Genomic DNA, 144,179 nt, shown 5'->3' on the forward strand with positions numbered 1-144,179 from the left:
ACCTGAAAAAGGAAAGATGTTTTATTCAGGTGCTCACAACCAAGAGGATGGGGGACTCTTGTCTTAAAGCCCATCTCCCCATCTCAGTGCAGGCAGGGGTTTTTATAGGGAAGGAGAGGGGCGAGGAGAAAGCGATTAGGGGAGAGGCTGTGGACATGCCGGCAGGGTGCTTGCTGGTCCTGACATGGATCTTTAATGTCATCATCCTGGAGCTGATCAGTGCCAGCCAAATTCCTGCAGCTGGGTGATCTGCGTCACCTGAAATCATGGTCAAGGCCATTTTTTTGTACAAGCAGGAACTGGAACTGCTGGTGCTTGTGATATGCTTACAAAAAATCTGTCAGTATGTGAGTACTTTTTATCAGTTTGCTAGTACATTTTACTCTAATTCTTTCATGGTAAGTCAAAGTAATATAAAGTTTTTATTCCCTGTCACAGATGTTATTTTTGTGAATTTGATGGCCAAGTAACAATATCTTATTATGCTTTAATTTGCATTTCACTAATTAGATTAAGTATCTTTTCATAGATTTGTTGGCCATTTGAATTTCCTTTCTTACAAAGAGTCTCTTCAGGTCTGAATTCTTTTTCTACCTGCAAGGTGATGAAGATATTCTTCTATATTACCTTCTGAGTCCTAAGAGTTTTGCCCTTCATATATAGTTTTTGACTCTGTCTGAATGGATTTATGTGTGAAGAGAGGTTCTAACTGCATTTTATCCCCAAGGACAGCCCCTTATCCCATCACTGCCGATTGAAAAGTTTCAAAAGTTTTTCCCTGCCGAGCTGAGATATCGCCTCTGTTGTCTATCAAGTGTTCATAAAGGTGCGAGTCTCTTTGTGGGCTCTACTCTGTTCCATTCATCTATTTGTCAATCCTTGGACCAATACCACACAGTCTTAATTACTTTAGCTTTATAATAAGTATTATTCCTGGTAGAGCAAGTCCTCCTACCTTATTTTTCTTTTTCAGGAGTAGCTACTCTTGGTCCTTAGCACTGTCATATGAATTTGAGAGCTGGATTGCCAAGTTCAAAAAACCTATTGGTATTTTAATTGGGATTTTACTGAGTCTATAAATCAATTTGAAGAGATAGGACATCTTTACAATGTTGAATCCTCTAATCTATGAAGTGGTATATTTCTCCATTCATTTAGGTCTTCTTTAATGTCTTTCAGTAAAATTTTGTGATTTTCTCCATTGACATCTCATACATATTTTGTTGGGTTTATTCCTATGTACTTCACATTTTCTGGTGCTATTCTGAGCGAAGTCTGTTTTAAATTTCACTTTATAACTGTTTCCTGTTAGGCCCTGGCTGGCGTGGCTCCATTGGCTGGAGTGTCGTCACATAGACCACAAGTTGCAGGTCGATTCCTGGTCAGGACACACACATCCAGGTTGCAGGTTCAATCCCCTGTTGGGGCACATATGAGAGAAGGCAACTAGTCGATGTTTCTCTCTCACATAATGTTTTCCTCTCTCTTGTCCCCTCTCCCTCTCTTTCTAAAAGCAATGAAAAGGAAAAAATGTCCTTGGGCAAGGATTAAAAACAAAAAACCTGTTACCTGTTAGAAATGAATTTAAATTTTTATCCTGATTTTATATTCACAAACTTTGCTAAACTCATATTAGTTCTAGTAGTTTATTTATAGATTTTTAATTTTTATATATACCATCATTATCTTATCTGCTAATTATAATAGTTTTATCTTTTTTCTTTCTAGTCCTTATAACTTTTATTTATTTTCCTTATCTACTGTGCTGTCCAAGATCTATAGTATTGTAAAATGTTGAATAAAATTGGTGGTTGTCAGCATTCTTGTCTCTGTCCTCAAGTTTAAGGGAAAGCTTTAAAATGAATCATTATAAAGTGTAATGTTTGTTGAAGTTTTTATAGATAATCCTTATCACAGTAAGGAAGTTCCATTCTACTCTCAGTTTGCCAGAATTGTTTTTATTATGAATAGATGTTGAGTTTGAGCTTTCTTCTCTATATATCTGTTGAATGGATCAGAATGTATTTCTCCTTTAAGATGTAAATGGGAGTATTTACATTAATTGATTATTAAATGTTAAATCTTCTTGTATTCCTGGGATAAACCCACCTTGGTCAAAATGTAATTACTAAAAGAATAGGCTCTTGAGTTGGATGGCTTGAGCTAGACCTGTGGAACCTGGTTATGGCGCTATCCGATAGGGTGACCTGGGCAAGTTCCTCACCTCTCTGTGCTTTAGTCTCCTCATAGGTTTGAATAGGGATAATAATAGGGCCTAACTCACAGAACTACTGTAAGGTTTAGTAATATGTTCAAAATTCTTAAACCAGGGCCTAGAGCATAGTAGGCATCATATAAGTGTTTGCTAAGTTTAACTTATTAATTTTATACTTCTGTTCATGAGTGACTTTAGCTTGCAATTTTTCTTTCTCCTAAATAACCTCAGTAGTAGGCTTTTGCTAAACTTACAAAATTAATTGAGGGGTGTTTCCTCTTTTTCTATTTTCTGAACAAGTTTGTGTAAGATTAGAATTACTGATTCATTAAATATATGGTAGAACTGATTTGTGAAGCTATTGTTACTGGACTGAACTGGGTCCAGTTGCTCAGTAGTTGCCAGACAGGGAACTCAGGCATGAACATGAAGGTGAGCTTCATCGTCACATGTATCGGTGGGGACATATAGGAGTTTTCTCACTGGCACATGCACAGTGAGAAAACATGCCTATGCATACATGGCATGTTCAAAAATAGTGGGAATCTCCACTCCAGGGAGGAGATTTTAGTAATATAATGAGGGTACAATGAGAATAATTCGTGAAGCGATCAGTCTACACTGATCTACACTGATCTACACTCCTCCAGGCTGCTCTGATCAGCCACAGTGGTTTGAGCCAGGTTAGCTTCCTGGTTCCGCAAATCATCCTCAGCTTCTCTCTGAAAAGACAGGTCTGGCAATTATCAATGTTAGGGAGGTCATAGGCATGGAATAAAGTGTAATTAAGTCTCAGCCTGTCTGTTAAGCTCTCAGCAAATTGCAGGATGTGGTTATACAAATTTTATAGTAGATAAGGTGACCTAAAGCAGTTTACAGGTTAATCTAAACAAAGTTATGAATTCTAGAATTCTAAATAAAATGCCAGGCTACTTCAAGTGTGTGTGTATATATACATATATACATATATATATATATATATATATAAAATCTGCCCTAAAGGTTTTATGTGGGAGCAATTTTCAATTTACATTAGTCTCTTCAGGTTTTGTAAGTGCTGTATATTTAGGACCTTGTAAGTCTAAAATTTCAGTATATTGGCATAAAGTTGTTCATAATATTTTTTTATCTTTTAAATGTTTGCAGAATCTGACATGAAGTTCCCTTTTTCATTCCTGACTTTGGGTATATGTTCTTATCTCTGTTTTTCCTTGATCATTCTAAACAAAAAAAATTGTGCGTTTTATTAGTGTTTTCAGGGAGCCAACTTTTGGGCCTTGCTGATTCTCCCTATTGTATCTTAGTTATTTATTTCATTAGATTCTTCTCTCTTTTATTATTTTTATTTCTACTTATGTTTATTTGCTGTTCTTTTCCTAAGTTCATAAGCTCATTAATTTTACTTTTCCTCTTTACTAGTATACACATTTGGGAAATAAAGTTCCCTTTAAATAATGTTTTAGCATCAATCCACAAATTTTGATATGTACTATTTTTGATATGTAGTATTTTTTATCCCTCAGTTCAAAAAGTTTTGTAATTTCCGATATGATTTCTTCTTTGACCTATGGGTTATTTATTGGTACATTCCTTAATTCCCAAACAAATATGGGTGTTATCGTTATTTTTTAATTTTTATTTTTAACTTAAATACACTGGTCAAAGAATATACTCTATAATTTCATTCATTTGAAATACGTTGAAGCCTGCTCTATGGGCTAGTATGGTAATTTTTAATGGCCTCTGTATTCTTGAAATGAGCATGTAGGTGATATCTTATGTATGTCCATTAAGCCAAGTTGATTGCACCATTTGTTCAGAGCATAGGGAAAATAGTCAATGTTACAAATAACCTTTTATGGTGACAGATGGTTACTATATTTATTGAGGTGATCACATCATAAAAATATAAATATTGTATCACTATGTTATATACCTGAAACTAATATAATCTTGTGTATAAACTATTCCTTAATTGAAAAAATTCTGCTGCTACATATTATTACTGATATTTTTCTCTGTTTTCTACTGTTCATTTATGACCCTCTTATTTTGTGCTTTGTATTTTCTCTGACTGGTCTGTGTTTCTTTTCCCTCAGCCCTTTCCTTCTTCTGAATTGACCTTTTTTGGGTCACTCCATTTTCCCTTCTCCACTAACTGGGAAGTTAATGCAGTTTGATTATATTGTTTCTCTGGTGTCTAAAATTGGAGTGTAGGCATTTTACTTTGGATCTCATGAAGCACTAAATGAGTGAATGAGAAAGTGAGCTGGAGAAAAAGCCAGTGTAGGCTACATGAATAACCTGTTACTACTGTGGGTACTGGGGCCCACTCCTGCTGGGGACCTCCAGGAGAGTATGGAGAACATGTTTCAGCATTCCTATCCCAGGAGCAAGGAAGCTTACTTTAGAGACTATGATTCATCACTGGGTGAGGGCCTGAGGACCTGGCTTTATTGGCCTGCCTTACATGGAGGCTGCATATACTCCCACAACCAGAAAAATCCCTCAGGTAGAGTCTGAGGTGGTTGCTATAGAAAAACACTGGCACCCTGGAGGGTGTGGCTTAGTGGATTGAGCATCAGCCTGAGAGTATGATTCTCAGTCAGAGCACGTGCCTGGGGTGCAAGCCTGGTCCCCAGTTGGAGGCGAGAAGCAACATGAGAAGCAACCATATGTTGATGTTTCTCTCTCTCTCTTTCTCCCTCCTTTTCTACAAAAATAAATAAATAAAATCTTAAAAAGAAAAACACTGACATGTGTAGTCATGGTAAGTATCAGGAAATATGTGCAGGGCACCACCATCTGCTTAGAATTACATTAAAATCTAAAGATGATCAGTATTTCACCCTTTCTGGACACGACAGAGATTTAGAACACTTCAGCTCCAAGCAGTCACCCTCCCCTGAAATTTATACATGATTGTTGTTGGGTATTTTCATTCTATCTTGCTTATTTTAACCACATATGGTATTATTTTAAATGTCTATTATAATTACCCACATATCAACCTGCTTACTTGTTCTTCACTCTTTCTTGCATCTCAGACCTTCTATTTGAGTCGTATTCCTTCTGCATGAAATATTTTATACTAAAGAGTTGCAAACATTCATTTTTTGGTCTGAAAATGTTTTTATTTTGCCTCAATTCTTGAAAGACTTTTTCTGTTTACATAATTCTAAATTGACAGGTATTTTGTTTTAGCATCAATAATATTGTCCTTTGGCCTTCTCCCTGAAAAATAAGCTCTCAGTGTAATTTTCACTCTATAAGGTAAACAGTATTTTTTCTGGATATTTTCAACATCTTCTCATCGTCTTTGATGTTTTCTGGATGTTTTTTAAACCCTCTCATAGTCTTTGGTGTCGTGCAGTTTTATCACTAAAACGTCCAGGAGCAGGCTGCATTTTACCCATGTTGCTTGGGAGTCACTGGACTTCTAAATGTAATCTTTCATAGAACTGTCATAAGTACTAAATGAGTTAAAGTTTGTAAAGCGTGTACACTAGTACCTGCACAAAATAAGGGCTCAACAAATATTACTTATTGTTGACTCTGTGTAATATGTGTGGCAGTTGTTAATTCATTGCTTCACAGCTCCAGCCCACCTGTCTGTGTTTTGTAATATGAGAGCTGGACTCTCCAAACACTATTCTCCTTTCCAGGCAGCCTGTATGGTTGGTTCTGCCAGTACAGGATACTGAAGGGACACAAAAGGCTTAAGGTGGAGGACGAGACTTGTAACTTCCTGTTTTTTCCGAGGTCTGATTGTAGTCTTGTGATAGTGTAAGCAGTCTCTAGAAATGATTGCCTTCACCAGGCTAGTGACTTAGTGCATGGCTTGACCCTGCAGTGGCATTTCCTGGGATCCTGAGGCAGCCAACATTTCTGTAGCAGCTGTCCTTTCTCATCAGAGCTATGACACTCAGTTTTATGAGCCTGTGACCTAAGTTTCTAAGTTTTCCTTGGTTCCCTTGTTCTATCAGCTCTAGCAGTTTTCTGCATTTGCCACCTCTTTTACACCTTTGACTCTGTTATACCTTTGACTCTGTAACTGATACAGTATCATTCGTTAGTGTTGGAATCTCTTCAAATATTACTCTGATTCATTCCATCCCTCTTCTCCATAAGGTACTCTAATTTGATATATGTTAGATCTCTTCACTCCATACTCTATGACTCTTAACTTTCTCTTTAATAGTTATAATTTCTCTTTCTCTGCTAGGCAATTTCTTTTGACTTATTTTTAATTGAAAAATTCTGTCTTCAATTATGTCTAATACTTTGTTAAATTCCTCAATTTTATACATATAAAATATGACATATCTGTCTCTATATGTTAGCATTTTTAGTGGTTCTCAGGAAGAGGGTTATGTGTTGAGAGCTAGTCAGACCTATACTACAAACTGATAGGTTAGATGTGGTATTTTTTTTCTAAAAAATGTCAGTGATGTTTATATTTTGGGTTTGCATAGTATAATTTAGCAACTGAGTTGATCAAGTAGCCTCTGGAGTGGTGAGAGAGTGATCTACTACCTTGGTCTTTTGTGCACTAAGTATTGTAGAACTGTTTTCTCAAGAGGTCATAGCCTGAGATAGTGGACCAAATGCTTTACAGCAGACCACATGGGAAGAGCATCCGCCAGTGAGCCATGTGCCTAGGATATGGAAATAGCATGCTTTCTTTCCATTTTTCATTTCTCTTTCCTTCCTTCCCCCTCTCTTTCCTTCTTGCTCTTTGTTCCTTCCTAGATATAGCATTCATACATTCAAAATCGTAATGAACATTTATGTAAGAGTGGATGGCCATTATGAGGGAGCAGATTTCTCTCCATAGTGAAATCTGATTCTGACTATAAATCTTGACAGCTTCTGATAAAGATAGGAAAAAAATTAACACTGAATGAGGGGGCAAGGATTATGATAATATTAAGGTCACATATAAGCTATATAACTACTATTTGTAAAGTTCCCTGTTAAATTGACCAATGAGTGGGAACAGGGTACATTTCCCAAATAAAGATTCAATGTAAATGAAGCTGTAATTTGAGTTTCTCAATCTATGGAAGAGAGAACACTGAACAAGAACAGATACTATTAAAAGAAGCCAAAATATGTGACTCCAAAATATGTCACTTTGGCATCTGATTAATTTGAATTAAAGGCGCTTAATAAGCAGGACATGTTCTGATGGCCCCCTTCTTTTCTTCCTTAAAGCAGGAGATAAAACTCCCATATAAAATGTACCCACACTATACTAGGAAGAAGGTCACCAGAGAGGAAGAAACCTGTATAAACAAATGATGTTAGACTAACTCTTATATTCCTAGTTATTTCGCCACCATTTATTATCCCTAGTCCAAACCTCATTGCCTTGTTAATTCTTCAGAAATGCACAATTTCTTTGTTTAAAAGGTGTAAAAGCTTCCTGCTCTAGTCACATCCTTGGGTTTACACTCTCTGGTAAAGAATCCCATGAATATTTTTAAAAATCAATAAAATTTGTATGCCTTTCTCCAGTCAATAGGTGTTATGTCAGTTTAATTCTTAGGCATAGCCAGAGATCCTAACAGGGTAGAGGAGAATTTCCCCCCTTATACTATTATCCCCATTATACACACAAAACTGAGGCTTAAGACTCTTTAAAGTTAGTTTTCCTGCCAGCCATTTTCATACAAATTGTTGGTAGCAAGCCAGGATGGCAGTTTGTGTCCTCTCACTAGAGTTCTGGCACTTCCTGCTGCACAGGCAAGTCAGGAGAAGCAGGAGAGTCAGCACTGTGGCAGTGGGGCCTTAGGGCCACTCACGAAGACACCTTGTTTTGATTCCACATCCTTCAAGTCTGTGATTTGACTTTGGAAGGTCCAACAGTTGCAGTAACTGGAGATAATTTCCTGTCCCATGTATGTTCCTGCAATGAGTGCTCTTAATACTGCAGAGGTATTCCTTTATTCCCCCTACCACCACTTAATGGGAAGGGTAAATGTCTGACCCAGCCTGGATCAGGCAGATTACCTCTCTAAGGAATCTGGACTTGGACTATGCAGTCCTAGTCAGCCAGCTGTGAGGAGATGAGTTAGAAGGTTCTGCAACTTTAGGTGCAGAGGGCATCATTTGGAATGGCCAGAATGGAGCCATATATACTAGATGAGCAAGAGAAAAAGCCAATTTGCAGAGAATGTAGACCTCTAGCCTACCAAAGAGAGGCAAGAAGAGAGAGAGAGAGAGAGAGAAAGAAAAAGAGAGAGAGAGAGAGAGAGAGACAAAGAGACATTAGTTGTCTAATGATGTTATGACTCATGAGACCCTATTAGACAACCTGCAATTTGTTTTCATTATATACTCCTATTAATAATTCCTTTTTTACTCGAGATTCTTTGAGTGAGTTTCTGTGCCTTGTGACCAAATGATCCCTAAATCATCACCCATGGAATACCAGGCACTCAGTGCAATTGCATTTGGTGCAGTATGTTGGCAGTCAGCTATTCAACCAGTGTTTCGAACATCTACTAGGTAGGCCAACATGTGATGTTCAATAGGGAATAAAAATAAAACAAAACCATGGTATTTGGTCTAAAAGAGCTGGTGGTTTAGTCTATCATACTTGTAAAATTTTGTTTGGGAAATCACCTTAATACCGGCAAGACAGAGAACAAATATATGATACCACAAAATAAAGTGCTAGGCTGGGTGGAACTAATTCTAAGGGCAATGAGTTCAGAAAATGGAATTTAAGGAGCTCTTACAGGAAGTAGAGGGCTTAAGGTTCACTTTGAGAGAACTGTCAGGATTCAGGTTGACTGAAAGGAGTGGGGAGGCTTAGGAAGGAGTGCTTGTCAGATCTGAGAGATGGAGTGGTGGATGAAGCTGCATATCGATAGGGAGAGGATGGACAGATGTAGCATGAAGAGAGGGTTACAGATTGTGGCTGGCCTACACATGAGGGAGAGCCTCATTCAGGATTTTTAGCTTGTTTCTTCACCTTTCCAGACTTTGTCTGAGATTCCTTTTTTTAGCCAGCATTCCTCAGCCCTGAACACATTTCCTATCCTTATCCTTGTCCTCTCCTTTCTTCTTTCTTTAACATGTTTAAATTTAAGCCAAATTTGTGACTCTCTTTCCTAGGAGAATCACTCTAAGAAGAGAAGAACAAATGCTGTGAGAAGACCTCTCTGAAATTAGTGGTTCTTCCATGAGTTCAATCATCTTCCTGATGAGTCCAGTTGATCTCTCCTGTCTATAATCCCTTACACGCTGAACTTCGATTCCTGGCCAACATTGCATGCAGCTCATGTTCTTTCTCCTGCCACTCCCCCCTTATCCTAGAATGCCTTCTCCAGGAATTTCATCACTTTCTAAAACGGCCAAACACTTTCGGTATATTTCTCTCAGTTAGTGTTTAACCAAAGCCCTAAGGGGTGGCCTGAACTGACAGAAGAAATGTTGAAAGCCTGAGACTCAGGAGGATAGTTTCTGCAAGGTGGCTCCCTGGCTTCTGGAGGAGAGAGAGGTAGGGCAGTGGACAGGTGGCCTAGTGGTGAGACACAATGGAATCTGACTTCACCTCCAAGGACACCTACCTGAGCCATTTTAACCCTCGAGATTATCTAGAAAAATATTACAGCTTTGGGTCCAGACACTCTGCAGAAAACCAGATTCTTAGGCTTCTTCTGAAAAATCTTTTCGATATATTCTGTGTGGGTAAGTTTGTCTGTTGTCTGTGTCTCCTGTCTGTCCCCTTCCCAAACGTGAGTCAAGTAGACAGGCTCTCAGGGCAGGACTGGGTTTTCTGTCTAGTCATTGCTACTTGACAGCCATTTTGGTATCACCTACTTATGTAGCTAAGATAAAAACTAATGTTGGTATGGATATTTTACTGTTTTCAAAGTGCTTCTATGTCCATTACCTTGTATGGTTATATAAAAGGAAAACCAGAGGGTGGGAGTTCTGCCTTTGTTACTGCATGGCTTTGCTATGTGACAGAGTCAGCCATTTAACCCTTGTGATAGGCCACTTAAGAAACAGAGATTCTAATACTGTGTTCCTCACTCAAAGGAATGTTGTAAACATGCATGAGATGAAGACCTCCCAACAAATGAATTACTGGATGCTTTTTGGATAAAGACATTATGTAAAGTCAATTTTTTTTTAAAAATTCACTTTCCCCCAAAGTATTCCTTAATAGTTTTAACATTTTCTGTGTAGCAGTTTTCCTGGATCACGGGCCTGTACACCAGATGCAGATCAGTTTTTCCTTCTCCTAGACCTAAAAATATCCTAGCAGCATGCCTCCACCCTGAAGTGGGAAATATAAAATAAAAAGCCGTTTTAAAAAAAGACTTTGATGTAAGAGTAGTGAGTTGTGATAGCCTACCAGTGAGAGGGATGGTCTGTCTTTGGGGCTCTCAGTGGGTCTGTCTTTGGGGCTCTCCATTGGAATGCCATTAAGTGCAGTGCAAAGCAGCTCTATTTACTGCCATGTAAAATCTGACTCCCCATCCCGGTCCCTCTTCTACACCAGGTGGCATAAAGGGAGACCTCCTGATTGACATTGGCTCTGGTCCCACCATCTATCAGCTCCTCTCTGCTTGTGAATCCTTCGAGAAGATTATTGCTACTGACTACACTGACCAGAACCTGCAGGAGCTGGAGAAGTGGCTGAGGAAGGAGCCAGGGGCCTTTGACTGGTCCCCAGTAGTGAACTACGTGTGTGAGCTCGAAGGTAACAGGTAGAGAAACTGGGCTCTATTTCTGGGCTTTCTAAGGGGACTTGAGTTTGTTTTTCAGAAACAATGATTATCCTTAGAGTCCAAATAGAAAAGCAAAGAAGACAGAGAGAAACAAAAGGAAAATCCAAATGGAGAATGAAAGGATGAGAACAAGGCAGACTTGTGTGTGTGTGTGTGTGTGTGTGTGTGCGCACACACCTGAATACAGGGGGAGAGCTGAAGAGATGGATGCTGAACCTTTGCAGGCCTGTGTGTGGGCTCTGTGTGCTGGCCAAGTATGCTAGGACTTTGTTTTAGGACAAATTCCAGAGATGAAACCAGCTCCTCATTGGAAGCTTTTGGTTGGCAGAGTTGGTCCCCCTAGTGCCATTCTGCTGCTAGCCATCCAAGAACATAGGACTGTGCTATGAGGGTGGCTAATGCTACCACCATGAGACACAACAGAACACTGCCTGTTTTTAAACTGAGATCATCATCATAAAGGGGTTATTTGAAAGGAACTTGTTACTTCACCATCCATAAAATTACAGCTTTACATAACTCAATTAATGGCCAAAATCTGACACTACCCCATCTACAAATAAACTTATGCAGACAAGTCTAGTTTAAATTTCTATTTCTCTCCACATGAGAAACTGACAATGGTCTACTAGGCATAGGTGACCAGTTCTGCATTTCACTGACTTCTTCCCTCGTCCTGATGTGCCCCCAACTCCAGCTGACCATCAGCTCTCGGATCATCTTGTCTTTGTCAGTAGGTATACAGCTGAGAGCCCAGCAACTCCTTTGTAAACTTCATAAAAAGACTAATGTTTTGTCTAGGATCTTGCTGGAAAGCCCTGTCTGCTACGTCTTATATGTTCAGTTATATTTACTCTTTTTTCTGCTCTTGTGGAGATATTTTTGTACATTTTTTTTCTTTTTTTACCACTTCCCTTACCCAGGATTTAACTTTTACATGAAATCTCTCTCTTCCTTTCCCAATTTACTTCTTCCTATATTCCCTCATTTGCTCATGTCATGTACACTTTGTGTGTTCACACAACATCCTCTGTCTTTTCTTTTCTTTCACAGTGGAAATGCATGTATATTTTTAATGAACATATCTCATGACTTGGTCAGACTCTAGTTTCCTGGTAAGATAATCCTCCTCAAGAAACAAGTGCTCACATTTTTTGCACATGGTTAAAGGAACTAGCATTCATTCATTTATTCATTCTTTCAGCAAACCTATATTGATCACCTATGATGTGCTGTGGTTCTAATGACTGGGATAGAATGGTAAACAAGACAGAGGAGCTTTCTGTCTCCTAGAATTTACATCAGGGAAGGCAGACTGGTGTGAGATCATTTGGATCCTCAAGATCAAGTTAAAGATTGTGAACTTCAACTGTAACAGGACCACATTAGAGGTATAACCAAGAGAATGCTGTGACCCAATTTGCATTTACAAAGATTTCTCCGGAAGTTGTTTGGACAATGGATTAGAGGGGGTTAGCAGAGAATGAGAGATGCATAAAGGATAAAACTTAAATCCAGATGAGACACGATGGTGGTTTGGACTATGTGATAGAGAGAGGTAGATGATTTTAAGATGTATTATTGAAATAGAATGGATAAAAGTTGGTATTACATAGCAAGAGTGGCTTCCATATTTCTGAACTTGAACAACAGGAGGGTTGAGGTAATATTCCTGAATCTCAGGGAAAGTACAAGATCATGTGGTCTTAACATGGCCAAAAGGAACATGCTGCCCTCATACTCTTCTTCTGGATTGACAGTCATTTTCCTATACTTGTACTTACATTTGGTTCCTATCTGGTCACCAACTGGGTTTAATCCTGAGTCAGTTTCCCTTCTGAAACTAACTCTCAAGTCTGCTTCCATTTCATTAACCCTCCCATAGTCTTTGAATAGTCTGCTAACTCTGAGCTTATTCTAGCCCTGACTGGTGAAGCTCAGTGGTTGGGTGTCACTCTGCAAGCTGAAAGGTTACTGGTTTGATTTCCAGTCAAGGTACATGTCTGGGTTGTAGGCCAGGTCCATGGTTTGGTGCTTGGGGGCTTTTTGCACATCCATTCCTCTTTCTCCCTCCTTTCCCCTCTCTCTAAAAGTAAATAAATAAACTCTTTTTTCTTTTAAACAGCATTTGAGCCATGGCCAGTGTGGCTCAGTTGGTTGGAGTGTTGTCCCACAGACCAAAAAGGTGTTTTTGTCTCACATTGATGTCTGTCTGTCTGTCTCTCCCTGTCTCTCTCTCCCTGTCCTTCTTCCTCTCTCCCCACCTCCTCTCTCTCTAAAACAAATGAAAAAAACTCCTGGATAAAGATTAAGAAAAAGTATTATAAACTTTATCTTCATTTCTTTGCATATTGTTACACTGGCTTATTGTTACTAAACACGTACTGCCAAATGGAAGTAATCAAGGTGACTTGGTGGTGGTATACTTTTTTATTAATATGGCAGTATGACTTCACTGGGAGTTTTATACCTTGCTCCCAATTAACCTTTTTTGCTATTATGCAGTCACTAAATTTCTGCTGGCTTACACTAACTAGTATTTTATCCCTTTTACCAGATAATGTAAGACCTCCAACTTTGTTCTTTTTCAAAATTATTTTGGCAAATTTGGTGCCATTAATTTTAGAAGAAATGTGTCAATTTTTTCAAAAAAACATGCTAAGGCTTTGGTTGTATTTTCTTTGTGTTCACGGATCATTTTACAAGAGTGGATATAGTGACTTTCTGGTCCATAAGTGTGGTTTATGTCTCCATTTAAGACTTTAGTTTCTCTCTACAGTGTTTTGTACTTGTCATATTTTGCATACATTTTGTTAAAATTCTCACGTGTGTCACATTTTAATGATATTGTTAAATGTATTTTTAATTTTATTTTAATTTCATTTTTATTTTATTTGCTACTATAAAGAAATACAATTGATTTTTGTATATTGGCCTGTGTCCTGTGATCTTGCTGACATTGTTCATTAATTTTATGAGTGTTTTTGTGGATTCTACAGGGTTTTCTCTCTTTATTTTTACGTTATAATATATATTAGACATTTATGTAAAAGGTGTTCCATTTTTCAAAGAAATTTCCTCTATTTTTTTCTTTGCTATCTTCTTTACAGCAATAAACAGTAATAACTACTTCCTGGACAAGCCACTCCATTGTGTTGGGCAGTAATTATAACTTGATATCTCCAGTCATTATCATCTCTAAAAACTCCCTTTCATTTCACTGCACAGTCTCACTCCACTGACTCACAGTAAAAACACACTCTGCTCAAATTCCAAGAGCCTGGGTGAAGGCTAGCGGCCCAGGTATGTATAGGTGCTGGTTTAGTCCCAGTGTCTACTGGCACAAATCTTCTGTTTATTCATATTATTAAAGCTGCAATAATAGACATGAAAGCTACTATAATGAAGAAAGGAACTCAGGAATGAGATCACTAAATATAACTAAGTACATTTTAAAATACAAATAGCATGTATTTCCTGATTAGTATCAGATAAATATCTAAACTGTCTATTCCAATATCTGCTCTAGAAGGAAAAGAGGCAATTATGAAGAAGACGCTTCAGATTATCAGGTCCATTTTGAAAACAATGAGGTCCTCTGGCACAACCACTTTCTTTTTATCAGAGATTTCTGCTGGTAATCCATTTATGTCTTCAACCTTGCAGTCTATTTTGCCTTTGTTTTTACCAATAGCCCCTGTCCCCACCACCTCCACCATCCACCCCCACTCCACCAGGATCTAGCCAGAGCCCACCCAGGATCTATAGGGTTTTCTATGTATACCCATACCATCTGCAAATAAAAAAGTTTTACTTCTTCTATTCCAACTTGATACCTTTATTCATTTTTCTAGCCTTAGTACACTGTCTAGGACTTCCAAAACAATTTTGAGTAAGAGCAATTTGTTTTGTTTCCAAAACAAAATTGTAAGAGCAAACATTTGTGTCTTTTTTTCATATAGTAGGAAATTCTGTTCAATGATTCATCATTAAGAATGATGTTAGCTATGGGGTTTTCATTTGATATTATTTTTCAGACTAAGTTCCCTTACAATTCCTAGTTTCTTGTGATTTTTTAATCAAATGTTGAATTTTGTCAAATGTTTGTATTTGTTGAGAGATAGTCAAATAATTTTTCTCCTTTTTTTCTGAAGGTGTGAATTACATTGGATGATTTTGAATGTTTCTTTTTTTTTTTTTATTTTGAATGTTTAAACCAGATTGACCTAAACCCCTTGGCCATGAAGTATTATCCTTGTTTGTATGCATATTTATGAGGGAGATTGAGCTTGATTTTAAATATGCTTGGCAGATTTTGGTATCAGCATGATGCTAGATTCATATAGCAAGTTCAGAGTGCTTCTTCCCCCTCTGTTTTTTAAACAAATTTCTATTATTAGTATTATTTCTTCCTTAAATGATATAGAGAATTCGCCAGTGAAGATATTTGTACCTGGAGGTTTTTTCATGAATGTGAGGATTTTTCACTAAGAATACTACTCCTTTAATGGCTATTTGGAGTTTCTATCTCTTCTTTTGTATGTTTTATTAAGTACTATTTTTCAAGAAATTTGTTCTTTTCATCCTGGTTGTCAACTTTATTGGCACAAGGTGTTTTTTTCTGTTTGTTTATTTGTTTGTTTTAACTGGATTCCTTTATTACCCTTTTAATGTCTGCAGAATCTGTGGTAATCTTCCCTTTTTCACTCTTGAAATTAGTAATTTGTTTTTTTTTAATCTTGGTAAACCTTACTGTAGATTGATAAATTTTATAAATCTTTTCAAAGCAACAACATTTGGCTTTGTTGATTTTCTTGATTGTTCATTTTATATGATATTGATTCCTGTTCTTATTTTCTTTCTTTCACTTACTTTAGTTTTAATGTGCTGCTTTTCCCTAGCTTCTTAAATGGAAGCCTAAATAATTGATTTCATACTTTTTTCTTATAATGTAGGCATTTAAAGCTATAAATTTTTCTTCAATATAAAGCATATCATCTACCTTGGTGAACAAGCTATATGCTTTCTAATTGAAAAACACATATATTGTCCAGTTGTGAGTTTAGTTTTTATAAATATCTTTTAAGTCAGGTAGAATGATAGTATTGTTCAAATTTTCTGCATTATTTTTTAATCAATTACTGACAAGTATTAAAATTTCAGACTATAATTGTGGATTTATCTCTTGCTCCCCATCGAGTCAACATTTGCTCTTGTATTTTAAAACTCTGTAATAACTGCATACATTTTTAGGATTGCTATATCTTCTAGTCAGAATTCACCATTTTATTATTATGAAATATCTCCCTTTCCTCCAGTAAGGCACTTTGTCTTGAAGTCTACTTAGATATTAATATGTCCACACCAGCCATCTTATGCTTGGTGTTGGGCTAGCAGTAGCTTCCGAGATGGCCCCCAATAATCCTCACTTCAAGTATTCCAACTCTTGTTTAATTCCCTCCACCTGAGTGTTTGTTGGATTTAGAGATCGATTCTAACAAAGACGATGCAGCACAATGATGGGACACCAATTCCGATATTAGGTTACAAAAAGACCACAGCTTCCCTATTGGGTGCTCTCTCTTACTCTAACTCACATGTCCTGAGGAGTGAGTTTGGAAGCAAATGTCCTCCCAGCTGGGCATTCAGATGAGACATTGCACTAGAGGCCCTCTGCTAAGCTGTGCCCAGATATCTAATGCACAGACACTGTTAGATAAACATTTGTCATTTTAAATTGCTATGTTCGGTGATAATTTATGGTCCAGCAACAGATAACTAATATACATGGTTTACCTTTTCCCACCCTTTTGTTTTCAGTATGTCTTTTGTTTTCATATGCCATTTTATCTTGTAAACCCCTTACTTAGAGTCTTGTGCTGGCTATAGCCTTTGAACTAAAGATATATTCTTCAAAATATAAGAAATGTAAAACTTTTCTATTAACTATGTGATTCCACAGAATAAAATTAGTATTAACTAGAAAAATAACTGTAGCTATGAAAATTTGTGTAATATATAAAATTACTTAATAAATAAAATATTTCCCTAGACTTACAGAATTTCAGAGAAAGTTTGTAAAAAAGTTCTCAGTTGCTGTCAGACAACACACCCTTCTGAAGTCCACCTCATGTATCAAGAAAGCTTTTATAACTTTCTTAATTTCCCTAGCCACCACAAACCTTTCCATCTCATTCAGAAATACTTATCCCATGCCAGAATCATCAGCATGTAACAATTGCCTCTAAGACACTATCCCTCCCCAATTGCTCTGGTAGACAAAAGAACTGTATTTTTGGTAGGAAAATTCTGCATTCTCACCCTTAGCCTCGTGCTAGATCGCATGGCTTCAACTATTTTGAGAATGATAAGGATCCTATTCAACTTATTTCTTTCTTGGATCTTCAGGTACCTCTATCAACCCACAACCTATTCCCCTGAGATCACTTTCTCTTTATCTGAAGCCACTTCTTGTGCTGACTGCTGTCAGCGAAGACAATCTGAGCTGTCTCTTGTTCCTCTGCCTTTGGAGTATGACTCGTACATCTAAATACCACCCATTTTTACAACTATCCTGAAAGTTGTAAGACTTTGGTACCAAGTTCTTTTATCACAGTATTCATTTATCAAGTCAGAATGTCAGATACTAACACAAACCAAAAAAAAAAAATGAGATTTCACCTTAAGAAATCCTAGAAATAGCATTAATTAACCTCTGGCTCCTGGAGCCTGGAACACAGCCTTGTGGTCCCCAGCCTATCAGCTTCCACATCACCTGGGAGCTTGTTAGAAATGTAGACTCTTGGTCCCCACTCCCTACATACAAAATCAGAATCTGCATTTTAACAAGCTCTGCAGGAAACTACATGCATTCTACAGTTTAAGGAGCACTGGTGTCTAGAACAGTGCTTCCTGATAGGTATACCAGGGCCCGCTGGTGGGTGGGAAGTAGTTGCAGGTCTGCTCTGCAAGTTCTTCTCAGCCCTCAAGGCAGCCAGAGGGGCCTGGGGAGGCTAGAGCCCTTCCTGATTGCCTCCGCAGAAGGCAGCTCCTCCATCTACTGCAGTGTGCTTGAGAGGAGAAAGCTCAAGCACCTGTTGAGATGGCATTTCTCTGAAGTAAATGTTCTCTATACAAAAATAATTAATCTGTTTAGAAAGATATTTGCTAGTTCCCCAGACAGCCACAGCTGTGCCCAATTTCTTTCATGAACTAGTGAATGACTCAATTCCAAAGTGTCTGTGTTTTCATGTCTTGTAAAAGCTTGATTGATATTCTTTTTCAAAATCAGGATCTTGATGGTCATCGCAATTGCTTCAGGGATATCTAGGAAAATTTTCTGCCTTTTATAAGAATGCCTTTCTCTTAAATAAGTACTCTCATGCATTATCTCTTGGGGAAAATTAACGGCGGGGGGGTGCCTTGAAAAACCTTCAACAGGTCATTTCCTTCAAGCTGTAAACATTCTATTCGTCTGTCTCAAAACATCTCAATCTCAATGTGCTCTGAATAAAGCTATGACCTTCCCCAAACCTGCTCCATTTCTGGTTTTCTTATCTCCTTGAGTGAAACCATCACATAATTGGACAAACCAGAGGTCTGGAAGCCAATCTTGTCCTCTCCCTCTTAGTCATGTTTCATGACTAGCACCAAGTTTTATTTTACTTCCTGAGTTTCTCTCGAACCGGTATCTTTCTTTCAATATTTTCCATTGCCCTGATCTAAGCTATTATCCTCTCCCTTCAAAATGGCTTTCCACCTCCACCCTCAACCCAGCACAATGAACTCAAAATGTACATCTCTTCATATTGGTCCCTTCTTTAGCATCTCTTAATGACTCCCATGGCTTTCAGGATAAAAAGCAAAATTCCTAACATGGTCCACAAAGCGTTGCCTCTTCTGGCACCAGCTGACACTGTTTGACTCACTTTCCCCACGCTCTGCTTTGCCTTCCCAGATCCAGCCTTACTGGCATCGTCCTCTCCAGGTTTTGTCCACCACATGGCCTTTGTGTGTAGGGCCTACATTGTAGGCTTTGCAAGTGAATGCTTGTGCACTTGCTATTTCCTCTTACTGGAATATTCTACTCCCCTCCTATTCTCTTGGCCTAATTAACTCCTACTTATTTATCCTACCTCTGCTTACCTGACCTCTTTGTGGAGAAGCTTTGCCTGATACTCAAGGTCCCAACATTCTTCATTAGTCCATGTCCCTCCCCTTCCTAGCATTTGTCACAGCTTTAATGTTTCATTTTTGCTGAGGATCATTGGATTAATTTGTTCTCTTCCACCAGACTGTAATCTTAATGAAGATAGGACTTGTTTCCCCATTGGTTCCACCTGGGGCCCCATTGCCCAGCACTCTTCCTGGCACATAGCAGGGATTCAAAGATACTTGTAAAATAAATGAGTGCATGTGTTTTGCATTCCAGATGCTCCCTCCTAGACTGGCTTTCACCTGACTAGGCTGAGGCCATACCAAAGGTTTATCAGTCACTATTCCTTGCTCTTACAATCCTTACATTGACATCCAAGTGAAACCAGAAAAGTTGGCGTTTGTACTGCCTGTCACCTACCAGACCCAATAAGCAGAGACAGGGATTGAATATTTGTGGGCATTTTATTCAGATGGCTAGCAATCTGATAGGAAGGAGGGTTTGTACCCTAACAGGCCTTCTTACATTTCCTTTCAAGCCAGCCTTTTTATGACAGAGAATAAAGTGAGGTGAAGGGTTTGAAATTCAGGGAAAAATAGATTTTAAAAAACCCTGAAGCATTCTCACCCTGGTCGGTTAGCTGTGCCCCAGGTGGTCATCTGTCCCTCCCTGGAACACAATGGCTCAGACACCACCTTGATATGCTTGCAGTCCTCCAGAGGCACAAAGTTAGAACTGCTTATGGTCTCCTGGGGTCAGGGTGGGCCTTATCTGCAGTTTCTGAAACAATAGCTTTTCATATGCATTACCTGCTAGGCTTACTAAATTTTTCCAATTCTTGAGTCCCTCATCACAAGTTTATTTAGTTTTATATATTTCCTTTATATATTTTGCTGGCTCTTCCTCAGGAGGCCCAGCTGGAATTCCAGGGTGGGGCTTGGTGGAGGTGAGTGTAAAGCAAAAAAGGCTTGTCCCAGAGATTCTGATCCACCACCTGCCTTGTGGAGACAAGATAGGAGGAACCTCTTCTAAATCTCAGGATAATTTCTGGGGTATGGAAAGCCATTCTTCGAACTATTCTTCCCAGGAGTACTATTTTTTTATCTATTCATTCCTCCCCACCTTCCTCGGCTCCCCTGGGCTTATAGATAGTATATTTATAGTGGAAATAGCTGACTTTTTCACATATTGATTCGTTTGAAAGAGTACATCTTTAGAATAGAGAAATGGCCACACTGCTGTTAGCTTTCTGTAAAACTGCATAACACTTTTCTGGTGTGTGTTTATTACCTACCCCTTGAGCTAAACGTGAGGCTGAGTGGTAATCGCCTGTGTCTCTAGGCGAGTCCATTTCCCTGCGGGGGAGCTTGCAGGCTCTGAGGAGCCCTGAGGTATAATCTTTACACAGCTGCCTTAGCTAAGGAGTTCACCAATGTTTGCTATCCATCCAAGGACAAGCAAACATCCACAACAGTGGGTATTTCTAACAAATTTCCCTCTCAAATTGGCACATTCTCTGTGAGCTTTCTAGACTTCACAGTGCGTCTCACAGTTGGGGAACAATTGTCAGCACCCCCTGACTGGCAAGTACTAGTTCGGTGGCAACTGGTATCTTTCAAACAGCTTGCTACATAATAGGCCACAGAGGTCCGACTTGCTTCTGACTTAATCACTTATATACACATTCCCAAAATGTTCCCAATATAAAAGATCATCTTTAAACACATTAAAAACCACTATGTTGTCACTTCTTTAGCTTTTTGTGTACAGTTGAGTTATCCATATGCAACAATAGGTTATTTGAAGTTTTTCTGTCCTAGATTAATATACTTACTCAAATTTGTGTCTCACATAGACTTCCATAATGCTGAATTATTATATTTTAATTTTTAATATGTTCTGTCAAATACATTATATGTGTTCTATTAGGCTGGGTGGCAGCTTTGTACCTGATTTCCCTAGTTTTAGAGTGACTAACTTTCCCACTTTGCCCAGGACTGAGAGGGGTTCCTAGGATAAGGGTTTTTCAGTGAGAAAACCATAAAGTCCAGACCAGGTTGGTCATCCCACTATCATTCTTATCTTGATAGGAGAGCAAGTAGAGCCAGTCAAAAATGATTATTCCCTGTACACACTAGTTCATTGGTTGGTAGGGAGTCTCTGAAACCAACACCTTGCTAAGCTTTCTCTCTCTCCCTCATATATAATAGCTTTGCTGAGATAAAATTCACACAACATGATATTCTCCCATTTAAAGCATGCAATTCAATAGTTATTAGTATTTTCACAGAGTTGTTCAATTCTCAACATAATCTGAGAACATTGCAAAACTTTGCACACAAACCCTGTGCCCATTAGCAGTCACTGCCATTTTCCCCATCCTCCCAGCACTTGGCCACCACTGGTCTGCTTTCGGTTGCTATAGCTTTGCCTTTTCTGGACATTTCCTGTAAATGAAATCATACAATATGTGACCTTTTGTGTCTGGATTCCTTCACTTAGCACCATGTCTCTAAGGTTCTTCCATACTGTAGCACACATCATTTGTTCATTCTTTTTTTATTACTGAATAATAGTCCATTGTATAGATATACCACATTTTATTTCTCTATTTATAAGTTGATGGACATTTGTTTTTTTCTTATCTTTTGACTATTGTGAATAGTGCTGCTATACATACTTATGTACGAGTTTTTGTGTGACCATATATATCTTCATTTCTCTTGGGTAAAACCTTATGAGTGGAATTCCTGGATCGTGTGCTAACTTGACATTTAACATTTTGAGGAACTTCCAGGCTGTTTTCCAAAGTAGTTGGACCATTTTCCATTCTCACCAGCAGTGTGTATAGGTTCTAGTTTCTCCCCTTCCTTGTTAACACTTGTTATTATTTATCTTTTTTATTGTAGGCATTCCAGTGTGTGTGAAGTGGTATCTCATAGCTTGATTTAAATTTCTCTGATGGCCAAGGATGTTGAGCATCTTTTCATATGTTTATTGATAAGTTTCTTAAGTGGAAAATTACAATAAACATAAAGGATGTTATAGAAACTAATTATATTCTATAGGCTTAATATTTTAACTAAATAGTTAAATAGAATATCCACACTAATTTCTAGTCTCTCAGATCATTCCACCTGGAGATGAGTCTCCGAGTTTCATTTAAACCATTGACTTTTCATCATGACCAGAAATAGTACCAGTTAAGTCTCTCACTTGTTCTGATGTGGGCCATCCTCTGCTCTCTCCATCAGGCCTTGTTGCCCAAGTGACTTTCTTCTCCTGGAGTCAAAGGACTGTGTTCTCTGAATGTAAGCCTTGATTTGTACCCTGGTGCTTTGTTAATTAACTTCCTCAAAAAGCTGGATGCCAAATCATTACCCTACTGTTTGGGCTCAGAGGCTTTGTGGGCACTTTGTACATACATTTCTTCCCTTTCTCTTACCTCTCTGATGTGATGCTGCTTCTTTCTCCTTTGTCTGTTTCTCCAGTTTTTCTTGTGCATTCTATGTGTGTGTTCAATTTGTCAGTCTGTTCCTTCATTCCTCCCCTAACAAATTCCAAAAGGATCCAAGGCACTCTATTCTATCTCCTGCCCTTGCCTTCTCTGCTCCTTTTATTAACTGATTTCCTCTCAAGACATCCCGCTGATTTGGTCAAGAGGACAGGATTCCTTGTAAGGCTACCAAGAAAATGATCTCCTTTAGAACACATTCTCTAATGCAATATGGCTTAGAGCCTGAGAATGGTAACTAGTTTTATCCTTTCTAGAGGGGCCCTGGCCTTAGCTGTGCTACAGTGATCAACAGTTTCTAAAAATGTCCATGATGACCCCACTCCCTTCATTAACCGGCAGCTGAAACACAAATACCATTTCAGCATTTTAAATCCATTATTACCTGATAGGTATGGGTCAAATGGCCACTGCCTTGCAATTTGATAGAGGGGACAAGGGAAATAATGTAACAATAAGTAAAAACAATTAATTAATTAATGATAATTTAATAATAATAATAGTAATAAATAAGTCAGGTACTATTTTAAGCAGTGGAAAAAATAATTTCATGGGATCAGTCCAGTATAAAAAGCAGGCAGCTAGTTATTTTTTATTGTATTTTTTCATTACTATTTATCCCCCTTATACCCTCTTCCAACTCCCCTGACCCCACTTTCCTGCCAGGTATTCTTAATATTAGTTTTTTATTGATTTTAGATAGAGAGGGGGAGAAAGAAAGAATATCTGTTTGTTGTCCCACATATTTGTGCATTCATTGGTTGATTTTTTATTTTATTGATTATGCTATTACACTTGTCCAATTTTCTGCCTTTGCCCCCCTCTGCCTGGTACCCCCTTCCTCCAGCAATCTCCACCCCCCAGCTTAGTTCATGTCCATGGGTTGTATATATAAGTTCTTTGGCTTTTCCACTTCCTATACTGTTCTTAACCCCATCCCCGTCTATTTTGTACCTACCCAATTATGTTTCTAAACCCCTATACCTTTTTTGCCATTCTCCCCCTTCCCCCTTGAAGCTGATATCCTTCCAAATGATCTCCATATCTATGATTTTGTTCCTCTTATAGTTGTTTGCTTAATTTTTTGTTTTTTAAATTTAGTTGTTGATAATTGTGAATTTGTTGTCATTTTAATATTCATAGTTTTGACCTTCTTTTTTTTAAATGAGGCCCTTTAATGTAATAAGGTCTCGGTGATGATGAACTCCTTTAGCTTTACCTTGTCTGGGAAGCACTTTAACCGTCCTTCCATTCTAAATGATAGCTTTGCTGGATAGGGTAACCTTGGTGGTAGGTCCTTGCTTTTCACCCCTTTGAACATTTGTTGGCCGTCCCTTCTTGCCTGCAAAGCTTCCTTTGAGAAATCAGCTGACAGTCTTATGGGAACTCCCCTGTAGGTGACTCTCTTCCTTTCTTTTGCTGCTTTTAAGATTCTTTTTTATCTTAAAAGATATTCTTTATCTTTAACCTTTGGCATCTTAATTATGATGTATCTTCGTGTGGTCCACCTGTTTGGGTTCAACTTGTTTGGGATTCTCTGTGCTTCCTGGACTTACATGTCTATTTCCTTTGCCACATTAGGGAAGTTTTCTTTCATTATTTTTTCAAATAAGTTTTCAGTTTCTTGCTTTTCCTATTTTCCTTCTGGTATCCTTATGATTCAATGTTGGCCGTTTTGAAGATGTCCCAGAGTCTTCTTAAACTTGCCTCATTTTTTTGAATTCTTGTTTCTTTATTTTGTTCAAGTTGAATGTTTATTTCTTTCTTATGTTCCAAATCACTGATTTGAATCCTGGCTTCCTTCCCTTCCCTGTTGGTTTCCTGTGGATTTTTCTTTATTTAACTCTATGTAGCCTTTATTTCTTACCTCATAGTTTTGCCATATTCAGTGAGATCTCTGAATATTCTGATCACCAGTGTTTTGAACTCTGTGTCTGGTAGGTTGGCTGTCTCCACATTGCTTAGTTCTTTTTCTGGGATTCTGTTCTCTTCCTTCATTTGGGCCATATTTCTGTGTCTCCTCAATGTGGCAACCTACCTGTGCCTGTGTACTCAGTAGAGCTACTTTGACTCCCTGCCTTAGCTCACCTGTTAAGTTGTATGGGGTGGAGCCTTGGGTATTTGCCAGAGTAGGCAGCCTGCTTTACCACTTTGTGGCCACATGTGTGGGGAAGGGTAGGAGAGGGGACAATGCCACTGCTGGCTGGCTTCTGGGGACTTGCCTGGCACTTGCCCCATTTCCAGTCACTTCACCTACTTCCCATATGTGACTGGCACCCCTCCAGCTCCTGTCCTGGTTGTGGTTCTGAGTTGGTGAGTTGGCATGCATTCTGGGTTCTCCTGAGAAACTGGCAGTTTATTCTGCTATCCCAACCCCCACTGGTTTTCACAGGAAAAGTTATGAGGCTATATTTCCCCAGAACTGGAACCCTGGTTTGCATGTTCTGGCCTTGGGCTAGGATTGCTTGCTCACAAGGTGTCCCCCTGATTTTTATCCACCACATATGAAGGTGGGACCACCCATTCCACTGGCTGCTACTGCCACCTCACCCCACCACACTGCATCCTGAGGGCTCAGCCACTCCTGCCTGTCTAGATGAATTTAGCTTCTTTAAATCCTTGGTTGTCAGACTTTGGTACAGTTCAATTTTCTGGCAGTTCTGGGTGTTTTTCATTTATTTTTCCCAATTAATTAATTTATTTATCTTTAGAAGGGAAGGAAAGGAGAGAAGGGGAGAAATATCAATGTATGGTTGCTTTTTGGTGCATCTCCTGTTGGGAACTGACCCCTGCTGGGAACTGGCCTGCAACCCAGGCATGTGCCCTGACTGGCAATGGAACCTCAATCTTCTGGTTTGCAGGCCCGCGCTCAACCCACTGAGCTACACCAGCCAGGGCTTTGGGTGTTTTTCATTTTAAAATTAGTTGTGATCCTTCTTATGGTTGTGCAAGGAGGTGAAGCATGTTTACCTATGCCTCCATCTTGACTGGAAGTCCATTGGTTGATTCTTGTACATGCCCTGAAGGAACTAAACATTCAACTTTGGCATGTAGGGATGACACGCTAATCAGATGGGGTGGGTATTTTTATTATCATTTCCATATAAAAGATTTGACCCAGACCAGGATAATGTGATCACATTCAGATACAAAAATGGTTTCTCATTTCTTCTTTCTCTGCTTTTACAACTGGGATGGCCCTAAAAAGGTAATGCTTGAGACAACCCTCTGATTTTCAGCTCTGAGAAGAGATTTTTGGTCCCTGTGAGTCAGGTCACAAAATGTATGTTGGTTTTTGTGTTTCAGAGTGAAAAGGCAAGAGAAAGAGGAGAAGTTGAGGCGGGCAATCAAGCAGGTCCTGAAGTGTGATGTGACCCAGAGCCAGCCTCTCGGTGCCATCTCCCTGCCCCCAGCTGACTGCCTGCTCAGCACTCTGTGCCTAGATGCTGCCTGTCCAGACCTCCCTGCCTACTGCACAGCCCTCAGGAATCTCAGCAGCCTACTGAAGCCGGGGGGCTACCTGGTGATCGTGGATGCCCTGAAGAGCAGCTACTATATGATTGGTGAGCAGAGGTTCTCCAGCCTCTGCCTGGGCAGGGAGGCAGTAGAGGCTTCCGTGAGAGAGGCTGGCTATAGCATCAAGCAGTTTGAGGTGATCTCTCAAAGTTATTCTCCCACCACAGCTGACAACGAAGGAATTTTCTTCCTGGTGGGACAGAAGTTGAACAGCTCTGCATGACACTTTGTGGACACAATTAAGGCAATTCATCTGACTAACCCAGTTGACTTCAGTCCTTGGTTATAACTCTTGCTGAGTAGAGAGTAATGGCTGGGGCCCTGATGGTTTGTCTAGGATGAGGCTGTAGCTGTCAGTCAACCTAGGAGTAATTGGTTGACCACCAGTTGAAGTCTGTGTCCAGTCTTCACTACCTGTGATTATAAAAGAGAATACATTTCCCTTAAGCATTCTGGTTGTGATGACTTAAACCCACAAATCCCTATAGAGAAATTTCTGAAGTTATTTGGTATTTGTGTCCTTGGGGGCCTGTTACCTCCTTTTCCCCCACAAACAGGTTTCTTCTCCTCTTCAACTCTTGCCTTCTCTAGGGATCCGATCCTCTGCTGTGGTCCACTGGAACCACCACTATCTCTGGAGTCAGAGAACAGCTGTCCCCTTTGCTCCTCAGTCCCAAAATAAGTTAGGCCTTTCTCTTACTCCCCTTGACTCACCTAAGTGAAGCAATGACTTCTACCTGAAGAGAAGTCTGGGAGTTATCAAGAGAGATAACAGACACTATATTACAGCAGCTATTAGAAACAGTATCTTCAGAGCCCACATCCTTAGAGGATCTTGGAAGGTATCCTGTTGGCATAGGTCTTGGCCAAGTTATGCAGATGAGAAAGGGCGAGGAGGGAAACATATCCCCTGATGACATGCCTACATTCTCTGGTTTCCAGGCACCATCATCCACATTGCTCTAAAACAGAGCTTGACAAACTATGGCCCATGAGTCAAATCCAGCCTGCTGCTTGCTTTGTAAAATTTTATTGAGGCACAGCCATGAACATGCATTTATGTATTGTCTGTGGCTGTTTTTGTGCTATAATGCCAGAGTTGACTACTTGTGACAGCAACAGTATGCATGGTCTGTGAGGAATAGAGTGAAGAAATAAAATGGAATTACTATAGTCAAGCTGCTAAAATTCTTAACTTCTTCATGTGGACAGAGGCATAGGGAAATAATTACTTTTGTTTTAAGTGACTCTGGGAACTTAAACTTTTAAATTTTCCACTTCTGTGTCAACCTGGGCACACATCACTGTGTTGTGTGTTACTGACTGGATGTACATCAAACTGCCAGGCAACTATGAATGACCTCAAGAAGCAAATGTTCCAATTTTCCACTGGATATCTGATGATTAACACCACACATATGACGACTATCATCTTGAACCAATCTGGGGATTGAGAATGTAAACCGATTTTCCTCAAGAACTGTTAAATTCAGCACTTTTTACTGTAAGAACCCCCAGCTATTCTTTCCCTTTCAGAACACTCTAGCTATTTCCTAGTTGTGTTTCTGGTTTGCAAACCTGAAGACCATTGAATAAATCTTTGTCATTTATTTCTAGCCAAAACTCCTGACTCTTTTGAGCTGAGCTGACATTTAGCAGAGTTTGAACTACCTACTCTCTGGGTCAATGAAGAAAAGTTGGGGGTTCCCCTACAGTAAAGGAGAGAGAGGTTCCCCTCATTCTTCATGCCCCAAGATTTCCCTTTTCCTAGGGTTATTGATGCTGGACCTTTCTGCTTCCCACAGGGGAGAGTCCTTTCTCCCAACTCCCCTCACATTCATGGACAATCACATCAGAGCAGAAGGGTCCAACATTAGTACATTTTTATTTATGTGGTTGTTTAGGATAATAGTATCATAATACATTGTGGTCCATTTTCAGGATATTTTCAGCAGTTCAGGCTCATAGGACATTCGCACGGAAATACAATGTTCTAATCTGATCTCAGTTCCAGAGATTCTATCCTGAAGGACACTAATAAGCTAGTGCTGGATCTAGAAAGTCAAGTCCAGCTCTATGCCTTTAGCATGTGGTGATGATTGGGCCTGCACGCCCTTTCTGGAAGAAACTGCTCCCCAGAAGAGCACACTTAACTCCACAGGAGCCAGCACCCAAGTCACCCAGGCCACCAAGAAGTGACTAAGTCTTTAGAAAAACATTCTCTCAAACATGTGCCATTCACCTCACCAACCAAGAGCAAAATCCATGGCTTCTCCCAAAACATCCATATTTGGTTATTTCCCCAAACAATAGCCCTTGCTTATTTATTTTTGCATAACTGCAAACAAAAACACAAATATTCCTTTAAAACAGGATTTCCTGGTTTAAAGCTCTTTTAAAAACAAGTGATCTCCACCCTTATTTCTATTACTGAAAACAGCTCCTTGGATTAAATATTTCCTTCAAAACATTTTGAATTCAATGTAGTGCCTTGAAAGTTAGGAACAAATAACACATTTGTTGTGATCTGACATAAAGGCTATAGGTAAATTCAAACACAGTCCTGCTCTATGTCTCAGCCCAGAGAACTCAGCAGAATGTCAGTTAAAATTAGCTACACTGAAGACAGATTTTACAAGAGAGGACATAAAATTAAGTGAGTAAAGTAATATAAAAAAGAAAAAAACCCAAGTGGTCTCTTTTTAAAACGAGCTTGACAATGATAGTTGTGGGGTTGAGGGGTGGGTGGGAGTGAGTCAGAAAGTAGGCCTGCTGCAACAGCTTCATGCAACTTCTAAGCAGACCTCATTTTCTGTAGTTTTTACTTCTAGGATGACATTGGTTATGTTGGATAACGTTGTTTCTCCACTGAAGTGTGAGCCTCTGATTTATATTGAGATTCCCCAACACTTTGGCCAGACATATTCTAGGACTGGGGACAGAGCAGCAAATTGTGGAGATAAGAGCCCTGTTCTCAGGAGTTTCCGTTCTAGAAGAGGGAGGGTGGGGATAGGCAGATAAGGAAAGCAATCAATAAATAAGATACTTTCTGATAGTGGTAAGATCTACTAAAAAAATATAACAGGATAATAGAGTGGAGAACATCTGAATGAAAGAAGATCAAACAAAAATGGTTTAAACTGTGGGGGGTTATTAATCTGCCTACTAAGAAATTCAGCAGTGTGCACTTTTGGGAGGAAATGGTACTCAACAGCATCATCAAGCATTGCATCTCAGTAACAGAGTCCTTTTCCTCTGCTTTTGCCCATGAGTGGGATGTTCATGGTTGGAAATCCTTTGCAGTAGGCCCCAGCAGGCTTCTTGCATCCTGTTGACTAGAACTGAGTAACATACCCACCTCTAGACCAGTCACAGACAGAAAAGACAGAAAACAGAAAGAGACAGCATATTCCTTAAGGTTTCTTAAGCAAATGAATACGTTCTTAGATGACATTAAAAAGAAAAAAGAAAGCCCACTGGATCCAATCAATGAGCCAGCATCTCTGTCATCCTAGCAATCTTTTTTTTCCAAATACAAAATTGTCTTATTTTTAAATTCTGGCTCTGCCACTTACTAGCTGTTTTTCCATGGGCAAGTTATATAGCCCCTCTGTGCTTCAGTTTCCTCACCTATAGAATGAAATTAAATTAGAATTTCTTGTAGTGAGAATAAAAATAAATTACTATCTATAAAGGAACTAGAGTAATGCTTAGCACTTCATATGCACATAATATTTATTTATTTGTTAGCTATAGTCACTTTCATAATCTTTATCTTTGGTATTAGTAGTCAAAGCAGCTGAGAAAAGATGCCATGATCTCCAAGTAGGAGAGATGATTTCAGTTCTGGGCTGCAGGCATCTTGGTTCCTGACTGGCATTGCCTTTAGAAGGGCTCTGGGAAATCTCAGTTTCTATAGCATGTACCACCAGTTCCTGTCTCATTTAAGAAACAGTTCGCAAACATTTATTTAGCATCCTTCATATGTGTTTCCTGCACCAGGCACTGAAAAGGCAAATAAAACCCCAGTGTCAGCAGGCTCAAGAGGCCTCATCTTTGTAGTCACAGTCACACCCCAACTATTTCCAGGCTTCCACAGGCAGTGGAAGCTGCAGGCTGCACCTGCAGCCCCCACTCAGAACTGTCCACTTCAGCCTCTCCTGCTCAGGCTGTGCTACTGCTGGTCTGTGTCCCCAGCCTGAAAATGTTGGGGATGGGATGACAAGAGCTACCTTGAGAAAGGTACTGGGCATGCCCAAGGGTCTGCTGTTGCTGCCTTAGAGCTATGTGGGTGTCCTCCCAGGGAGGTAGGAAACACTTTATACCAAGGGTTGGTAAACTTTTTCTGCAAAGGGCCATAGTAAATATTGCAGGTCTTCTGGTCTTGATTGAGAAGACCCCAGTCTTCAGTTATAGTGAATGTGGACCTAGACAATATGCAAATAAATGGGCTAGATTGTTCCAGTAAAACTTTATTTACAAAAAGAGGTCAATGAGTGGATCTGGTATGTGGTACAAGGGTTGTAACCTGAAGCAGCCTTGTTTGCGCCCAAAGTTTTATAAGGTTTCTCTTGGACATTGTGGTTAGTTTCTAACACTCAGTTCTACCTGTAAGAGCTCAAACCCAGTCCAAGGAGCTGCAGGGGAATAGGAGAACACTGATTTCTCAATATCCTATCCATGCTCCATTACTCTTTTCTCTGCTGCATCGCCCAATCACAACTCCTTTCTCCTCCTTTTTGTTAAAGAAAAACAGGCGGAATCCCTTCCCCCTTTCCCCAGCAGCCTCATGAGTGGAGTGCAAGAAAGGGAACACTGTGGCAGGGCTTCTTGTTTTGAAAGGCTTAACTCCTTAAATTCCTTGCTGCATAAATGGGCAAACTCAGGAATGAAGGGCTCCAACAGTAGCCTCGCTCACCCTCTTCTGGTTATGGGAGGGCCAAGGAAAGCTTTTCATTTGGTGCAACACTGCTGCCAGCAAGGCAGAAGAGAGAAGGGTGGACTCATCCTAGCCACCCCTTCCCTTAGAAATGGAACCTAATCAACAAAACAAACAAGCAAGCAAAATGCAACCAGAGAAATTGAAAATTAAGGACAATCTGACAGTAACCAGAGGGGAGGTGAGAGGGGACAATGGGGGGAAAATGGGGAAGAGTTGTCAAGGAACATGTATAAAGGACACATGGACAAAGCCGGAGGGGGGTAGGATGGAGGTTGGGAGATGGGGATGGCTAGGGTGGGGGGAGTAGTGGTCGTGGTGGGGAATGGAGGCAACTGTACTTGAACAACAATAAAAAAAATAAAAAGAATAAAAGGAAATGAGAAGTAGGGAAGAAGGGGCAGATAAATCCAAATACACTGATATTTTTTAAACTGCAATTGGCATTTAATAGCATGTCATAAAATCAATTTAGTGTACCACAATAAACATTTGGAAAAATAATAGAGAATAAACTGGAAGACAAAATCCAGATAATGGTAGTTCATGTGTTATTATTTTGTTAAGTTTTATAAAATTACATTTATGTATATATATATTTGTTAATAAATCATATGTACAATGTATTTGTTACTGTAGGTTGTGCTGAAAAAGTATTTGAAAGTCACTAGACTGTACTCTGGGCTTCTGGGATTCATTTCTGCTAGCCAATATTTTTCTTTCAAACAGAGATGAAAGGGATGGTCCTGTTCTGAAAGGACTCCAAGTCACTGGGGGAAACGGACATGCAAACTGTTAAATTCAGCACAATAAGGGCTCTGAGATGAATAAGCACAGGGTGCTCCGGAATGGGATTGTCAAGAAAGGTGGCATTTGCTCTGGGTCTTTCGAGCTGCACAGGGGTGTGTTTGGCAGGAAGAGAACAGGAGCAATCACACTGCTCACAGGTTTGTTGTCCAACTGAAGCTGGGGCCTAAGCAAATATTTGGCTGCTGGTCTTGTGTTTATTTTCCCTGAAATCAAACAGACCAACCAGGTCACTAGCAAACACTGACTAGGGGTCACTCTGGCACTAACCTATAAATGTTTTTGACCACTGACCCAGCACAGGGGTTTTTTTTGTCCACTTTCTGGGAAAATGTTCAACAGTCTCACCCTGTGCAAATTTTTATGATGCAGGAAGATGCTAGTCTGTGTGTAATGTTCTAAGCTGGGAAGGGAAAGCTATTAAAAAGGCTGTTCACCCATTTGGTTTTGTGCAGCCAGACCAGCTCAGCCTTCCTAATTCCCAACATGTAGCTGTCAAGAGCAATAAGAGGAGATGTCCATGGGATGACTTAGTAAGCTGATCTTTAAAAGTTGTGACTGCCCCCTATGATTTTAGTGTCAGCCAACTCGAGAATGTGAGGTGACCATTACGTCTGTGGACACTAGGAGATGTGAAAGGCTCAAGATGGCAAGACAGAAAACATGTGTGAATCTTAGCCTTATCACTTCAGTGCTATGGAAGCATCATTCCACTTGCCTTTACTAATCATGTCTCAGCACTACTAAAGGCAAATGAGGTACCTGTGAGGCCATTTTGTAATCTGTTGAGTGATATATAACTATTAGATAACTTTGATTATTACTAATCCTTTCTAGAATAGCCAGTATGCCAGATGTTGCTACATTCATTAAGATTCCTCTTGTGACCTAAGTATGGCCTTCAAAAACTCTTGTAAAATTCTTCAAAACCTTAATCATTGCATGGAGAGGCTCTGGCCGTGACCAGTCGGCACCACAAGCACCTCTATAGCTGTTCACTCATTCAGTAAGCATTTGTTGTGACCCCGTTGTGTGCCAAGCATCGGGCTTGGGGGTTCAGAATGCTAGACTGAAAGTGACACAGCCTCATGGGATTCTATCCCTGGGAAGGAGATCAGAAAGTAATGCATTGTTACAGAACTTTAAAATAAGTACCAGATTTTTTTGGTTCACAACTCAGCCAGTTAGGGAACTTTGCCCTTTCTGACAGAGCACATCAAAATGAGATAAACCTTTCTTACAGCTGCACCTTCTCAGTTATAGATCAACTTTGCTCCAAAAATAAATAAATAAAAATGTACATACATACATACATACATACACACATAAGTAAATAAGCAAGCAAGCTATGGATAAGGTGTTTAAGAAAGATTATCACAAAGGCAAACACCACCATGAGTGGAGTCACTAAAGCTTTCTACTTATTTATATGAGAAGTGTTGGTTTCCCTTCTGAGTGGTCCCTTCTCTCTTCTGCCTTGCTGGCAGCAGTGTTGCACTAAATGAAAAGCTTTCCTTGGCCCTCCCATAACCAGAAGAGGGCGAGCGAGGCTACTGTTGGAGCCCTTCATTCCTGAATTTGCCCATTTATGCAGCAAGGAATTTAAGGAGTTAAGCCTTTCAAAACAAGAAGCCCTGCCACAGTGTTCCCTTTCTTGCACTCCACTCATGAGGCTGCTGGGGAAAGGGGGAGGGGATTCTGCCTGCTTTTCTTTAACAAAAAACATCTATAATTAGTTTTATAGATACATACATTTAAAATCTCCCCTTTAGAACTATACCTAAATGCAAATTTTAATAAACCATACAGAGGCTCTCAGCCATATTAGCATAAGAAACGTTAAATATTAAATTATGCAGTTAACTCTTCATTATCTTGTATTTCTTGTTTCTTCAAAGAAGGAAAAAAAGTTTTGTGCTTTTTTTCAAAACCCAGTTTTTTTTATTTAAAAAATAAAGTCCTTCTATGTTTGTTGGCCAAACCAAGATGCTTAAAATGTTCAATTTTACTTAATAGAGAGTGATGAATTCAGGGTAAGGGTTGCGGTTAAATTTCAAACCACCAACAAATGAGTGTGAATTAATATTGTTTTAGTTCTGACTCAGTGTTGAAGACCAGGAAATGATTTCTTCCCTAGTAACTTACTGTCTCTTCATTTCAGAGAAGAGCCTTTGTACATTCAAATAGAAAAGGGGTTTAAAAAAGTGTAAGTAAGTAGTAGGTTGGTCTTCACAAAGGTCAGAAACAGCAGGAACGACAACTCACTTTGAAGCCCACCACCAAATACCAAAGTGACTGGTATTCTCCTTAAGAGCCTGGCCATAAACTCTCTGAGTGCAACAAAAGACAGAAGAGGTTTCTACAAGGAGATGTTTCCTGTTTATTGTCCTCTTTCTTCTCAAGGGTCAATTTCTGTCCCTTCTCATCACTCTCTAATATTTGTTAAATGCTATGGAAATCCCAGTTACTTAATCTGACCCTTTCCTGCATGGGATTTAATAATCTTTCTTGTGGCCCTGACACGTGTAGCTTGGTGGTTGGACATCATCCTGCAAAGTGAAAGGTCACCAGTTTGATTCCTGGTCAGGGCACAGGTCTGGGTTGCAGGATTAGTCCCCAGTCAGAGCACATACTAGAGGCAACTGTTTGGTGTTTCTCTCCTGCTCTTTCTCCTTCCCTTCCCTCTCTAAACATAAATAAATAAATAAATAAATAAATAAATAAATAAATAAATAAAATCTTTTCTAATCTTATAGAATTGCATTTATGTATCTATACGTAAGTTAAGATTCACGAAAGTAAAAGTCAAAATCTCCTGTTTTATAAGTGAAGACTTTGAAATTGATCTGGGGCAAGGAACTTCACCTTTCTATGCCTCAGTCTCTACTCTAAAATAAGACCTTGAATTGCTACCTATAAAGTCCAGCATTTTATGATTTATTAACTAGAGAATAATACTTGTTGAAATAGAATTCTAACACATGCCAGCTAGCTACTTCTATTTTTAAAGATTCAATTGAAATTAGCTCAAAAACCCTATCCTTCATGCAACCCATGATTCCTCTACTGTTTCAGGGAATTTAGGGGGCTGGTGGTGGGAAGTGACTTATATTTCTCCTGGTTACCCCAGGATCTGAGCTGTAGTTTGTGAATCATCTTGCTTGAAGCATGTGCTAATACTATTCTGTATTACATATTACATGGCCTCTAACCAGACACACCCTTCATTCTCTGAAATTCCTCTGGCCCTAACTTACATGAGTATCAGACTCTACTGAAGCTTCAAGACAATGAGTGGAAGGGGTTCTTGCTGTAGGACCACAGCAACTTAAAATACTCAGTATCTTATTCTTAACCTTCTGGGGAATTTCTCAGTGACTCACTTTCTCCAAATGCCCCTCACTATGTTGTTCTGCTGTCTCCACTCTGTTGACTGGTCTCCAGCCCTGTCCTCATTGGCTTCCTGACTCCACTCACAAATACCCATACTCATCTCTCCATTTCACTTGCCTTTTCTGGTCTCAACCATACCCCTGGGGTTTCACTTCCCTCAAGTCTTCAGGGCATTTTCCTTAATAGAAACTTTTGTGTCTGTATTTAATAAGAAAGGCCAGTCCCCTTTGCTTAATCGGGGGTTTGGGCCCTGAGCTTCCTGGCACCCAAAGCAAAAAAAAAAAAAAGAAAGAAAGAAAATGTTAGTTACAAGGTGCACTATACTTATAAATTCAAAACAAAACAGCTGTTGTTCAGTATCAGTTGAACTTTTGCTGGCCCTGTAAACTCTCCCAGAGTTCATGGTAATGGGGGCATAGTGTAGGTGTTACTCCCACCTACCTGCCTGTACTCAGATATGCCTGGTTTAGCTCAATCAGCAATTGTAGCTTTTCAAGTTTGAAACCGGTAGAAGAACATTATTAATTCCTGCACACAAAAACCATTTACTGAGTGTCAGGAATAGTTCTAAGTACAAGACACGGAGGAACATAAGATAAACATGGTCCCTGACCTCCTGGAGCCTACAAGTCAAGGTGGGCACAAACCAGCAGGGTTCAGATGTAATGTATTAATGTGGTACAGATGGGAAAACAGAGGAGCATCGAGACTAGGTTTTGGCAGAGGAAATAAGGGCTGGCAGAGGAAATAAGTTTCAGGCAGAAACTTGCACTACCTGCCCGGAGGTGAGAGGGACAATACACAGGATTGGTATCTGCAGTACATGCTGCAGTGCCCCACGAAGATCCCCTTCTCTGGGTCGCACACCTAGCCCTAACTGCTAGGAGAATTGGCTGCTTAGGGCTCACAGCTGCCCCCTTCTCTTGAGAATTGCTCTTACCTGGTAGGAGCCCCTTCATTTGGAAAGTTACAAGCCATTACCACTCTGCCACCCCCAGGAGTAGCTCACAGCCAATGACTGACTGATATGGGGCTTCAAGAGGCTGGTGTCCCTGCTGCAAGTGGGGTGGGGTGTTGGGGGAGTGCGCACTTGTCTATGAGTTTATGCTCCAAGCTCCCTCCCCCTCCATGGATCAGGCGAAGGCTAAATTTTACCTGAGACCAAATCCTTGCTCAGCTTCCTCCTCCCTTCATAAGCAGTGTTCTCTGAAGAGTGCTCCCTCAGTAAATTGCATGTCCCCAACCCCTGACCTGATTTAAAGAACCTAAGCTATGACAGTGACACAGAGAAAATTGTTGATACTGAATTCTCTTTATGCACTTGGTTCAAATTTGAGCCCCATTCATCAGTAGATTTACTTAAATTACTCCCATTTTCAATAAAAATTCTTACGTGATATCTCTATTTAGACTTCTGATACTAAGGTCACAATTAAAATAGCCCTGACCTAAATGGTAAATAAGGACACCAAGACTCAGCAAAGCATGATATTTGTCAGGATACAGCTGGACTAAAACATACCTGAAAAATATCTAACATCGTTGTCTTTACTGCTGTGGCTCAGTGGGTTGGGCATCGTCCCGCCACAAAGCAAAAGTTTGCCAGTTCGATTTTTGTTCAGTGCACAGGGCTGAGTTGCTGGCTAGGTCTCTGGTTTGAGGCACACCAGAGACAACCTATTGATGTTTCTCTATCACATTGATGTTTTTTTCCCTCTTTTTCTCCCTCCCTTCCCCTCTCTCTAAATAAATAAATAAAATCTTTAAAAAATATGTCTAACATCTTTTTTTAAATATATTTTATTGATTATACCATTACAGTTGTTCTATTCCCCCCTTCATTCCCCTCCACCCGCACACTCCCTCCCCCACCATTCTCCCCCCCCTTAGTTTATAACCACGTGTCTCAAGTTCTTTAGATTCTATATTCCCCCACTATTCTTGCCCTCCCCCCTATCTATTTTCTACCTACTGTCTATGCTATTTTCTGTGCCTTCTCCCCCCTTCTCCTCCTCCCACCCCCCTGTTTCTAACCGTCCATGTGTTCTTCATTTCTATGGTTCCACTGCTGATCTAGCTGTCCTCTTGGCTTGCTTTTGTTTTAGGTGTGGTTGTTAATAACTGTGTGTTTGCTGTCCTTTCACTGTTCCTATTTTTCATCTTCTTTTTCTTAGATAAGTCCCTTTAGCATTTCATATAATAAGGGCTTGGTGATGATGAACTCCTTGAACTTGACCTTATCTGAGAAGCACTTTATCTGTCCTTCCATTCTAAATGAAAGTTTTGCTGGATAAAGCAATCTTGGCTGTAGGTCTTTGGATTTCATGACTTGGAATACTTCTTTCCAGCCCCTTCTTGCCTGGAAGGTCTCTTTTGAGAAATCCGCTGACAGTCTGATGGGTACTCCTTTGTAGGTGACTGTCCCCTTATCCCTTGATGCTTCTAGGATTCTCTCCTTCATTTTGGTCTTGGCTAATGTAATTATGATGTGCCTTGGTGTGTTCCTTCTTGGGTCCAACTTCTTTGGCACTCTCTGAGCTTCCTGGATTTCCTGGAAGTCTATTTCCTTTGCCAGACTGGGGAAGTTCTCCTTTATTATTTGTTCAAATAAGTGTTCGACTCGTGGCTGTTTCTTTCCCCCTTCTGGTACCCCTATAATCCGGATGTTGGAATGTTTAAAGATGTCCTGGAGGTTCCTAAGCCTCTCCTCATTGTTTTGAATTCTCATTTCTTCATTCCTTTCTGGTCGGATGTTTCGTTCTTCCTTCTGGTCCATTCCATTGATTTGAGTCCCAGTTTCCTTTCCATCGCTATTGGTTTCCTGGACATCTCCCTTCATTTCAATTAGTTTAGCCTTCATATGTTCCTCTAATTTGTGACTATAATCAACCAGTTCTGTGAGCATCCTGATAAACAGTGTCTTGAATTGTGCTTCTGAAAGGCTGGCAATTTCTCGGTTGCTGAGAGTTATCGGCTCTGGGACTTTGAGTTCTTCTTGTGCCATCTTTTGGGCTGTTCCTGCCTGTTCTGTAGCAGGACCAGAGCCCTAAAGTGTTCACTAGAGCAGGGCAACTCAGTCACTGGGTTGTGACGTTGTATGTGCGGGCAGGGTCAAAGAGAAACAATTTTGTCCCATCTGCCGCCTGCCGCCGCAGCCCCCACTGGCGCCGCAGCCGCCACTGTCACCAGGCCCACGCGTTTCGTTCCACTGCACGCGAGTGTGCCACCACTGTCAGCCCTCCACCACTGGGTTCGTCCCCTGGGGCCTGTGTGGTCCGTCTCACTGTGCGCGAATGTGCAACCTCGGTCAGTCTGCCCCACACTCCAACTGGTTCCGGGCTGCCTAGGTCGGGGGATCTGTCCTGCCCGACCCTGCTCTGCTGCTGGCTCTGCCCCTCTTACCGTCCCCATTGAACGGTTCGTAGTTGTCGGACTTCCGTATAATTCAATTTTCTGGTCTTTGGGTGTGTCTTTGATCTCCAAACCTTTGTTGTATTCAAACTTGGCTGTGGGAAAAGGCACAGTGTTTCCACCTATGCCTCCATCTTGGTGGAAGTCCTATATCTAACATCTTTGGCCTTCTGGGATATGAGGACGGAAATGCCCTGGATCACACCAACAATATTCTGAGTCCAGGGAATGCACAATCCTCCCACCAGGTGAAAAGACTCTATTCTGGTTATGACTTAGTCTCTTATGAGTCTGATTACTGTTTATCAGTGACGAAATTAATTTTCTGAATCTACGGGACCAGACATACTCTGACATAACCTGACATAGTCTCATGTCTTCCTTCCTGCTTTTATCCCCTAGAGATTGGGTTGAAGTACCTACCATAGTGCATCAGGATGGGAGCTGGACCCTACCAGGTGAGTAGAAAGAATTCCAAGACCCACTGGGAAGCAAAGAAGCAGAATACTTCCCTTGCAATGCAATGTGCTTTTTTGTTTTCTGCTCCCAGTCAGTAAGTATAATCCATGAATTAAGAATAATTGGTGTCCTTTAGAAAATGTAACTGTAATTATAGATACTTGCGTTTACTTAGTGCATTGAAGAAGAATCAATTGTCTCACAGTTCACAGAGGATCCTGCTAGCTGGAGGGCAAACTCAGCACTGCGAGTAATGCATGTGGTTATCCTTAGCAGTGCATGGAGCTTAAGGAAACCTGGATGGCAGGGACCACAAGCAGCCACAGTGGTAAATGGAAAATTTAGTCGTTGGTGTAATGCAAAACCCCTCCAGTTCACAAACTGGGTGAGCTGGATGCAAAATCCCGAGGGGAACCTGTTCTCTCCCCTGCTTTTGGGCTCACAGGCAGCAAGTACTAGGGATATGGACAGGAAATCAGACATACTGGGTTTCTGCCCTCTCAGAAATTATGGTTTATTTAGCAAGGATGAACAATAAATCAAGCGAGACAACTCAGTGTGAAAAGTGTCATGTAGGGAACATGCACAGATACAGTTTCTGGGAGAAAGTGACTTTGACCTTGAAACCTAAAGGATGAATAGAGTAAGCCAAGCATGTGTTGCAGGTAGTAGGCGGGGAGTGGGAGAACAATATTCCAGGGGAAATGCAGCAAAAACCTGAGGCAGAGAGAACATGGTTCACTGAAGAACTCCAAGAAGTTCCATGTGGCTGGTGTGCAGGGTTTAAGTAAGGAAGCAGTGAGCGATGAACTAAAAGGAGAAACCAGCTGAGTCAGAAAGGCTGAAGGCATTTGCACTTAATTCTAAGCACAGCAAGAGACCCTCAAAGGTGTTAAGTAAGGAAATAACAAAACCTGACCTTGAGATATTTAGACCTTCCACTATCCTTCGCTGTTTTCAGGGAAAGAAATGCCATAGCTTCCTTTTTTTCCTGAAATTTAATCTTTGTTGTATTTTTTCTTTACCATTTAGTCCCCTTATATCCTCTCCTTGCAAAAATCACCACACTGTTGCCTATATCCATGAGCCCTTTTTCCTTTTTTCTCAGGTCCTCCATTCCCTAATCCAACCCTCCTCCAGTAACGGTCAACTGCTCTCCATCTATGAATCTGTCTCTGTTTTGCTTGTTAGTTCAGTTTGTTCATTAGATGCCACATATGAGTGAAATCATGTGGTATTTGTCTTTCTCTGACTGGCTTATTTCATGTAGCATAATGTTCTCCAGGTCTATCCATACTGTTGCAAAGGGTAAAATTTTCTTTTTCATGGCCAAGTAGAATTCCATAGTGTAAATGTCCCATAGTTGTTTTATCCACTCACATACTGATGTACACTTGAGCTGCTTCCATATCTTGGCGATTGTAAATAACACTGCAATGAACATAGGGGTGCTTACATTCTTTCAAATTAGTGCTTTGGGTTCCTTCAAATACAGTCCCAGAAGTGGGATCACTGGGTCAAAAGGCAGATCCATTTTTAATTTTTTGAGGTATCTCCATACTGCTTCCCGCAGTGGCTTCACCAAACTGCATTGCCATCAACAATGCAAAAGAGTTCCCCTTTTCTCCACATCCTCACCAGCACTTGTTGTTTGTTGATTTATTGATGATAGCCATTCTGACAGGTGTGAGATGGTATCTCACTGTGCTTTTAATTTGCATTTCTCTGATAATTAGTAACATTGAACATCTTTTCATATGTCAATTGGCCATCTGTATGTCCTCTTTAGAGAAGCATCTATTCAGGTCTTTTGCACATTTTTAAATTGGGTCGTTTAATTTTTTGGTGTTGTAAGTACTTTATAATTTTTTAATATTAATTCCATATCAGATGTATTGGCAAATATGTTCTCCCATTCTGTGGGTTATATTTTATATCGTTGATGATTTCCTTTTCTATGCAAAATCCTTTTAGTTTGATGTAGTCCCATTTATTTTTTCTCTGGGGAGATATATCCGATAAAAAATTTCTATGAGCAATATCTAAGATTTTGCTGCCTATGTTTTCTTCTACGATATTTATGGTTTGGGGTCTAACATTTAAGTCTTTGATCAATTTTGAATTTGTTCTTGTGTGTGGTGTAAGAAGGTGGTCTAGTTTCATCTTTCTGCATGTATCTGGCCAATTTTCCCAACACCTTTTATTGAATACACCATCTTTAGCTGATTGTATGTGCTTGCTTCCTCTGTCAAATATTAATTGACTGTAAAGGTGTGGGTTTATTTCTGAGCTTTCTGTTATGTTACATTGATCTATGTGTCTGTTTTTAGGTCAATACTGGGCTACTTTGATTATTATGGCCTTGTAGTATAGTTTGATATTAGGTGGTTTGTTCTTCTTTCTCAGGATCATTGTTGCCATGTGAGGACTTCTGTGGCTCCATATAAACTTTTGAAATATTTGTTCTAGTTCTGTGAAAATACACCATTGAAATCTTGACAGGAATTGCACTGAATCTATAGATTGCTTTGGGTAGTATGAACATTTTATTTATGTTCATTCTTCTTATCCATGGTAACATTATGTGCTTCCACTTATTTGTATCTTCTTCAAATTCTTTCTTCAGTGTCTTATAATTTTCTGTTTACAGGCCTTTTACATCCTTAATTAAATTTATTCCTAGGTATTTTATTCTTGTTGAAGTAATTGTGAATAGGATTGTTTTCTTAAATTCCCTTTCTGTTAGTTTGTTATTGGCATATAAAAGTGTAACTGATTTCTGGATATTAATTTTGTATCTGGCTACTTTGCTGAATTCATTTATCAGTTGTAGCAGTTTCTTGGTGAAATCTTTGGGGTTCTCTCTGTAAAGTACCATGTCATCAGTAAAGAAAGACAGTTTTACTTCTTCCATTCCAATTTGGATGCTTTTTATTTCTTCTTCTTGTCTGGTCACTATGTCTAGGACTTCTAGTACTATGTTGAATAAGAGAGGTGAAAGCAGACATCCCTGTCTTGTTCCCAATTTTAAGGGGAACACTTTTAGTTTTTACCCATTGAGTATGATGCTGGCAGTGGGTTTTGTCATATATGGCCTTTATTATGTTTAGGTGTCTTCCCTGTATTCCCACTCTACTGAGAGTTTTGATCATAAGTTGGTGCTGGATTTTATCAAAAGCTTTTGTGCATCTATTGGTATGATTATGTGGTTTTTATCCTTCATTTTGTTTATGTGGTGAATCACATTTATTGATTTGCTAATGTTGTACCTACCTTGCATTCTGGAATAAATCCCACTATATTATGGTGAATGACCTTTTTGATTCATTGCTCTGTTCAGTTTGCTAATATTTTGTTGAGGATTTTTGTTCATCAGGGATATTTGCCTATAATTTTCTTTTTTGTAATGTCTTTATCTGGTTTTAAAATTAGGATAATGATAGCTTTGCAAAATGAGTTCGTGAGCCTTCCCTCCTCTTGCATTTTATGAGTTTGAGAAGGAGATGTGTTAGTTCTTTTTGGAATGCTTGGTAAAATTCACCTGCAAAGCCTTCTGGTCCAGAGCATCTGTTGGGACTTTTTTGAATACTGCTTTAATTTCACTAGGGGTAATCTGTCTATTCAAATTCTCTGATTCTTCTTGATTTGTTTTTGGAAAATTGTATGTTTCTAGGAATTTATCCATTTCATTCAGGTTGTCCGGTCTGTTGGCATATAATTGTTCATAATATTTTCTTACAATCCTTTGTATTTCTTTGGTGTCTTTGGATCCTTTCTCTTTTTTTCTTGATGAGTCTCATTAAAGGTTCATCAATCTTGTTTATCTTTTTAAAGAAGCAGCTCTTGAATTCATTGATTTTTGTATCATTTTAAATACTCTATTTCATTTATTTCTGTTCTGGTATTTATTATTTCTTTCCTTCTACTTGCTTTGGGCTTTGTTGTTCCCTTTCAAGTTCCTTTGAGTATAAAGTTAGATTGTTTATTTGAGCTTTATCTTATTTTTTGAGATAGGCCTATAATGCTATGACTTTCCCTTTTAGGATTGCTTTCCCAGTCTCCTACCGATTTTAGATTATTGTCTCTTCATTTTTATTTATTTCAAGGTGCCTTTTGATTTCTTCCTTCATCTTGTTCACCCATTCATTGTTTAATAACATGTTATTTAGCTTCCATGTTTTTGCATGTTTTTCAGCATTCTTCTTGTGCTTGATTTCTAGTTTCTTACCACTGTGGTCAGAGAAAATGCCTGATGGGATTCAGTCTTATTAAATTTATTGAGACTTGTTTTGTGTCCTAGCATGTGGTCTATCCTAGAAAATGTTCCATGTGCACTTGAAAAGTATGTATATTCTGCTGCTTTGGGGTAAAAATTATCAATTAAATCCATTTGCTCTAGTGTGTCATTTAAGGCCACAGTCTCCTTGTTGATTTTCTATCTGGGAGATCTATCTATTGAAGTCAACCGGGTATTAAAATCCCTGACAGTGCCTGTACTTCTATTGATCTCTCCCTTTGTGTCCATTAAAATTTGTTTTACATATTTAGATGCTCTTATGTTGGGTGTGTAAATATTTACTAGGGTTATATCCTCTTGTTGAATTGTTCCCTTCATCATTATGTAGTGCCCTTCTTTGTCTTTTACTAGAGCCTTGGTTTTAAAGTCTAATTTGTCAAATATAAGTACTGCTACCCCAGCTTTGTTTCTTTTCCATTTGCATGAAATGTCTTTTTCCAACCCTTTAGTTTTAGCCTGTGTGTAACTTTTAATCTAAGATGGGTCTTTTGGAGACAGTAGGTATATGGGTCTTGTTTTCTTACCCATTCAGCTACCCTATGTCTTTTGGTCAGAGCACTTAAGCCATTTACACTTAAGGTGATTATTGATAGACACATATGTAGTGCCATTTTCTTTCTTTCTTTCTTTCTTTCTTTCTTTCTTTCTTTCTTTCTCTCTTTCTTTCTCTCTTTCTTTCTTTCTCTCTCTCTCTCTCTCTCTCTCTCTCTCTCTTTCTCTCTCTCTCTTGCTTTCTCTTTTTCTCCCTTTCTCTTTTACTTCTTCTGTGCAATCCCTTTCACATTTATTGCAGTACTAGTTTGGTGTTAATAAATTCCTTTAGCTTTTCCTGTCTGTGGAGCCCCTTATTTCTCCTTTAATTTTAAATGATAGCCTTGCTGGGTAAAGTAGCCCTGGTTGTAGGCCCTTGCTTTTCATCACCTTTATATTTCACACCACTCCTTTCTGGCCTGAAGTGTTTCTGTTGAGAAATCAGATGCCAGTCTAAGTGGGGCTCTCTTGTAGGTAATCACCTGTTTTTCTGTTGGTCTTAGGATTCTCTCCTTGTCTTTAAACCTTGTCATTTTGATTATGATGTGTCTCAATGTAGACCTCTTTGGGTCCAAGTTGTTTGGGACTCTCTGAGCTCCCTGGACATGTGTAACTTTTTTCTTCACCAGATTAGGAAAGTTTTCACTCATTATTTCTTCAAATAGGTTCTCAATCCCTTGCTCATTCTTTTCTCCTTCTGGTATTCTCATGATGCAAATGTTGTTATGTTTCATGTTGACCAAAATGTTTCTTAAGCTTTATTCATTTTTTAAAAATTCTTCTTTCTTTCTGCTGCTCTGCCTGGGAGGTTTTTTGTGTTTTTTTTTTTACCTTGTTTTCCAAAACACTGATTCTGTCCTCTGCTTCGTCTAACCTATTGTTTATTTCCTCCAGTGTATTATTTATCTAAGATATTGCATTCTTTTTTCTGACTGGTCCTTTTTAATGGTTTCTAGGTCTTTTTTTCATGCTGTTGAGTATCCTTATAGTCATTACTCTAAACTATCTGTTAAACTTTTTTCCATTTCATTTAGTTCTTCAGGAGAATTCTCTTGTTTTTTCATTTGGGGTCTGTTTCTTTGTCATCCTATTTTGGCTGCTTTGTATTTTTTGCCTTGGGTGTTAAATTAATCTGCTGCTAAACTGATCAGCTGGTAATCTAATCAAGCTATAATCAGCAGCCCAGCTTAAGTACCATAGGATGGAGCAAAGTAACTCCTTCAGGCAAACGTATTGATTCATCTCAGGCTGATGCCACTTGGAGAGGAGTGCTGTGCTAGAGAAAGATGGCTCCTGCAGTATGGGGAATGACTCAACACAGGGATCCTGGTAGCTGTTCCTGCAGGTCTCTTTCCAGAGCCACTAGCCCCAGACTGTCCTCAAACATCTCTAGTCCATTCTGCTGTGCCTCTGCTGGAACCCAGAATAAGTGGATACAAATGAAATTTTGTGTGTTGTCCCTTTAAGAGGTTCTCTGAATCTCCAGTCATCTCTTCCTGGCAGACAGAATCCTAGTTGTTGCTTCTCACAGCTGGATGTTATCTGGGTTTCCTTTTGGCTCTGGTGCTGTAGCCTGGGGAGCCAGGCTTGTGGTTTAGACCCCACACATCTCAGGGGATACTCCCTGGCTGCCGAAATATCCCACCAGAACTTCAGCTGCCACCCCTGAGGGGCAGGCCAGCCCTCTCATGCCTTTTCTGCACTCCCTACCAGTTGTGCTACGGTGAAGTGGTTCCTTCCATTTGTCCATGGTTATAAGGCTTCTCTGCAGCTAATGTTTAGTTGGTTATTCTGGATGCTTACTCTACGATTTAGTTATAATTCCAGATTGGTCCTGGGAGGAAGGTAGCATAGCTTCCACTTACTCCTTCACCATCTTGGATTCACCACCCATTATAGCTTCTTTGGGTCATTTAGTCTACTGTGTAACTGAAAGAAGGCATTTAGTTTTACCTAAGCCTTTGCTCTCTGGCCATACTGGGTAACTCCATAGTCCTACCTAAAAAGCCTTTGATGATCACACACAAACTCCAGACCCTTTAACACGGCACCCAAAGCAATTCTCAGTGTCCCACCTAATCCTGTCACCCATGCTCAACCCTTACCCATACATCCCTTACACATAGGATGAGTTCACTAAATATTTATTAGACAAATGATAGATTGTCTTTGGACTTCTGTCTCAGTAGTTCACAAACATGCTTCTAGGCCTTCACATTTGCATGTGTTGACTCACATCTCCAGATCACTGTAGCCCTCTCTGATCCACCAGGAAGCTCTCACTTTTTCTTTGCAATGTCAACTCCTCTGAGAGAAGTTGCCTTTATAAAAAAGTGTCTCCTCTGAGAGGCCTCTTCACTTGGCTGAGCTGATAACTCATCCTGTGAGTTCTCTGAGCTCTTTCTACACATAGGTGAGTCTTGTTATTTGCAGCAGTTATGTTCTATAAAGTCACTGCAAATACTGAACCCGTGGCCTGGGGTAAATACAGGGTTAGTTTCCTATGAGCCTCTGGTCACAGCATGTTCATCAAGGCCCACCTAGGGCCAGCTGCAGTGTGTGGCTTCTTGACCTCAGGTAGGAAAGATTTCATAATGTGAGTCCAGCTGACTATGAGGGTATGTTTACTAAAGCTAGGAACAGTGAAACAAGGCAGGGCTTAGCATAGAAGAAGCAATAGTAGAGCCTAGGCTGGGCTGCCTTAGTTTACTGGGAAGTCAGAGAAAAGGAAGCCTTGTGTTGTGGACCACTCTGCCTGATTTCAGGAGTTGTAACTTTCTACCCACTGTGGCTAAGGATGAGTCAGTGACCTTTGGAATGCAAGCCGAAGAAGACAAAGCTTGCCTCTGGTAGCAAATGCTGCCTCAGTTTCCTCCCTGCCCCCAAAGCTTGGTCAGAAGTCAATGACAGGTAAGACCCCTCACAGCAGGGGGCAACCTAAGCCAGACTCAACCACTTGGGAGGTCATCATGGAAGGACTCTGTGGGGGCTGCAACAAAGAGCAATGGACTCTTGCCTCCCCCCCAGCTTTGACAAAGCCCGAGTCCCCATGTACTCTGGGAGAAGAGCTTCCTGGCTCTAATCCCCTTAAGCCTGAATACCTGATGGGGAGGGGTGCAGCTCCTTGCCTTGTTAGAGTGTGTCCTGGGGAAAAATCTGGCATCACAGAGACTTCTTGATAAACCTGTGAAATCTGCTCTGCTAAGAGTGCTTTCATTCATATGTTAAGGGTTGGAGCAAGAAGCCCTAAAACTCTTCCTGACAGACTCTGACTCAAACTAAGCCCTCAGATTTCTTTGAAACGTTATCTACTATTTGATCCTTGCCGCTCTGTATTCCTGTGTATTACAACCCAATAAAAGCCCTTGGAGGAAGGGGTGCAATGCCTTTTTCCCCTGAGAAACTGGCCACTGGTCACGGCCTTTTTCCTCTGGGAAACTGGCTACTCTTCCTCCCCAAGCAGATCACATCATGTCTCAGTTATGTTTACTCTCATCTGTGGCACACAGGGGGACTTGCAAGGAAAGTCACCCCCACAGCCTTGGAGACAGGTTCAGGAGATTAGTTTAGGATGAACTGCTGCTGCCCATTGCTCCTGATTGCAAGTTGCTCAAAGTTTAGGAGATGCATGCCTGTGGGGGAAGAAGAGAGGGAAGAAGAGGAGAAAGGGAAAGGTTCAGGCTGCTCCCCAGAAAGAGAATTCCAGTACTGGGTTCATTGTCTTGAGGTTTTTATCCCTCTCTTGCAGGTGGGAATGTTAGGGGAGGCCTCAGGATGGGGTGTTTCAATAGGATATTCATCAGTTCTCCACCTGTGCCCTATCATGGTCATGGTCTCCTCTGATTGGTCAGTGCCAGGGCAGGGGGTCTTTAGTCATTGCAGTTGGTTCCAGCTCACCCACCTGGTTTTGCTGCTTTCCTGGGCCTGGTGCTATACTACAACTGAGGTCTAGATGTTATTTCCGGGGAGATGGTCTTCTGTGTCTGACTATAAATTGCTTGGCCATTTTGTTCAGCTATCTGTCTCAGTTTCCCTATTCCATTTACCAAGGAATTTTCCTAGCTTTTTACTATCCTGAGTCACACTGAGCAGTATACAATCTTGTGTTGTTTAAAGACCTCTTATTTAGGATATATATTGATTCACTAACACTGAACTCAAACAGCCAACAACACTTATGACTAATAACTGAATGCAGCTTATGCAACATGCATTTTCCCTGTAAGGCACAGCACAGCCTTCTTTTGCTTAGGAATACCAGACAGCACTGGTGTTCAGCACCAGCAGCACCATGCTTGGGGGCCATTTTAAACAGAAAATCACCAACAAAAATTATGAAAATATAAAAAACATGGCACTAAGTAGACCATGAAAAGGACACATATTTACAGTCTGAGAGCTGAAACAAGAAGTCAGAGCATCATCTTGTTCGGCCTCAACTGGGATTGTGCACGAGCATGTCGGGTGACTCAAAGTTTTCACTACCCTCTGCATGTTTGAGAATGAACCCAAAAGCACTGCAAATATTGATTTGGAGGTTAGAAATAAATTTCAGTGAATGCGCAAATCCACAAATACAAAATCCATAAAGGATGAGAATCAACTACACTTTCATTACAGCATTTGTAATTCTGAATTGAAGTTAGTAATTCTTTTTTGAAGATTTTATTTATTTATTTTTAGAGAGGGGGGGAGGGAGGAAGAAAGAGAAGGAGCGAAACATCCATGTGTGGTTGCCTCTTGCACTCCCCCTACTTGGGGACCTGGCCTGCAGACCAGTCATGTGCCCTGACTGGGAATCGAACTGGTGACCCTGTGGTTTGCAGGCCTACACTCAGTCCACTGAGCTGCACCAGCCAGGGCTGAAGTTAGTCATTGTTTTGGGTTCCTGGACCCAAACCCAAAGTGTGTGTGTGTGTTATGGGGGGTTCCCCACACCAATAGCAAGCACTCTGGACACTAGCTGCATATCCTGCAATTCAACTCAGTTCTGACACTACCCAGAGACAGCATCAGATTCCACAGGTTGAGGGCTCAGTGCTACAAAACTGATCCTCCCCATTACACTTCAGATGCCCATCAAAAGACTAGGTGCTGTTACTTGTTTTTCTGAAGGATTGACTATAAATCAGGAGTTTTCATGACCCTTCCTCAGATTTGATTAATTTGCTAGAGCAGCTCATAGAAGTCAGAAATATTTTACTCACCAAATTTCCAATTTATAGGTAAGTTGGTGATGTAACTTAGGAACAGCCAGACAAAAAAGATGTGTAGGGCAAGGCAGGGGAAAGGTTGCAGCTTCTATGCCCTTTCTAAGCACACCACTCTTCCCATCCCATCTCCATGTGTATACCCAACCTGAAAGTCCTTTTGGATTTTTATGAAGGCTTCATTACATAAGCATGCTTGATTAGACCATTGGCCATTGGCAGTTGAATTCAATCTTCAGCCCCTTTCTCCTCCCCAGAGGTGTGGGAAGGAGGACTGAAAGTTCCAACTCTGTAATTACAGGATTGATTCTCCTGGCAACCAGCCCCCCATCCTTAAGTTACCTTAGAGCTTTCTAAAAATCATCATTAACATAACAAAAGATACCTTTATACTCTCATCGTGGGAAATTTCAAGGTTTTTTTTTATTTTTTATCAGTTGAAATATATTTTATTGATTGTGCCATTACAGTTGTCCCATTTCCCCTCTTCATTTCCTTCCCCCCTGCACACCCCCTCCCCCCACCTTCCCCCACTTTAGTTCATATCCATGTGTCATAAATTCTTTAGCTTCTACATTTCCCACAGTACTCTTGCCCTCCCTCTGTCTATTTTATCCCCACTGTCTATGCTACTTATTCTCTATACCTTCTCCCTGCTCCTCCTTCTCCCACACCTCTGTTGCTAACCCTCCATGTGACCTCCATTTCTGTGGCTCTGCTCCTGATCTAGCTGTCCTCTTGGTCTGCTTTTGTTTTAGGTGTGGTTGTTAATAACTGTGAGTTTGCTGTCCTTTCATTGTTCCTATTTTTATCTTCTTTTTCTTAGATAAGTCCCTTTAACATTTCATATAATAAGGGCTTGGTGGTGATGAACTCCTTGAATTTGATCTTATGTGAGAAGCACTTTATCTGTCCTTCCATTCTAAATGAAAGCTTTGCTGGATAGAGCAATCTTGGATGTAGGTCTTTGGATCTCATGACTTGGAATACTTCTTTCCAGCTTCTTCTTGCCTGTAAGGTCTCTTTTGAGAAATCAGTTGACAGTCTGATGGGAAGTCCTTTGTAGGTGACTGTCCCCTTATCTCTTGCTGCTTCTAGGATTCTCTCCTTCATTTTAGTCTTGGCTAATGTAATTATGATGTGCCTTGGTGTGTTCCTTCTTGGGTCCAACTTCCTTGGGACTCTCTGAGCTTCCTGGACTTCTTGGAAGTCTATTTCCTTTGCTAGACTGGGGAGTTTCTCCTTTATTATTTGTTCAAATAAGTTTTCCCCTTGTCATTCTTCCTCTTCTCCTCTTGGTACCCCTATAATTGGGATATTGGAACGTTTAAAGATGTCCTGGAGGTTCCTAAGCCTCTCATTTTTTTGAATTCTTGTTTCTTCATACTTTTCTGTTTGGTCATTTTTTTTCCTTCTGGTCCACTCCCTTGATTTGAGGCCCAGTTTTATCCCATCACTATTGGTTCCCTGTGCATTTTCCTTCATTTTTTCATCTAATTTGTGACCAAAATCAACCAGTTCTGTGAGCATCCTGATCAGTGTTTTGAACTGTGCATCTGATAGGTTGGCTATCTCTTGGTTGCTTAGATGTATTGCCTCTGGGGCTTTGATCTGTTCTTCCATTTGAACCTTTTTTTGTTGTTACATATGAGGGGTGGAGCCTTAGGTGTTCACCAGGGCAGGTCAACCCACCCAGTGGCTAGGTGTTGACGCTGTATGTGGGGCGGGGTCAGAGAGGGAATAATAGTACTTGCTCTGGATTTCAGTCCCTTTTGCTGTTTCTCACAAGCAAATTGGGCCCTTCTGGTGCTGGTTCCCAGGTGGGTGAGCTTGTGTACCTTCTAGGGCCCTGTGGGTTTCTCCAATGAACTCTCCTGTGAGGCTGGGAGTCTTTCCTGGCACCTCAATCCCTGCAAGTTTTTTTGGTGCTTTTAGGCTTTATTTCCCATCACTGGGGCCCTGGTTGCACAGTTTGTCTCACTGCGCATATTTTGCCTGGTTTATCTGCTCATGAATGTGTGTCCATGGTCACCCAATCACCATCTGCGACTTACTGGGTTTGCTGGTTTCCTCCCCATGCCCAGTTTGCCAACCACCGCCTTTTCCTGCCAAGACCCCTCTCCACCAGCCACCGACTCCTCCCCTCTTACTGGTCTGGATGAATGGTTTGTTGTTGTCGGACTTTGGTACAGTTCAATTTTCTGTCTGTTGTGGCTGTGTTTTTATTTCTAAATCTTTGTTGTCCTTAAATTTGGTTGTGCAAGGAGGTACAGTATTTCCACCTACACCTCCATCTTGGCTGGAAGTCCAATTTTTAAGGGTTTTAAGAGCTGTGAGCCAAGAACTATGGACAAAGACCAAATATATGGGAGAAATATGACCAAATATATATTTCTTATAAATCACAATATCACAGTAATTTATGTGTCTATTTTTTACAGAGTCTGATGACTGCAATACTGTGAGCTCTGTGAATAGTTAGCATATGGCAAGAAATAATAGCAACTAATGTGGAGATCTTACTACAAGGTTTTCCATATGTACTTTCTCATTTCTCATAAGAATTCTCTGAATTATGTACTATCATTCCCACTTTACAAATGAGGAAACCAAGGCTTAGTGATGATAGTAATACTTGCCTATGGTGACATAGTAAGCAGTGGAGGCATTGCACACAGGCTGAGTGAGAAGCCCACATGCTCATTGCTGGGCTATCCTGCCTGTGAATGTAAGCACCTGTGGAGAGAAGTCTGGAAGGAAATAGAAGATCTTCAGCATAGTTAGCTGGTTAGCCTTTGAGAGTGTCTCTAGGAGGGAGCAGTTGATGGCAGGAGCTCTTATGGGTAGTTCCCTGGAATGAATTCACTCAGTGGTTTGAGAAGGCAAATGGTTAAGGCTGTTACTGTTTGGGAAGAAAGGTTTTCTTTTTATAGGTGAAACAAGAAAGGTCTCCACTTTGTTGTAGTGAGTGAATTATCCAGAATGGACCTATTTGCTCAAAGGCAGTGGTATGGGTAATACAGCCTACCTGCCAGCTTGACAGTATTGGGTGGTGGGCTAATACTAAGGCAGCAAAGTTTAGGGCCTAGAGGGGATATGACCTTGGGGTATGAAGGTCTTTCAGGTAGCAGCTGGGCACTTGGTTATGTCAGAAGTGGTAAGATCATGCTTCAACCACCCAGGATGTAGAAGGCTGTGTGCAGCATGTAAGAAGCTCCTGTAGTAAAGAAAGCTCCTGTAGGGAAGACACCTACCTCAGCAATCATCCCCACTCACTCTGGGGTCAAAGTGGGTTACTCAGACCAGGCCAGAGCTCTAGCTGTCCAGTTATATGTCATTATCTAGCTGGCTGTGAGCCCAGACTGCTGACCCTTGAGTAAATGGCCCAGGGAATGAAGAAGTATAAAGAGATACGTCACCTCAGGTACAAGAACATCCATAACTCCTCTGACCAGAGAGGAGCTCCTTCCCTCTCTGGGGAAACTGAGACTTGAAGCCCTGTATGTGGCTTAGATATTCTGATTCTGAACATAACTGTACTTTGTTCTCAAAAGACATTGTCACCATTCACATCATGAGTGGCTCACAGTCCTCACCTGAGGTCCTGCAATGTCATAGGAGACCAGGGGAGCCAGCTCAGGATTTCTGTGGCTGGAAGGAGACTCTGAAATGTCTCCAGTGAGAGCAGTTCCCATATTTCAGAGCAAGTTGTCAGACAATTTCAGGAACAGAAATGCTAAGATCTCCAGAGAATGGACGACCACTGTATGTACACAAATTCTTTTTCTGCCAGAGGGAGTGCTTGGCATTTGTCTCAATCTCCCCATGGAACATAAATCAAGAACCTCCTCCACACAGCTTCCCCTGACAGCCTGGCACTGCTTTGAAGAATTCATCTTGGGGAAGGCACTGCTTTGAAGAATTCATCTTGGGGAAAGCCAACATCCTCCCCACACCAGAGTTCCTAAAGTAACTGACCCTCTCCAGGGACCATTGTTTCACTTCCCCCTCACTCTGAGCAGCCATCTGAGGACAGTGACAGTCTTAGCACAGGCCTAGCACTGTGGGTAGCATTTTCACCTTTATGAATTTTCCCTTGACCATAATTTATTTTATTCTGGTCTCATCGAATTTCTCCAAGGCCTTGGCCTATGGACTGGTGATCATTTGTACAACTAGAGTAGATCTGGTCAAAACAATGAAGTGAATGAAATTTGTCTCCATTATCCCCACACCACCCAGATCTCTACCTTTTCAAGCTCCCTTCTGCTCTTGAGCAGCTGCTGACTATGCCTTCACTTTCTCTCACCCAGGTTCCTTCACTGTTCAGGCTATTATTTTACTATTGGAACTTTCACTGTAAGAAACAGTGTATGAATGTGTAACCCAAGTAAAACTTGTGGCCAGTCTCCAACACTACCTTAAAATGAAAATTTAAAAAATCTGACTCCAAAGACATTGAAAAGCAACACAATGCTTCATATATTGTACAACATGGAGAAAGACTTCCTAAAAATTTTTTCTGAATCTCCAGCAGTCCCACCCCTTACAACAGCAGATTTTACTCCTTTCTCTTTGTTTTTCTCCCCTCAAAGTTTTCTGCATCAAGCCCCTGTATGCCGCTTATGCCTTGTGGCACAGCTACCCACATTACCACATCATCTCCTTTTCCTGCCTCCTGGATATTCATTCTTCTGTAGCCCCATTTTCTAGGCTTCTTCAATTTTGCATTTTCACCAGTTTTCCCACTTGTTACAATAAAAGCCTGGTGGTAGCGCAACAGAAGAAAAAGTCCTGAGGTGATAAGGAAGGCAGTATGTCACAGAGAAAGGAATGGATCCCAGCAATGGTTTTTCCTGGCTAGGATGCTTCTCCCGTGGGAGTTGGTGAGACACCTGCAAAATGTTTTGTCCCATTCAAAATCTATGGCTCCTTAGAGCTGTGGTGGTATTTCAAATAGATGAGAAGATCAGAGGTTTCTTTTAAGGAAACTCTTTTACTAGTCTTAAAATCATGCAGTGAGCATGTTGTTTCCAAGGCTTCAAGCTATTTTGCAAATGTTCAGAATCTGGCTCCTGACAGTATTGCTCACATGTTTCCTCCAGTCTAACCTTACTTCACTACTAGCATTGTTTTTATGTATTGTGCCATTTTATGTTGGAATGCCCTCAATCCCTCCCTTCTCTCTACTGTGTTCTCTGTAGTCATTGCCAGGATTTCTGTGATTCCCCACTAAATGGAAACCCCTAGCTCCTAACAAGGAGTGTGACAGATAATGAATTCTTAAAAAGGTTTCCTGTATGGATGAATAAAATAATTAATGAATGGAGAATTATAAAAAGATTACAGTGTATTTCTAAGCTTTGGTCAAAATTTTAAAAAATATGTATTGTGAAAATTATTACTGCAAGTAAATCAGTACACTGAATGACTTTTTATTTTCTAAGGATTTATGTTTTTCTTTAATTCTGGAAAATTCTTAGTTTATCACCTCCTGTAACATTTTTTCTCCCCCTTTTTAACTATCCTCACCACTTGGAACAGCAATTTTGGAGCTTCTCAGTTTAGCTTCTATGAATTTATTTTCATTTTTTATGTATATATATTGTTTTATTGCATTCAGAGTGATTTATTACATTAGGTTGGCCAAAAAGTCTGATTAGTTTTTTCCATAAAAGAAGACACATTTTTCATTTTCAATTTATTGATTTGGATATTTTGAGTATGTCAGCTACCTCCCGTGTAGTATAACATCGATTGTTCTCAATTAATATCTCAATTTGATTGCTATCAACTTCAACTGGTCTACCTGACTGTAGAGCACCATCCAGTGAGAAATCTCCAGCATGAAACTTCATAAGCCACTTTTGACAAGTTTGATCAGTCACTGCACCTTCTTTATACACTGCACAAGTCTTTTCTATTGCATTTTAGTTGTGTTTTTATCCTCCTTGAAATAATAGAGAATAATATGCTGAAAATGTTGCATATTTTATTCCATCTTCTATATTAAAATGGCTACACAAAAATTCACCAATTTTGATTTTTTAAATGCACACTGATATGACAGCTGTCACAAAACAATCTAACAAAATTGTTTCAAGACAACTAAGTGCTACTAGAGCCATCTTGCAAAAAAAACAAACTTTTGGGGCAACCCAATACATTCATTGATAAGCTATACTATGCTGCACAACAAACTCATAAAGCAAAAAGAAAAAGTTTATTTCTTACCTATGTCACAATTTGAGGCAGGTTGGGAGGCCCTTTGAACAGAGCTCTTCAAACAGAGCTCTTCCAAGATGTGACTTTTATCTGGAGATACTGCCATCATCATGTGCTCTTCATGATCTCCAGGGAGGGAAATGATCATCCAGGTGATTGATTTCGTGACCAGGCCTAAAAGAGATACACTCTACTTTCATCTCCATTTCAACCACATGATCCTCACCTCACTGCAGGGGTGTCCAGGAAATATGGGTTTTCTTGTGTGCCTGAGAAGAGGAAATGGAGTTGGTGAATATGTGGCAAATCTCTACCACATTTATTTAGTTCTCTTTTTCTATATGTTGATTCTCTTTTACCTTGTCTAGTATACTATTTATCACATCTGCTAAGATTTTTTACTCAATTTTGTATTTTAAAATTTTTTGTTTCTTTTTTTATAATGGCTTTTCGAATTTAATAACCTGTTGTCATTTTGAGTATGCTATTTCTTCATTTACCTCTGAAGATACTAAATAAACTTATTTTAAACACTTTGGCTAGTTGCATCTACATTATTTCTGTTTCCTTAGGTGTGATTTTTTTCCTATTTCCTGGATCTGCCAACTAGTTTTTATTATTATGGATAGCATTAAGTGCTTTGTAATTTTTGTATGAAAGCTAATCATGCATGGAGTGTTTTTCCCATGCTTGCTCCTCCCTATGGAATGATTTCAGCATTGCATCAATCTGGTCTTCCGAGATGCACAGCTCTAAATTAAATCTTTGTATGAGAATTGGGGCATTTGGTTCAATTATATATACTGTACCTGCTTGATCCAATATTTGATCAATTATATATAGCACCATTTTTGGATGCCATACATAGGCCCAATTTCTGTTTTCATACAAGAATCACTGCTTCCTGTCCACTAAACCAGAAGTCTGTAAAATTTTACTTGGAGCTATCTTAGTCCCAGTTCACTAGTGGATACATTTGGCTTGGCCCCAGGCTTCAGAGAGGAAGCTGAATTCTTATTCCCATATGGTGCACTTAGGTCCATTTCTTACTGAATGATTAAAGACCTGGCCCCCCACCTTCCAGCTGACCATAGCTTTGCTTGTGCATGGCTTTAGTTCCTTTTCTGTAAAGCCTTCCCCTATCTTTTAAACAATTAAATGTGCTCTCTTCTGTGTTACCCAGCACACATTATATCATGGTTATTTGGCTGTAGCTCTGTCTATAAACAGTGTGTATAGACTATAAACACTTTGAGGGTAGAGATTATGCCCTATTTATCTTGCTGCCCAGTGTCTAGCACAATGACTGCAGATTAGAGATACCCAATATTGGTGAAATTGAATTTGAGATGTTTTAGTGACTCTTGAGAAACCCAATTTTTATTGTAACCCAGAAGTGAGTCTCCATTAATATAGCTTGATGTTTGTGGAAGGTAATTTATAGACATAACCAAAAAGCATGTATGTATTTGGACTCTGTAAATGATGTCTGGATCTGCTTGTTTGTGTGCTAACTTGTGCAGGGCCTTTTATTTGCTCTCATTCTCCTCCGTTGAAGATATAATTGCTTCTTGGTTCTTTGTTTCTATTGCTCATTACACTGTTCCATACCATTTCATTTTGAAAATAAAACAAAATAGAATATTTAAAATTAATGATGTGGGGCATGACTTTTTTTGCTTTCCCTCTACCTCCAGGCAGAATTAGCAAATGGCTTGAATACCAGCCATGCCATTCTTTTTATCAGAAGCATCTGGTTTCATTACAGTAAGAAAAATTACTGATTACAAGGTGAGAGGTCAGAGACCTCCTTTACAAAGGACCCCCGGGATGTTTATCTACCCCTTACAATCTCCTTACCAAACCTGGCAGGCCTGTGGTGGATACTTCTGTTTCAAGATAAGCTGAAGAGTCACCCTCATTGATTTTTGGAATTTGGAGATTCCTAGCATAAGGCTTTCCTCATTGGCTTCATTTTCAAAGATTCAGAAAATGAAGTTTCTTGGATGACATGAGTTCCCATGATCTCTGTATCTTTTGCAACTGTCCTTATTCTTGAAGAAATGATAGCATCTTTGGAGTCTACTGATCATGTTTTCTAACTTACAGGAGTAATTGAACCTTTGTCCTATCCAACTACTATAACTGAGTTAAAATGGAATTTTCAAAGACAAACAACATTCATTGAAAGAGATTATAATAGTAATAGTAGTAAAATTACTATTTGCTTTTGGTAGTGACTTTCTATCAGGCCCTTTGCTTATCTTATTTCATTTGGATAGGTGCGTGTTGGAGGAAAGTTATTTTAGATCTTTGTTTTCTAAACTTGGTTTTCTCTTCCCTCCTATCTGACTGACACAGGAAAACCTAACTTCCTATTCTGAGGGTCTTTCTTCCTTTGAAAATTCTAGTAGGATTAAGGGAAACCATGAAATAGGCTTCCCAAACTTACATGCTTATGTGTTACAGCCATGTAAATTATAAATATGCAAATACTGGAAATGCAACTCAAATTGGTTTGAACAGTAAAGGGAATGTATTGGTTCACATGCCTGAAAAGACTAGTAACGTCAGATTCAGTCCAGTCCTAACCTAGCAACACCAGTGGTCGTGAAGAAGCCTTGGCCTTCCATTTCTGCCTTCCACCACGTGCAGTTCCCCCAGTGGCCACAAGGTGGCGGCAAGCAGCCGTGCGGGCCGAGTACTTCTTTGTTCACAGTTAAAAGAATGTCTCTCGAGAATTTCTTTCATTTTAAAAAAAACGACATTACTTACTCAATTTTAGAGATGGGGTAAGAAAGGGAGAGAGGGATACAAATATTGATTGATAGCTTCTTGCGCCCAAATCTGTGCCCTGACCCGCAATACAACCGGAAACCTTTTGATTTGCGGGGCGACGCCCCACCCACGGAGCCACGCCTGTCAGGGCTTGAGTAGTTTCTAAAGAATGAAGTCGTTTTCCCCAGAAACCTCCATAAAATGTGTTTTTGATGGACCGCGGTTAGGTTTTCTGTTCCTCCCCAGAGGTGGGGACGGGAAGGGGCGGGACCTCGGACGGCCTCGAGGGAGTGAAGGCCGGTCCTTGGGCGGAAGGCAGGGTCGCAGGTGCTGGCCGTGCGCAGGGGTGGTGGTCCCCTAAGTGGGGTGGGCCACCGAGTCCGAGCCGAGCAGACAGGCGGAAAGGGCTCCAGAGCGGCTTATTTCCTCAGGAGGAAAGCATCTTTGCTTTCCCTTTCCAGTCCTGCCAGGGAAAGACTCAGGGGCTCAGTCGGTCCCAGCATGAGGCCCCGAGGAAAAGAAACAATCTGCAGCCTAGCCCTGGGGCTGAAGGGACCAAAAGGCTCCCGGGCTAGGAGGCCGGGTCGGAGAGCGAGGCGCGCCCCGGGAGTCACTGGGAGCAGCAGCGGGGGCCCGCGCAGGCGGTGTTGCCGGAGACAGAGACTCGGCGGTCGGGCACTTTCCCGCCCTCAGCACCGCTCACTGCGACGGGAGCATCATCAGAGCCGTATTAATGCTCACCCTCTATATGATGGGTAATAGCCCAATCATTCCACTTTTCTTCTTCTGTGATGTGAAGATAATAGGATCGCACTAACTCCCTTGCCTATTTCGTGTGGAAAAAAGAAGCAGTGTTTCTGCTCTTTGTCCCATGTTTCTGCCTCCGCCATAAAATCGGGAACTGAGGCCCTCATTCCTAGCCCAGGCCTCCCTCTCCTCCCCCTGACAGCGCCTCGCGAGAGGACGGAGGAACTCCGGGTTGGGCTGCTCCGCAAGCTGCCCTTCGCTGGTGCCGCCAGAGGTGGAGGCGTGGGCGGACTGCCCAGCTGACGTCAGCGCTCACGCTCAGCCCCGCCCCTTCCGTCTGTTCTGTCCCGCAGCCCTCCAACCACACCGGCCCGGGCCTGTGTTAGTCTACACACCCTTTCCCATCACTTTTTGTGAAACGTGAACATAGCCGTTTCAGAATTTGGTTAACTCTGTAAAACACAGGTGCCCCCGGGGAGCAGCTTTTCGGTTTGGGTGTGTGTTTGGTGGGAGGAGCCCTCACTTTGACTTGGGCTTGGCGCTCCCAGTTCAGCTCCTACCAGACCTTCGTACTAGAATATCGGATTCTTGTCCTGTCCCCTTTAATAACACTAGTACTCCTTCCCATCTAGCTATTGTGTGTGTGTGTGGCCCCTTTGGCAAGAGCACAGGTGAGGACTTGGGGATGAGTGGGGTGGAAGGCGAAAGGGTAGAAATAGATACAGAGGTCTATCCTATCCCAGAGTTGCAGAGATGGAGTGAAATTATACATATGAAAGTATCTGAGAAGTTACCTTCAAACACAAACATAAGGTGGCACTAGCCTCCAGATCGACAGTGGAAGGAGTGATGCTCTCTCCTAGGAACTGCGTCCTACGGGAAACAGTTCTGTAAATGACCATTCCAACTCCAGAGACCCCTTGACTGTTAGGCTGGGAGATTTTCTCTTCCAAGATGTGGTTAGAATAAAAGTATATAATGGCATAATATACAGGCACGAACTCAGAAGTTGGGACTGATGTTTCCAACTTGGACGGAGAATTAGTAGTAGTGTTACTGGGCCACTTCCACACTGCTGGCTGCCCTGACACAGCATGGTCTGGGACATTTCGTGGGTCAAGTGACCTTCAGGTTCTTGACTTGTGCAGGAAAAATTCCAAGACAAGAGTTCAGGTGAAAGTGGGAGTAAGTTTATTAAAGCTTAGGACAGCGAAGCAAAGGAGGATAGACAGGATCAGGGGGTAAGCTGGGGATGAGCTGCCAGTGTGCCCTGTTCTAGGTTCATGTCTCTTCGGGACACTTAGAGCTTAGGGTAGAAGAAGCAGGTATATGCCTGAGGAAATGGGGGCACAGGCATGCTCAAATAAGAGCACATACTGGCATCCTTTGTCCCAAGGGTTCTATTTTCTTTTTCTTTTTATCCTCACCTAAGGACATTTTTCTCATTCCTTTTTAGAGAGAGGAGGAGGGAGGAGAGAGAAACATCAGTGTAAAAGAGAAACATTGATTGGTTGCCTCCCATATGCTTCCAGACTGGGTATCATATGGGCCCTGATTGGGGATCGAACCCGCAACCCAGGCATGTGTGCCAAACAGGAATTAAACCTGCAACCCTTCATTTACAGGACGATGCCCCAACAGAGTCACCATGGCCCAGGGTTACCTGTTTTCTGTTGGCAGAAATTTTAGGGTGGTCCCAGGAGAGGATCTCAACAGACTACTCTATCAGATTTTCAGGTGTGTCGTTTATTATGCTGGTGTATCAAAATGAACATACAGTGGGGTCAGGGGTGAGTCTCTGGTTGGTTTCACCTCTATTTTAGATTAGTCTGGCTCTAATTGGATTTTTTTAAATCTGTCTCCCTGACTGAGATGATTTAAACACCTGCTCTTAGGTATCTTTGGTTAGAGAGGATAGATTTAGACCACCTGCTTTTAGATAGCTTCGGTGAGGGAGGATAGTCTTGTGATTTATCAGCTGGCTGTTAATTGCTCAGCTGCTACACCTGTTTGTTCAACCATTTGTCTCAGTTTCCTTATTCCACTTGCCAGAGAATTTTCCTAATTTCTTACTAACCCACCTCATTAGATTCTCTCTTCTTTTTCTGTGGGAAAACATATCTTCTTGCTAAGTCAATTTTCTTACAATGTGCCTTCAATTTCAGAGTCTCCTGGGACTTTGGTGTCTCCACAAGGGGCTCTACAATTTTGAAAGATATCTTGTTTTAATCCTGCCTTTCTCTTGAGCTGCTGCTCACTTTTCTTTTCACCCCCTTTCCTCTCCAACCTGTCTCTTCACCACAGAGTGATTGCCATGCCCATGGCTGTACTAAGTTGCTCTCTCCACTGTCACCATGATGTCATAGAGACCACATCCAAATTCAAATGTGTTCTTTGTTCTCACTCTCCTTGATGTCCCTTTACTGTTTGTTGTTCACTATTTCTTTCAAAATTATTTAAGAAGTAGCTATTTTCTAAATCGCATCCACAATTTCACTATATTTTTGCTGGTCTTTAGCCATACTTATAGTTTTTTAGAGTTGGAAAGAACAAACAAAAAATTGTTTGTTCTTTCATTTAATATTATTTACAGACACAGAAGATGGGAAAGGCCAACAGATAGAGTACAGAGTCTATATTTTACAGATAAGAAAACTAAGGTTTGTGGGACATATCTGATGGAAAGCAGTGACCAGGACAACCCAAGTTCCAGCCAGTCTTTTACCTCAGCTACTAGATCCACAGAAGAGTCCTCCAAATATTGATAAAGCACCTGAGTGTGTGTTAAATGTAATTTCCAGGATACTACCACATCACTGAATTGGACTCTCCAGTGCTGGGACACAGACATTTGCAAGTTTAACAAATACTTGGATGATTCTTCAGTACATTAAAATTTGAGAACCACTGTTTTTGAAGAGTTTAAATCAAAGAAGACATTCAGACAAATGTTCAATGCTACCCACTGGGACTTCTGAGTGGGGCTAGACCACCACAGACTTTGCCAAGACCACAGGCTGGATAAGCAGCCAGACCCTCTCTAAGCAGAAAACATGTTCATACCTATCCTACCACAACAAAACCAACAAAAATAGATGTGTTTATTCATGTGGGTTTTTGTGTGAAAAGTCATATGGTTTCTAGGTTTTGAGCTATAGGAGAAAAGAGGGAAGGAAGAAATAGCCCAAGAAAGTTTTGAGATAGAAACACCCTGGGAGAAACATGTTAACTGAGTGCAGTTGTGATAGAAATTATTATTCGTCCTGAGATATAAACCATATTCTTTTTTTTTCTTTTTTTTAAAAAATATTTTATTTATTTATCTTTAGAGGGGAAGGGAAGGAGAGAGGAAGAGAAACATCAATGTATGGTTGCTTCTTGTGCATCCCTGCTGGGAACTGGCCCCTGCCGGGAACTGGCCTGCAACCCAGGCATGTGCCCTGACTGGGAATCGAACCGCGATTGTCTGGTTCGCAGGCCCGCGCTCAATCCACTGAGCTACACCAGCCAGGGCCATATTCTTTGTTGGGTATAAAAATTTCATGGTAATACAGTTACTGCTATTTATGGCTTCATTTTGGCCATGACCTTTATTAGAGCTTTTCCTTGGGTGTATCATGTATGTGTGTGTGATTGGGGGAGGGTGTGGATGCTGGAGAGACAGATGGGAGAAGAAGTGGAAGTACCCCTATTAATTAGACTCGTGTTTTGTGAACTGCTGGTTGTGATAAATTGGCGGGTTGGACATCACTCTAGTGACCAGCATTTTTAATTTAAAAATGGAGTGGAAAGGAATGAAATGTGTAACAGAATAGAATAGACCAGAGCGCCATATAAAAATGTGTGCGTGTGTGGGTGTATTTAACGTGGATGCCAACATAAGAACATCCAAACCTGTAAGAATTTTTATGAATTTATTTGAGTCAAATTGATGGCAATTGCCGGAAAGCAAAATCAGTTGAGACTGGGAAAATGCTCCTGAGAAGGGCAGTTTTGCACCTTCTTTTATACATTACAATTGAAGGAGGAAGATGAAATTCATTGATGATAGCTGAGGGAGGAGGGAGAAAGCAAAGCAGGGAAACCCCTGGAATTAGACAGAAAGTAAAACAGACACATACCAGTACACAAATGCGTATAGGATAGTTAACAGTTAACATGATGGTAATGAGGGGATTTGTGGTCTCTGCTCTGGTTACTGTTGTGCTTTGAGGGGGGTAGAAAAAAGGAAATTACTCTGACAGTCCAAAGTTTCTGTTATGAGTAAGTTATCATAGATGCAAAAAAAAAAAAAGACAACACACAGGCTCAGTTAAGGTAAAGGTCAACCTAACCTTTGTTAGGGAAAAACGCTGGCCTAGGACACAACTACCCACCATGAACAGCTCCTAGTTAGAAAGGTTTAATTTCAGACCATCCTCTATGGTTACTTTAGGTCTCTGAGTTTGTGAGGCCATCACTCAGGTCTCCTCTGAGCCTGTCAGGTTTAGTATGTGGCCCCTTTTCATCTACATGAATCAGAATGTAAAATTTCTTAATTTTGATAGTGGTCAAAACATTTGAAAACTGCTGGGTTGTAAAGACTAAGAGACTAACCAATAAAATTTGAGTCCTTACTCGAAGGTCACTTAAACCTCAGGCCTCTTGGCCCCCTGCCCAGGGCTTACCTGTACACACTTCCTCTTGCATGTGGTCCTCATGTGTTCCCATTCCTAGTAAGTGAGTATTAGATTAATATAACAGCACCGTGTTACTATTTCCCCATTTTTAGCTATTATAAATAACTCTACTATAAGTATTTTTATAATTATAGGTTTGCTCTTTCTTGAAGTACTTACATAGGACGTATTTTCTTCATTTTTATGACTCTTACTCAAAAAAGCAACCAACGTACACTTCCACTAGCAAGCATTTCTTACCAGCCTCACTGAATTTCATCGAATTTCATCATTCATCCTTATATTTGCTCATTGGATATGTGTTAAATGTCCTTTTATAATTGTTTTAATGTGGATTTTTAAAATTACTTTTGGGGTTTAGTGTTTCAAATGTTGGTTTTATGTTAGCTTTTCTAGTGTGTGAGCTGCCTATGTATGTCCTGAACTATGTCTCTACTGGGAACCTAGTTTGAATGATTCATTATATTTTAGCCATTAAACTTTAAATAAAAAGCCATATGTATAACAAACATTTTTCTTATTCTGTTATTGTTTTGGCTTTGTGGAATTTCATTATTTCATAGTTTTACATTTTTATGTAATTCAATCCATCAGTATTTTTTACTTTGAACTTCTTCCATGTTTTAAATAATCTAGTGGTTAGAAAAAGCATTTTATTTCATTTTGTAATGTGATTTTTAATTCTGATATAGATGCATAAAATGAAAAATCCCTCACTTTTGTAGACATGAAGGTGTAAGTGAAGGACGGAGTTGTAAACCGTTTTGCTCTTCCTCTAAATTGGTTGTTCTCAGACCAGCAGCATCACATCACCTGGGAACTTGTTAGAAATGTAAATTCTCAGGCCCCATTCCACACCTGCTGAATCAGACACTCTGGGGCTTGGGGCTCCCCATGAATCTATGTTTTCATAATCCCTCCAGGTGATTCTGCTACATGCTCCAGCTTGAGAACCACTGTTCTAAATCAGTCCTGTAGCTTTTTTATTTGGGTGCAAACTCAGACACAATTATACTTGCTTCTAACTTTTAATTAATGGGGAGTAGAAATCATTTGCCTTCATTAGGCAATTCCCTTGGAGCCTGCAGAACATCGTTTATTCCATTTATCAAAATGTTTAACTACAGTGTCCCCTCCAGCCCAACCCCTTATTAGTGTAGTCAATTATATGCCTGTGCCTACAGTTCTCAGTTTTGCTTGTAACCACCCTCCACTCAACATCCCCATTAGTCCTTTATACTCTTTAAGGTTTGCATGAAACTATTCTTCCAGTTATCCTCCTGGGCTATTAGCTTTGAGATACTGGTTGTATTTTTTTTTTTTTTTTTTTTTTTTGCTTATGGAGAATTTCTCAGCTAAGCTTTCTGATCATTTTCTGCTCTGACGGGTCTATGTCTAGTGGCTTCATTGCTGATATTTTTCCTTCTTCCACAGTCAGTTTTCAAGTATGTTTTGATGATAAATATAAATTGGCCAAAGAAAACATTCTTAAAATATAGTTTTAAAATATCAGAAGAAATTTCAGAATTTTTAGGGAAAAAATAGGAGAAATCAATGTTGCTAACTAGGAATGCCATGAAGTGTACAGAAGGACTTTCCAAGGGCAGGAATGTTGATGGAGTCACAGGAAGTGATCCAGGTTTTAGTACTAGTTCTGGATATCCACTAAGTGCACTTTGTCACCTTACCCAAAGTTGAGCAGGCTCTCAAGAAGCCGATCAGTAAGAGTGAATGTCAAACTGCTAACACTGTTTGGGATACTCCTCTAGAAACCTCCTTTCTTTGATCTATTTCTTCATTAATTATCTCTATTTGTGAAGGCTTGCCTTATTTGGTACCAAGGGTGTCCAACCCGTGGCCCTTGGGATGGCTATGAATGCAGCCCTGCACAACATTATAAATTTACTTAAAAACTTTGTTTTTGCTCATCAGTTTTTGTTAGTGTTTGTGTATTTCATGTATAACCCAAGACAACTAACTCTTCTCCGTCCAGTGTGGCCCAGAGACACCAAAAGTTTGGACACCCCTGTAAGTAAACCATTCCTGCTCTGTCTGGCCTAAGCAGATGCCATAACTCAGTATCCTCTATAGTTTGAGATGGATGCAATGGAATGAGTACTATATGCCTACCAGAGCCAGCATGAGCTCCATCCCCTGATGCAATGGGTAAGGCTCTACTCTAAGAGTGATCCTGGGAACTGCAACTATTTAAGAGTGCCTCACAGTGCATCACAAACATCAGCCGGAAGGGCCCAGGAATGTCTCAAAACTTCCTGGCCAGACAGAAGATGTTTGAGAATGTTTAACCAGACTTAGATCTGTAGGTGGGATGAGCACAGTCACACTGCATGCCTTTAGCAACCAATGAAGTTAAGTTGTAAACATCTCTGCTTCTCATCACCTTTTCCCAACTTGCTGCTATTTTAATTCCCTCAGAGACAACTGCTCAGACTCCACACAAGACTTTCCCACTCTAGACCTCCTCTGGAAGGATCTCCCTCTCATATGGTTCCTTGGATCTAATCCACACAAGGAGCCTCGGGCGTTTTTCCAGCAGAGTTCTAGGAAATTGCAGATATTTACCACATATATCAGTTGTAGAGCCATATCTACATGGAAGCATTAAAAGGTCTGGGTCTTCTGTAGACCCTGCACCAGAAAAACAGGGTGCTGTGGTGAAAGCCAACTCCATGGGCAGGTGGCCATCTTTACTAGATAATTAGCAGAAATGAGAACTGAGCCTCACAGGTTCTTCTCCTCAAATCATTTGTGTAGGCTTCAGGGTAACCTTAGCTCCCTAAGCACATCCAGATAATTTAGAAAAGTTTGCTATCCTCCTCATACAGCTGCAAATCATAAACATCTTTCACCAGCACCTTTGGGGAAGAAGTGAAGAAATGGGTTATTTTATGTTTGAGACATAGCAAGCCCCTGTTTTTTTTGTTTTGTTTTTTTTTTCAAATATTTTATTTATTTATCTTTAGAGGGGAAGGGAAGGAGAGAGGGAGAGAAACATCAATGTATGGTTGCTTCTCATGCATCCCCTGCTGGGAACTGGCCCCTGCTGGGAACTGGCCTGCAACCCAGGCATGTGCCCTGACTGGGAATCGAACTGCGATCGTGTGGTTCGCAGGCCCGCGCTCAATCCACTGAGCTACACCAGCCAGGACCAACCCCCTGTTGAGGGATTATTTAAAACTTCTTGCCTTCCTCTGGTCTGAGGGGTGCACATGGAAGAAATTAGTTAACTTCTCACCCAGCAACTCACCCAGGAATGGGTCCAAGTAACTGGAGCCACTGATTTTGGGCTGCTGACCAAAACTGCAGGGAGCAGTTCTCAGGCAGACACAAGAGGGCTCAGAGTTCTGAGAAATGAGCAAGTTCAGAGCTCTGAGCTTGATAGTTCCCTTCTTTTTACATTTATTGTTTAGAGAGGGGAAGGGAGAAAGAAAGAGAGAGAGAGAAAAACAACAATGTGTGGTTGCCTCTCACACTCCCCCCTTCTAGGGACCTGGCCTGAAACCCAGGCATGTGCCCTAGACTGGGAATCGAACGGGTGACCCTTTGATTCGCAGGCTGGCACTCAACCACTGAGCCTCACCAGCCAGGGCTGATGGTAGCTTCCTTCTTAACTGGTACCCAGGCAAGCTCTCCAAAATTAGAGACTTGGGCATTTACCCGATGCTTCTTATTTACTACAGAATGTCAATTTATTAACTTAAAGTAGTAACTGTACTTTCCTAGTGACTGGAAGTGACTTCTTTCTAAGAAACCCACTTACAGTATTGAGTACCTGGACACTCATATCAATGGTCAAAAGGATGCTTGGTGGGCAAATAATTAGTTTATGGCATCAAAGGTCTTGAGGGATTTCATTCAAGCCAAAATCTAACTGAAGTCATGCCTATTCTGTAGGAAAGGGAATGAGGGGAAAATCTGTGCTCTTTGAAATATAGTGGTTAAACACTAACATGTTATTATTCGGTGACTTTCTTATATGAGATGACTACATTATTTTAATAATGATAGAACAATTCCAATAATGGTGAAGTAGTAATTGACTGGATTAATGATATTTGTATGATGAACAGTTTTGTTCAGTTTATATTCATTTATTTATTCATTTAGCAAGTATTAAGCTGCTTCTATGTATCAGGTACTTTTCTAGGATCTGGGGATATGATTGTGGAAAAGGTAAGAAAGATTCCTGCACTCATGAATCTTACAGTTTTCCCTCCGTGTTTCCCAGGAGATACACTGTTTGCTTTAATTAAATCTGGGTTTTTGCCAGTACATCACAGAATAAGATAGCACTTTTTGAGGGTGGCTATCCCAAGTTAGAGGTCAGCTATACCACATTTGTAGAAAAGAAGTGTATATTTTTTTGATAATGGCCACTAATACCTGCTGTTAATTATGCATTTTCTATTTAAACAAAAATTTTGCTTTGGCAAGAAACAGCAATTAATAAATGAAATTATCAACAACATACTAAAAACAAATGAGGCAGAATTCATGAGTGGCAGGCACAGGCTGGGATTCTGTTATTGTTTTGTTTTGTGTTTTAGTGACAGATAGGAAGCACAGTACTAAACTTCGTGGGAATGTTCTGAATTTTTAAGTGCAATTTGACAATGTTTGGATATTCTTCTCTGAAAATATTTATGCTCAACAAACATCTCACATGGTATATGTATTTTATGAAATGGAAGAAAAGTAAGAGAAAAGAAAATTACAATCCCATAATTTCATGCAAGACTCAATAGTTTCTCTTTAGTACCTCAGCACTGGCCACATTTAACACACACATTCTCTTTCTATAAAACCGTATCAGCATCATGACTGTGATAGCTGCTGTTGATTCCCTTCCAACAGTGTTCCCATTGTTCTTTCTTACTGGCAGACTTGTCATTTCCTTTGAATGGTTCCTACTGAACCCAGAAGATGAATTGTGATGAGTCTATGATCTCATCCTCCTTGCCAGTGATTAGTTTAGGCATGAATACTGGATGCATTTTGACCAATGAAAGATGAGGAGAAATATGCATGGGGGGTTCTGGGAAGGGCTTTCTTATTTATGAAAGGAGACAGATGAAGAGAATCCAATTTTGGACTTGCCTTTGAATACTATGGAATGAGGATGAGATGCTTGATGTTTCCATATTGTAGTCGTGAGGATGGAAACTGAGGACAAAATAATGAGGATGGCAGAGCATAAAAGTGGGAAAAACTTGGCTCTATTGTGATGTCCTTTGCCACTGAACTAACCATTTTAAAATTAGGATGAACTTACTGGAGATAACAAACCTCTTATAATTTAAGCCTGTAGTCTCCAAAATGGAAGGAAGAAAATAATGGAACATCGATTAAATCTGTAGCTTTATTCAGTCCATGATTTGTCAGACAACTGTGTCTCGAAACACACCCTAGAAACAGAAGAGGCAGTTCTACAAAGCAGAGTAATGTCTTAGCATCTTTCTTTCTTTCTCTCCCTCTCTCTCTCTCTTTCTTTCTTTCTTTTGCTTTCAGCATATTGTGACATATTACAATTTAAAAATGACCAGTGACGTGGATTCAAAGATTATATTTCCTAAGTAATAGAATTTTTACAAAACTTTGGGCAATTTTTAAAATACATATTTGAAAGTGTATTTAGTTGCTAAAATTTATGCCAGTGTATGGTCATCCATAATAACATAGAGTCATCCAACATTTTAAAAAATCTTCTCTAACAAAACATTATCAATAGGTTTTGAACTCATTTGTTAAAAATAAAAACTAAAACTTTAATTAGTTTTTCAGAACAACAGTTTTCATTGGGTAAGTTGGTGATACATTATCCAGTTTCACAATCTGTGTGTGGGGTGTCATGCATAGCCAGTAATGAATGTCTATGAACACTGGTGAGGATCTTTTCCTACACTGATAGCAACCAAAATCTAGTATAAAAACAAGCAACTTAAAATTTGGCCTCAAGCTCTGACTGGGTAGCTCTGTTGGTTAGAACATGGTATTGATATGCCAAGGTTGAGGGTTTGATCCCCAGCCCTGGCACATACAGGAATCACCCAATGAATGCATGGAGAAGTGGAACAACAAATAGATGTTTCTCCAAAGTCAATAAATTATACGGTTTTTTCACGTTTGACATCTAAATTATGTTTTTTGCAAATTTTAAGATATTTTTCAAGTTTAAAATATAATAATGCAAAGTGCTAGTGGCTAAAACTAGTAATAAAATGTAACTTAAACATATTTTTTACCTTTTACTTAAAATTGTTAAAAATTCTATTTTACATACATTTATAAAGTGTACAAAATATTTTGTTACAGGTGATATATGATAATGTATGACTTTATATATAAATGAATATATATTTGTTATATGAGTTGTTGAATGGATTCTCAAACATTTTTGCTATATATCAAAAAAACATAAAAACATGGGTTTAAACTACTTTTTTTTAAGAATGGATTTTTAAATTTTTAATTTATTTATCTTTAGAAGGGAAGGGAAGGAGAGAGGGAGAGAAATATCAATATACGGTTGCCTCTCGTGTGTCCCCCTGCTGGGAACTGGCCTGCAACCCGGGCATGTGCCCTGACTGGGAATCGAACTTCGATCCTTTGGTTCACAAGCCTGCGCTCAATCCACTGAGCTAAGCCAGCCAGGGCTAAACTACTTTTATTGGGTGCTCTCTTACTAGCAGCCAAAATATCCTCAGATTTTGCTTTACTTAGATATGGCTTTCACACAGACTTTTTCTTTCATTAATAGACTTTATCTTTAAGAACAGTTTTAAGATTATAGAAAATTGAGCAGAAAGTGCAGAGTTCCCTCATACTCCCTCATGTTTCCCCTACTTCACAGTTTTCCCTTTTATAACATTTTGCATTCATGTGGTACATTTGTTATAATTAATGGGCCTATATTGATACATTATTATTAACTAAAGTCCAAAGTTTACATTAAGGGCCACCCTTTATATTGCACATTCTAAGGATTTTGACAAATGTATAATGTGTATCCACTATATCCACCTTTACAGTCTCATTGCCCTGGAAACCCACCGTGTTCTGCCTATTTATCTCCTCCTCCCTCGGAATCACTGGCAGCCACTGATCTTTGTACTGATTCCCCAGTTTTGCTTTCCCAAGAATGTCAGATAGTTGGAGTTATTAAGTATGTAGCCTTTTTAGATTAGCTTTTCTCAGTAAATACGCATTTAAGTCTCTCTCCATGCCTTTCTGTGTCTTGATAACTCATTTGTTGTTAGCTCATTACTTTTCATCAGTGTATAGTATTCCACTGATTGGACGCAGAATTTCGTTTGTCTACCCATCTATTGGAAGACATCATGGTTGCTTCTAAGTTTTGACAATTGTGAATAAAGCTGCTATAAACCCTTGTGTGCAGATTTCTGTGTAGACATGTTTTCAGCTCCTTTGGGTAAGGACCAAGGAGAATGGTTGCCAGGTAATAGGGTAAATTATGTTTAGTTTTGTAAGAAACTTCCAAAGTATCTTTCAGAGTAGCTGAATCATCTTGCATTTTCATCAGCAATGAATGAGAGCTTCTATTGTTTATGTTCTCTCCAGCAGTAGGTGTTTTCAGTATTTTGGATGGGAAAAAATAAATGTGGTCTTCTAATAAATGTGTATTGGTATCTCATTTTAGCTTTAATTTGCAATTTTGTAATAACATATGATGTTAAACATCTTTTTACATCCTATCTGCTATTTGTATAACTTCTTTGGTGAGGTGTGTATTCAGATATTTTGTCCATTTTTTATTTGGGTTGTGTGTTTTCTTATTGTTTAATTTTAAGAATTATATAATTCTTTTTATATAATTATATTAAAATAGACTTCTTTTCTATATTTTGGATAACAGTTCTTTATCAGATATATATGTTTTGCAGATACTTTCTTCCAGTCTGTGGCTTGTCTTCTCTCTTTCTCTCTTTTAGATTATTTTATTGATTATGCTATTACAGTTGTCCCATTTCCCCCCTTTACTCCCCTCTGCCCTGCACACCCCCTCCCACCCACATCCCCCACTCCAAGTGATGTTCGTGGGTCATACCTACAAGCTCTTTGGCTTCTACATTTCCTATACTATTCTTAACTCCCCCCTGTCTATCTTCTACCTAACATTTATGCTACTTATTCTCTGTAGCTTTTCCCCCTCTCTCCCTACCCACTCCCCTGATAATAACCTTCATGTGATCTCCATTTCTGTGATTCTTTCACTCTCCTAGTTGTTCGCTTAGTTTGATTGTTTTTGTTTTAGGTTCACTTGTTAATAACTGTGAGTTTGTTGTCATTTTACTGTTCATTTTTTAATCTTTTTCTTAGATAAGCCCTTTTAACACTTCATGTAATAAGGGCTTGGCGGTGATGATCACCTTTAACTTGACCTTATCTGGGAAGCACTTTATCTGCCCTCCCATTCTAAATAATAGCTTTGCTGGATAGAGCAATCTTGGATGTGGGTCCTTACCTTTCATGACTTTGATACTTCTTTCCAAACCCTTCTTGCCTATAAGGTTTCTTTTGAGAAATCAGCTGCTAGTCTTCTGGGAACTCCTTTGTAGGTAGCTGTCTCCTTTTTTCTTGCTGATTTTAATATTTTCTCCTTATCTTTAATCTTGGGTAATTAATTATGATGTGCCTTGGTGTATGCTTCCTTGGGTCCAACTTCTTTGGGACTCTCTGAGCTTCCTGGACTTCCTAGAAGTCTATTTCCTTTGTCAGATTGGGGCAGTTCTCCTTTATTATTTGCTCAAATAATTTTTCTATTTCTTGCTCTTCCTCTTCTCCTCCTGGTGAAGAAGGAGAGCCCCCATGATTCAGATGTTGGAACATTTAAAGATGTCCTGGAGGTTCCTAAGCCTCTCCTCATTTTTTTGAATTCTTATTTCTTCATTGTGTTCTGGTTGAATGTTTCTTTCTTCCTTCTGATCCACACCATTGATTTGAGTACCAGTTTCCTTCCCATCACTATTGGTTACTGTTGGGAACTGCTCTGCCTGTTTTCAGGAATTGTAACTGCCTCCCATGGCTAGGGATGAGTGATGGACCTCCACAATGCAAGCCACAAAGGAGACAAAGCTTGTCTCTTCTTCCTCCCCTGCCCCCAAAGCATGGTCAGTTAGTCAGAGATGGGTATGACTCCTCAGAGGAGGGGCAACCTAAGCCAGACATGATCACTTGGGAGGCCATCATGGAAGGACTCAGGGGGCTGCAACAAAGAGGGAGTGATGGACCCTCGCCCCACAGCTATTCTGACATAGCCCAAGTCCCCCTATCCTCTGGGAGAAGCACTTCCTGGATCTAATCCACTTAAGCCTAAAAACCTGTGGTAGGGGAGGCAGTGCAGCCTCTTGCTGGCTAGAGCGGGATCTGGGGTGATCAGGCATAAGAAAGAATTCCTAAAAGTCGTGTGAAGCCTGCTTTGCTAAGAGTGCTTTCGTTCACATGATAAAGGTTCAAGCAGAAAATGAGTATGTCTCCCAAAATTTCTGCAACCCCCTTACCTGACAGACACTGACTCAGACTAAGCCCTCAGATTTCTTTGAAATGTTATCTGCTGTTTGATCCTTACTGCCTGTATTCCTGTGTATTACAACCCAATAAAAGCCATTGAGGAAGGGCCTCCTGGCCTTTCTCCTCTGAGAGATTGGCCACCTCTCCTCCCCAAGCAGATCATATCTTGGTAGTGTCACTTTCATCTATGGTGGATAGGGGGACTTGTCAGCAAAGTCACCCCCACAGGTTCCCTGTACATTTTTCTTTATTTCACTTGGCATAGCCTTCATTTTTTCATCTAATTTGTGGCCATCTTCAACCAATTCTGTGAGCATCCTGGTTACCAGTGTACTGAACTCTGCATCTGATAGGTTGGCTAACTCTTCATCACTTAGTTCTATTTTTTTTGAGCTTTGATATGTTCTTTCATTTGGGCCATTTTTCCCCCTGTGTGCCTGTTACATAGTAAGGGGTAGAGCTTTATGTGTTCACCAGGGTGAGACAACCCATGTCGTTGCTTTGCGATGCTGTCTGTGGGGGAGGGGTCTGAAAGGGAACAATGCAGCTTGCTTTGCACTGCTTGTTTTCAGTTATTTCCCCCACCACCTACAATCAAATTGGGCCCTTCTGGTGCTGATTCCCAGGTGGGTGGGCTTGTGTACATTCTAGGACCCTGTGGGTCTCTCCAATGAACTCTCCTGTGAGGCTGGGAGTTTCTCCTGCTGCTGCTTCGACCCCCACAGGTGTTCTCAATCAGAGGTTTGAGGCTTTATTTCCCCATGCTGAAATTCAGGGTTACACAGTCCATCTTACTCCCCATTTGTTCCTCTTGGTTTATCTTCAAGTGAATGTGGAACCACCCAGTCAGCAATCCACTGCCTTACTGGGTTCACCAGCCACCACCTTGCCACAAGTCCTCTCCACAATGGCTGCTGGTCTCCACCCTTCCTACCAGTCTGGATGAATGTTTCTTCTTTAACTCCTTGGTTGTTGGATTTCCATACAGTTCCATTTTAAATCAGTTCTGATTGTTTTCTTGTTTTTAAATTTATTGTCCTTCTTTTGATTGTGTGATGAGTCACAGTGTGTCTACCTATGCCTCCATCCTGGCTGGCTTTTTCTTAACAGTGTTTTTCAAAAAGCATTGTTTTTAATTTTTATGAAGTTGAATTTACTGATTTTTTTCTTTCACGAATTGTGCTTTTGTTGTTGTATCTAAAAAGCCATTGCCAAACCCAAGCTACCTAGATTTTTCTCTCATGTTCTCATCTAGGAATTTTATGGTTTTACATTTTACATTTAGGTATATGATTTACTTTAAGTTAATTTTTGTGAAGGGTGTAATGTCAGTGTTAGGATTCCTTTTTCTTCTTTTTTTTGCGGGGGTGGGGGGGTGGTATGTGGATTTCCAGTTGTTCCAGTATCATTTGTTTAAAAGACTATCTCTTTCCTATTGTATTGGCTTTGCACCTTTGTCAAAAATCAGTTAATTATATTTGTGTGGGTGTATTTCTGGGCTTTCTTGTTCCATTGATTTATTTGTCTGTTCTTTTACCGATATCGCACTGTATTGATTGCTTAGTTTTATAGTAAGTCTTAAAATTGCATAGTTCAGTGCTCTGACTTTGTTCTTCTTCTTCAACTTCGTGTGGGCTATTCTGAGTTTTTTGCCTTCCTATATAAAACTTAAAATTGGTTTGTTGATAACATACACTATACACTTTCTGAAATTCACAGAAATTGATGCATAGGTATGGAAAAGGCTGTTTGATTTACCTGTTCATAGATGACCTATGGAAGTCCACAGGTAGTTAGAGAGCTTTCCAGTGTCAAGCACAGACTCACACCCAGGTCTTCTGCTGCTGAGCCCCCAGTATTTTCCTCTCTACTTAGGTCTAAATAGCAGGATCAAATGAGTATATTCTGGCTTCAAAATGAGTTGATTGTCTAGAGTATATCTGGCTTGTGTGCAAAACAGTACCCAGTGTTTATCAGGGCCAAAGGTCTACTGCACAGCAGCCTGCTTGTGGAGCCACCAACAGAGCAGAGTGGCTGGGAAACCTACAGCCTGCGGTGTTCAGAGTAGTGGAGGCAGCTGGCAGCCCTCCATGCCAGAGATGAGAGTGGTAAAGCTGTTAGGATGTGGCTGCCTGAAACCCCCTTTAAAACCCAAACTTGGCTCATGGGAACTTTCACCAAAACACTAAGAGGCCAAGGACATTGGACTAAAACACAGCTAGCCCTTGATTTTAAATACCTTGCTATTTCACAAGTACATCTTTAAGGCCCAGTGGAAAATTATTCCCTTCTATCATGGAACATGCTTCCCAGGCCAAATAAAAATATTATTAGAAAAATAATACAAGTTTTAAAAAGAATTCAAAAGTACAGAAAACTCTGAAAAGAAAACAAAATTATATATATTCTTGTCACACAGAGACAAAACCTATTACTAGTTTAGTAATTTCCTTTGCGAATTTATTCTACGCATATATACCTAGTGTCTAAAGGTTCTTATTTTTAATTAACTACTTTTCTTCAGATGTGTGTATACAGACTTATTGTTACATTTTGACATAGCATTTCCTATGACATTGCATATACTTAATGAATATGATTTTCAGTGGTTGCATTATATATATTCTATGATTTTTAACAGTTCCATTATTACTAGAGACTTTACTATTAAAATTACATTCTTAAAGCACAGTCTTGAACATATGTCTTCCTCTATATCTCTGGTTTCAAAATTGTACTCCTTAAGTAAGGACAAGGACACTTTTTGTCTCAGGAGGCGGCCCACTTCAAAGATTTCCTGTCAGTTTTGTCAAAACACGTGTTTTTAACACATTAGTGCCATATTCTTCCCCCTGTCTTCACATCTGAAAACAATGTGAAACATTTATCTTGTCTCCTTTCCCTCAATTTGTTCACTTTTATCCTTCTAGTTCTTTTCAGATATAAGGATCTTTTTCCCCTCCAGTTAAGATAGTAATGTGGGACAGTGGTTTTTCAGAAAAAGCCCTCAAATGAAAACTAGGCCAAAGAACTGTTTTAAAAAACTCCATCCAAACTTGTCATTAATAAGGCCCTGCCAGCCAGAATTTGCTGCTTTTTAAGATGCTTCTCTGCATAAAGATGACTGAGATGACCCGAAAACTCTCTCTTCAAATCCTCGTAAGTTGAATTTTTTCATTTTGAAATTTACAGATTTAAATGTAAGAAAATAATAATGAAATGAAAGAAACTATTTTCTTGCTCTCTTTCCTTTTCCCTCTCCTTCTCTATATCTATCTATCTATCTATCTGAATATATTATATATGTCTGAATCCTTTCTTTTGCCAATTTAATGATTTTTTACAGCAACTTTATCAAATCTGCTGTGTAATCAATTGGATTGAGTCAATGAAATCACCTAAGTCACTATACTAACTATATTTTCATAGCAATGTTTAAGAAAACCACATACATAAAATGTGTCTTGAAGTAGAGGGGCTGATTGTGTACTTATATAAATTGGAGAGTCACCAAAAAACCCACCAACTTCAATATACTCCCCCATATGCCCAGTCATTTTCATATTACTTATTCATAAAAATATAGTCTTTATTACAAGAAAAAAGTGTAGACTAAAATTTCTCATGAGTAAATGCAAAAATTTCTTAACCAAATATTAACAAATCAAATCTGGTAATATGCATAAAGGATAACATATAATGACAAAGTCAACAGGGAGTGGGGAAATTGGAGGAAGTTGGGCAAAAGATGCAAACTTCCAGTTGTGAGATAAATAAGTAGTAGTGATACAATACACATCATGATGACTATTGTTGAAACTGCTATATAGTATATTTAAAAGTCTTTAGACCCTAAGAGTTCTCATCACAAGAAAAAAAAGCTTTTTTTCTTTTCATGTCTTTCTTTTTTTTTTTTGGTAACTATATGAGATGATGGAGGTTAACTAAACTTTATGGTAATCATTTCAAAATATATGTAAGTCATTATGCTAACACCTTAAACTTACATAGTGCTGTATGTCGATTATAGTCCAATGAAACTGGGGGAAAGTATAAAACAGCACAATTTTTTAAGTGAACAGAAGAGTAAAGCTGATGCTTTGAAAAAAAAGTATATGGGCCAATAAACACAGAAAAAAAGTGTCCAATATCATTGGTCATCAGAAAATTGCAAATTAAAACTACAATTAGATAGTTGATTGAGGGCTATGTAAAACCATATCCATTAAAGTGACTACGGTTAAAGAGACTGGTAATACTAAATGTAGGAATGAAATGGAGTAACCAAAACTCTCACATATTGCTCATGGGAATGGACAACAGAAAAGTTTTGACATATATGTGTACCTCTTAAGCTGGCAATTCTACTCCTCTTTACCCAAGAGAAATGAAATATGTGTTCAAAGTGATGTGTGCATAGCAACTTAATTCACACTAGTCAGTAAGTGGAAATGACGCAAATGTGTGTTAACAGTGAATGGATAAACAAAATGGGATGTGTTCTACAAGCAATTCCTACCTAGCAATAAAAGGAAGTGAACTACTGGTGAACACAACAGTGTGGTTGGCTCTCATAGACCTTATGTTGAATGAAAGGAACCAGCCATAAAGGAGTACATATTGTTTGATTCCATGTATATAATACTCTAGAACAGAAAAAATAAATTAACCTGTGGAGATAAAAACAACATAATTGCTGCTGATTTTAGGAGGTAGTGATTGAGAAGAAACATAAGTGGAACTTCTGGGAAGGCTGAAATTGTGATAGAGGTGTAGGGTTACACAGGTGCATCCTTTTGTCAAAACTGTATAGGTAAGATGTATGTATTTCAATGTATGTAAATTTTACTTTAAAAATGACCATAAAAATTATATTATTTAACTGTGGATGAGAAGTGTTTAGCAATTTAGATCAAATAAGAACAGCAAAATAGTAATCACTGAAGCTGAATGATGGTTAAATGAGGGTTTATTATACTCTTCTGTTTCCTATGTATATGTCTTATACTTTCTGTAATAAAAAAATTAAAAAGTTATAGCCTTTACTTTCTCAAACTATAGTAATCTAAGGAGGATAGCCAAGGAAATTGAATTATAAAAATAGTTTTCGCTCAGAGCTACCTTGTGGTTTACAGTTTTAATCTAAGTGGCCTAACCATCTTTCACAAGGCCCTCTTGATAATTTCTCACTGAGTCTACATTAGGTCTTTATGCAAATAGGCCTCCAAATGGTCCATCCTAGAAAGTCAGGATTTCTTAACTGAATATGTACAGAAGGCTTCCTGATGATAGAGTTATAAATCTATAAGAAACTGAGAAGACTTCTTCTCAGGCAATAAACTTTGACAGAGATGTTGGGTGACTTGTAAGGATCTACAACTGAGAAGGAGCATAGAACTAGAATTTGAATATCTTCAGTCTGAGTCCAGAAGTAAAAGGCTTATCTATTAAAAAGTACTGTTATGAAGCATGTTTTTTTATTTTTAAATAATTTTATTTATTTATCTTTAAAAAGAGGGAAGAGAAGGATAAAGAGAGAGAGAGAAACATCAATGTGCAAAAGATGTATTGATCAGTTGCCTCTCACACGCACCTAACTGGGGACCTGGCCTGCAACCCAGGCATGTGCCTTGACTGTCAAGCTGGCAGTCAATCCACTGAGCCACACCAGCCAGGGCAAAGAATGTTTTATTTTAAAGAAAGAAATTGAATGCAAAGTAGCTTAAGACCAAAATGGAGTTTATTGGAAGGGCTCTGAAGTACTTGACAGAATCAAAAGGAAAAAAAAAATCTCTGGAATCAAAGAAAGTACTGGATATCACACAGAAATGAATTGTGAACTCAAATACCATTGACAAGGTATGTTCTTCCTTTCATTTTTGTTTCCTTTTCTTCCAGTAAGAGTTCCCCAGAAATTTGATCTGATGTGAAAGTCCTAGAGGTTTCTGTTGTTTCTTAAAACTAAATTACAGAGCAGACTCCTGGTCACAATGACAGTGTAGGTGAACACAGCTTGCCTCTCCCACAACCACACCAAAATCACAACTAAATTTTGGAACAACCACAATTCAGAATGTCCATAAATTGAGCTGAATGGAAGTCCTATAACTATGGGATTAAAAAAGAAACCACATCAAGACTGGTCAGAGGGGTGGAATTGGGGAATAGCCTGGTCCTCCATTCACATGTGGTGAATAAAAATTGGGAGGGTTATCTCAGGAGTGAGGAGTTCCAGCCCCACACCAGACCCCCCAGCTCAGAGTTCTAGTGCCAGGAAGGTAAGTCCTCATGACTTCTGGCTATACACACCAATGGGGATTGAGGCTGTGGAAGACAGAAACTTCTTGAGTCCCAGGCAGTTGCTCTTAAAGAGCCCATGCAAGAACTTACTCAGACTCACTCACTTTCTCAGTTCCAGTGCAGAAGCAGCAGCTTGAAAGGCACCAGAGACATGCAGGGAGGAGGAGAATTATCTGGCATCAGGGTAAGAGCTGGATGTCAACATTCTTCCAGAAGGAAGTGCTGGCAGAAGCCATTCTTCCTTTGCTGAACCCTCCCCACACAGAACTGGCAGGTGGAAGCCATATCTGAGAATCTAACCTGGCTCACACTTTTTGCCCCGCCCCCTGGTGATTCCCTGAGGGTCTGCTCCACCCGACTTTTTAGCCCACTTAAGATGTTTACAGTAGCTTATCCATATAAATGCCTTGTCTTGGCTCATGCTTTGTATGTTTTCTAAATTCTCTCAGAAAAGCAGCATCTGGCCTCATAAGCCCCACACTTCTTGCTAAGTTGCTCCAGCCCAGCACTAACAGCAGCTGGCCTTGGATTACAACTCGGCCTTACCTGGGCCACTCCACTGCCAGCACAAGTAGCAACCACTGTGTAGCCCCAGAGAGAACACAGAAGGTGAATAAACTAAGATGTGCCAACAGCAATCAAGACTCAACTACAAGAGGGCATACACAGCCATATGGTGGACACACCTCAAGTACCCAGCTTGGGTGATAGGGGATGCTGTGCTAATGGACCCTGAAGGACACCAATAACATAGGCCATTCTATCAAGCTTGGGAGATGTAGCACATCTACCTAATACATAGGAACAAACACAGGGAGGATGAGAAAATGAGGAGACAAAGAAACATGGCCCAAATGAAAGAAAAGAACAAAATTCCAGAAAAAGAACTAAACAAATGAAGACAATCAATCTCTTAGATGCAGAGTTCAAAACACTGGTTATAAGGATACTCAAGGAACTTAGTGAGGACCTCAATAGCATAAAAAGATACAGCCAGGAAAGAGGAATATACTAACTAAAATGAATAACTTATGAGGAAACAAATCAGAGATTTGGAATAAAAAGAAGCAAAAAGCACCCAATCAGAACAGCAAGAAAGAAAAAATATCCAAATACAATGAAGACAGTGTAGGAAGTCTCTGGGACAACTTCAAGCATACCATGATTTACATCATGGGGATGTCAGAAGGACAAGAGAAAGAGCAAGAAATTGAAATTGAAAACCTATTTGAAAAATAATGACAGAAAACTTCCCTAACTTGGTGAAGTAAATAGACAGACAAGTCCAGTAGGTGCAGAGAGTCCCAAACATGATGAATGCAAAAAGGCCCAACCAAGAAACATTATATTTAAAATGCCAAAGGTTAAAGACAAGGAGAGAATCTTAACAGCAACAAGAGAAAAGCAGTTACTTATCCACAAAGGAGATGTCTATGACTGTCCGCTAATTTCTAAAAACAAACAAACAAACAAACAAAAAAACAACTGTGCATACCAGAAGGGACCAGCAAGAAATACTCAAAGAGATGAAAAGCAAGGACCTACAACCAAGATTACTATACCCAACAAAGTTAGCATTTAGAGTCAAAGGACAGATAAAAAACTTAGCAGACAAGAAAAAGCTAAAGGGGTTACCATCACCAAAACAGTATTTATTATATAAAATGTCACAGGATCTTCTTTTAGGAAAAGATAAAAAATATGAACAGTAAAGTGGCAATAAACATGTATCTATCAATAATTGAATCTAAAGTACAAAATAGATGAACAAGCAAAACAGAAACAGAATCATAAATACAGAGAACGTTTTATTGGTTTCCAAATTAGATGGGTGTGGGGGGATAGGTGAGAAAGGTGAAGGGATTAAGAGTTACAAAATGGTAGCTACAGAAAAGTTATGAAGATGTAAAGTAGAGCATAGGGAATATATGTGCAACCCATGGACATGAACAATGGTGTGGGAATTGCCTGAGGGAGTTGTGGGTGTGGGGGCAATTTTGCCAGCAAGTCCCCCCATTCATCTCAGATGAAAGTAACACTACCAAGACGTGATCTGCTTGGGGAGGAGAGGTGGCCAATCTCTCAGAGGAGAAAGGCCAGGAGGCCCTTCCTCAATGGCTTTTATTGGGTTGTAATACACAGGAATACAGGCAGTAAGGATCAAACAGCAGATAACATTTCAAAGAAATCTGAGGGCTTAGTCTGAGTCAGTGTCTGTCAGGTAAGGGGGTTGCAGAAATTTTGGGAGACATACTCATTTTCTGCTTGAACCTTTATCATGTGAACGAAAGCACTCTTAGCAAAGCAGGCTTCACACGACTTTTAGGAATTCTTTCTTATGCCTGATCACCCCAGATCCCGCTCTAGCCAGCAAGAGGCTGCACTGCCTCCCCTACCACAGGTTTTTAGGCTTAAGTGGATTAGATCCAGGAAGTGCTTCTCCCAGAGGATAGGGGGACTTGGGCTATGTCAGAATAGCTGTGGGGCGAGGGTCCATCACTCCCTCTTTGTTGCAGCCCCCTGAGTCCTTCCATGATGGCCTCCCAAGTGATCATGTCTGGCTTAGGTTGCCCCTCCTCTGAGGAGTCATACCCATCTCTGACTAACTGACCATGCTTTGGGGGCAGGGGAGGAAGAAGAGACAAGCTTTGTCTCCTTTGTGGCTTGCATTGTGGAGGTCCATCACTCATCCCTAGCCATGGGAGGCAGTTACAACTCCTGAAACTAGGCAGAGCAGTTCCCAACATGTGGGGAGCTGGGTGTTGGGGGACAAATGGGGAAAATACAAGACATTTCACATAATAATGGGTTCATGGTGATAAACTAATTTTTTTCTTGTCTGGGTAGCTCTTTATCTGACCTTTGATTCTAAATGATAATATCTTTGCTGAGTACAGCAATCTTGGCTGTAGGTCCCTGCTTTTCATGACTTTGAATATTTCTTACCATTTTCTTCTAGCTTCCAAAGTTTCTTTCAAGAAATCAGCTATCAGTCTTATAAGAAATCTCCTGTAGGTAACAGACTGATATTCTCTCACTGCTTCTAAGATTCTCTCTTCATCTTTAACTTTTGGCATTTTAATTATGATGTGTCTTGGAGTGGGCCTCTTTGTAGCCATCTTCTTTGTGACTCTCTGTGCTTCCTAGACTTGAATGTCTATTTCCTTTGCCAAATTAGAGAACTCTTTTTCCCATTACTTTTTCAAATAGGTATTCAATTTATTGTTGTTCCTCCTCTCCTTCTAGAGAAGGATGTTGGTACATTTGGAGAAGTCCCAGAGGCTGCTTACACTATCCTTAGTTTTTTTTTTAGTGTGTTTTTTTTAATTCTTTTTTCCTTCTTGCTTTCCTGATTGGATGTTTTTTGTTTTCTGATGTTCCAAATCATTGATTTGATTTTGAACTTCATTCACTCTACTGTTGTTTCCCTGTGAATTGTTTTTATTTTAATTTGTGCACCCTTCATTTCTCACTGAATATTTTTATGCCATTGAAATCCTCACTAAGTTCCTTGAGCAGCTTTATAACTAGTGTTTGGAACACTGAACCTGATAGATACTTATCTCCACTTTGTTTAGTTATTTTTTCTGGAATCTTGATCCGTTTTTTCATTTGAACCATGCTTCTTTGACTCCTCATTTTGGCAGCCTCCCTGTGTTTGTTTCTATGTATTAGGTAGAGCTACTATGACTCACCCTCTTGGTAGCATGGCCTAATGTAGTAGGTGTCCTTTAGGGTCCAGTGGCACAGTCTTCCCTGTCACTCAAGCTGGGTACTTGAGGGGTACCCTTTGAGTGGGCTGAGTATACCCTCCTGTTGATTGCTGTTGGCAGGTCAATGGGCGGGATTTTCCCAGACTAGTCATCTGCAAGGACTGACTGTGACCACTGAACACCAACCTTTGCTCTCCATGGAGGATCAGCTGTGCAGGGTCAAGATGATTGTGCTCTGATGTGGTCTGTAGCTGTCCACTGGATGTGCAGTCTCTTGGCTTTCCTGGGTGGTGCAGGGCCAAGTCAACCCCTACTTATGTTCTGCCCTGAGCCACCCTGCCTGAGCTATAAAGAAATCTGAGGTGGCTGCTACTTGTGGTGGGCTTGGAGATTCCCAGGCAAAGCCAAACTGTGAATCTAGGCTGGCTGCTCTTAGTGTCAGGCCTGAGGCCACTTAACAAGATAGGGAGCTGGGGGCTTACAAACTCCAGCTGTAGCTTGTATGATAGGATTTAGTAAGTTGTTTAGCATGAGCCAAGGCCACCCATTCTTATGGAAAAGTCACTATTAACAGCTTGTGTGGGCCCATAAGTTAGGTGGAACAGAGCCTCAGGGGCTTTCCAGGGAGGGGCAAACAGTGTTAGCCAGCTTGATGGAATCTCAGATATGGCACCCACCTGCTGGCTCTGCGGTTCTTGTGGGAAAGGCTCAGAGAGGGGACAAGGACCTCTGCCTGCCTCTGCGTCTGGGAAAAAGCTGTTCTGCAGCTCTCGTCTTGATGCCAAACACTTCAGTTCTTCCCTATATGCTACTGGTAATTTTCAATCTGCTACCCCAGTGCCAGAGATCAGAAGGAGGGGGTCTGAGTAATTCTGTGTTTCAGTTCTCTAAAGGTAACTGCTTGGGGCTCCAACAGTTTCTTCCACTGACTCAGTCCCCACTAGTTTTTGCAAGTAGAAGTCATGAGGACTTGTCTTCCTGACACTGGAGCACAGATACCTTGGGCTGGGTGTCCTGGTGTGGGGAGACTCTTGAGACTCTTTGCTCCTAGGGTTTTCCTCCTGAATTTTTGTCTACCACATGTTGGTATTGGACCAGCCCATTCTGCATCTCTGCCCTTCCTACCAGTCTGGATGAATGTGGTTTCTTTAATTCTGTAGTTGTCAGACATCCATTCAGCTCTATTTCTAATGGTTAAGAGAGAAGGTTGTTCTGTATTTTAGTTGCAGTTTTGATGTGCTTGTTGAGGTAAGCCATGTTTACCTCCACCACCATCTTGATTAGAAGTCCATGATGAGTGTCACTATTGGAAAATTCACTGTTACCACCCATTGGAAAAGGCAACTTCTTGTACTTCACTATAAGATTTTCCTGAGGTAAGTTCTGACACTAATCTCAATCTGCCTTCTCTTGCTTTATTTGATTTTTACATTCCCACATTCATATATACTACTACCTTTGAGAATCACTGCACTTGGTTTACACCCTCACAAGCTGAGATGCTAATATTGAAATTCACTCTCCGTTGTTTATATTGCAAAAACAATAGGTACTTTTTCACCTATATCTTGCCCCACCAACCTACTACTCTTTGGTATGTGGAGAATGTTGGGAAAGGCAGTCATGCAGCTTGCTTTACTTAGCAAGGTTGTGTCAGAATGTGCCTGAGGCCTGAAACATTTCCTTACTTGGAGATGAGGACTGGTCATAGCCTGTACTGGGCATATTGCCTTGCTTGGGAGAATCTTTTCCATTCTGGGCTTGATGTGTACTCCTTTGTTCTGCTTAAGTATATGCTTTACATGGCACTAGGGCAACCTGTTGTACTTGTTCTTGGTGAGAGAAAACAAGGTTTTTACCTGAAGCACAGAGGGATGCACATATCCATCTCCCTGCATTGGCTGTGGGATGAGATCTGCTGGCCATGGGAGATCAATACTATTGATCCTGATCTTGCTCCTCCTCTTCTCTATGTGAGTAAACTGTTGTTCTACCCAGTGCCTGAGTCATGTCTTTCTTGGCAACTCTGACACCTGCAAACCATGTAGTAGATTGACATATGGGACTGCTGCTCCTGCTGGCAGGCACTGTGTACTCTGCTAACTTCCACACAGTGGTACATATACCTTGGAAATGGGAACAGGTATCACTTTCTGAACAGGGCAGCATTTTGAGAGTGTATGGGATATGCCCTCCTTTATACCACTTGAAAAACACTATATAAAGAATACACTTACTGTTTAATCCCTTACCATTCCTAGTTTACAACAGATGCCTGACACATTTGCTGAACTGGTTGGCCTATAATAAACATTACTGTAAAGATCCTGTGTGCAACCCTAAAGAGCAGGAGATTTACTCGAGATTGGATTCTGTGACAACTTCTCTAGGGACAGAGGAGGTTGCTCCCTCGCTGAGGCCCTCTGACCCCAGGGACAAAGGTGGCTTATGTGCCCACAGACTGACCAACATGGCTACTCCTGGAGATGGATCCACTAACCAAAAGAGAACAAGAGGTGAGGTTCCCAAACCCCACACCTCAATTGCATTTTTCTGTGACAGAACTGGATTTTGTTCAGTTCTAGCCAAGTTCTGGTCTAGACAGAGCACATCTAGTAACTTGGCCCAGTGAGGCATTTGTAGATAAGATGATAACCAATGTTGGTTTCAATCAATGACTTGCTTTTCCATACATATTTTACTTGCTTGTCCAGTATATGAAAATGAGAAAAGCTGAAACACTTGGGGACAGAGGAGAGCCAACAGTTAATGGCAGGTCCAGGCTGTCCTACACGTGGAGCACCAGCTCAGGGAGAAGATGCTTGTCTTCCCCTTCTTAACTCTTTAGGTTTTGGTAGGTGGACACAGCAATGTTTCCCCAAAGTCCCTCATATCTAACTCAAAGCTGTCTTCTGTCTTCCTACCATGGGCATGTGACTTATGAGAACCAGTCATGGAGTTCATACATAAATGCATTACTAGAGGTTTTCATAGAAAGACAAAGGAAGTTATTTCCCCTACTCAGTGCAGGTGTCAGTCAGCTCGCAAGCACTGAGAGAATGAGATGGAAATTGCATATACAGAAAAGAATGCTGTTAGTGTATTAGCTTGGGTGACCTATGCTTTTAGACTATTCAGAGAAATAACTGTCATTTATGGTGGTTTCAGTCAATTGCTTTATCATTTTGTATAATTAGGGACAGCCATTTTCCTGAGGGTGGCAAAGCATGCAGCAATTTGTGCTTATCTGACCCCTTCCCTTGCCCCCATAGGACAGCTCCGTCTCTGAAGCCCTAGAACATTAATGGTCTCTGGGCAGATGGAGCCACTGAAGCAGCAGTACTGTGGGACACTCAGGAAGCCAAGAGGAGAGACAGGCACAGGTGACATATGAGATCAGCTCCATGGACAAAGGAAAGATAAGCAACAAAGCTCTTTGCTGAATGTCCCACCTGTCCATTACCTCATGCCAAATGGCCCGATGGACGTTTGGCCTCTTTTTATTTTACCAGAGAATGGAGGCCCTAAACACATGAAAGCTTATGTTTTGACATGTCAGAGGGGAAAGTGAGTAAAATTTTCCTGCCACACAGAGTGAAGAGAATTTAAATATACAATTGTTTACAGCATTTGTTTAGTTCTAGCACTGCCCTTTTATCTACTGCTCCTAAAAATGTCTTCATTTAGCCAAACTCTTTCCATGTTTTCAAAGCCCAAGCCACAAGACTCTGCTTCATTACTATCTTTGTTTGTGTACCAGCATCATTGACGATATTGGTCAGAGCTCTGGGAGTTCGGTTTGTTCCTACATTAACCATCATTGGGAACCAAAAGCAAACAGCTTTTCTCAGAAGCAAGGCTCATTCCCTGAGCTGACAGGGCCTAAGAAATGGAGCTCCTTCTAAGTATTGTTAAAAGCCTGATACTTAAGCTTTTTATCAAACTAGCTCTGGTGTATTCTCCTGTGTTTAGACAACTAGCCCCCATAATAGTGGAAAAGGATATATAGTTGTTTATAAGATTCACACACTGTCTCCTTGTCACTGCCAGTACCCAGGAAGTCCCAGCATTTTCATTTTTCATGCTTTATTAGCTGTATTGAGTTGTCATTTGTGTCATAGACAATCTTGTCTGCAGTATCCTGAGACGAAGTCTTGGTTCTCAACATTTCAGTTTACACAGCTAAACTTAAAACAGGACAAGCACATTAAAAAATGATCTGTTGTAGATCTGTTATCTAATAAGTGATGGACTTTGACAATAATCAAGCTCCTCTATTGCTAACATTTGAAGGATGGAATTAAGAATAATTTCAATAGTGGTTACTTTCTCAAGGGAAACCACAGAATTTTCTGTGGTTTTATTTATCTGATGTTAAAAAACCAACTTCTGAGAAATTGTAGAGTGTGGACATGACATCAGTGAATCAAGTCCTTCCACTGGTTCATTTTTCCAGTCACCCCAAAGTCACATTGCCTAGCGCATCGATTAACTGAATTGCCAATAACTTTTTACCAACTAATTCAGATTTGCTGTGTGTTTGATTGATTTCTTTGGCCACTGATAAAACAAAAATGACTCTAAAACAGTAGAGTCCCTGAAACACACATAGACATAGCCAAAAATTTCATTTCCTATCATTCCAGTTTATTTTCGTTCATCCATAAGTGATGGTATAACACTTGATTTGTGATGTGTACTGTCCTGTTAATAAGTGACTCAAAGGATTAGACATGTTTTTCTAGTCTTGTGCCTCAGGTACCATAATAACAACAGGGACAAACCTTTCTGCCAACACACCACATCTACTTGAGCACTTTCTTGCGAGGTCCAAGCAGATCACTATACTATGGCTGACAGCCTGCAGGCCAACTATGAAAGTTGGCTTTATGGAGGACCTTCCCAGCCCCAGGGAAAAGCCCAGGATGGTGCCGAGCTCTCTCTGCGATTGATCAGAGAGAACAGCTCTCCTCCTCATGGAGAAGCTGGTGGTGGGGGAAAGTGATGTTTGTGTTCTCTACCACAATGCCTCGGCCTTGATGTCTGGTGGATGTGCTATCTGCCACACGTTTGCAGGTTTGTCCTTGCAAAGTTAGTTTCCTGAGGTTATCTGATTTATCACAGCTATTATGTCTACAATTCAGCTAAGTTGCCAGCAGGCAAAGAGTAGCGTAGACCAAGAGTTAGGAAATATTTTTGCAAAGGGCCAGATGGTAAATATTTTCAGCTTTGTGGGACTACTCAGTTCTGTCACTGTAGTGCAGAAATGGCTATAAACAATGAATGAGTGTGGTTGTGTTACAATTAATTTTATTAAATTAATTCTATTAACTTTATTAATTAATTTTATTCTATTAATTTACAGAAATAGGCTGTGGGCTGGACTTGGTCCATAAGGTGTAGTGTGCCAACACCTGATCTACAGGAGTTAAGTTTTTTATTGTGAATCCTATCAGTTTAAACAATACAAAACATAAACACATAAATGCATACCCCCAATATATGTTTATTTATGTATAAATGTATGTACAAGGGTATTGTAAACATACATATAACTAGAACTTTTAAAAAATGAAATACAGCCCTGGCTGGTGTAGCTCAGTGGACAGAGCTCGAGCCTGCGATCCACACGATTGCGGTTCGATTCCCAGTCAGGGCACATGCCTGGGTTGCAGGCCGGTTCCCTGCAGGGGACTCACGAGAAGCAACCATACATCGATGTTCCTCTCCTTCTCTCCTTCCCTTCCTCTCTAAAGATAAATAAATAAATAATTTTAAAAAACAATTAAAAAAATGAAATACAGATGCCATAATGTTTTCAAGTGTCATTTTCATTATGATGGCTTCATACTGTCATTACCCAAGATCTAAAGTACAACATACAACAAGGTCTGTCTGAAAAAAGTCCAGCCATTGTTAATATAACAAAAATGGTTTGCGTACATTGGTGTAACCACAGCAGCCAAGGAGAGTGGACTGGAATGTGACAAGTGTACTAGTCACATTCACTGTACTAGTCTGTGGGGGCAATAGACACCATTGAGTGAGCATGTGTCCTGTGTGGCCATCACATTCAAAATGACTGAGCAAGTAGAGCAATGAATCTGCATCAAATTTTGTGTTAAACTTGAACATTCCTCTGTGGAAACTATTCCGATGAGTAAGAAAGCCACAGCTATGGGAAACTGGTGATTGGCAGCTTCATCATGACAATGCACCTGCCCATGCACCATGCATCACATCTCATGCAGAGTTTTTTGGTGAAACATCAAATCACCCAGGTGACTCAGCCCCCCTCCAGGTTGGGTGCCCTGCAACTTCTGGCTTTTCCCCCAAATTAAAATCACCTTTGAAAGGGAGGAGATTTCAGACCATTGGTGAGATTCAGTAAAAGATGGTAGGGCAGTTGGTGGCAATTGTGAGAACTGTGTGAGGTCCCAAGGTGCCTACTTTGAAGGGGACTGAGGCATCATCATCCTATATATAGTGTTTCTTGTACCGCATTATCTTCCTCAATAAATGTCTCTATTGGAGGGGGTGATAAAGGAAAAGAGTCTTTATTCCTTTCCTATACATAATTTTGGAATAACAGCTTTCCACGTGCATTAGTCACATAAGCCTATAAATTAAGGCTAAAGTTTTTAACTCTCTTTTAGAGTTTTTAACTCTCTTTTGGAGTTTTAATCACTTAAACCTATCTGTGAAGGCTAAAACTCTTTAACACCTGAGTTCTCCTATCAATCCCCCTGTTAGTTTATTTTTTAACTATATTTACTTAATAGGCTATTACAGTTGTCCCATTTTTTTCTCCCCTTCATTCTTTTCTGCCCTGCACACCCCTTCTCATTAGTTCATTTCCATGGGTTGTACATGTAAGTTCTTTGGCCTCTCCATTTCCCACATTATTCTTAACCTCCCCCTGTCTATTTTCTACCTCCCATTTATGCTTCTGATTTCCTGTAGCTTTCCCCCATTCTCCTCCCTCCCCTTCTCTCCTGATAATCCTCCATGTGATCTCTTTTTCTGTGATTCTGTTCCTTTCCTAGTTGTTTGCTTAATTTGTTTTAGTTTTTTTATATTCAGTGGTGGATGGTTGTGTGTTTATTGTCACTTTACTGTTCGGAGTTTTGATCATCTTCTTTTTCTCAGATAAGTCCCTTTAACATTTCATATAATAAGGGCTGGGTGATGATGAACTCTTTTAACTTGAGAAGCACTCAAGTTAAAGTGCATCTGGGAAGCACTTTACCTGCTTTTCCATTCCAAATGATAGCTTCGCTGGATAGAGTCATCTTGAATGTAGGTCCTTGCCTTTCATGACCTTGAATACTTCTTTCCAACCCCTTCTTGCCTATAAGGTTTCTTTTGAGAAATCAGCTGCTAGTCTTCTGGGAACTCCTTTTTAGGTAACTGTCTCCTTTTCTCTTGCTGCTTTTAAAATTCTCTCCTTATCTTTAATCTTGGCTAATGTAATTATGATGTGCCTTGGTGTATGCTTCCTTGGGTCCAACTTCTTTGGTATTCTCTGAGCTTCCTGGACTTCCTGGAAGTCTATTTCCTTTGCCAGATTGGGGCAGTTCTCCTTCATTATTTGTTCAAATAAGTTTTCAATTTCTTGCTCTTGCTCTTCTCCTTCTGGCACCCCTATGATTCAGATGTTGGAATGTTTAAAGTTGTCCCAGAGGTTCCTAAGCCTCGCCTTGTATTTTTGAATTCCTGTTTCTTCGCTCTCTTCTGGTTGACTGTTTATTTCTTCCTTCTGATCCAAACTGTTGATTTGAGTCCTGGTTTCCTTCTCTTCTCTCTTGGTTCCCTGTACATTTTTCTTTATTTCACTTTGGATAGCCTTCACCTTTCCATGTATTTTGCAACCATACTCAACCATTCCTGTGAGCATACTGATTGCCAGTGTTCTAACTGTGCATCTGATAGGTTGGCTATCTCTTCATTGCTTAGTTCTGTTTTGGAGTTTTGACCTGTTCTTTCATTTGGGCTATGTTTTTTGGTTTCAGAACACCTGTTATGTTGTAAGGGCTGGAGCCTTATGTATTCACCAGAGTGGGGCAACCCATTTGCTGCTGTATGTGGGAGAGGGATCAGAGAAGGAACCATACCCCATGCTTGGCTCTCCACCAGCTTTCAGCCACTGCCTCCACTACCCACAAACAAATTGAGCCCTTTTGTACTGATTTCTGGATGGCAGAGTTTGTGTATGTTCTAGGACCCTGTGGGTCTCTCCAGTGAACTCTCCTGTGAGGTTTGGAATTGCTCCTGCCACCTCAACTCCCAGAGTTTTTTTCATTCAGAGGTTTTGAGGCTTTATTTCCTCATACTGGAAACTTGGGTTGTACAGTCTGTCTAGCTCCCCAGTTGTTCCTCCCAGTTTATCCACATGCAAATACTGGACCACCCAGTCCTTCAGCCACTACATTGCTGCGAGTCTTCTCCACCCTAACTGCCCATCTCTGCTCCTGCAACCAGTCTGGACAAATGTTTTTCTTCTTTTACTCCTTGGTTGTTGGACTCCCATACACTTTGATTTTCTGACAGTTGTGGTTATTTTTTGTTTTTAAATTCATTGTCCTTCTTTTGGTTGTGTGAGGAGACAAAGTACCTCTACCTACACCTCCATCTTGGCCAGAAGTGGCCTCTGTTAGTTTGTAATGATCTTATTTCTATAGGCTTAGTGTAATAACTAAAACAACATAGCATAGTAAAGCTACACAATTTTGGAACAATTTGGGGTTAGTTTACAAACTAAAACAATATAGAATACAGAAGCCATACAATTTTGGCTTCTGCATTTGAGTCTGCCCCTGAGTCTGTCTCTCTAGAATACCAAAGAATAACTCTGCTACCCTCTTCCAGGCCAGCCTGATCCTAGGCTGAGCCCGGAGTTCCTTCTCACCCAAAATAACATTCTCTGGGAAACACAGGCAGGTGCAGCACGATCATCCCAGTATCCTTGAGGAAGAGAGACCCGCCACTTTTTATATTACATTACTGAATACTTTCTGGATAGACTTCGTATACTGTAAGGCCAAGCTCACAATTAGTGACAGTGGATTTACATCCATTAATCAAACAGTGTTCTTAATCATTAAAATTTTTCTAACTTTTTATTATACCTAAATGGATTTTTGTTTTTATTTTGTAATGTTGCTGTCAATGAATTCAAACTGTTTTTATTTTTAACACTCATTGTTTGCTCTATGCTAGGCACTGTCCTAAGTATTTCAAAAGTATTAACTTATTCAATTTTTATAAAAGCCCCATGGAATGAATAATGTTATTATTCCTTTTTATCCTCTCTCTCTCTCTCTCTCTCTTTTTAGACAGAGAGGAAGAGAGAGAAAGAGGGGGCGTAGTTCTACTTATGCATGCATTCATTTGTTGATTCTTGTATGTGTCCTGCCCTGGGATCAAACCAACAATCTTGATACATTAGGATGATGCTCTAACCAACTGAGCTACCCAGTGAGGGCCCTGTTATTGTCCTCTTTTTTAATATTTGAAAACTAGCACAGAGAGGTTAGGTAACTGGCATAAAGTGACAGCTGCTGACTCCAAAATTCTTGTTTTTGTCTGCTGAACTAACCTGCCTCTCCCACTTTTTTGATATTCTATGATTATTTCACTATTAGAATGTAACTTCAGTCCACACTTTATTTTCAGAAATATCTGAAATTTGCTTACCTATTTTGGGTGTGACAAAACTAGGTAACATCCAAAAATCCATTTAACGAGGCATATGTAAGGTGCAGTACACTACAACAGAATGATGGGACTGAATGAATGATGGCTCCACTGGCTTGAACCCCTGACCCTACAGAATTTCCACTTCCCCTCAAGGAAACCCAGAGAAATGCATTCACCTGACATGTGGAGTAACTGACAGTGCCAGGATCGATTTGTGCATTAAGGATTAGTTAATTATTTTTGACATCTGTAAGTCCTAACATATTCTCTCCCTAATGGATGACCTTACACACTTCCTGGAATATGCCACCTGTGCTTGTCTAAAGGAATGACCATCTGTCCCAATTATAAAATACTATGTCCCTAATAAAATATTGTCTTGGTTACACTAAAAACACAATAAAGACTAAACTATAATATCTATGATTGTCTTTATATGAAAATAAGTTGAAATACAAAGATACAGTTAGATGCCATTGCACTAATGCTCCGCTGTTATTAGTCATCTTAACTTAAAACTCTGCTTCTGTCTCCCAGACTTAAAGAGAAAAATCCTCGAGACTCTGGACTTTACCTCTGGACAGCATTTGTTGTAAAATGTTCTACCCGGCAATACTCCTCCACTTTTAATTTCTTAGTTTGTGACCTGGTGCTTAACACTCTCTACACCAGTGGTTCTCCAATGTTAGTGCCCACCATGATCACCTGAAGAGCTTACTGAATACAGGCTGCTGGGCCCTGGCCTGAGTTTCTCAATCCATAGCTCTGAGGTGGGGCCTGAGAATGTGCATTTCTAACACCAAAGACCAGTCAGGTGCTGCTGCGACTCCAGGGGACCGACCCACTGTGAGAAACACTGCTCTGGATAACTGTCCATCTCAGCTCTTTCCAGGAAGCGGAAACTGACTTTCTGTTGTACACACAGTTTTCTATTTCATATGATTTTGCTATTACCCAGAAAACTTAATGTCACATTCAGTTATAGGATTAACCACTTAAGTGGTCTACCACTTAGTAGACCACTAAGGGCTTATTCCTGCTGTCAACCCTTACCCCGTACCAATGCTGGCTCAGTCCTTACTCAACAATTACCCACCATCAAATCCACCCTCAGTAATCCTTGGCCTTGAACAGAAGTTGGTATTAATTTTGAAAGAAATTATGCAAGGTTGTACCCTTTCCCTTCTTTTCATGCTATACTCTTTCCCTGACCAATTTCATACAGTCACTCACCTGTTTCAACTGTCAACTTAAGGTAATGATTCTTCAACCATTCCTCTATAGCTCTGCCCTCTCTCCTGAGCTCCAGCCAGCATATCTCAACTTCCCATTGGACAGCTGTAACCTGATGGGCTATAGGTATCAGAAACTCACTGTTATGGGTTACAGCATGTTTCCACAAAACCCACCAGTGAGTGTAACTGTGACCTTTTTTGGAAATAGCATCATTGTAGATATAATTAGTTAAGATGAGGTCATACTGGAGTAGAGTGGCCCTTTACCCAATAGTATGTTTTCCTTAAAAGAGAAAAAAAGATACACACACAGGGAAAAGACAGCCATGTGACAATGGAGTTGAAAATTGGCATGATGACTGTCCAAGCTGGGGTACACCTAGGATTTTTGACAAACAACAAGAGCTAGAAGAGGCCAGGGAGGATTTTTCCTAACAAATGTCAGAGGGAGCATGAGCCTGCTGACATTTTGATTTTGGACTTCTGGTCCCCAGAACTATGAGACAATAAATTTCTGTTGTTTTAAGCCATCTAGTTTGTGGTATTTGTTACAGAAACTCTAAGAAATGAATACAACTCATATTCAAAACTTAACTGAATGTCCCCTTTCCTCACCAAAAACCCTAACTTGTTTCTCTGAAGTTTTTTTTTTCAAACAATAGCATCACAGTCTACAGTCTTTTTAACCATACAGGCTAAAAACTTGGATTTATTTTGTATTCTTTTTCACCCTTCACATTCTATAAACTACCAAGTTGTGTTAACTCTATCTACCCAAGACTCCCTATGACATCTTGGCCATTGAAACAACTGCTAGAGCAATTGTTTTTCTTTGCCTTTCTTATATTTTCAGTTTATTCTTTTTTTACTCTTTTATTTTTATTTTAGAGATTTTTATTTTATTTTTAAACAGAGGGGAAGGGAGGGAGAAAGAGAGTGAGAGAAACATCAATGTATGGTTGCCTCTCCTGCACCCCCTACTGGGGACCTGGCCTGCAGCCAAGGCATACGCCCTGACTGGGAATACCACTGGTGACTCTGGTTTGCAGGCTGGTGCTCAATCCACCGAGCAGCCAGGGCTTATTTGTAGTTTATTCTTAATATCTGCTACAATGACCTGTCATATTACTAAAGTACTTATAATATATGAGCTACCCTTTATTGGGAACTTACTTTGTGCCTGGGAGTGTGCTAGGTTCTTTCAATATGTATTTGATTTTCACAAATTTAGGTGGTAATATCAGATGGTCCCCAACTTATATTGGTTTGACCTACAGTTTTTTGACTTTACAATTGTGAAGTAATACACATCAGTAGAAACCATACTTTAAATTTTTATCTTTCCCTAGGCTAGCGATACATAGTGCAATGCATAATGTGAAAGTTTCTTGTGGTGCTGGGCAGAGGTTGTGCTCAGCAGCTCCAAGCTGGGCACGTGACCAGGAGGGTAACTAATCAATACTCCCCAGTATGTGTTGCTAGTGTTTTTAGGCTATTATGTTCTGAGCACATTTAAGGTAGACTAGACTAAACTATGATGGTCAGTAGGTTAGGTGTATTATGCAATTTTGAATTACGGGATTTTCAACTTCCAGTGGGTTTATTGGGATGTAACCCTATTGTAAGACAAAGAGCATCTGTACTAATACATTATCTTCAGTTATGGGTCAAGAAATTGGTGCCAAGTTCATGAAGCTATGAAATGTCAGAGAAAGGTTTAAAGTCCTAGCCACTCTGCTACACTCCTTGTAGCGCACCATGGCATCTCCTTAAAATACAATGTGCTGGAATGGCACTCGGGCCAACCCCAAGCAATGTCTCCAGCCTGTTTCCTGTATGTTTCTCTACAACCTCTGCTCCAGGGGCACCAGGCTGGCTACTCACCACACCAAAACATGTAAATTCACCTTCCAGCCCTAGGGCTTTGATGATGCAGTGTCTTCAATCTAAAAATCTAAGATTTTTTCACTGTTCCAAACCCTTCACACACCTCAATGCCAAGCATAGCAGTGGCCTCTTTCATCAATACACCTAAGGTCAGAACTACCTGTTCCTTCCTCTGGGTTGTCTCTTTAGAACTCAGGTCATTTCACCCTGCTTTATAAATAGCCATTTACATGATCTTACCAGCCACTAAATTCAAGAACTATGTCACTCAATTTTGTTGTCTATTTTCCTCTTATCTTTTATAATAGTGCCTCAATAAATGTGTGTCAATCTGAATTGCTAACAACAGCAATAGTAATCACAATAATAATGTTAGCAAACCTTTGCTAGGCATTAATAGTCAACAGTTTTAGTAATACTTTAAAATAAGGTCTTTTATTTTAAAACATTATATTAGTTTTTCTTTTCCCACAACTGAAAATTAATTTCTTAATCTTGTTAAATATTTTAATGTAATACGAGAAGCTACATTTGAAACATCTAGCCATTTCTCTTCCACTTGGTGCTCTGTGTAATACTCATTTATTGTCTGGTAACATCAAAATCTGTCTGTTTTTCTTAGAAATAAAATGCTCCCAAGGGTGGGTGGGGCATCTACTCTGTTACTCGCCAGGTGATATTCCCTTTGTTCCTGGATCTTGAAGCTGGTCTGCTCTGTTAGTGATTTTAGGTTATGTTCCAGGCAATTTAGACCTAACCGTGGATTCAGTTACATTTTATGGTATGGGATCAGGCTGAGTTGAAAATACTGCACCCTGCTAGCTGCCTTCACAGTGCTGGCAGCTTAAACCCAGGCTTCATTGATTTTGGAGTCTCTGAGAACTGACAAAAGATCAAGTTCTATACTTCTGGGCAAGTGGTAGGAACCCAAAGAAGGAAACAGAGAAGAAACTAAATGAGCACCATGGGAAATCAAGCCATACTGGACATTCTGGCAAAGTGACAGAATAACTTTCTGCTTAAATGAGAAACTATTTAGAAGTCAGTGATGAGCCAACGATTAACCAAAATGGTTATAATGTGGTTGCCATCATGAAGAACAGGCTGAGGAAAATAATTAAGACATAATTAAAACAGTATATCCCACAAAGCAGAGAAATCTGATGAAAAATAAAATGATCACTCTTCCCCCTCGAGCTTTTACATTTTTGCCCAGCTGGAAAAAATCCCTGTTTCTGTCCATAATTTAAACTATCTAGAACACTGAATTTATTGATAGAGAGTGGAGTTACCATCTAATCAGAGAAATTCTAAAGGGAAAAGATTGCTGTGCACATTAGAGGTACCCTAGAGACTCAACTGTTCATAACTCTGCATGAAGGTGGGGGGAGGGGGAAGTGCCATATTCCCATTAAAGAGCAACACAGTTGGTTAAAGAATGAACAAAAAGCAGCATTTCTTCATTAGTGTCATTGCAGGAAGCTGATGCTCTGAAGGCTGGAGGCCATCAAATGGGATATTGCAGCAATAAAACAGAATAGAAAAATGTAGTGCTCCATTCTCTTGTCAATCTCATATGCTTGGCTCTTTCTTTTTAATACACTAGGCACTACCCTGGTAAGCTAATGTATATTTGCAGTTTCGTTTTGTGCTTGCTAATTGTGCTATGGGCACTTATTCATTTGACAGAATTTGCTTTCAATGAAGGCAACTGGCAGGTTGGAAAAAAAAAAACAGTGTTGCCAAATCATCAATTAAGGAAAATGCCAGAGGGAAAACTGATCCTGAGACAAGTATCAGTAAAAAAGTGATGTACCGATACTGTGCTTCCAAAGCCATTTTGAAGAGACACTTAATGAAGGAGATAAGAGAGTTGGATTACAGGGTGGCTAATATACATGACTGACAAATTTAGAGCACAAAGATAGATATGATGGAGTAGGTACAGTCATTTTTGCAAACTTTTAGACAGCCAAACAACAAATATATCCAATTGTGATGCAGCTGACAGGAAGGCAGATTCTCCCCCTGTGAATGAAGGAATTCAGCCTTACCGTCAGTTCTGTTCAAAACTTACTGTGAAGCAATGTCACCTTGGTAGACAGTAGAGATATGAAAACTAAGAAGCCATACTCCTGGCTTACCTTCTTGGATCTCATAATCTAGTAAAGGAACAGGCAGGCACACAGGTTAATTGTACGTAGTTCCAAAGGATGAAAAGAAATATTTCTCTACTTTACCCATTGAGTCAGTCACCCATCAGTAGCCTGTCAAGATGACCTTCCTTTCTCTAGTCTCCTCACCCTTCTTCCCTGCAATATCCTTGATTTTATTTTATTTCTCTAGTTTTTCCCCAACTCAGCTTCATCTGGAGGACAACATCAATCCTAAATGCTTTGGAATTGCCAGCGAGAATTTAGTTCTTTCACACTCATAAAGAAATACACCATTTTCTCTCCCTGGTATAATTGTGTCTCAAGGTTTAACTGTGAATTATTGCATGAACACATCCTTGTCTCTTTACTCTTTTACCAAAGACCCACGCCTCCCAAGAAATTATACAAGAAGAAAGGGGGAAGAAAGCTCTGTCTTGCCACAGATAACATGCATCAAAACAGTGGGGTGAACAAAGCCCTGTAAAATAACTGAGAACTTGTGGGTGGAGGAATTAACATTTTTTGAATGCGATATTTATGCTCAGCACTGTGCTGAGCATAAACTTAGGTAATTTGTATACTGTCAAATTACCTAAGGCAAGCTATGACTCCCATCCTGAAGAAGCTCTGAATTCAGTCAAGGAGATAGACAAACATGCCTGAAATAAAAGATACAAGACAAGTTACACCCTGGTTGGTATAGCTCAGTGGATTGAGTACAGGCCTGCAAACCAAAAGGTCGCAGGTTTGATTCTCAGTCTAGGGCACATGACTGGGTTTCAGGCCAGGTTCCCAGTGAGGGGGCGCATAGGAGGGAACCACACATTGATATCTCTCTCCCTCTCTTTCTCCTCCCCTTACTCTCTAAAAAGAAATAAAATCTTTTTAAAAAGATACGAGACAATTTATATTCATATGTGTGATATAAATGCGTTGAAAATTTTGGAACTGAAATTACTTTCAAGTTTCTGTGCTGTAATAGAGCAGGATGAAGCAAAAGTAACTTTGCTACTTGTTCCAGGTGTTAAAGAATAAAATTTGAACATCTAATTGGCTCTATTAAGTGATTCATGAAATGTGCAGCATCTTATCTAGCAACTAGAAGGGCACTCAGATGAGTCGTACAAAATGGAAGGTTCTTATAGGCAGAAAGAAGGTGGGACTACGAGTCTCTTCCTAAGGCTACACTACCTCTATGGAGTTGGTCAGGAAGTTCCAGACTGCTTGTATTAAAATTCTACTCCTGAGAGAGGCTGAAACTGCATTTCTGCTAGTTAGTAAGTCTTGGTTTGGTGACATGGCTTAGCAAAAGTGACTCCAATTTTGGCCTGTTGTTTCTTCCTCTTCTGTTTTTTTTTTTAAACTTGATTTTGCAAGTTTGCACTGTAAGACATAAAAATAGTTCACTTGTTAAGACTAATAGCTTGCTTATCGACATAATAAGACCCTTGCCTTGTGGGTCATCGTCCAAAGCTCTCCTGTCATTAACTCTGCTCTATCCTAATCAGTTCTCGGTCTCAAAACACTTGCTTTAAATCACCTAGCCCTGTCCCTAAAATACTAAAAACTGTCTTTCTCTGATTTCCCCCATCTGAGATACTAAGACTGTCAAAATGATAGCTTCCTTTATTGAAAGAAGTCTAAAAAATCTTGCTTTGCTTGATCAGAGGTTTTTTTCTGGTGGTCTTTTTGGGGATTGACAGAATAATTCAATAATTTTCCATAAAGAGAGATATTTCAGCTATCTGGTAATTTCTGTAGCCATCCAGTTTGTGCATGAATACTTCCTTTATCTCTTGTTGTATCTGAGGATGAGGCCCAGAAATAAAGCAGCAGCTGTGATTGAAATGTCGTGCATGTAACCCACTAGTAAAGCATTAGTTTAAAGGTGCAAAAAATAATGCACACCAAGCCATTTTTCATTGGAGATGGAGATACTACCCCAGAGGAACTGCCTTGCATGTCTTAGGCCTCAAACCTTTGGAATGTTAAAACTGAGAAAATTAAACTTTGCACTGGGCCTAAAGCAACATTGTATCCCAAACAACCATTTGCAAAGATGACAAGATGGCAGATATTATGACTGAAGGTTAAATCTTTAGAATTAGCATCATCGTGTTAGCTTATCTGCACCTGTAGAAATGCCGTCCTTTATTGATGTAATCTGTCCCCTTCATTGATATAATTGTTCCTTTTCCCTTTCTCATAATTCTTGACTTTGTCTGTTACCAAAACACTACCTAAGCCTGAATCAGTGCTTCCTGAATAGCTATTATTTTGGATCTGAAATAAATCCTTGTCTCTCATTTTGGCCTTGTTTTTTAAAAGGTTTTATTTATTTTACTCTTTATTTTTAGAGAGAAGGGAAGAGAAGGAGAACGAGAGGAAGAGAAACATCAATGTTTGGTTGCCTCTCATGCACCCCATACTGAGGAACTGGCCCAAAACCCAGGCATGTGCCCCGGCTGGGAATCGAACCAGCAACCCTTTGCTTCACAGGCTGGTGCTCAATCCACTGAGCCACGCCAACCAAGGTTGGCCTTTTAATTATAGGTTAATAAAGGAAATCATTCATCTAAGTAACCTGTGAGATGCCGCTGATGCTGTGACAGACTGGAGCTGAGATTTGTACTCAGCTTTGAGTAAGGTTCTGTAGCCTCACTTCACTGCTCAGGCTCTACTGATAGGTCCCTGTTGGGACAAAGGAGCTCATGTCATGTCAGTGCCAGGGGGCAGATACACACTGAATTGCCTGACAAACTGGGGGTGGAAGGACACTGTAAGGGAGCCAACTTACAGAGAGGATAGAGCACTAAAATGCATCACAAGGGAGAGAACATGTGCTCACCACCAATGCATGTGCAGGGAGTGTCATCCCCGGTCCTCAGACTTACCAGGGCCAGGCATCCTGGGGGAACACACACGCTGTGGGGAGTGAGTGTAACTGAAGAGCCATCTCATTGGACTCAGCCACAACCCTGACATGGTTGCCCCCTAAATGTGTGAAACAGGCGGAGGAAGGGTTTCTCTGGTCCAGATTGAAGCACATCAGAGGGCTTGAGGCACAGAGGACTGGGGCAGTGGAGGCTGAGTATCTTTACCTCGGCAGGGCAGAGGCCCACACAGTGGATGCATATAGAGCAATAGAGGCCAGAGAAAGTGGCCCCCAAACATGAACATGTGTAAGATCCCCCTCACCCCAAACTCCCAGAAGAACTTTGGAGATGGGATTTTACAAGGAACCAGAATTAATTGTATGAGTCATCAAAGCCAAGAATTAACAAGATTTAAATATGAATCTCAAGGAACCCCAAGCCTGAGCCCACAGGCTGGTGATGCTCTAGTCACCTCACCATAAATCACTGATTTCCTGTGGAAGGCCTGGTGGGAGGGACATGGCTGTGTGGTGGTGGTCACACAAAGCCCAATGCAGGTGACTGAACATAGTTGTTTCAATCTGGGTCTCTTTTGCCCATTGAATTCTTACTCTTTATAGACTGATGGTATTGGGGAAGCAAGCAGTCAAGAGTACATGAAATTCTAGAGCAATAGAAGCCATCAGGAACTGGAATGGTCACAGAAAATGTTTGTGGTGGAGATAGACGCCTTCAAAAGCTGTAAAGAGAGTGTTAGCACAGTCTCTGAGTCTGTGTCTGTGCACATTCACTGTCCACAGGCTGCAAGAGCAGCAGGCGGAGGAGTTACAATCTCCGACTTTGTGACTGGGAGTAGGGAGAAAGGCAGAAGTGTTGGACACAGTTACAGCACTATCTAGCACTGTTGGCTTCATGTATTTATGTCAGTGATGCATCCTAGCTTTTCCAGAGGAGCACTTTGTTCTGGAAGAATGGTCAGGAAAAAGAAAAGAGCTGAGGTGCAAACTCGCACTGCTGTCGCTCAGTGCTACCCTCTACCTAGCTGTGTGGCTTTGAGAAAGTCTGTTTTCTCTCTCTTAATTTGCTTCTTTGTCTGTGGAAAGGGAACTAACACCAATCTGCTGGCTTTCATTCTCCTTTCTCCTACAGGGATAGAAATGCGGCAAGGCACAGGGCTGACCAACTGTATTACCTTTCACCACCTTCCGTGCAGACAACATGAGTAAGTTCTCTCCAGTGAAGTGTGACAAGAGTGACATTCCCATTCCATCCTGGTGTCTTGAGACCGGGAGGGGTCATATGCTTTCCCCTTCCCACCGGGTGCACCCATATGACATGCCCACTCAAAATTAAACAAACAAGATGGAGAGAACTTGATCCCTGAACAACTGCAGGGAGGAGAATGGCCTATCAAGCCAGTCTCTTTACATGAGGAAGAAATAAAGTATTTTGCTCCAGCGATTGCATTTTGGGGTCCCTACAGTTTAACTGTATCCAAGTTGGATACTGTTAGAACTCTAGAGCCATCTAAAGCTAAAGAAAATAAAGTGTTTTACAAATAAATTATGGCTGCCACATAAATAAGTGAGCCATCAATGGAAAAAACAATTCAGAAAAACTAAAAAGACCAACTGCCAAACTGAATCATCCAGCCTTAACTTACTATACTGAGAAACTTAAACAAGGGGTAAGAGGCATAGGATGATATCAACCCTTGCCTCCTGTTAATGCTTTCTCCTCTTTGAGGAGTCTTGGGAGGTAGTGGTCACAAAGTCTGGGAATCATTCCTTCTGCCTGTTTCTGCACATAACCAGCCTTACATAAGGATGGCTGGAGTTCAATGTCCATCACGCTGCAGAGTGGCAGAGGTGGACAGGACCTCATCTGGGGCCTGCCCTTTGCCACCCAGAACCTTGGCTGGTGCCCCAGGCAATTGTCAGTTCTCTACATCTGAGCTGACTCGGACACAACTTAAGCTATTAAACTATATCTGTGTCAAGAATCTCCCAGTTCCCTTCATTACAGCCCTTCATGAAGCCTCTCAACATCTTTGAGAGAGTAGAAAGCAGGTGTGACTTTCCTAACCTGACAGTGAGCAGATGTTTGGGGAAGGAGTTAGCCAGCCTACAGGGCCTCAGGGCCAGAGCACAGCTGCCCGGGCACCAGCATCTAACCAGGGCCGCTCACTCTCTACTCAGAAAAGGGTCTTTTCTGCCCCCTTGGCTGGCCAGAGTACTTGAATGTCTGCTGTCGGAGACTCATTCCTGTATATTTTCCAGGAATTATCTTTTTTCCACAAAGCAGATACTCTAGGGGAGGGGCTCCCACAGGTTTCATTATAAGCTAGGCTGCTGAGTCACAGGGAGGCCCTGAGCCCTTGGGGGAGGGGCACACAGAACTGGAAGTAGAACTCTTTTTTTTTTTTACCACACTTGGTCCCCAGAGCTGAAGAGGACATGAGTCAAGAACATTAATTGGATCCAATTTCTGAAATCTCGTTCATGCAACTTAACCTCCCGAGAAACAGATTTTTAGCTTCTCTGCTGGTCTTTTTTTTTTTTCTTCTGTTTCACAGTCTCCTGTCTGGTCTTCCTGTTTGTCCTTCAGCAGTGCAAGTGACAAATTCTTTCCCAGTAGCAAGTGGATACAGGCAAAAAACCAAAAACCAAACAAACAAACAAAAAAAACTGAACAAACAACAACAAAAAAAAAACGAGCCAGCCCTTTCGATGCAGCAAGGGACAAATATGTTTTGATCTGGGCACTCTGGATAACTGCTCCTTCCAAAAAAGAGTTGTGAGGACTTTACCTTTGATTCACACAGAATGCACCTGCTAACAAGTTTATACCAAACAAGGCAGTCTGACCCGTTAGACCAGTTTTGCAAGTAGAAATCTTTTCCTTTCCCTCCAACATTCTATTAGACACACTTATATAGGATTCTGACCTTTCTTTAAGTTCTCCCCCTGCCTTAGGCCTTGATTCTCCTAAAGACCAGCTTCCCTGCCGGCCTACAATCCCTGGACCTTTCTTTGAGGTAAATGCCACTTCCTTTAAAAGGGGAAGGAAGAGCTAAATGCTTGCTTCTCATGAATAATCTCACGTTATTCTATACCAAGATAGAAACTTCTTTACCAAAGGGCCACGCTAATCAGACAGGCTGCTGCCCTGACTGTAGGTGGGTGTCTTGAAGGCAGAATTCTGGGGAGACAGAACCTGAAATGAGCTCTGTAAATTGTGTCAACTTGGAGAAGAGAATGGAACGTGATCATTTACTTATTTTTTAATTTGAAAATCTTCCTAACAACTGTATTTGAACTTTCTTGTGCAGTTAAATTTTTCATTTGGGTCTTTAAAATAACCATGTACTCCCAATGGTCCAACATTTGGCCACTTTAATAAAAAAGGCATGTCAACCTCCGGCCAAAATGGAGGAATAGGAGGAAACACTGTGCTTCCTAGCATAACCAAGTTTAAAGACAACAAAATTTTAGTAACAAAAACGCAACCAAAACACAAAAAATTGAACTATATGGAAGTCCGACAACAATGAACTGTTCAGCCAGACCAGGAAGAGGGGCAGAACCAGCGATGGAGTGAGGTCAGGCAGGAAAGATCCGCTGGACCAACCCAGGCACTCAGGCAGCCGTTGGCGGATCCCAGGTGTGGGGTATCAACGAGCAGACCCAGTGAGGGCTCAAGGCGGCAGGTTGACCAGGGTCACACATTTGCACGCAGATAAACCAGGCAAAGGGGCAAGCAGTGAGACAGACGGAGCAGGCGCCAGCAGCGGGAAGCAGCAGAGGGGACTGCCAATGCACCTCTTTGACCCCGCCCCCACATACAGGATCACAACCCAGCAACTGAGTTGCCCTGCCCTGGTGAACACCTAGGGCTCTGCTCCTCATACATAACAGGCACGAACAGACCAAAACATTATGGCTCAAGAAGAACTCAAAGCCCCAGACCCTATAAATCTAAGTGACCAACAAATAGCCAACCTATCAGATGCACAGTTCAAAACACTGGTGATCAGGATGCTCACAGAACTGGTTGATTTTAGTCACAAATTAGAGGACCAAATGAAGGCTACACTAATTGAAATGAAGGGAAATGCACAGCAAACCAATAGTGATGGAAAGGAAACTGGGACTCAAACCAATGGAGTGGACCAGAAGGAAGAACAAAACATCCAACCAGAAAAGAATGAAGAAACAGGAGTTCAAAAAAATGAGGAGAGGCTTAGGAACCTCCAGGATGTTTTTAAACATTCCAATATCTGAATTATAGGGGTACCAGAAGGGGAAAAGAAACAGCCATGAGTGGAAAACTTATTTGAACAAATAATAAAGGAGAACTTCCCCAGTCTGGCAAAAGAAATAGACTTCCAGGAAAGCCAGGAAGCTCACAGAGTCCCAAAGAGGTTGGACCCAAGAAGGAACACACCAAGGCACATCATAATTACATTGCCCAAGATTAAAATGAAGGAGAGAATCCTAGAAGCAGTAAGAGATAAGGGGACAGTCACCTACAAAGGACTTCCCATCAGACTGTCAGTGGATTTCTCAAAAGAGACCTTACAGGCAAGAAGAGGCTGGAAAGAAGTATTCCAAGTCATGAGATCCAAAGACCTACATCAAAGATTGCTCTATCCAGCAAAGTTTTCATTTAGAATGGAAGGGCAGATGAAGTGCTTCTCGGATAAGGTCAAATTCAAGGAGTTCATCATCACCAAGCCCTTATTATGTGAAATGTTAAAGGGACTTATCTAAGAAAAAAAAGATAAAAATATGAACAGTGAAAGAACAGCAAACTCACAGTTACTAACAACCACACCTAAAACAAAAGCAAACCAAGAGGACAGCTAGATCAGGAGTGGAACCATAGAAATGAAGAACACATGGAGGGTTAGAAACAGGGGAGTGGGAGGAGGAGAAGTGGGGAGAGGGTACAGAGAATAAGTAGCATAGAAGGTAGGTAGAAAATAGGGGGGAGGGCAAGAATAGTATGGGAAATGTAGAAACCAAAGAACTTGAGACATGTGAACAAAAACTAAAGGGGGAAATGGTGGGGGAGNCTCTCCCCACTTCTCCTCCTCCCACTCCCCTGTTTCTAACCCTCCATGTGTTCTTCATTTCTATGGTTCCACTCCTGATCTAGCTGTCCTCTTGGTTTGCTTTTGTTTTAGGTGTGGTTGTTAGTAACTGTGAGTTTGCTGTTCTTTCACTGTTCATATTTTTATCTTTTTTTTCTTAGATAAGTCCCTTTAACATTTCACATAATAAGGGCTTGGTGATGATGAACTCCTTGAATTTGACCTTATCCGAGAAGCACTTCATCTGCCCTTCCATTCTAAATGAAAACTTTGCTGGATAGAGCAATCTTTGATGTAGGTCTTTGGATCTCATGACTTGGAATACTTCTTTCCAGCCTCTTCTTGCCTGTAAGGTCTCTTTTGAGAAATCCACTGACAGTCTGATGGGAAGTCCTTTGTAGGTGACTGTCCCCTTATCTCTTACTGCTTCTAGGATTCTCTCCTTCATTTTAATCTTGGGCAATGTAATTATGATGTGCCTTGGTGTGTTCCTTCTTGGGTCCAACCTCTTTGGGACTCTGTGAGCTTCCTGGCTTTCCTGGAAGTCTATTTCTTTTGCCAGACTGGGGAAGTTCTCCTTTATTATTTGTTCAAATAAGTTTTCCACTCATGGCTGTTTCTTTTCCCCTTCTGGTACCCCTATAATTCAGATATTGGAATGTTTAAAAACATCCTGGAGGTTCCTAAGCCTCTCCTCATTTTTTTGAACTCCTGTTTCTTCATTCTTTTCTGGTTGGATGTTTTGTTCTTCCTTCTGGTCCACTCCATTGGTTTGAGTCCCAGTTTCCTTTCCATCACTATTGGTTTGCTGTGCATTTCCCTTCATTTCAATTAGTGTAGCCTTCATTTGGTCCTCTAATTTGTGACTAAAATCAACCAGTTCTGTGAGCATCCTGATCACCAGTGTTTTGAACTGTGCATCTGATAGGTTGGCTATTTGTTGGTCACTTAGATTTATAGGGTCTGGGGCTTTGAGTTCTTCTTGAGCCATAATGTTTTGGTCTGTTCGTGCCTGTTATGTATGAGGAGCAGAGCCCTAGGTGTTCACCAGGGCAGGGCAACTCAGTTGCTGGGTTGTGATCCTGTATGTGGGGGCGGGGCCAAATTAAAGCAATGGTCGGGGGGGGCCCTCTGTTGCCTCCCGCAGCCACTGTGCCAGTGCGGTCTGTTCCACTGCACGCGAATGTACGACCACAGTCAGCCCGCTGCTGGGTTCGCCCGCTGGGGCCTGCGCGGTCCGTCTCACTGCTCAATCCCATGCTGGCTTATATGCTCATGAATGTGTGACTGCAGCCAGCCTGCTGCCCCGAGCCCTCACTGGGTCAGCCGGATATGGAGTTGCCTGGGTGCCTGGGGTCGGTCGGGGGATCTTTCCTGCCCAACCCTGCTCCGACCCTGCTCCGACCCTGCTCCGCTGCTGGCTCTGCCCCTCTTACCAGTCTGGTTAACAGTTCGTTGTTGTCAGACTTCTGTATAGTTCAATTTTCTTTTCTTTGGCTGCGTCTTTGTCCTCCAAACCTTTGTTGTATTCGAACTTGGTTGTGGGAGAAGGTACAGTGTTTCCATCTATGCCTCCATCTTGGTGGAAGTCCTCAAAAGGATTCTTTACTCCAGAGAAGTGTGAAAGCCTCTGGTTGAGAGATGTGCAGTGCCCAGACAGAACCCATTTTTATAATGTCTTATTACCACATCTAGGCCAGGCCATCCACCCCACCATCTTCGTACTACAAGGCCCCAGGAAATGGTAACTGAGAGTCTAATTGAATTTCTGCTCTCTTTTATCACAGAAGGTGAAGTTCACAAACATCCCCAACCCATCAGCTAATCCCCTTCCCTCCGAAAGACCTCTCCTTCAGATGCCATCAAAGCAAAACAATAGGTGTCAACTAGAAGCCTTACATTCATTAAGAGACACTGAGCACTAGTTCTGTTTCCAGTACTTTTCCAAGATTAAATACTTTGTCTGATTTCATCCTTAGTACAACTCCTTGAGGTGGCTGTTTTTATCACCATTTACAGAGAAAGCAACTAAGTCTCAAAATGGTCGTCAACTTGCCCGGATTTACATATCTAGTTATTTCAAAAGGAAATGGTTGAAGAGTATTTCAATTGAAGAGTAATATATTGAGATTGCATTCTTAAGAGATGGCTGATATATATGTGGAAATGGGTTGCAATGACACAAAGTACAGATAATGTCGACTGGGCTTGGTGCTGACTGTAGGGGGCAGAGAGGGGTGTCAAAGATGACTCTCAGGTTTCTGATATCAGCAACTGAGCAGAGGTGGTAACCAGCATCCGAGATGGCCCCAGTGACCCTTGCCTCCTGGTATTTATGCGTAGGCTATGTGAACAAACAGTAGAATACTGACAAACTGTTTACCTTCTGAGGCTGAGTCATGAAAGATGTTATAGCTGCAGACTTGCTCTCTTTTGGATTACTCACTCTGGAGGAAGCCAGCCACCAGGTTGTAAGGACCCTCAAGCAACTCTAGTTAGTCTTATGGAAAAGCTCAAGTGTGGAGAAACTGAGGTGTCCTACCAGCTTGCCAGCCATGTGAGTCAGCCCTCTTGGGAGGAGATCTCCCATCCTCATTCAAGCCCTTAGGCAACTATAGCCCCGGCCACCTTCTTGCCTGCTTACTCCTGGGAGACTTTGAACCAGCATCACCCAGCTAAACTAATCCCAAATTCCTAACCCGAAGGAATTGTGAGACAATAAATGTTTATTGTGTCTTTAAGCCACCAGATTTTTTGGCAATTTGTTTCACAGCAATAGGTAAGTAATTCCACATTACTACCAGGTTTGGTTTTTTTTTGAAGGAGGGGTGATGATTTTGGTTTGGGCATGTTTAGTTTAGTGAAGATATTGAGTAAACAATTATACATAAATATCTGAAGCTCAGAAGAAAACTGGACAAGGAATTCAAATTTGGGGATCTTTAGCATACGGATGGTATTTAAAACCAAAAAAGAGTGTCAAGGTACAGAAGAGAACAGCAAGAGAGACTCCTGGGAGAAAATGGTAGCTGAGCTAAATGTTACATGACTAGGGGTTAGTCTAGAAAAAGGAGCTGGGAATATGAACTGGAGTGGGGGAAGGGTAAATTCCAGTCCTTCAGGAAGTTAAGGTATAAACAAACTATTTGTGGGGAGTGAGAGCCATTGAAGGCTATTCCTTTACTGCCTCCTGACTGAACTGATAGAGTGCTCAGTCCGTACATGTTCCCCTTCCAAAGGCCATCACTAGTATGGTGTTAAAGGATAAATTAAACTGCAACATAAATATAAACAAAATATTTGTGGTGAATAAAAAACACACATGCAACAAGAGTCTGTTTTGCAGATGAGAAAATTAAAATTAGCAATAACTGGCACGAATCCCGGCTCATGGGGTCTGAGGCATTGTGGATGAGATATGAGACAAATTCACATGGACTACTGAATCCTGTGGAGGAAAAGGTATGGCACGGCCACTCTCTCAAGGGGAGAGCGTCTTGACCCTTGCCTTGACAAGCTTTTATTGGGTTCAATTCACACAGAAATACAAGGTGTATATGTAAAGCTCATCAATCATTGTCAGGCAGAAATGATTAAACAATAGATAACATTCAAAGAACCCTGAGGGCTTATTCTGAGTCAGGGTCAGATAGCTAAAGGGCCATAAAACTTTGGGGAACAAACTCACTTCCTGCTTGGACCCTTATCATTTAAATTGAGGGTATTAGCAAAGTAGGTTTTGTAGGATTTTTGCATTCTTTCCAGCACAGGGTGGCACCCACCTTCTGCATGGTTTCAGGCTTAAGTCGAGCAGGGGAAGTAAGGCAGCCAAGAGATTAGGAGGCTTCTCACAGGCAGAATGAGGACTCAGGCTATGTCTAAGCCGAGGGGCAAGAGCTCATCACCCCCTTTTTCTATAACCCCCTCAAGTCCTTCCCTGGGGGTCCCCATGATCATGCCTGTCTTAGGTCGTCTCTCCCTTGAGGAGTCTTACCTGTCATTGGCTAACTGATCAAGCACTGGGGGCCAGGCAGGGTGAAGTAAAAGGAGCAGAGGCAGCACCTCTGCCAGGGAGATAAGCTTTGTCTCCTTAGTGGCATATAGTCTGAAGGTGGTTCACTCAGCCTTAGTCATGGTGGGGGGGGCGGTTATAGCTTCCGAAACCAGGCAGGGCAGTTCCTGACAAATAACAAAGGAGTTGGTAATGTATTCTGCACTTCCTCAGGCCTTCTTTCATAGGCCGAGTGGTTTGAGAAATACAGTCTACCCAGTGACTCTCTTGTGTCCTGGTTGCTACATTGTATCTATACTATAAATAAAGCTTTGATAGTTACATATGGAATGACATAAAAAGTACCAGAGAAAATACCTGAAAGATTTCAGATATTAGTTAGATTGTAAGACTCAATTAAGTACAGAGGTAGTAATCAGAAGATTTGTGTGTGGATATTTACAGGTACTTGCTGCTAGTAGGTTAGCCCAGATGGCAAGGGTCTATGTGCATGATCCCTGTGTTCAGTAGGAAAGAGGAATATGTTTTCTTCTCTGGCCATAGACATGTGTGTGGTAAAAGGATTAACTCAGCTACCTAACTTTTCAAATTTAATGGATGTATTTATGGAAGAGCAGCAGAAGTGACTGGTCTTGGTTCAAAAATGCTACGTTTCCTTAACCTGGACTACGTTTTCAAAACTTCAAGATGCATTTAGCAAAGCAAGGAAAAATAAATTCAGGCTGCTAGTTTGGCAGCTGGTGTGGATACAGTACTTTGCTCTGTTTACTCTGTCAGGAAGCCAGTTCCATTTGATTAAATTCTGAAATTAGAATGCATGCACTCTGGAAGATACCAAGCAGCTTCATGCTTTTACCCGTATGGAAAATGTGATTAAGGAAATGAACTCAATGGCTGTAGCATCAGAAGAGATCAGTGCAACAGCTGTATTCAACTAGGCTCAACGGGCTAGACCTTTACTTTATTAAAATGGATGGCTTTAGCGTAGAAATTGTGTCCACATCACAGAACTGCCATATTGCTCTGAATTCAGGCCGAGAAGGAGCCAAGTGAAACTGCCATCAAATATAATGGCAGCAGTGCAAATGCAGATCCACTCTCACACCACAAAGCTAAACTTGGCCAAAAGGAGAGATAATTAAAGAGTTTATATGCACAGCCTTCCCATATCAACATACTGGGTTATTTTCAAAATTGCTTGTATGTCCCAATTTGGCAAGTTTTACAGATTCCCCCACAACAATCTTGAAATTCTCTGTGGGGTGGCAACATCTTTTGCTTTGCCAGAGTGAAGCAGACCATGAATAATTTATATGTGAAAAACTGTCAGAGTCCATACATAACCCAGGCAAAAAAATAAACATCTCATTGTGTTCATTTACCCAGTTAATAGAAGGATTTTCTAGAATAGGATTTTATTGAAAAGTACTTAAATTGGCACTTTATTGTCAAGTCTTTACTTGGGCCATATATATGCTATTAAGTTGAAAAACTGAAGTGGAATTAAGGCACCATCACTGCACCTGCAAAGCACGTATGAGAAGAGAATGGAATCTAAGAGATGCTGAACCAGGGGAGTCTAGATAAGACCTCCAGGAAGAGCAGAACATAAATATGGACACGGTGTTCCAGGATTTACTTTTCGGGCCTCATACACCAAGGAGCTCTTTGTAAGGGCCTCCAAATGTGATCAGATTCTCCGGGACTGTTTCCTGATAACCAAACTCACAAGAAGCTCATACATAAAGCAGAATGCCAATAATCATGGGACTTGGAATGTTCAAGAGTGCTGGTGAGTACACTCTCTCCCCTAAGACATGCTAGATAAATGTTTACTTGGTCAGCTTGGAGCCAGAGCAAGGCAGATCTTGCTTGTCAGTTTTATCTGGTTACCTACAGATTAGATGCTGGTGTTCTTACATTGAACACATTTTTCCTTCAACAGGAGGAAACTTGGCAAATTCTCTTTTTCTTTTTCTTGGCAAATTTTTACCTATTGGACAACTTTTAGAACTGCCACGTAGGCTATCCTTTCTGATAATGCAATCTTTGATAGGGTTTAAGACAAATGATTCAACAGAGCTAATACATTTGTTTTTTTCCAGGGGTGTCCAGCCTTTAGGCATCTCTGGGCCACAGTGGAATAAAAGTTGTCTTGGGTCACACATTAAAGACATTGTGACATGTAATCACAAAAAAATCTCATGTTTTAAGTAAATTTACGATTTTGTGTTGGGCTGCATTTCTAGCCATCCCGAGCTGCGTGTGGTCCATGGGTACTACAATACCTAATACCTGGCTATCACCCCTATATATCATCCATGATTGCAGTTATGCTTAACGATGTTTTGGTTAACGACAGGCTGTATGTATGAGGGTGGTCCTATAAGATTATAAGGGAGCTGAAAACTTCCTATAACCTAGTGACATTGTAGCCATCCTAACATCGTAGCACAATGCTTACTGGTGATGCTGTTGGAAACAGACCTACTGCACTGCCAGTCGTGTGAAAGTACAGCACGTACAATTATGTGGCATACGTAACACTTGATACTGATAGTAAACTGGTATTGATTTATGTATTTACGATACACTTTTATTATTTTAGAGTTTATTTTTTCTACTTATAAAAGATGTTTGCTATGAAATAGCTGTGATAGGGCAGCAGTCTCATGCATCTTGTATTTGTCCTTAATGGTATAATTTTCTCTCACCTTTTATTAAATCTCATGTTACTTTGTACACTAACATGCTGTATAGGCTTGTAGCCCACAGCAACAACAGGCTACACCGTATAGCCTAGGTGTGTAGTAGTTATGCCACTAGGTCTCTGTGAAGAGACTCTATGACTCTGCGATGTTCCTACAACAGTGAAATCACCTAACAATGAATTTCTCAGAATGTATCCTTGTTGTTAAGCCGTGCATAACAGTATTTTGATCTTTACTAGAATAAAGCAAGAATGGATTGATTTAAGTAGTGAAAAACATCAGCATAACCTAATAGAAGTTAATATGATTAAAGAATAGGGAAACAATAATGACCTTATTGAAATATTTTACAGATGATTTGAGTTTTGAAAAAATATTTTATAATAAAAATAATTTTGTAAATTCATAAAAATATGATCAGGACACAGTACAAATCACACAAAATGTTACCACTCAGATATACATTTTGGCAAAATTACTTCTAGTCTTTTCTATACCTATTTTGTTCATATAGATTAGTGCATATATTATTTCATATCCATTTTTGTTAATTTATATAACATAAATGTCATTATAATACAATATAACACAAATCCTTTGTCAATAAAACTTCATATTTAAATGGCTAAGTGGAATGACATCTTAAATCAGGGGTTATAAGCACAAAAGGCTTCAGGGGCCAGACTGAAGTGGGTAATTAAAATATGTGAAATGGGTGGATATAAGACATGAGAGGGGTGGTAACTGAAAATGCATATTCTACTAAAAGGTATATATTGGCAAAATCAAATGGAGAAAATAAGTGAGCCTTCGAACAACCTATGCAGTGTAGTGCCATTTATATTGTTCTATTTTTACTTTTTTCAGCTGTATCACTGAGTTATAACTCTGCATGTCTACACAAGGGGCTAAAAGACTCATAGCTTTTGTTTTAATATTGTACTCCTTAAAGCTAGCTAGCACACTGTTTAAATTGCTTTACAACAGGTAAAACAATTCCATGTTACATTTAGAAATGCACTTGGGATACACATGTAATCAAAGTAGTGCCTAAAAAATAAAGCAAGAAATGCAAAACACCAAATTCAGGAGTGATTAATGGTATCAGGTGAAAAGTGTGGTAAACAGAAAAGATTTTAAGAGTGGGACAATATTTTAAGTTGGGTGGTAAGCACACAGGTAGTGGTTGCAATTTACAGTTTTGTATGCATTACTGTGTAAGTTAAAAAAACACGCAATCTAAGAGCCACTCTAGGTTTGGCCACCAGCTGCCAGCAGTATAGCACAGTCACCAAGGGTATGGGCGCCGAGGCCAGGCTGCCTGATCAAATCTGAATCCCCACTCCACCACTAAATAGTTGTGTAGACTTTGGTAGTTACTAAAAGTATAAGCTAAGGCATGCAAATCAAATCCAGCTGTTTGTCAATTTTTGTACAGACTTCCATCTAAGAATGGTTTGTACATTTTTAAGAGGTTGGAAGAACTGTCCTCAACCCTGTTATCACAGTAAATGCCTTTGGAAATTAACTTTTGCTGCAGGCTTGATAATGTTTCTCAATGAATTAAACCTAAAGCTATAAGGCAAAACAGTGCTTACACACCAAACTTATACTGTGGTAAAGTCATTTCAACAACTAACATTGTTTGAATCGCAAGTGCTTTCAAGCTGCTTTATACACGCTTTCTGTGCTGTTAAGTAACTTAAGCAAGATCTCCACACCTACACAAATTTGCAGTACATACATTTTCTGAATTCAAACTACAGTTCTAACAGCATCTTTCAGACCTGGATGTAGGTAAAAAGAAAATTTCCACATTTCAAAAATCCATTTAACTATGCAATTGTACAGCTTCCATCTAAACTTCAATTGGAAGCAATTAATCTGTAACACAACTACATGCTAAAGGGCAAATATTAGGAATAATAGAATTCCCAATATTTGGCAAATGCTTTCCAATGAATATGCTCAATTAAAACCATATGCTCATGGATTGGTATGTTGGGAACAGCTCTGCCTGGTTTCAGGAATTGTAACTACCTCCATGGCAAAGGATGAGAGAGTGACCTCCAAATTGCAAGCCACAAAGGAGACACAGCTTGTCTCTGGTAACAAACGCTGCCTCAGCTTCCTCCCCCTGACCCCAAAAGCATGGTCGATGTTGATGACAGGTAAGACTCCTCACAGAGAGGGGACAACCTAAGCCAGACTTGATCACTTGGGAGGCCATCATGGAAGGACTTGGGGGGCTGTGACAGAGTGAACAATAGACCCTTGCCACCCCCCCCTCCCCGGCTGTGACATAGCTTGAGTCCCCATGTCCTCTGGGAGAAGTGCTTCCTGGCTCTAATCCACTTAAGCCTGAAAACCTGATGTGGAGGGATGCAGCTCCTTGCCTTGCTAGAGTGGTATCTGAGGTAAATCTGGCATAAGGAAGAATTCCTAAAAATCCTGTAAAATCTGCTTTGCTAAGAGTGTTTTCATTCATATGTTAAGGGTCCAAGCAGGAAATGAGTACGTCTCCCAAAGTTTCTGCAAACCCCCTTTCCTGACAGACACTGACTCAGACTAAGCCTTCAGATTTCTTTGAAATGTTATCTACTGTTTGATCCTTGCTGCCCCATAGTCCGTGTATTACAACCCAATATAAGCCTCTGAAGGAAGGGGCTCCTGGCCTTTTTCCTCTGAGAAACTGGCCACCTATCCTCCCCAAACAGATCATGTCTTGGTAGTGTTTACTTTCATCCGTGGAGGATGGGGGGACTTGAGGGCAAAGTCGTCCCCCACATTGGTATCAGCATTTGGCAACACCTATGACAAAAAAAAAAATTCAGGTACTTTTAAAATTAAAACACACTAAATCTCATTAAAAATCACATGATCTGAGCCAGGTCTTTGAGAACGAGCCATAGGTGACTCCAGGCACGGCACCATCTCCTTAATAAATTCTTTCTTGGCTGAAAAAAAAATTAACAGATGAGTATTTGTTATTGATTTTTTAAAAAGACTTTTTTATTTGTTTCTAGAGAGAGGGGTAAGGGAAGGACAAAGAAAGGGAGAGAAACATCTATCCATTGCGTTTTGCATGCACCCCATCTGGGACCAGGCCCACAACCCAGACACGTGCCCTGACCCACAGTCAAACCAGAGACCTTCCACTTTGCGGGACAAGGTCCAACGGAGTCATGCCAGTCAGCACTGCTATTGAGTTTGATAATAGTAAACACTAACTATAAACATTAAAAAAATGTTATTCTCCCCCCCAAAAAATTTCTACCTTCTCCTTAAGAGTATTAACATTACATAAAAGATTGTATTGATTATTGTATTTTGAAATTAATCAGTATAAATTTTGTGGAAATTTTTCTCTTGTTTTAGCTACCTATATATAAGTACCAATACAATAGCCTCTCAAATTTTCCTCTTAGCATATGTGGAAGCAAAAAAGGGGTTCTGTGGCAAGTAATCTCACAGGGCTGATTTGATCAAATTCCTCACTGGCCAGTTCATAGTAGGTAGTCACAGCCCAGCCATATAACTTGTAGTAAAAGGTTTATCTTTGCCTTAAGCAAACTCTGTACATTATTTCTAAGCACCTAAGTCAGTCAGTGATTTTCAATCAGTGTGTTGCAATAATTTTTAAAACATGAAGTACCTGACTTTTTAGTCAGGGGCACTAAATTCTGCCATGCTATATAAAAATCTATTTCTAATAACTCAAGTGAGGAGCAAATGGAGCTTTTTAAGTAGGCAGCATTTCAATTATTTATTTAGAACTGAGATTCCTCAGGAAGACAGGTAGTATGCAAAAATTTTTAGTTTATGGACAAATAAATTGGTGAAACCTTGGTTAAAATGAAGTTAAAATCCAAATGAAGGGTTTCTTTTTAAAAAAGGTTTTACCAGAATTTTTAACAGGTAATTATAAATTATGACTCCCTCAGAAGGTGATAAAACATACATAATTTTCAAATTTATTGACCTCGATATTTTTTTCAAAGGAGTAGCTTGAATATGTAGTGGAGATTCTGTGGACTATGCTATGAGAAACACTGGAGTAGAATTTATGTGATCAAAAGCATTAGTTTGTAAGCTATATATGGACATGGTATAGAGACAGAGGCAAAGAAAACAGGCTAAATACAGTGCAGGTGATGCAAGTTATTACAAAAACGTAACAAATACATTGTGAAGATAAAATGGCAGCATTTTTGCAGGTGATGGATGTAGGCAGTGAGCACATGTAATGGGTGGTGTGCAGTAACAGGTATTCAAATTTATTTGGTTGGCTGGGAAAATGGGAATACTTGTCATGGAAACTGGGGAGACAAAATCTGCATGTCAGTGGGATCTGCATAGATTTACCTTGAAGGAATAAAAGACCTAATTAATTTTGTTTGCCAGGCAGTCGAAGCTTTGGCCATGAGAGGTCTATTTCCTCTTCCCTCCGACCGGATTTTCTTTCCTTCCTCCTTTCCTTTCTTCCTTAGAATTAGAATTATCATCAAATCTGGCTACTGAGGGAAAACAGTCTCATTGTCCTCCTATTTTTCTATATCCCAAATGTGCATCCTAAATTTTAAAGAGTTTCAGTGCTAATGAGTACAGGAAGTAATATTCTACTACGGCTCCAGTTCAAAACACACTGCGCAGTTGCTTGGTGTGATATAATAAATAAGGGGCAACCCCCCCCCAAACAGGAAGGTATAATGATTTTTAAAAATGTACAGAAATATAAATTTTTAGACTTTTAAGAAAATTCATGTTTTAAAATGACATTATACTATACATAACCACTGACATTAAAGAAAAAATTCATTTTGCCCAGGAATTTGTAATAACAAGGACTGCTCTTGGGAAAAGTTAGTTGTCCCTGCTTTATGTAATTTCATTCAAAGAAGTTTACATTGGTTCTTACTTTCACAATATAGTCTTTGTGACTCTAGGAACACATTATAGCTTGGACACTGGTGAAGGTGTGAAGGAGAACGCAAGGAGAATTTAAGCATTCATTACTTCAGATTTAAAATGATGGGCATTTGTGTGAACAAAATTCTCCTCTTGTCAAACAAAACACATTTTCTTTTTTCACTCTACTTTTTTCTTGCACATGTACACTATCATCCAATCAAAGCCCGACTCCTCCTGATGACCCTATACAAGAACAAACAAATGGGTCCTCCCTACCTCATGCACTTTTATGCCTGAGTTTTGATCCTTCATTTACAAATCTCAGCTGCCTTTCCCTGAAGCTAAATATGCTTCAAAGGCATATTTCACATTGTACCTTCCCCTTAGGTACATCGGATCATCGAACAAATCTGCCTGTGACAGCCCTGATATGCCTGTTGTTGACCCCTTAACTGATAGCACCTCTTCCACTGTAAAGGGTCCTGATTTGCAGGTCATCCTATGTAAATAGGTCAGTAAATAAGGTCATCCTATGTATTACAACTCATTTTTCTCTTTTCCCTCAATTCCCCATTTCAAATTCTAACAATAAATTCTTTCCCATTTATAGGTTAAATGGGAAAGAAACGAAAAAGTCAGCTAGTCCTGTTTACACTTGACAGAATTTACTCTCTATCTGATCTTTGGGCAGTTACTCATTACCTTATTAGGGGGTATCTTCTACTGCTAGGCATCTCATGAAAATCTTTTGTTCATCTTTATTTTTATTATCTTTCCCAGTCTAAAACTCTTTGCTTATAATTTTGGGATTCCTTTCTCAACCATGAATTATCATAATGACTGGAGTAAAACATCCATCATAGATTATAAATTAACATCTTTTTAGATATCTAGAATAGTATATAGCCCTGGGAGAATTGAATTTTGGGTCACATGGTTCAAATGAGAAACTCAAGTTGAAAGGCTGAAAGTTTCTATCCTTTACTAGCTGAATGACCTTGGAAAGCCTCATCTCTTTGTGCCTTGTTTTCTCAGCTAAAGAAATGAAAGTATAATACATTTCTTATGAGCTGTTGTGAAAGATGACATGTATAAAGTGCGACCTTATCTATCTTGTTCACTTTATTTTAAGTGCCTAGCACAGGAAGTAGCAGGCACAGAATTCTCAATGAATATCTGAATAAACACTGAATAAAAGCCCTTAGCACACTGCCTTGCAAATAACATTCAGTAAAAGGTAGCTATCCTTATTCTTTCAAACATTTTTCTGGTTTTCAGACCTCTCACAACATTCTCCTTAAGATGTAGTTCTAACAATCCAGTTCTGTGTGCTCTGTGGTAATTTGGCTGCTTGAACATAATGGACAGAAAAGAAGAGTTGGCACTGACAAAACCAACTTTCTCCCAATACCATTCTTCAGGAATGCATAGTTAGGAGAACAAAAATATTAGCCAATAAGCCAGCTAAGAGAACATGACAGCACAGTATTATGGAAGCCACTGCAACCAGTGCTTATCATCACTGCAGCTAATGAATATTCTAGTGTGGAAATTACCTTTTGATTTATTAGCTTCTCCAAGAGTACACTCCTTGATCTCCTTGATGGCAAGACTGTGTCAAGCTCATCCACAGTGTGTAATTACCACAGAGATTTTCATATATTGTGGAATGGCTGAATGAATTAACATATAAGAAAGTCCAAGAAAGATGCTAGAGTACATAAAAGGACAGCTTCCTAATAGGATGCTGTAAGACCAATTTTGGGACAACAGATTTGGATTAATGAAGCTGGGATTGAATGCAAGTAATGACAAATATAAGTACAAAAATTCATTTGGAGCCTTTGGTAAAGAAAGAAGTGTAAATTGGCCCTGGCTGGTGTAGCTCAGTGGATTGAGCGCGGGCCTGCGAACCACACAATCGTGGTTCGATTCCCAGTCAGGGCACATGCCTGGGTTGCAGGCCAGTTCCCGGCAGGGGACTCACAAGAAGCAACCATACATTGATATTTCTCTTTCCCTTCCTCTCTAAAGATAAATAAAATATTTTTAAAAATAAATAAAATAAAAAAAGAAAACTGTAAATTGATTTAATAATTTGAAAGAGCAGCAAGGTTTAGGTTTTGCTCTTGGTTTTAGTATGGTTGAGACTGAAGTTTGTAGATATTTGTGATGAAAACGAGGAGGGAGGTGGAAGAGTGTAAAGGTCCAGGTCAAGATAATAGGATTATTGGTCCATAGGGAGGAAAGATAAACCGGAGAGATAATCGACGCATTTCCTTTTCATCAATAGAAGTAAAAATAAAGGGAATAATGTGAGGTAGAAAGTAGGGGGGTTAAGAAAACTCAACAAGTCTCAAAGTTTAGATTCTCCTCCTTTGAGACTCCTAATTCAGCGGAAGGAAGACTTGTGGAGAGCAGAGAAATTTGGAGCCACTGTTGGAATGGAGTGCACTAGGGTGAATAAAGATTGTTGACCTCTAGGCTGGTGGTTCCAATAGCTCAGCTTTGTGACTAAGAAAAAATATCTACCTCCTAATCATTCTGGCCGCTTAAAACCATTTGAATTTAGCAATAGTAAAATTTTCATTTGTCCTAGGCTATAGGACTTTCACGTATTTTTATATTAATATTAAAATACATCCTTCTAAAAATAAGACTGCGATTGCATCAAGAAAGGTTTTGAGGATCCTTGTTCACAGCTAATTAATTGAAGGGCTGAGGAGGCGTTCGTTTTAAATGGAAAGCCTGACTGCGATAACACCTCCAAAGGCGATCAGACACTTCTTAACAGATCCAGTTTAAACACGCGGGTCGGGTAAGGCGAAAATCTCGTTCTACCGCTTCGGTCCCGCCCATCAGGGTCTCCTCCCTTTACAAAGCGCTGTGAGCTCCAGCTTCCACCAGAAGTCCGACGTCTCTCGATCCGAATGCTTTGCCGCATCACCTGCAGAGGAGTAGGTCTTGGATGAACCTCTTCAGGTCTGGCCACGAGGCAGCTGTCTCCAGAGACCATCGCCAACGCCACTGCTGAAGGGCTAAGGTCGCCGTGGGAAGACCGGTAGGTCACCCTCTTCCTTTGATCGCCAGCACACAGGAACCCAGAGTTTAGGGCCATCTTCAAACACTGCCCGCTGGATCTGTCTTAACGTCGTTCGGTCAAGGAAGGCCCTCTGCAGCAACCCAAGTCAGTTCAGCCTTACGAAGACCGACTACTGGGCAAGCCATATTACGAGAGCTGCAGGCACGGAGGAAGCAGCCTTTAACTAGCGCTCTCCTCGCGAGCATGCGCACTCCGTCAGCACTCGTCGACACCCGCTGAGAGCAAGCGTGATTGACGTTTACGCCTGTGACGCCGGGAAGCGCGAGGACGTGGGTTTTGGAGAGTGCGCAGTGGGTGCATCGGCGGCGACCCTTCGGCCTTTTTCGGGAGGGGGCGACGCTGAGATGGGGGCGGCGGCGGCGGAAGCGGATCGTACTCTTTTTGTGGGCAACCTAGAAACTAAAGTGACAGAGGAGCTCCTTTTCGAGCTTTTCCACCAGGTAAGCGGCTGGGGTCATCCTTTTCCTTTCGTTTTCCACTCGCGTACGGCCCAGACCAGCTGCTGTCCCCGCTTTTTTTCTGCAAACGTGGTTGTCCGTCCGGGCACACTTCAGGTGGGCCGGTTGGGCCTGAGGGTCGCGTTTAGGTGTTGGGTGGGTGTCGCCTAATTAAAAGAACCCTAGTCACGCCAAACTTGAGGACTGAAGGTGGTGGAGGGATCCTCGAGGAGACATTCGGGGAGGTAAAGATTCAGGGGTCCTAAAGGGGCATAATACACATGGGTTCTTTCTTGAGCGATTTTTCCCAAATTAAGTTTTTAATTACAATTGACATACAGTGTATTAGTTCCAGGTGTACACCATAGTGAGTAGACATTTATATAGATCAGTGTATTTTTCTATTTCTCCTTTTTTCATCTTCCTTTTAGGACTGTTTGTCTTTTGTTATCTTGACAAGTTACATTTGAATTTCCTTGTCAATATCTCTTTTCCATGTAAGTTTCTTACAAAATTGCAGCATTTAGATATTTTGAAAGGCGCATAAATACTCTGTAGAAACGTAGCATTGAGGTGCTCCTGTATTTAAATCTGTAATAAAATATATTAAAAATTCCAAGTATCTTCTTCTTTCCAGTTCCATCTTCCAACCACTGGTTAATTTGATTAGTCCATACAGAAGTGAAATTTTGATCCAAGAATACCACTGTTTATAAACATTACTTTCTTTGGAGGGAAAAGATGATGGATATTGGGCACTTTGTTAAAATCATAAAGTGCTGAGAAGTGTAAATTCAGTGATTGTGTTTCTAGTTCGTTATGGGCTTCCTTTCTGCAAATAAGTTAATGTTCAGTTATATCTGTAGACTATTTTAATGGTGATGAAAATCTGTGTCTATTTGTTAAAAGTTCCTAATTACATTTCTTTTGGTTTTAAACTTTGTAAAATTTGAGTATTTCTCTGAAATTGCCTTATTTAATTTGTAAACTTTTTTTAATCTATAGGCTGGGCCAGTAATAAAAGTGAAAATTCCAAAAGATAAGGATGGTAAACCAAAGCAGTTTGCATTTGTGAATTTCAAACATGAAGTATCTGTTCCTTATGCAATGAATCTACTTAATGGAATCAAACTTTTTGGAAGGCCTATCAAAATTCAGTTTAGATCAGGTAACTCACTATTCAGTGGTGTTATTTGGACAGAGGAATTTTTAATTTTTTGTTTTTAATTTTATTCAGTTTTAAAGAATCCTTTTTGGATGAAAATACTTTAAAATTTGTGAATAGTAAATAGTATTCCAGAAAATGGGTAACATTGATAACACGGATTTTGAAAGTTGTTATTTTAAAACTGAGTTTAACATTTCAGTTTGGATTAGTGAAAGGAACATAAGTTTTATTGTTAGAAGGGAGCAAGAATTATTTTTTAAAAATACTTTTCCTGGCTTCTTTGTAATTTACTTTTGTAAGTTTTGATTTTTGATCATGTGAGGATGAAACCTTGGGTGTATCCAATCTTACAGTTTGGTGTGAGGGTCAAATATTATGGCCAGAGTGGATATTTATATAGTAGGTATTACCCTATTTGGGACCATTTGTTTTAGATGTATCTGCCATTAAACAGAATTTTCACTCAGGTGAAACTGTAAAGCAGTCTATCAAAATCTGAGGTTTTCTTTTGAGTCTATGTCTAACTTCTTGGAGTGATTTGGGGTGGGGGAAATAATTGTTTTATCAAGAAGCATTTCTGAAATTATTTTATTTTAGGAAGTAGCCATGCCTCACAGGACGTTAGTTTGACATACTCCCAGCATCATGTTGGAAATGCAAGCCCTACCTCCACATCCCCTAGCAGGTAATATTTCTCACCTATTGTTAAAATCATTTATTAGGCATTTTCTTAGATAGTGGTCTCAGAACACAAAATGAGTGCTCGGTTTTCTTTTTAGTGCTTCTACTTGTTTGTTTTTCTGAAACATTATTTATTATATTGGATTATAATTGCGTATATCTATTTTAAGAATCTGTATACATATACATATACATTACATATAGTCCCCTTAAAATAGATATATAACTATATTTATGTTCATTTGTATAGACATACCAACAACCACATATACATGTATATAACTGAAAGAAAAATTTTCAAAACACGATTTATTATTACTTGCAATGTAATCAATTTCCATTTCATTTCATCTTTTAGAATTTAAATCAGTTTGGGACCACTAATTGGTTACTTGCAACTAATAAGCAGGCTGTTGGACTAAGAGTTTAGAATTTAATTCTAGGTCTGCCTCTACCAGTTGTGCAATCTTGACTCGTTCTCATCTCTCTGGTCCAGTCCTCCCATTTGTAAGTAAGACAAGTTAAATTAAATGCTCTCTAAAATGCCTTCTAGCTTCCAATAGTCAGAAAAGATACCATGTTTATATTTACTTTTTTGTTTTGCTTTAGCGAGGCCAACATTTTACCAGAGGCAGTTTTTTCCCTGGTATATTCATAGTGATATTTATCAATCATAATGGCCTTCATTCAAGAAAGAGTTAACAAATACCTATCATGTGTCATGTTCTTTATCAAGCTTTTTGCATTTATGATTTCATTTATTCCTCACAACAGTCTTTTGAGGTAGGGATTATTATCTCTTACGTGTATGTGAAGAAAATGAGGATTGGAGATAACTTGCTCAAGTTTAAACTGCTCTTAAATTGCAGCCTAGAATTCAAACCCAGATAGTGCACTCAAGCCCAGCCACTATGCTGTGCTGCCTACGGGAGCATAAAGTCTAGCTGATGGCACATACTATATATATTTTATGACTACTTGTTTGATTCCTTCAGTTCTCTAAAAAGGAGTAGAAAGTGCTTGGGGAAAGTTGTAACAAGGAGAGACGATATAAATGAATGAGAACCCGCGAGAGGACAACAGTGTACCTAGATCATAATGAAAAAATGGAGAGTACTAGATGCTGTTTTGAAGTAGATAGATGCTGAATGATCCAGAGTTTTTTTTATAGACTATAATTTCCATTTTGGGACTTTACCTTAAGAACTGTAGAAACACATTGAAATGTTTTCGGTAGGGAAGTAAAAGGAACGGGTTTGTATTTTATGGAGTATTTTGGTTGAAATGGGGGAATGAATTGGAGGGACAAGGGTAAATATAGACCAGTTAGGAAGCTGTTGGTTGGTAGGAAGGTATTGGTGTTGGTAGCAAGGTGGCAGGGAAGTTACTGGGTTGATGTTGATGGTTTGGAGCTGTGAGCTGGAGAGAAGTGGATGGATATGAAAAGATAATCAGAAGGTGAAATTTGTAAGAGAGCGTAGTGTAAAAAAGGTATCCTCTTAGTGTCCTTTCTTGCCCTCTGAAATTCTGTTTATATACTTCTCAGCATAGGTGGAATTTGAAGAATCTCCATCCACTTGTATAGAACTTTCAAAGGTATTTTAGGTGGAGGAAAAAAGCTTATACACATTCTTCAGCCCTCATTAGAATTTCTTGGGGGAAAAAATAAGGAAGGAAGTATTTTAGTTTTAATCAAAGGCTGGAGTATACATTATTTTTATACTCTCGTAAGTAAAATTGTATTTTTTACTTCCTTAGCATACTGTAACTCATATAAGAAAACTCAAAAAAGGTCTACATTGTAAGTCAGTGTTTTCTAAGTGAGTTTTTCTACAGAGCAAGTTATCTCTTCAGGAAGTAAGGAATAAAGTAAAAATCCTAAAAGTTGTATTTAACAGAACTCTTAATTTCTTACTCCACAAAACCATTTTTCCTGTTTTGGTATATGTCTACTTAATTGCTCAAGCTAAATATATAGATTTTATTATTATTTTTATTTTGTCTCTTACTCTCATCTATCAAATCTAATCTATGAAATCCTTTTCATTTTAGTTCTCCATCTAGGCTTTTGTACTAGCCCCAGGATTGATGATTTTTTTTCTAATAAAGGACAAGATAGTTAATATTTTAGACTTCGCTGGTCATACAGTTTCTTACTCTGCCTTTATAGCTCTACATAGATAATACAAAAACAAAAGAGAGTGGTGGTGTTCCAGTAAAATTTTGTTTACCAAAAACGATTCGGCCCACAGGCTCTAGTTTGCTCACCCTTGCACTAGTCCTTCCCTCAGCGGGAATGTTTTTCTTTTTGGTAACCTTGTTACTCAGTTCTTACTGCAAATGTCTGTTTAGAAAAGCAGTCAAATAGAACCCCCATCTTTCTCATCTCTACTTGCCACTTAAACTATGTGAAGCTCTCCCGCTGCCTAAATCCTTACCCCAGTTGCATGAGGGCAGATAACCTTGTTCATTCCTTTGAGAGCCGTGTCTGCTTATGGTTGGTATGTAATAAATTCTTGTAGAATGAAAGATTATATGTTGATTTCCTTATTTTTTTTCAGGTATGAAAGGATGGTGGATAACGTAACTCCTCCCTCACAGATAATTCAGAGATCTTTCTCTTCGCCAGAAAATTTTCAGAGACAAGCAGTGGTAGGCTAATTTTTCAACATACGTTGCTTAAAAAAATCATCCTTAAGAGTGTTCAAATAACATTTTTAGTTGAATTTGTTGGGTGACATTGCTTAATGAAATTATATAGGTTTCAGGTGTACGATTCTATAACACATCATCTGTACACTCTATTGTGTGTTCACCCCAAGTTAAGTGTCCTTCTATCACCATTTATTCCCCCTACCCTCTTCTGCTTGCCCCACCCCCCTTCCCTCTGGTAATCACCATACTCTTGTCGGTGTCTGAGTTTTTTGGTGTTTTTTTCTTCCCTTCATTCTTTCACCTTTATCACCCAGGCCCCCAACCCCTCTGACAGCTATCAGTCTGTTCTGTCTCTGAGCCTGTTTCTGTTTTGTTAGTTCATTTTGTTCATTGAATTCTCATATGAGTGAAACCATATGTTACTTGTCTTTCTCTGACTGGCTTATTTGACTTAGCATAATACTCTGTAGGTCCATCCATATTGTCACAAAAAGTAAGGTTTCTTTTTAACAGCTGAGTAGTATTCCGTCATGTAAATGTACCATAGCTTTTTCATCCACTCATCTACTAATGGGCACTTAGGCTGCTTCCAAGTCTTGGCTATTATAAGTAATGCTGTGATGAACTTAGGGGTGCATATATTCTTTCAAATTAGTAGTTTGCGTTTCTTCAGATTTATTCCCACAAATGGAATTGCTGGATCCATAAGGCAGTTGCTTTTTTAATTTTTTGAGGTATTATACTGCTCTCCACACCAATTTCATTCCCACTAAAACTACATGAAGGTTTTTTCCTTCATGTCTGAGCCAAGGCTTTTTTGTTGATTTATTGATGATAGCCATTCTGACAGGTATGTGAGGGGAGACCCCAAAAACCAGAGGTGTCTTCTGGAGGTCAGGCCCCTTGGCAGTAATAGCTTCCCCCACTAGGTGAGTGTTCTAGGAACCCATCTGTATCCGTGTACAAGCTGGTGTTGTGAGGGGCTGCGTTTAGCCTCAGTGAATTTTTTTTTTAAGATTTTTTTCAATGTGTTTGCCCATTTCATGATAGATGATTTATGGGTACACCTGCCCATACCTTGCTGAGTGCTCAGCGGTTTTTGACCAAAAACAGCATGACCTCCCTGCTCACCTGATCTCTTCCCCCAGCGGCACTTTTGTTCCCCAGATGAAAAAAGTCCTCAGAGGGAAATGTTTTGCTGGTGTGGAAGAGAGGAAACAACAAAAAAAAACTGGCCAAAGTGCTAAAAGGCATCAAAATTGACAAGTTAAAAAACTGATTTGAGCTGTGGAAAAAAGTCTTGATGGGTGTATTGCATCAAATGGAGAGTGACTACAGTTTAAACATGTAAGAATAAATACATAATTTTTTATAAATTCTGGATTTTGGGGGGTCCACACACATAAGGTGGTATCTCATTGTGGTTTTAATTTGCATTTCTCTGATTAGTCATGTTGAACATCTTTTCACAGGTCTATTGGCCATCTGTATGTCCTCTTTGGAGAAGTGTCCGTTCAGGTCCTTTGCCCATTTTTAAATTGGGGGTTTTTGATTGTTTTGGTATTTTTTTGGTGTTGAGTAGTATGAGTTCTTTATAAATTTTGGATGTTAACTACTTATCCATTGTATCATTGGTAAATAAGTTCTCCCATTCAGTGGATTATCTTGTCATTTTGTCAGTGGTTTCCTTTGCAGTGCAAAAGCATTTATTTAGTTTTACGTAGTCTCATTTGTTTCTTTTTCTCTTTGTTTCCTTTGCCCGAGGCAATATATTAGAAAAATATTGCTACAACAATTGTCCAAAATTTTATTGCCTGTGTTTTCTTACAAGCTTTTTATGGTTTCTAGTCTAATATTTAAGTTTTCAACCTGTTCTGAGTTGATTCTTGTGTATGGTATGAGAATGTGGTCCAGTTTCTTTTTTTTTTTCAAGTATCTGTCCAATTTTCCCAACACCAGTTATTGAACACACTTATCTTTACCCTATTGTGTAAATTTTTGGAATTTTCTAGTTCTGTGAAATATGCCATTGGTATCTTGATAGGAATTTCATTCAATCTATAGATAACTTTGGGTGGACATTTTAATGGTGTTAATTCTTCCTATCCATGAACACGTGGTATATGCTTTCACTTATTTGTATCTTGAGTTTCTTTTTCTTACAATTTTCTGAGTATGCTGTACAAGTCTTCTACATCCTTACTTGAATTTTTTTATATATGTTATTTTTACTTTCTTTACATAAATACTTTTTTCATAGTTTTACTAATTGTATTTAAAATTTTTTAAAGATTTTATTTATTTATCTTTAGGAGAGAAGGGAAGGAGAGAGGGAGAGAAATATCAATGTATGGTTGCCCCGTGTGTCCCCTGCTGGGATCTGGCCTGCAACCCAGACATGTGCCCTGACTGGGAATCGAACCTCGATCCTTTGGTTCGCAGGCCTGTACTCAGTCCACTGAGCTATACCAGCCAGGGCCCTTACTTGGATTTATGCCAGGTAAATTCAAGTAAAAGGTATTTTTAAATTTTGAATTAATTTTTTTTGAATTTTTTAAATTAAAAAAGTATTTTTTTTGATGCAGTTGTAAGTAAGTTTGTTTTTTTTAAGTTTCCCTATCAGATAGTTCATTATTGGTGTATAAAAAAAGCCACTGATTTCTGGATATTTATTTTTGTATGCTGCTGCTTTATTGAATTCATTTATCAGGTCTATTATTTTATTGGTGGAATCTTTAGGGTTCTCTATATCCAGAGAATCTTTAGGGTTCTCCATATCATCTACAAATAATAAAAGTTTTATTTTTTCCTTTCCAATTTGGAGCCTTTTACTTTTTCTTCTCTGATTGCTGTAGCTAGGACTTCCAGTACTGTGTTGAAAAGGTGAGGTGAAAATGGACATCCCTGTCTTGTTTCTGGTCTTAAGGGTAACTCGTTTAGTTTTTGACTGTTAAGTGTGATGTTGACTGGATTTGTCATATATGGCCTTTATTATTTTGAGATATGTTTTCTGTGTTCATACTTTGCTGAGAATTTTTATCATAAATGGGTAATAGATTTTATCAAATGTTTTTTTAGCATCTATTGATATGATCATGTTATTTAATCCTTCATTTTGTTTATGTGGTGTAGCCCATCAACTGATTTGTAGATATTCTAACCTTGTATCCCAGAATAAATTCCACCTGTTCTGCCAGAGCTGGGGGTGAGTAGCCGAGTATGAATTTTTTGTGCATTGGCCCTTTAAGAGGGTGCCTGTGCCTCTAGCTGACTCCTGTCCCTCCCTGGTAAACAGAATCCCTGATGATTTTCACAGCCAGATGTTTGTGTGGGCCTCTCTTCCCAGCTCTGGTGCTCTGGGCTGAGGAGCCTGGCTTTGGTTTGAGACCCCATCCTTCTCAGGGGAAATCTTTGCAGCTGATATTCCACCAGAATTTACTAATTCCTTGTGTCTTCTTCTGTACTTCCTTGGTTATAAGACTTTTCTTCAGCTAGTCTTGAGTTGATTTTACAGGTTGATTGCTCTATATTCTAGTTGCAATTTCAGTTTGGTTTGGGAGGAGGTGAGTGTAACATCCACCTACTTTGCTCCATGTTTGATCTCTGAGATAATGAAGATCTGATCAGAAGATCAGATCAGATTTGGTCTGAAGATTTGATCAGATCTCTGATCTTCTTAAATTAATTTCTTAAATTTTAGATAGACTAGGATGATATTTGTAGATTGATCACAGTTTCGTTTTCACTGGCGTGAAATGAGACATATTTAAAGATTGAAGATAGAACTTCATCTCACATTTTTACTTTTCTTCAACAATTGTTGGGTGAGTGTGTGTTTATGTGTTTCAAATACTGGGAATTCATTTTTTTGTTCTTGCAACCCTATGCTGAGTGACTTTTTTCTTTTATCATACAATGTCCCTGATATTTAATGTTAATATTTGAATAGATTGGAGTCTTCTAACTGCCTATTGAAGATTCAGGTTTTTTCTGTAATAATACCACCAAGAGAGTAGGCTTAATGTCTTAGGTATATTTTCTCTTTCATCTCTGTTTTCTCTCAGTTGCCAAGTCCTTTGTTGTTGTTGTTTTCTTTTTTTCTTTTTAGTGTTCATTTCTTTATATTTTCTTTACCTGAATCACAATCTTAGCTGATGGCCCCTAGCCTTTAGAATTTCACAGGTCTGCAAAATATGAGAGTGAAATGAAGTAACATTCAGAGACCAATATAAGGGGATATCAAGTTTTATATACGTATCTTTTGTCTCATTTTGCTGTAGGATATTAAAGAATATCATCGTATAGAGTTTGGGGACCATTCATCTAGTGAGTCAGTACTTGTCTCCATTTTATCCTCACTATTCCATCTCACACACCATTTCAGATTTAATATTATAACTCTGTTTTCTTATCTTCCTGGTGATTTGACTTTTCAGTGTTTCCAAGATAATGTCAGGATTCTCTAGCCTTTTTGTTAGGTACTTCCATTGTCTAATGCAAATAAACCTTTCTTGCCTTGCTCTCCATTCACTGTTTATGAGATCTAGAACCTGTTTCAGCCAGAATTTACTTGCTATTATTCTGTGAACCCATTCATTGTTTTTGTTTGTGCAGTTTTCTTTCCTTGACATATTTCCTTCCTTAAAATGTTTTCCTTAAAATATTCCATTCATAATTTTGATACTCAGATCATATGCCGCCTTCATGAAGCTTTTTCTAATGATACTGAGCTCATGCTCTTCATATGTTCATCACACAGTGATTCATATTATAGTTGTTTTGTATGAGTTCTTCCCTTCTAAGTTATATTTTGTGGGCAAGTAGTAGTTTTGTACAAGTATCTTGTAGATGTACATTGGAATGATTGAAGCTATTATTTTACTTTTAGTTATGTTTAACTTAGAATTCATGTACACAAGAGTGATTTTGCTTTTCTATCATTATTTGTTTGGTTAACTGTGACCAAGTAGCCATTGGCTTTGATATCTAGAAATATTTGTGATTAACGTTCTTTCTCTTTTTCTTTCCTCAGATGAATAGTGTTTTAAGACAGATGTCATATGGTGGGAAATTTGGTTCTCCACATATTGATCAGTCAGGATTTTCACCATCAGCTCAGACACATAATCACACTTTTAACCAGTCTTCAAGCTCCCAGTGGCGTCAAGATACACCATCATCACAGCGTAAAGTCAGACAGGCTTCGCATCCCTATATAGCAGATAGACATTACAGCCGTGAGCAGCGCTACACTGATCACGGGTCTGACCACCATTACAGAGGAAACAGAGATGATTTCTTCTATGAAGATAGAAATCACGACGGCTGGAAACATGACCATGATAACAGGAGGGACGGTAGTAGAGCTGGAAAATGGCACTCATCTCGAAACTAACAAGTGTTCAAAGGACATTGTTTTTATAGGGTCATCCCAGGCCCTCTTGACTAAGCTGGTCTGGGAATGTTTTTGTTAAAACTATACAGAGCAGTTTTGCAAGTTGCTGCATTTCTTTATAAAATTTTTAAAATCTATAGCTACAATCTAATACAGAAATGAGAAGAATTGTGGGTCCAGTTATTACATTAATAACCTTACACCTCAGGGTTTCATGAAGAGGAAAGGGATTTATGCAACAGAAAGTGCCACAATTTCTAATCATTTTAGACAATTGAGGAAATGGGTGTATTATATAAATTGGTTGTATTATAAAGCAAATATTTTAATTATCTGTTATGTATTGTATTGCAAGAACCTGCTTATTAGTAAATCACATTTTATGTATATATAGAAAACACTCAAAGTGATAGTCTAAAATAAAATAGTATTTTGTTAATAAAAGAGAAAATGTAATTTCAGTGGTTCATTTTAATAACATTTGATTTGAGGAAGTTTATTGGTAAATTTGGGGGATAAGTCATATTGTTTAACCTCTGAGAGAATGTAAGTGTAAGTTCTGTGAAATACTCTTTGAGTTTTATAGTAATTGGACATACAAGTGTAAACTTACACATGCTATTTCATTCTAAAATTTTAGAATTTCCTCATTAAATCATGTTTGACTGAATGACTGAGGTCGCTCAGGAAGTTAAATGTCTCTAAATGTATTTTTTTCTATAAAAAATACAGTGTTAGTGGAAATTCCCCTTTGCAGGAAGAACAAAAATGAAAATGTACAGTGAGATAAAATGGTAAATTGGTTTACTGAAAGTATACTTATTCAGGAAAGGGTTCCCAAAACCTGTAAGTGTTGCCTTTGTCATTTCCACTTTAAAAATTTACAATTTTCAAAGCACCCAGGCCGTGTGTACATGGATACATTTTATTATGGGGATTGTACATGTTTTTTGTTTGAACATTTGAAAAAGTTTAGTTTCAAACACTTCTTGATGTAAAAAATTTTCAATCTTGTTTGAAAAACTTATGTATCAAGATAATGTTTCCCTTTCATTATAGAACTTGTTTATAAAAATTTCTTGAAATATTTGGATTCTTTTTAATAACTACAGCATTTGTACAATGTTACTTTATAATATATTGAAAAGAAAAGGAAGGGTGTGTCTTTTTTTTTAAGTCACTAGAACTACTGAACACAGAAGTTAGCAGCAGGCTTTTATTCATTGATTGCGTGGTGTGAAGAATGTCAGTTCTTTAAAGCGTGTTGAAATATGCCTTTTTAACATATTGAACGTAATACTTTATAGTTGAATTTTCAGTGACACATGGATTATCAGGGATTATCGTTCCAAGGACTGTGAACTAATCTCCCTGGTGTCTATGAGTTTATTTACATTCAAGTCTTCTGTTCTTAAATGAATGCCATTTTTTTTTTGTCTAGGTAAAGGGAGCTAACTTCAGCAGAGAGAGTGTTAAGAACAAAAGTTTGTTTTCTTAAGCAGTCTTATAGAAGGATTTGTTTCCAATGAGCCTGTTATTTGCAAGCGACTTATGTGAAAATCTATTGACATTTGTACAGTAGATATCAACAAAGCTTAATACTGCTCTGTTGCCAGTTAATCTGTAGGTCAGAGTCGTTCCTACTGATTCACAGGTGATAATGATTCAGAATAATCTTTTTCTTTTTAATGGCTTTTGGGGCTGATCCCTTGTGAGGCTCCAATGAATCTCATCAAAGATTTTTACATTTTTAGAAGAGAGGAAGGGAGGGAGAGAAACCTTGGTCAGTTGCCTTTTGCATGCCCTGAGCTGGGGACCTGTCTTGCAATCCTGTCCTGATCAGGATTGAATGGGTGACCCTGTGGTTCACAGGACGGTGCTCAGTCCACTCAGCCACATCAGCTAGAGTCCAATGAATCTTTTTCACTTAAACCTCATCTAGGTGAAAGTAACCAAACTAAATGTACTGCTGTGTAAAGTGATAGAACGAGACATTCTCAGAGTTGAATATAGTTAGTGAGACTATCCACCTTGGTACTCAGAACTACAGAAGTTAAAAGGAGGAGATTGTGGGAGAGCAGTTTCTCCCAATGTGTTCTAAGAAGTACTATGCTTCCATGGTGCTCTGCATAGTAAGGGTTGTATGTGATCAAATGTCTCGTAAATACACACCAATACAGGACTTTCTGTCAAGAGAATAACAGCACCATAAAGCTGCTGACAAGTACTGCAGTAAAGAAATGTGCTTAACCTCATATTTTCAAAATTTATTTGACCCTTATTGTTACCCTTTTATACATAACATGTTCTCCTTCCAATCTACTATAACCACCGTTTTCTAATTATGTTGTATAGGCCTATATTCCCTTTATCAATTGTCATCATCCTAGAATGGGCAATCATTGCGACAGGATTACTCCTACAGCACCCTAATGTTTAATTACCAATGTGTGTATTCCTGAAATACCCTGTATTTCTCTGATCATAGCCTTTATACTGTATTTTAGGGGTGTTTATTTCTCTGGACATCTCTGTGAAAGCAGAGGCCTTATCTTACACCTGACTTTGTGGTATCCAGTGTCTAGCGTATACAAATACCAAAAACACTTGGTATTTTTCATGAATGGATGAAGGAATATTTATCAAATAATTGAATTTAAAAAGAATGCGTCATCATAGAAAACTTAAAATAGATTTGCTAATCCTGAACCATTATTGCATATATTGTGCTTTTAACAGTCTCGAATTTTATTTGGTTTTCAAGTTTTTAAGAAGTTTGGATCTGAATTTATGAGGTTTTCTTAAAAAATTGTTTATTTTATTTTGGTTTTGAAGTTATGTTTCTGCTAGTTTTGTTTGGGGTTGGCCAACAGGTTCATTTGTTTTTTTCTCCAAGATGGCTAGTAGTACTTAGTTGTCTTTAGCTTCAGTCAAAACAATTTTGTTAGATTGTATTGTGACAGCTGTCATAACAGTATGCATCAAAAACATCAAAATTGGTGAACTTTTGTGTACCAGTTTGAATGTTGAAGATGGTAGAAAATATGCAACATTTTCATCATATTCTTTAGTATTTCAAGAAAGGTAAAAATAACTGAAATGCAAAAATAGTTTGTGCAGTGTATGGAGAAGGTGCTGTGACTGATCCAACACATCAAAAGTGGTTTGTAAAGTTTCTTGGTACTGTTGACATTTTGGCCAATAATTCTGTGCTGTGGGGGTATCTAATGCATTGGAAGACGTTTAGCAGCACCTCTGGCCTCTACCCATTAAAAGTCAATAGTGGGAGATAGCCGACACCTTCAAAATATCCACATCCATAAAGTTATTGGTGAAAATGAAAAATGTGTTTTATTTTACAGAAAAAACCTAAATGAAGTTTTTGACCCACCCAATAGGAATTATGTGTTTTTGTAAGACTTGTTTATAAAACTCATTTATAAAACTATCAGGATCTTAGGGGTAACTCTTTAATTCCCTTTTCAATTTTCTTGATGGTTATTGATCTGTTTGGATTTTCTACTTTCTCAGGAGACAATTTGAATACCTTCTATCTTTTCAAAAAACCATTTTTTTGTATCTTTCAAAATTACAGAATTGTATGTAGTATTATAATTTCTGTAAAACTATCCCTAGTTGTATTTCAGTTTTAGTTTTTGACAATTTTAGCTTTCCTCTGTACCCACATTTGCGGGAAGCTATCCTGTTTAGACATTTTACATTTATATTTGTATAAGTCTCATGCTGCATTGTTTTTGTTGTTAAAAACAGATTTTAAGGTGATTTAAATAACAAAATCGTATATATTTTTTCCAATAGTTTCCATTTCTATAGCTCTTCTTTCCTTTGTGTAGATCCATTTGTCCATCTGGTATTCTGCCAGAAGTACTTTTTTAAAAAAATATTTTATTTATTTATTTTTAGAGAGAGGGGAAGGGAAGGAGAAAGAGTGGGAGAGAAACGTCAGTGTGTGGTTGCCTCTCATGTGTCCCCCCTGCGGGGGACCTGGCCCACAACCCAGGCATGTGCCCTGACTGGAATCAAACCAGTGACCCTTTGCTTCACAGGCCCACGCTCAATCCACTGAGCTACACCAGCCAGGGCTAGAAGTGGTTTTGATAGTTTTTATATTGCAGGCTTGCTGGTGATGAATTATTTTAGCTTTTGTATGTCTAAAAATGTTTTTCACCTTCATTTTTGAAATATGTTTTTGCTTGGTGTAGAATTCTAAGTTGACAGTTTTTTTCTTTTAATATAAAAATGGTGGCCCCACTGTCTTGTAATTTTTTTTTTCTATAAGAAATTTGTCACGTACATAGTGTTTTCTTTTTTTCTGGCTGCTTTTGAGTAATTTGATTATGATGTGACTTAATATCATTTTCTTCATATTCCTTTTGCCTGGGGTTCATTGACTTCCATGGTTTATCATTTCCATCAAATTTAGAAAATTTTGGCCATTAGTTAAAAATTTTTTATTGGTTATTTGAGAGAGAGAAGGAGAGAGAGACTGATTTGTTGTTCTACTTATTTATGCATTCACCAGTTGATTCTTGTATGTGCCCTGACTGGTGTGTCAGGACGGTGTTCTAACCCACTGAGCTAGCTAACCTGGCCAGGGCCAAAAAAGATTTTTTGTCCTCCCTCTTCTCTTTGGAAACTCCAGTTGCACTGAGGCAGTGCTGATTGATGTCCCATGGCCCATTAATGCACCATTTATTATTTAAATTCTCTTTTCTCTGTTATTGCTCTCTTCAAGTCCAATACTCTTTTTTTTCCTCCAGTGTCTAATCAACAAATACAATATAATCTTTATTTTAGACAGTGTACTTTTTCTCCTTAGAAGTTTAATTTGGATCTCTTTTTTTTCCTCATTATTAACTTTTTTCAGCTTTATTTTAGTACAATTGATTGACAAAATTGTAAGGTTTAAAGTATACAACCTGGTGATCTGATATACATTGTGTGGTAATACCCCTCGCTGAGTTAATACATAATTTGCATCTTTTCATATCTTCACTGTCTTAAATATTTCAACATGAATTCAGTTTATAGTATTTTTAATGTCCTTGTTTACTAATTCTAATATTTTTTGTTGGTTCTGGGTTGGCTGTCCTTATTGTATGTATTTTTCCACTACTTTACATGCCTTGTAATTTTGGTTGGATGCTAACCATTGTGAATTTTATGTTATTGGATGCTCGGTATTTTGTATTTCTATAAATATTTTTGGCTTTGTTCTGGGACACAGTTAAGTTACTTGTAGACAGTTTTATCTTTTCAGGACTTGTGTTAAAGATATGTTGGGCAGGATTTAAGACATCTAGGGTTAATTCACCCCACTACTGAAGCAAGAAATAGTCTAACTGGTGTCTGCTGTGAATTAAGAAGTTTTCCAGTCTGGCTAGCGGGAACATACATGTCCCTGTTCTAGGTGAGTGCTGAGCACTCTTCCCTCTGATTCTTTGGAACAACGCTTTCCCCTGGTTGGGTAGTTTCTTCAAACCTGAGTAGCAATCACACTCTAATAAAAACTGGAGGAAACATTCTGCAGATCTCTGGGAGTCTTCTGTCAGTGCAGATTAATCTTCAGTCCTGGGTACTGGACATTCTAGCTTCCTTGGGTTTCCCTGAAGCTTTTGGTTTTATTTCCTCCTTTTATCTTATCAGGCTCTGCCTACATTGCACCCACCACCCTGCAGCGTGAAAATTCCCTTGCTGGAGTGTCCAACATTTTGGCATCTCTGGGCAACATTGGAAGAAGAATTGTTGTCTTGGGCCACACATTAAACACAATGTGACACAGAATCACAAAAAAGGCTTATAGTGTTTTAAGTAAATTTATGGTTTTGTGTTGCACCACAGTCATAGCTATCCTGGGATGCATGCAGCCTGCGGGCTGCGCTTGGACACCCACCCCTGCCTTAAGGAGATAATCAAAGGGGCTCACCTCAGTTCCTGTTTCTCAGGGATCACTGTCCTTTATACTTGTCCGTATTTTTTGTTTCATGTTTTGTCAGTATTGGTTGTTTCAAGCAGGAGGGTAAACATCCTTGGTATTCCATTTTGATTGTAAGTGGAAGTCAATCCATGGTGTTGGTTATGTAGTGTAGTTGTCATTTTTCATGTTAAATGGTCTATATTTTTAGGTTTGCTTATTTTCTCTTAACTTGAATTATTTAGATTCTTTTTATTACTAATGTCTTTTCATTCTGAAATTGTGATTTAATGTTATAGCCATGTGGGCAGAGAATGTGGCCTACATGATAAAGAAACTTGTAGAGAAAAAAACCACATCACTTACTGAATGATCACAGGGTTTTTCTAGGTTGCCTAGCACTCATCTAGCAGGGTTTAACTTGGGCCCAAGCACAGCCCTGTGGAATCTTCTGAGGGAATCTGGAACCACATCCATCCTCCTTGACCTTCTTGCCTTGAGTTTCATCCTGCACTACGTGATCCCTGCATGGTATTTGCCTTACAGTTTCTTTTCCCAACTTGTTAATGGTTTTGTGGATATTTGAAAAACACTTGTTTTTTCTGTTCCAAATTCTCTTACCTAACTAGATTTTTTAAATCAAAAAAGTCAGAATGAGGAGTCGTTAAAAAAATTATTATTGTTGCCCTGACTGGTGTAGCTCAGTGGATTGAGCGCGGGCCTGTGAACTAAGGGGATTGTGGTTCGATTCCCAGTCAGGGCACATGCCTGGGTTGCAGGCCAGTTCTTAGCGGGGGACACATGAGAGGCAACCATACATTGATATTTTTCTCCCTCTCTCCTTCCCTTCCCCTCTAAAGATAAATGAATTTTTAAAAAAACGTAAAAACAATTTACTGTTGTGCCCTGGCTGGTGTAGCTCTGTGGATTGAGTGTGGGCCTGAGAACCAAACAACTGCAGTTCAATTCCCAGTCAGGGTACATGCCTGGGTTGCAGGCCAGTTCCCAGCTGACAAGCTGACTAGCAAGAGGCAACCATACATTGATAGTTCTCTTCCTCTCTCCTTTCCTTCCCCTCTAAAGAAAAATAAGATCTTTCAAAAAATTACTATTGTTACTATATATTTTTAAATCCTCACCCAAGGACATGCTTATTGACTTTTAGGGGAAGGGTCTGGGGGAGAGGGGGAGAAATATTGATGTGAGAGAAAAACATTGATTACTTGTCCTTGTGTGTGCCCTCACGGGACCAAACCTGCAACCTAGGCCTGTGCCCTAACTGGGACTGAAACTTGCAACCTTTTGGTTTATAGGATGATGTTCCAATTAACTGAGCCACACTGGCCAGGGCTATCACACCTTACTCCTTAATATTTGCTTGCTATGTCTTGTTAATTTTGAATACTTCTATGTTACTTGATCTTAGAAGTGCCTCATATTAAGTTATGTTTTGTTTTATTCCTGTTACTTGGTACATGTATGTTTATAAGATTGATCATACTTTTTTCATTCTTCTAAAGCAGCATTTTATAACCCTGGATACATACTATAACTATCCATAAACTTTTCAATGATAATAATAATGCCTAAACTTCACCCAGAAATCTCAGAGGAGAGTAGTATTGTATCTTTTTAAAAGTTTCTAATATAAAGTCAGGATTGAAACCTCTAGAGTCATACTGTTTCTACTCCTGTTACAGTACCGGCCAGTGGTGTTCTAAACAACTGTGGGGATCAGTTGCCTGCCACCGTGAAGCATGACTCCTAAGGCAAGAGTTTGGTAGAAAGGAAAGGGGTTGTTTATTTAAAGGTTATACAGATTTAGAATAATGGCAAATTTCTTTTGCTAAGTCCCGTTCCCTTTAAGACACCCAAAACCAAATAGCCCTGCCTTCCTCTGTCAAGCCAGACAAGTTTCAGAACATGCTATTTGAAATTACTGTTCTTCGGAAGTGCACAAGTCTGTAGCTCAGCATCCATGGTCACAGTTCAGCTCCAAGCATCTCTCACGAGTAGGTGTGCACTGGCCGGAGTCCTCGCAGTGGGTGTTTCCGCTGGAGTTGCCTTTGCTATAGCCATCATCAGCTCACCAGTGTGTTTGTGTGTTTGGCCAGGCAGGGCCCCCATAGCACTGCCAGCTCTGTTGCCATCTTCTGTGTGGGAGGGGCTCTGAGGGTGTTTCTAATGGACCTACTGACCTCCAGCCCTCTAGACAGCCCCACAGACAGACCTCTAGGCAGACCTTGTGTTTTTCCACATGCTCCAATTTTAAAGGCCTGGCTCAGAACTGCCTGTGTGGCTGCGCATCTGTGTCTTACTATGGTACATTACTGTCTGACATTTTTGTCAACTCCCAGGTGTCTTTGACCTTTTCAGCTGCCATCTTTAGTCAGGGCAAGCATTTCCTAGCCACGCGCAGGCACACATGTATCCTTCTGTCCTGAATTTGACATCTGGTCCCTGAAGCTCAGTCCAGCACCGTATGAGTTTCATCTGCCCCTTTCCCAGCTCTGCTGTATCATGAGTCACTCTGCCAGCACACGTTCTCACAGTCATGTAAACAATTTGCCCCAGATAGCACCCTTCTTCCGCAGCTCCAGCCTTCAGGAAGGCACAAGCTATTAATCTGCCCTTGTTATGCAATGTGCCTCAAGTGCTGTGCTGTTCCACACTGTGGGCCTTCCTTCCTGCCCCTGCCTTTTCTGCAGGGCTTTCAGGGTTCCCCTATTTTCAGGGCACATGCTCTGTAACTTGTTACAGTACCCCCTTTTTAATACCACTGGACCATTGTAATCTTACAAGGACAGTGGGTGAAGGTCTTCTAATTTTCTGGAGCTACTTCCTGCTAGTCATGGCCATAGTCCTACCCACCTGTGGGTCCAGAGATCCCTAACAGATTGAGAGTCTGGAGTGGAGGGTGGTCTTCACACAAGAGGAATGACCTTGCAGAGTCAGGTCAGTTGGCTCCCCCTAGAGAGTGGCATGCTTGATGTCCAAAGGTTGGCAGTGCTGGACAGATTAGCATTTTTGTGGTATTCTAGAGGCAACAAATTTGTCAAGAGGCTTAGAAGGCACAGAATTCGGGCCAAGATGGAGGCATAGGAAGAAACCCTTTGCTTCCTCAAACAAACAAAAGGTGATAGCAATCAACCTAAAATCAATAAACAACCAAAAGCACCGAAAGCACCAGAAAATCAAACTGCATGGAACTCTAACAATCAAGGAATTAAAAAAAAAACACCCAGAACAACCAGACCAGTAAGGTGGCAGACTGTGCACACTGACTCAAAAAAACCATGGCCAGGGGGCAGATGGTGGCAGCAGGGCTAGCTGCTGCACAGGCAGGGCTGGCTGCAGGTGAAACAGACTCAGAGGTGGCTGTGGACTGTGACTGTTGCTACGGTGGGAGAAACTCCCAGTGTCACACATGAGTCCATTGGAAAGTGCACCAGGGAGAAGCAGGCAGGCTGTGCTATTCCCTCTCTGGCCTCTTCCCAACAGGCAGCGCCACAGCACAGCAAAGAGGGTTGCCCTGCCCTGGTGAATACCTAAGGACCTGTTCCCTTATAACTTAGGTGTGCCAACACAAAGAAATAGGGCCCAAATGAAAGAACAGCAAAACCTCAGAAAGAGAACTAAGCAAGGAGGAGATTACCAACCTATCTGATGGAGAATTTAAAGACCAGGTAATCACAAATGCTCACAGATTTGATTGAGCTTGGTCAAAAAATGAAAACAAAACAAAACAAAATAAAAGAGATACCCAAGGTGAAATAAAGCAAAATATTCAGGGAACTAACAGTGACAGGAAATAAACCAGGAGTCAAAGCAACAATTTGGAACAAAAAGGAGAAATAAACACCCAACCAGAACAGAATGAACAAACAAGAATTCACAAAAATGAGGGAAGTCTTAGGACCCTACAGGACATCTTTAAACATTTCAACATCTGAATCAGGGCTACCAGAAGGAGAAGAGGAAGAGTAAGAAATTGAAAACCTATTTAAACAAATAATGAAGGAGAACTCTTCCAGGAAGTCCAGGAAGCTCAGAGAGTCCCAAAGAAGTTGGACACAAAGAGGAACACATTAAGGCACATTATCATTAAGTTACCCAAGGTTAAATATGAAGAGAGAATCTTGAAGCAAGAGGAAAGAAGAGAGTTACCTACAAAGAAGTCCCCATAAAGCTATCAGTGGATTTCTCAAAAGAAACCTTGCAGGCAAGAAGGGGCTGCAAAGAAGTATTTGAAGTCATGAAAGGCAAGGACCTACATTCAAGATTGCTCTATCCAGCAAAGCTTTCATTTAGAATGGAAGGGCAGATAAAGTGCTTCCCAGATAAGGTCAAGTTAAAGGAGTTCATCATCTCCAAGCCCTTCTGATATGAAATATTAAAGGGACTCACTAAGAAAAAGAAGATAAAAAATGTGAACAATAAGATGACAACAAACTCACAACAATCAACAAATGAACCTAAAAAAAAACAATAAAAAAAAACCTAAGCAAACAACCAGAATAGGAACAGAATCAGAGAAATGAACATCACACGGAGGGATTTCAGTGGGGAGGAGGAAGGAAGGAATAGGGAGGGAAAGGTACAGGGACTAAGAAGCATAATTACTAAGGCATAAAATAAAGAGGTAAAAAATGTGATGGGAAACAGAGGACTCAAAGGATTTACATCTACAACCCATGGACATGAACTGGAGGGGGGTTGGAGATGCTGGAGGGCTGGTGGGGGGTAGTAGGAAGGGGATAAAGGGGGAAAATTGGGAAAACTGTAATAGTATAATAAAAAATAATTTTAAAAAGAGGCTTAGAAGGCACAATCAAAGATGTAACCACTAAATGACAAAGGTAGGGACCAATTCTGCAATTTCTCACATTAGGAAAAGTGGCTTCTTCCCTGGAAGAAGGTGTGCGAGGTGTGTCACACCTGTCCAAAGCCATTTTACCCACATATTTGGGTTGAGGGCAATGTTTTAGGATTCCTTCCTCACCATTTTTAACACCTCTGGGCCCTTTCTGTTGAAGCCATCAAGGCAGAAAAGGAAACCAGTTTTAAAGCAAAGCCCACAGACTGCCCCAAAATTCACCAACCCAACCACTTAGTGCAGACAAACCATTGAGTCTCAGGAAGTGGTGATGCAGATGGACTTCTCAAGTGAGGCCTATATTGTGTAAGCACATAGACTTATGTGCCATGAAAACAGAACAAAAAACACACTGTTAACACACAACAACCCACAAAGTCAGTCTCTGAGCAACACTGTTTTTTGAAAAGACATCCAGTTGTGAGGCCTTTACTGGAATGACACTAAGTGATGACAGTTTGACAGATCCTTCTTGCCTGTAAACAGAGCATCTATGATGATGTCATAAACCCAGTTTAACTTCCAAATGAAGACAAAAGTTTGAAACAGCTGCACTAGACTAATGTCCACCACTGAGCATTGTGATTTTCTCTGAACCAAAATTTTTCTCAAGATCACCCTCATTGTTGCTAAAGGGACTGCATTAAGCACAGTTTTAATTTTTGCCTGTCCACTTGCATAAACACAAGGGCAACAATTGACAATAACACAGGATCTTTAAGTCTGCTTTGCTAAAACTCACATAAGGAACCTATAGATTGACACTTTAACTGCACTCTTCAGGGGACAGAAGCCAAGCCACACACCTGCCATCTCACTTTTCATGCAGTACCTGTTTTCCTCAAGTCCTTGAGGTTTCCATTTTGTCTTAAGGTTCCTCCTTGCCACCTTATGGGAAAGTAACCTTCATTCCTTCCCTGGAAAGATTGCCACAAATGACACAATAACCCAAGGTACCAGGCCTTTTCTCCAGTGGGCTTTTGCTGGCTTCGAAAGTCGATTTCAGCTCCTCCAGGCTTTCTGGTAACAAGCAGAGCTGCAGCATGCCTCCTTCGGGCATGACATTCCAGTCAAAGTCTTGGTTAACAAAACCACCATTGGCACTGGTCTCATTGATTTTATGCAAAGAAACCTAATGTCAAACACTCTCTCCTTCAGAATGCTGAATTCTGGAGGGATCAGGTAGGCAGGAAAATACAAAGCATTAAGGAAAATTCTTGTCCTAATATCCACCAGAATTGCATCCCTATACCTTATACCTTTCCCACTGTTTCCTTTCCCACTTGGTGTGAAGTTTTAACTCTCCCTGGGAAACCTCAATTTCCTTCTAAAACAGAAGCAAAGCAAAATCTAAAGCAAAGACAAAGTTCCAAAGGAAAAAGGGAAACTAGAACTAGCCTAAGAATCTTTTCTCATTCCCCATCAGTCTCACTAACCAGTCACATAAGCAACCTTTCCAGTGTCCTAAATGGCCCAATGCCTCCCTGGCACTCTCTTGCCTACCAGTGCATCCACTGGTCTCTTGGCAAAGACATGACCTCTCACCCCTCCAGCTGGTACATTGACCAGCATGACATGAATATGAAGAACAGAAGTAATTGTTGGAGATCACCACTTCATCAAATGTGTCTGCATTGAGAGCATAATTCTTAGTGGCTAGCTGCATTGCTAAAGCTAAGGAGCCCTTTACTGTTGCTGAAAAGTTGATCCTGCCTGCAGCTAAGGACATTTCTCATGAACTTTTAGGAGAGGCTGAGTTCAAAAGGTGGCATGTGTTCCTCTTTCAGTTAGCACCATAACTAGACAAATTGATGAAACAGCAGAGGATACTGAGGCACAACTGTTAGAATTAATGAGTCACTGTGGTATGCTATCCAGGTTGATGAATATACCAATGTTGACAACATGGTAACAATGCTTGTTTTTGTGCAATACATTTTTCAAGAGGATGTGCATAAGGATATGCTATGTGCACTTTTGTTGTCAACCAACACCACAGCTGCAGATCTATTTGAGTCGTTGAATAATTACGTATCAAGAAAACGGAATTGGTCATTTTGTGTCAGTATATGCATGGATGGAGCAGCTGCCATGACTGGAGGGCTTTCTGGTTTCACTACTTGGGCCAAAGAGATTGCTTCTGAATAAAAGTCTACACA

The 144,179-nt window shown here is 40.0% G+C and overlaps 3 protein-coding genes, 2 long non-coding RNA genes and 1 other non-coding gene across 7 annotated transcripts; 2 read left to right on the forward strand and 4 right to left on the reverse strand.

Moving 5' to 3' along the window:
* Nucleotides 1-9,616: 9,616 nt before the first annotated feature.
* NNMT (nicotinamide N-methyltransferase) lies at nt 9,617-29,528 on the forward strand. The gene is made up of 3 exons (XM_037065651.1): nt 9,617-9,916; nt 10,737-10,944; nt 25,941-29,528. The coding sequence occupies exons 1-3, from the start codon at nt 9,763-9,765 to the stop codon at nt 26,371-26,373; spliced, it is 795 nt and encodes a 264-aa protein (XP_036921546.1). The 5' UTR covers nt 9,617-9,762; the 3' UTR covers nt 26,374-29,528.
* Nucleotides 29,529-46,594: 17,066 nt separating this feature from the next.
* LOC119000552 (uncharacterized) lies at nt 46,595-65,399 on the reverse strand. Its single transcript, XR_005069347.1, has 3 exons — nt 65,388-65,399; nt 55,957-55,961; nt 46,595-46,687 (listed from the first exon to the last, which is right to left on the reverse strand). It is a non-coding gene; the product is annotated as an uncharacterized LOC119000552 (long non-coding RNA).
* LOC119000553 (uncharacterized) lies at nt 57,108-58,861 on the reverse strand. The gene is made up of 2 exons (XR_005069348.1): nt 58,332-58,861; nt 57,108-58,166 (listed from the first exon to the last, which is right to left on the reverse strand). It is a non-coding gene; the product is annotated as an uncharacterized LOC119000553 (long non-coding RNA).
* Nucleotides 65,400-113,724: 48,325 nt separating the features above from the next.
* Nucleotides 113,725-113,852, reverse strand: LOC119000600 (small Cajal body-specific RNA 1). The gene has a single exon (XR_005069357.1).
* Nucleotides 113,853-120,446: 6,594 nt separating this feature from the next.
* CUNH11orf71 (chromosome unknown C11orf71 homolog) lies at nt 120,447-121,056 on the reverse strand. Its single transcript, XM_037065655.1, has one exon. The coding sequence runs from the start codon at nt 120,886-120,888 to the stop codon at nt 120,547-120,549; it is 342 nt and encodes a 113-aa protein (XP_036921550.1). The 5' UTR covers nt 120,889-121,056; the 3' UTR covers nt 120,447-120,546.
* A 26-nt stretch (nt 121,057-121,082) lies between these two features.
* Nucleotides 121,083-134,130, forward strand: RBM7 (RNA binding motif protein 7). 2 transcript variants are annotated; one of them, XM_037065652.1, is made up of 5 exons: nt 121,083-121,313; nt 122,316-122,478; nt 123,076-123,163; nt 125,721-125,811; nt 130,847-134,130. In XM_037065652.1, the coding sequence occupies exons 1-5, from the start codon at nt 121,218-121,220 to the stop codon at nt 131,207-131,209; spliced, it is 801 nt and encodes a 266-aa protein (XP_036921547.1). In that variant the 5' UTR covers nt 121,083-121,217; the 3' UTR covers nt 131,210-134,130. The 2 variants fall into 2 exon arrangements, with proteins under 2 accessions (XP_036921547.1, XP_036921548.1); XM_037065653.1 differs by lacking the exon at nt 122,316-122,478 and having other exon boundaries at nt 121,228-121,313.
* Nucleotides 134,131-144,179: the final 10,049 nt, after the last annotated feature.

The sequence above is a fragment of the Sturnira hondurensis genome, unplaced genomic scaffold, assembly GCF_014824575.4.
Source record: "Sturnira hondurensis isolate 20B ecotype Veracruz unplaced genomic scaffold, ASM1482457v3 Scaffold0015793, whole genome shotgun sequence".
Lineage (NCBI taxonomy): Eukaryota > Metazoa > Chordata > Mammalia > Chiroptera > Phyllostomidae > Sturnira > Sturnira hondurensis.

What these genes read in the sequence shown, in the direction of transcription:
- NNMT (XM_037065651.1), top strand. Translation starts at nt 9,763, where the DNA reads ATGGAATCTGACTTCACCTCCAAGGACACCTACCTGAGCCATTTTAAC. An exon ending in TTTCGATATATTCTGTGTGG is followed by an intron (nt 9,917 to 10,736) that starts GTAAGTTTGTCT and finishes CTTCTACACCAG; the next exon opens with GTGGCATAAAGGGAGACCTC. An exon ending in TGTGAGCTCGAAGGTAACAG is followed by an intron (nt 10,945 to 25,940) that starts GTAGAGAAACTG and finishes TTTGTGTTTCAG; the next exon opens with AGTGAAAAGGCAAGAGAAAG.
- CUNH11orf71 (XM_037065655.1), bottom strand. Translation starts at nt 120,888, where the DNA reads ATGGCCCTAAACTCTGGGTTCCTGTGTGCTGGCGATCAAAGGAAGAGG.
- RBM7 (XM_037065652.1), top strand. Translation starts at nt 121,218, where the DNA reads ATGGGGGCGGCGGCGGCGGAAGCGGATCGTACTCTTTTTGTGGGCAAC. An exon ending in ACCTCCACATCCCCTAGCAG is followed by an intron (nt 123,164 to 125,720) that starts GTAATATTTCTC and finishes ATTTTTTTTCAG; the next exon opens with GTATGAAAGGATGGTGGATA. An exon ending in ATTTTCAGAGACAAGCAGTG is followed by an intron (nt 125,812 to 130,846) that starts GTAGGCTAATTT and finishes TTCTTTCCTCAG; the next exon opens with ATGAATAGTGTTTTAAGACA.